Here is a 122757-nt window from a genome sequence, read left to right on the forward strand (position 1 = left end):
ACATTCTCCGAGATGAACGCCGCAGCATTAGTGGCGGGCGTTTAACAACCTCTGGGTTGTTGTGACACAACACACCACCACGATGATGGATACTGGCTGTTGCCGTGCATAAAAATAAGAAACTTGCTGCAGCTGATAAATGCTGTATTTTATTTATTATTTTTACAGCAGCAGCACATCTGACTGTCTGGCAGGATAATAACACGAGTTCATCTGTCTCTTTTCTTCTACCATCTTCTAGGAGTAAAGACACAGATACAAAGTGTCTGCGGGAGTTTAAACAGATGGAGGGCCTCTACTGGGAAGGAGTTTTTCGCCATAAAAAAAGAGGGGGAAAATGAGGCAAAAAATGTCTTAACAAGGCATTTATTCTCATTTTCTGTCTTAAAATATTTATTGTTCCATCTCTAAATGTTTAATTTAGACATAAAACAGTACTATTAGGGGCAGAACATTGTTTCCAAAGCATTTACTCTTCAGAAGGGGTGGAAATATGAAATGCTTCAAGATATCGTGAAGCTATTTTTTATGTATGCATATCAGAAAAAAATGAAATTATCTGTTAGTTAGCTTTTGGAAAAATTCTTGTTTCCAAAATGTAGTTTTTTAATATTCTCGGTAGATTTAATGTCTTAGTTTGCACACTGCAAACACACTCGCACACACATATGAGAAGGAGGACGATGATGTCATCAAGTCAAGTCTGTGTCTCACATCATCAGCTGACCCGGTGGTGTCGCCTGCGGTGAGCACCTGGCTGCTTTCACCACAAGAGAGCCATTACATGTCAGAAGGTTGTTTAGAGCGCAGTCATTATGCACAAATACACGCACACACATACAGTACATAGAGCCAGCAGCTGGTATGCAACTCCAACTGGACAAAACAATAAAACTTGGAACACCGCAGCCCATTGGATGCTACAGAAACCTGGTGAATTTGGAAAGAGCTCTTTCTGGTTGACTGTATGTCTGTCTGTGTGTCTGTCTGCTTCTCTCTCTCTGTCTTTATTTCTCTGTCGTTCTCTTACTTTGGTGCCACCCAGCCTTGACGCCATAGCTTTTATGAAACACCAGCCTGACGGATGCCTTTTGCTCTGTGTGGTCCAGACGTAAGCCATCCAGGCCACTTGTGTTTGTGGGTTACTTTTTGCTCTCTCTCTCTCTCTCTCACACACACACACACATACACACGTCATCTCTTGCTCTGTCTCCACAGGTCTGGTTCTGAGCTCCATCACTCCTAACAATTATCTTTGGCTCACGGATCAGGCACCTCAGAGTCTGGGGCTGCTACAGACGAAGCACATGCCGGCTTAGAGATGTGTTTACAAGAACTGGGGGGTAAAGTACGTGTGTGTGTGTGTGTGTGTGTGTGTGTGTGTGTGTTCATGTGTTCATGACAGAGAAAAGAAAGAAAATGTACGATGTTAGAGCAGAAGGCTAGCCTATAGTGCGCTACAGTCACCAAGACTCTAAAAGGAACGCTTGTAGTGCTCTTCCCAGTACCGGATCATGTCCAGTGTGCACACACAAACACACACAGACACAGCCAAACATGCACATACACATTCGCAGAGCCAGATGGACAGCAGTGCTAAGGCTTAGTTTAATGACAAAAGGACCCTCAATCTGGACATGGATTTATCACTCACTTTAAAGTCCATCTGCGAGAAGTTTGGACAGAAAACACAACTGCTCAATCTCACTGCCTTCCCCAGCTTGTGTTTGAGCAACTTAGCAACTCTCTCTTTTAGACCGCACTCACACACTTCGCCACACAGCGTGTCCCGCACCTCTCCTGTATCTTTAACAAATCTGAATGATAAATGTTTGAAGAGAGGGGCGGCTGCGCTACTTAGATTCCCGGGCCGGTGGCCCTGTCGTACAGGCATGCAACCATAGGCTTTTATTTCCTGGGTTTAGTGGTGTCCAGGGGCCTGGCAGCATGTGGGGTGGTGTGAGGGGAAGCTGAGAGGCAGATAGACAAGAAGAGTGACAGCACGGAGATAGACTAGCTACCTATTTATAGCCCGGGCCATCTGCAGAGCTCCCTCTTGTCTTTGGTCATCCTGTTCACAAAGGCTTGGAGGCAGATTCCAGCAGCCCAGCGCCCAGCCGCTCCATTCACTATTCATTCCAGAGCCGGCAGCACCATATGGATCCGGCCCCACTGCTGGGCCCTGGCCGGCCTGTTTCTCCCTCTCTATCTCTCTCTCTTCAGATTGACATGGTAATGAAGCCTGGGTGGCTTGCAAAGCGTTCTCCTTTCTTTTTCCCCCTCTTTCTTCCAGTGTCTTTCCCCTCTTCTCTCTCAAAGACGCCGGGCTTGAGCATGACCGGACACCCCCTCCTCCTTCCCTCCTGTTCTCTTCCTATTACTCTCCCTCCTCCTCCTCCTTTTGCAGCACTCGCCTTCTGTCTTTCTTTACAAGCAGCCCAGACACTCTCCTCTCCGTAGCCACTCTCAGACATTCAAATGATCTCATTTGATTCTCTCACACCTGTGAGGAGCTAATGTGACCTTAAGTGGCCAAGATGTTCTCTTGCCAGTTTCGCACTGCACAGAGATCGCCATCTCTGTCAGGGCTGACGCTGAAACAGAAATGAGTCAAAGTGTGTCACTTTTAAATCACCAGTGTCACATGTCAGCAGGAACACAGGATACTCCCAGACACCATATCCTCTTTTTCAGCTCACATCCCCTTTCCAGCTTGACCATCTCACTTTAATGAGGCATAAAAGGCGATAAAGCGGAAATAGAATCAGAGAAGGGGATTCCACGCAAGGAAACTGTTAATGAAGCTACAAAGCACAGCCCCTTGGGGGAAGTAAAACGACTGTGAAACTAAACCCAAACAGAGCTACTGTCAGGCTCTCGCAACCCTGCTTGGTCCTCCGTCATTGGTCGATAGGAAACACGAAAGGCTTTAAAATGAAATGTCTTAGTCTATAAACACCACATGCTTTCAAAAAGCCCTACTGAACAACCTGACACCATACCTCTGCAAATTGTTCTCAGAGACTTTGTCTTGCAAATATTAACTACAATCACAAGACTTTTCATCTGCCTTTCCCAAACATAAGATCAGAGCTCTAAGGTAAACGGTTCTTTCTCTACAGTACTATGATCCAGAGCAGTTTTATTTTGAAGTGGCCACTAATTGGTGCGTTTATAATCTGATATTCTCACAGCTACTTTCAGCTGTTATTACTGCTTGAAGAGCTAAGAAAGAAGACCCTAATGATAGCAGAAAAAAGAGAAAGTTTAGCAGCTGTTTGATGCAAATATTTTTTAAGAGGAACTGTAACTGCTAGAGCAAACTTTTGTGCTTTCTTGAGTGTTTCCCTCTAATTGCAGAAGGGCATGAAGAATAACTGTGTCCATGAGTATTTATTGCCGTAATATTTTTAGAAGATGGATAACGTTAAAAGTACATTAGTAGACCGAGGTATTATTCCCGCTGTAGTGTGCCAGTCACCTTGGGATCTGTGGAGCCTGAGGCCTAGGCCAGCCTAGTTAACCATGCATGCTGTGCTGGGCCTAACCTAATTAGGTGCCATCCCAATGTCAACACTGCTGCGTTCAGAGCATGATAAAAGACAAGGCTTCTCTTCCTCCTCTCAAACTGTGAAAGGGCTACAAAGAGCCGGGTAGGAGAGACCCTACCATCTGCAAGCTCCGTGTGTGTATTTGTGTATGCATGACTTTGTGTGATACTCGCATGCTGTCAATTTGCTTTAAAACACTCGCTGGGAAAGAAAACAGCTACAGGTTCTCTGCGCAATTGCTTCATCTTATTGTGAAACTGGTGTGGACTGGTGGGTTTTTTCTTAATTAAATTTAGAGCTTTTTCTGTGATAAGCCTTCAAATGTGCATCCTGCAGCCAGCGGTACTTCATACATCCATCTACAATTTAATGATTCCACTTTTACTTTAGTCTAGGTGCACTCTGATTTCAATGCCTTTGTTTTTTGTATTCTTTTTTTTTTGGGGGGGGGGGGGGATTTTCCATCGCATCCAGAGCATCATTAAAGCAAAGACAGATTTTTGCACTGAAATCCCAATTAGGGTCGATCAAATATGGCTCCCCAAGCACAGAGGCGCGCACGCACACGAACTCAACGTTGCCTTTTTAATGTGTCGTCAAACCAGCCACTAATTCCATTTATACGGATAAAACACTCTCACAAATAGATTACCTGCTACATACGATCCTCTCTTTCACTGTGAAATTGTGGCACGGAGCCACATCCTCCCACTGCTTCTTAGTCCATTAAAATACAGATGAGAGCGTTTTACAGCCTGGGCCAACAGCAACGCCTCCCAGCTAATCCACCAACAAACACAAACATCAGATGAATTATCTGTAATGGAGAGGACTCTGTTCTGGCACAGCTGACGGAGAAATGAAACAAAACACGAGTTTATTTTGGTAAATATTTGGATTTCGTTTTGATTCTGCTTTTCATGTATGTAATTAGCTGGCAAATATAGATCTGTATAGAAACCTTTGCTCGTCTATGGAGGGTGTTGGTGTCTTTAGGTGTGCTTCCAGCAGTTCCTTTCAGAGCCGCTTCGTGCCTTTGCGTTCTGAAAGCTAAATGCGAAAGGAAAAGTTTCTTTCCTCTCAGCATTTGAAGAGTTTGTCAACTTCAGCGTCTAAAAATGCACTTTGAGAAGAGAAATCCGCTTTCTGAAACCTCCATCCATCCATCTATCCGTGGCCAGCAGCACACTTGACAGTTTCACTGGCTCAGGAGCCAAGCAAACAATGCTGCTCTGACAAGCGAATCTCTGCCGTGTCGGAATCTCATCTACTTAAAGCACTATTTATTCAGCACACATCCTTTTAATGCTGAATCTTGGCAACGGTGCATGAAATCCAGCACCTTAATTCCATTAGCTTGTTACTCCAATAAGTCCCAATAATCTAAACCTAACTGCAACACATACACAAACCCTGGAAATACACAAGCCATAGCTGCTCCCTCTGGGGCATTTTTAATAACAGTAATAGCCTTTAAAGGTTGATTCATTCTGCTGAGATAAAAGTAAATGGCCACATTAACCTGTTGGCTGGGACTAGCTGTGCTGGAGCTTGTCATATAGAGGAAGTAAAAACTAGCGGCAATGTGAAACACAGCAGGTTTTTTGAGGATTTAATGTAATTACATCACAAAGACGTAAAGATGCCACAGCTTAAGGAAGTTCTCCTTCAAACGCTTTCTCTCGGCTGCTTTTTTTGGTTAGTTTCCCACCGTCCTGAATGAAACGCCTTATGCTTGATCATAGTCGACACACAGGGGTGAAGCTATTGTTGATAAGAGACTGAAACTTCTCTTCAAATGGGGCTTAGCGAGTGTCATTCAAAGACTTTGCTCTTCATTTCAAAAGTGACTCAGCTTTTGTTAGTCAAAGGGTAAAGAGGGTCCTTTAAGACCTAGATGCACTTGGTGGGAAAGAAGCGATAAAATTGTGCAAGTGAAAGAGAGAAAAAATAATTTTTAAAAAAAGGCGAAGACGGCGTCAGCGTCGCGAGATAGATAATCTAAGAGGAAAGAGAGCAAGAGAAAGTGATGGGGATATTAAGAGTACACCAAAAGAGAAAGGCATGAGAAAGTCCGCTGGTAAGTCTGATCCTGTGTGAGCCGATGAGATGGGTGACGGGTGAGGAGGGGTGAGAGATAAGAGCCAAAGAGGATTAGGGCTGTGAGAACCTTTGTTGTTGTGATCAGTTAAAAGCACTGGCTCTCAATGATCCACCTGACCACTTCGGTGTGCTTACAGCAGCAAATCTGCATGTGAGGCATGACAAGACAACGTCAGCAACCCACTGCAACACGGGGACCCACGACCACAAGTCCACAGCCCTGCAGACAGATGTTTAACAGAGCTGACGTCTGCTTTCTTTAAGCATCTTTACAAATCTTAAATCAAAGCGTCAGATACCAATATGAGTGGAGAACACAAGCATGAGTCATGTGAATCCAAGATGTGTCCAAAAGCATTCACCACATATTTTCCCATGTGTTGTCTACAGCATTGTTCACACTGTTTTATCAAAGTATGTGAACAATTATGAGCCAACGGTACCACAATAGAACTGCCTCAAACATATACATACTGTGACAAAGTGGATGAGCGGTTGAAATACTCTCCACTTGTCCCAGAAGTGACTTTTTGCACATTATTCTCTCTATATATTTATTCGCTATGATTTGTTATTGTCAAAGTAACATTGCAGCACTTACTATCCCGGGTTTGTTTGTGTAAGCATTATGTTACTAGCAAACCAAACATTCGGCAAATTAAAGCAAATACTCAGTTACATGTTGCTTTATATTTTTATTATGTTGCAGAATTCGTGCATACTCACGTTGTTTTTTGTTTTCAGTCTTCATGTAGGTCAGGTGTGAGGAAAGGCCCGCCCAGCATTTCCTGATTTTTAAAGTACTGATGATGTCATGTCTGACATCAGCAGGTTAAACCAAGAGGAGGGGTTTCTTTTACCATAGGAATGCTTCCTTTTGTTTGTTTCGGGATACAGCGGGACTTGTTGAATATTTTTTCTTATAGAGAGCAATTTAGTTGCATAAATGTGTTAATCAGACAAGTGGTGAGCTTTATGTAATTCTCAGTCATTTGTGTTTAGTTTTAGATTCCTCAGCTCAAGCTAGTGATACTGGCTAGACTAACTGAAGGGAAATTGGTAGCCCTATATATAGTCAGTCTCTGCTGATTCAGAGGAAGGAGAGAAGAGTTGTGTTACTAAAGCTGTGTGGGTTTGTTAAGTTTTGCATATGATGGCGGTAACTGTGAATAAATTGCCTATCTCTGGGAACCCAAAATGTCTGCTGAGTCTGCTTACCTGCCACCTTCATTGACGCTCGAGTCAGATTATCTCACACATACATTCTTAAATCTTTTAATAAATTATGCTAAACATCCACTTGTCATGGCCTATTCATTTCTCCTTAAAGGTCATGACTGGCTAAAACTGATACTTTGGCTTTGCCAGCATAAAAAGGATTTGTTTGACACCACTAATTGGATTGATCAATGCTCAGAACAACGGGAAGGTTCAAAGACTACCTTCATCTTCACCTTAACGCAACAGCTAGATGGTTGAGACTTGGCTGTACCAACAGGTCAATGATCCCAAACACATCAAGACTGGTTTTGAAAATGATTAAGCAGGCTAACATTAAGCTGACCTCCCAAAGCTCCAACCTCAGATCTGTGCATTACGCTTAAAAGCTGCGTCTGTGGCAGGAATCCAGCTAATTTAAATGAACTCTACCAATTCTGCCAAGAAGAGTGATCAAATATCCAGCCAGAATTATGCCATAAGCTTGATGATGGCTACAAAAAGCATCTGATTGAAGTGCAACTTGTTAAAGGACATTTGACAAAATATTAGTGTGGGTGTGTGTATATATTTGAGCCTGTATGTATACTGTATGACCCTGTGTGTAGTAGAGAAGATCCAGAATGAATCCAAACTTGCGCACCTAATTCTTGTTTTTAAAGTCATTAAAGATGGATGCTATAGAATAATTCCACCCTAGAAAAGGCTGAAAGAAATCATTAAAATCCTAAAAATTACCATAACATTCATGCCCATGATGAACTTCTAACCACAACTGTATTACAGATAGAGCCATCATGACATCATCTACTGGTTTGTAACTTTTGGGTTTATTACCTGCAGTTTAGCATCATTACTACTGGCATTTCTTACCCTCAAAACAAGCCATTTATCATTTAACAGAGAATTTTGTTAGTGTCCTAGACGAGTCTGTAAGTGGGAGTCGAATAACTCACTTTTGGAGCCAGAGTCAAGTGGCCATTCGAGGTACTGCACTTTTTGGAATTGGTACGTTTTGTCTGCCCTCCAGGTTGCAAATTAGGAGATTAGGGATTTTTGAAGAAGGTGTTAACCACTACACGATGGAGCCACTACATTCCATATGATGTAATTCTCCGTAGCAGCTTTAAAACGAACAACTTTTAAGACAACAAAATGCAAACAGCAATTAACATCACTTTAATGGCATGAGAAGGTGGCATGGGGTGAGAGGTGGGGTACACAGGTCCATTGCAAATATGAACACATAGTCTACAACATCCTTTCAAAATGTATTTATGGTGATGTACCGGTGGTCAGTGAATGTATAGGAGCATGTAATGTATCAAACAGGGCTGACCTGTTTTTACAGAAATAAGTGTGTTTCCTACATTAACTCTCTCTTCCTTCTCTGCTGTATAAATAGATAAAGATTGAGTAAGAGCAAGATGACTGTGGTTAGAAGGAAGTGGGCTTTGCTGCAACTAAGAGATACAGCTGAAGGAAACAGAGTTCTGCAAAAGACAGAAGTCAGTCCGAAATGTTTTCTTCTTGTGTTCCTGTCGGAGTGTGTCGCAGCAGTCAAGCATAAGGTCGTGTACCTTAAAGATATAAATCAATTTTTTGGTTGCTTGGCCCAGTGTATTGAACACAAACGTGACTCCAGCTATGACGTGTTTCTTTTAACTAAAAAAAGAAACATTTTTGTAGAGTTTATGTGCATGTGGTGGTCTGAGAATAAACCAAGAAAATTAAGGTTCTAAATATGCTCTTCATGGTTAAATATTGTGGTAAAGTAACCTACATGTCCCAGACAAATCTAGCATCCTCTCCAGCTAAAGATCCTTGTAGGTCTTTTACAGTGGTACAGCTGATTGTCTTTTTTATTGAAAGGATTAAAAATGAACAATTTTAGAACAATTTTGTACCAACATGACCCTACATGGTTCAGTAAAGATCTTTCAGCTTTAATCGTGGTAAGATTTTTTTACATTTTGTGTTATTGTATTATTTTTAGTTTAGTTTAGTTGTTGGGTTTTTTTTCGTTAATTATGTGCTTCCTGGCCCAAAATGTTAACAGCTGCAGCTCAGATGCCAAATCCATTTCTTAATGGTTTGCTCCAGTTTTGTTTTGCTTCTAGACTTATTTCAACAAACCCCTTTAAACTTTAACTGGCTTTTCTCTTGCATGCTCATGCACATTGCTTCAGCATGTTTCCAAAGATTCAAAGACTTGCTTTTGCAATCCATAAAGAAAAAACAACTTGAACTCTTGAACTCTTAAGGTCTGCTGAGGAAAAATGATATGATACAGCTCTCTGTATGCTATTAGAAATGGTCCCTGTGAAGAGATTGCTCTAGTTCCTGGAATGTCTTGCAAAACGGCAGTAATAACTTTACTGAAATTTGGTGTCGTGGATGAAAATAGGGGACCGCTTATGCAAGGCTAAAGCTTATTTAACCAAAATGGCTTTTTTGACACATATCATCTTCAAGACGAGCACGCACAACCGCATTACCACAGAATCCAAGAAGTCTGAGGGCTAGGTGGTATCAGAACCTAGTTTCACGTCTCATATACATTCTCAATTCCCCTTGGAATAGAGGAACCTGACAAACTGAACCCTGGGATTGAAACAGCCCCAAACTTCATCAGTTTAAAAATGACGAACACAATGATATTACACTGTTCCTGCACCTGTCACATCCTAACAGTAACTGACTAGTGGTCATTAACGCCACACGTTAACGTTGACTTAAAAAAACATTTTTGTCACATGCGTGTAGCTGTGACAGATAAGCAATCCCAACTCCTAATTTCCACTCACACACCAGCTCACCTCTCTTCTCCCAGCTGCATTAAGAAAAAAAATCTCATTTCCACAATCATCTTTTAACAATATTCTACTAGAACCCACACTGTCATACTCCCTGTGTGAAAGTGGAGATATGCAGATATCTGATTACGGGGGTGCAGACTGCTAGCTGCAGTGACAGCTGTACCGCAGTGATAGGTGGGCGACACAGCAATGTTAGCGTGTGATTGTATGCCAACGGGCAATATTGCCTAAAAGTTAAACTGCAGCCAACTTTTTCACACTGCCAACTGGTTGGTGGTTGTTTCTCTGTCCAAAGAAGCCGAGCGGTTCAGCAGAAAATAAGTGGAGTTCTAACTTTACACAACTAGTTGCTTGAACGGTTTAAACTATAGAGTAGGGGGTAGCATAATGCACATCATATTGCTGCAGCTCAACTGTCCATCTCCATCCTCCACTTTTTCTCCTGCAGCCAGCTGTGCGTTGGGGAGAAGCAGAAGAGGAAGGCCAGCCTCCAGGGAGGCTTGGAGTGGCCACTCCACCACCAGCCTGGAAGGCACTTGGACAGCCACGGCCTTTGTCTCCCAGACCAATCTGGCCAAGATCTCTCCCAGTGCTTGCATGTGATGCGGCCACAGCCTCTCACGTTACAGTAAAGCCAGGCATGGCCGTTGCTCAGAGAGCAGAGAGAGTCCCATCTGGACCACAGGACAGACTAAAAGACGGGCAGGAGGTGGACTGGAAGACAAGGAAAGCAACAGGATGGAGGATTTTAGTCAGCTGCCAGTTAAATCAATGCAACAGTCTCTCTGATCTTAAAAAAAAAAATCAAACATATCAGTATTTCACATAATCAAGTCACAAATGTGGGCTGACAACTTAGGGTGTCTCACATAACCTTTTAGTTATTCTACTGCACCGAGATAAAACAATGAGTCCAATGAATTTGAAAGAAAATGATTCAACAGCTGTTTTGATAATGAGTAAATCTGTGTCGGCTCTTGAGCAAAAATACCAACAAAAAATCCCAATGGTGGTTTTTGTAAGCTGCTGTTGTCTTGTTGATTGACGGGTTTACTGAAACGCTAATGTGCAGATTACTTGACGATGAGCCTGATCGTAGTCTGCAGTTCAGCTGCGATAAATGTAAAAGAAAGCCTTTACCGTGCTAGAGGTGACTCGGGGGCTGATCACGCTTCACCCCACCGCATCACATCAGTGTTTGGGGGTGTGGGCCTATTTTAGCAAACCCCGCCCTGCAGAATAGACGCTGCTTAAAGAGTCACTGCACCACTGTTTGATGTGTACACTCCTCCACGCGACAGGCGCGTGGCAGCCCTACGAAGAAGAGTGTCGAAGGGGAGACCGCTCGGTACTGAGGGACGGTGGAGAGCAAAGTCTTACTTGCGGTGTACTCGGCTGATGTCACGTCGGAGGACTCGGAATTGCAGGAGGAATTCAGTGTTAGGAAAGAAAGAGAGCGCGCGGTTTGTACGATCAAACCCACATTTGAGAAATTACGAGTTTAAATAACCTTTGAAAAAAAAAAAGCTTTTTAATCATCGGTGTTTTCTCCTCTCCGCTTTTAACCCTCTCCATCACACGGCTGGGGTCGATAACATCAGCCGTAGAGGGATATTATAACATTTTCTCCTATTTTTCTTGTTTTACTGTATTGTAATTGGTATTATTATTATTACTAGTATTATTATTAGTAGTATTTCTGCTGTTATTATGAGAACTGAAGACCAGTCGCCGTTCGGGTTAACTTTTAGGCGCACGGGGAGGACACTTTGATAGCCTCCACTGTGATTCACTGCATGCAGCAGGGTCGACCAAAAAGTTCATTTCTTTGCGTTTCCCGTAATTAAAGTATTGGCACCAGGAGACGATCGGCACATCGTTTAGAGCCAGCTTCATCTTTTTACCTTGAGAGTTAGGTAGGGAGAGGGGAGGAGGATCAACAAGTTCACCGGAGCACAGTCGGGCTGTAGAGCGCCCGACTCCGCTTTGGGTGCTGAACATTACTTTCTGATCCTTCCCTTGATATTTGAAAGAGAGTTGGTTAATGGGGATTTCTTAATTAATTTATTTTTTCATTATTATTATTTTTTATTTTTTACTATTCTGTTCGCTCAGATTGGATAATCTCTCTGAGTTACAACACTGTGTTACTTTAGAAAAAATTGGGAAACGTTTTGCAGTACTGCTGGAGTCCCAGAGGCATGTTTCTAAAAGTCTGACTGTGCGCTCACAAACTTTTGTGCAGGTTCTTTCCCTGCTTTTCGCAAGGTGATGCATGAACTCTGACACTGTGGTACAGAACAAGACATACAGCCACATATGGAAATAAGTATGAGCTTCATAGTAGAAAAGAGACAGATTACTTTAAAGTAAAAGAAAAAAGACTGGTTAGGTTTTGCAATTAAAAATAAATCAATCCAAACATAGTTGAACATAGGCCTGCAGTTGGTTTCTTCCCACACACCCACACCTAATCACAGAAAACAGAAAGAAGATGCTGACCGTTTGTTACCATTAACAATATAAAGTTTGGTGCAAATGAAAAGACAAAAAGAATTAATTTCATAATGACACTCAGAAATAAAACAAAGAAATTAAAATCTCCAATCATGCACTGAAACAGTCACAGCATGCATGAAGTCTTAGGAAAGTAAGAAGCATATTCATACTCCATAAAATATGCAAGTGTTCTTATTTAGCGGCATCCGTGGATCATTATGAGTGATTCATCTGTTATAAGATGAAGATTAATCAAGCTATTTTATATTCACTTGGGTTTTAATCTATCTTTGGCTTTAATGTTCCTGTGGAAAATCTTAATCCTTAAACTAGTGACTATAGATGTCAGATAAATATAGCCTAATGGAGTAAAAGTATGTCCACAGTATTTCCCTGCGGGTTGGGATGTAGCAGAAGTAGCATCAAATAAATACGGACCTGTAAGCTTATCCTCCATTAGCGAGTAAATGTAGGCTACTTAGTCACACTAGAGGCATCATAGGAGCGGACACGGCACTCGAAGAATCTCCAATTGAACTTTGTTTTAAAGACAGATATTATAGATCTATATAACTATATAGATAGACAGATATAGTTTTTAAAATCAGATTTGATTGGTGATTCATGCATTTGGCTACAGAAATTTAAAAATGGGCTATTTTAGATAATGCTTTAAAATAACCGCCCAAATAAGGGTCCAGATGTGTTTCAGCATGGCTGCGGGGTTACAAGACTTTCTTCTACATACTACAGAGGCTTTGGTCACATTCCTTTAGTGGTATTTTCTTCTTCTTCTTTAAGATTTGTAATGAGATAATCCGCTGGTCCCTCGAAGCACCACCACCAAAGCAGACTCCTCCGGAGACTCAAACCCGTCCCCGGTGTTAACGCTTCCCTGGTTCGGGCCCCGGCTCGATCAGCTGAGAAACACCTCTGACTGACATCCCCGAAACCCCGTCTCTATGGAAACCGCCTCGGCGGCGCCGGGAGGGCTGGCTCGAGGGCTGCTGTGAATGGGGTGACGTCACGGCGCCGGCGCCAGAGAGTCTGCTCCAAAGACGGAGAGAGAGGGAGAGAGAGAGGAGAGAAAGGAGAAACAGGGAAGAGTGAAGGCAGGGTGAGGCTGCGGCTGCTGCTGCTGCCGGTGATTCGCTCGGCTTTGTACCGACGTGCTCTTGCGCCAATTCATCACCTGTCTGTCAGGCATCAGTCAGAGGCGCAGAGCGAAATGTACACAGCTGTGGGAGCGAAAGGATGAAGGGGAGAAATGGAAAAATCCTATTGCACCAGATGTGGACGCAGACTGCAGGAGTTCCAGATTATATTAGAAATGAATAAAAAAAAATCAGGCTCGTCAGACAGCTGAAGGAGAAGCTGTCCGTGAACTGAACCACGCGCAAAACAATGGCACAGATGGTGTTTCACCGGTTTTTCTGAAATCCCGGAAACATTTCTTTGATGTATATTTATATATATATTTATATATATTTTATGAGAATTTCAGGACTCAAACCCTTTGCATAGCTTCTACTATTATAGACTAGAGCGTCTTTCTTTGCCATGGGTGAACAGCCTTTTTGGGCTTTTTCATCAGGATCCACCCCTGAAATGCTTCTCTTGTGGTCCATTAAGCTGTAGAAAGCGGATTCTTTTGACTTGTGGGGTTTTCTTTGATTAATCCTGTCAACCAAATTGCCTTGCCAAATTACTAGGCCTATATTTCAATAAACTGAAAATACGAACGCTGACCGCTTCGTCGTCTTTTTAAAAGTACACTGAAACGCGTCATCTGGAGCAAATTTGATCCACAGTGCCAAAATCGCGCACATCACATTCAGCTGCCCCTGGGGGCAATTACTTAGTGCAGTATTAAGCAGCCCCCATCACCTCCACCCGAAGAATGAAGCGTGTAATTCCTGCTAACAAATGACTCATTCAGAAAACATTAAAGTGTCAATTGTAGTTAATCGCCTCTTCACGTGTGTGGATGTAAAAGCTACATTTGCACTCTGCTGTGCCGAAGTGCACTGGGTCTTTATTAAAGACACATCTCCAACGTGAAAGTGGTCTAAACACGATGCTCTGGATTACTACAGTTTAATACAACTGTGGGGAAAAGTCGCTGGAGTAAATCGACTGATGATTTTCCCTCTGATTGCAACTGTCGCGCATCATGTCTAACGCACACACGCACTTTATTGTGATATATTTTACAGACTCTTGGCGTCAGTGAATACAGTGAATACATTTTAATCAGGTATTAGGTGCGTTAGTTAGTTAAACTGTATATTTCTGCCACCAAAACAAAACAAACATCCATAATCTTTCGTGCACATGGGTACGTTTCCTAGTGCGTATAAACAAACAAAACAATTAAAGGAAAGAAAGAAAAAACTTTGACTGGTCTGAACATTTCTTTCTGTTGGTAGCTGTTTCAGTTCTCCACTTTAAGGTTATTGTTCTCCTTCATGCAGGAACCTGCCTTCACGCCGGTCCGGGCTGGTGTGAATTAAGAGTCATCAGGCGCGCCGGACACGGTCACTATCATCACTGCTCCACAACTTCAAATCCACAGCTGAATGCGCTGATGCAAGAAGGAAAAATAAGTGCTGGCTGATGAGGACTTTGATGGTGTTCAGTAAATAGGATTAGCAGATAAACTCTTGAAAAGATCTCCTTTATTTATTTTTATGTTGAATTTAAATACACCTTTCTAAACCCACTGAAGCTCGACGCCGATCGCAAATCTATGGGGTCAAATTTAAAACGTGCAGGCAAAGGTGCTCGCGCCTTGCCGTTGTCAACTGACATCCATGAGAATCATTAATTTTCTTGATCAGAAACAGGTAAGGGCTTAATTTTCCAAATTGCCCACCGGAGCTGCTGAAGCGCCCTCTGGGTTCCGCCTCCAACATGCGTTGCCACTGGTAACCTGGTGGAAAGGGGGTGGGGTTTGAATGAGAAGCGCCAATAGAGGGTATAAAGGAAGTTGAGTGACATGTTAGCAGCTCCCAATCAGCGCGTTTGGCCCGCCCGTGCCGCATGCCCAGCCTACTGGCTATATAAACCACACTGACAGCTAGGTAATCCAGTCTGATCGCAGATCGTCTGGCAAATCACAGGACTTAATAGAAGCAAGACATCCGACACAAGCAAACCCTCTCGCTCAACACTTACAAAAATGAAAGCAATAAGCCCCGTGCGATCCTTCCGGAAAAACAGCGTGAATTTATCAGAGCACTCCTTGGGAATCTCTCGGAGCAAGACCCCGGTGGATGACCCGCTCAGCCTGCTGTACAACATGAACGACTGCTACTCCAAGCTGAAGGAGCTGGTGCCCAGCATCCCCCAGAACAAGAACGTCAGCAAGATGGAAATCCTGCAGCATGTCATCGACTACATCCTGGACCTGCAGATTGCGCTGGACTCCAGTGTCGCACTAACCAGCCTGCATCACCCTTCCCGGCCGGGGCAGACTCCGTCCAGGACTCCTTTGACCACCCTCAACACAGATATCAGCATCTTGTCATTACAGGTAATTACACTGTAGCTGAGCGCGTATCCTAATTGAAAAGCGACAGTCCAGAGTGTTGTGAGAGAAAGATTTGGTGGATTTTTTTTTCTCTTTTTTTCATGTGCGCGCATAAGCAGTGCGCCTTTGTAGCCTATGCGTAACTCGCACAAAATGGCTTGTTGGAAAGGAGGAGGGGGGGGAAATGGCATGTTATATATTTTTTTCCTCCTTTTGTTCAGAATCAGATGAGGAAGAGATTTGACCTACATAACACTATTGCAAACGCCAGACACATCATTCGGATACTGCTTAAAGAATTAACATTTGGTCGGTTTGTTTGTTTGTTTTCAGTCCCCGGAGTTGCCATCAGAGCTGATGACAGATGACAGCCGGACTCTGCATCGTTAAAGCGGTAAGTAGGCTGTCCTCATGTCTGCTGCTGCATTCTGTCCAGGGCTTTTAGGCTCCGCTACAGCCTGTCTCCCAGTCTGCTGGAGCAGAATGGGCTTGAATTACCATTTACCCATCCATTTGTTCCACCGCGAATGTCGTCTCACGTTGCTGTAATGGTCCCACTAATGTTTTTGTATGAGAATGCGATGCAACACTGGGGCGTCTGTTATGGCAAGCACGACTTGGGTACATTTTTATTATTATTATTATTACTATTATTATTATTATTATTAGTTACAAGGCTCATCCGAAACAAAATTAAAGATCACATCACTGGCTTCTGCGAGACTTTAGTGTGTCACAGATTGATCGAACTATTTCGTGTCTCATCTGCTGTGTGGAAAGACGTAGCAGACTGATATTTCGCGCTGGAGTTTAGTGGCAAGATATTCGCTCCAGGCTGCTTGGTTTACTGTATATAAGTAGCAATCGTCAGGGTTGTATTATACCCTCTTGTGTCTATAATGAAGAGCATCTGCAACAGGAAAATAATGGCTGTTTGGATTACTGCTACTACGATGTCTGCACATAATTGGTACAAGAAGTGGGTAGGCGCCAGCTGAGCGGCAATTACGCTGATTCTTCCCCAGATTGTAGGCTGAAGTTGTGCGAGAAGTGTGTGTGTGTGTCTGCCTGTGTGTGCGTGCGCCCTCTCCTTTCCCCCTCTCTCTCTTTCTGTGTGTGTACATCTGGAGCGCAGGGTTTGCTTAGTATTGGGAGTGTTTGGTTAAATGTTAAAAACTGCGGCTTCCTCCCTGGCGCCAGTCTGTCCGGATCTCTGCCCTGTTTGCATTTTCTAAACACGCCTCTCTTTCTCAATCTTTTGCAGGTGTTTGGTCAAGACGTAAAAACACACACAGGACCTGGGGAGCAGGACTTCTCTCCCCCCCACCCCCTTCTCTCTCTCCCTTCCCTCACCTCCAACCTCTGTCCTCCAGGCCTGGATTTTTTTTTTCTCCTCTTCTGACGCTGAAATCAAGAGACTTTTGCTTATTATGGGACAATCTTTATGTGATGTGTTTTCTGTTTGGACACTTCATTATTATTTAACTTAAGACTTTTTTATTATTATTATTTGTGGGTCCTTTCTGGAAATGGAAGGCGCGTTATATTCCCGACAGCGGGAGGAAAAACGAGATTGTCACAAGGATTATCCTCCACCCCACCACCACCACCGACTTCACCCCATCCCTCTTCCTCCCTCTTCACCCCCCCTCCTGTCCTTCTCCTCCTTGTTGAAGTCTTCGCTTTTTTTGCGGAGGTGGGAACGTAAATAGACAGCTTGGTTAGTTACTGTAAAAAGTTTAGTCTTGTCAGAATTGTTGGCACATGAAGGACTGGACGTTGTTTAAAAAAAAAAAAAAGTTAAAATGAAAAGAATGAAACCTTGTGAACTCTCATCGGGAGTTTATCTTGTATAGTTGCAGGAATTTCAAACTTCTGCAAAAGTGTAATGTTGTACTTAATTATGCTGAAACTTTTTATAAAAGTAATGTAAATTGTACCTTTTTATACAAAATAAATCAAAAACGCCATTTGGATATGTGTCATTTGGGGGAAGAACCACTTCGGGTTGGGGGTAAATGTGGTGGGCTTTTGTTTGTTTGTTCAGGAGATATTAAACCAGTGCGTAAAATGATCTAGTCAGATACAGAACAAGCTGAGGTTATCTGTGTTGGCTTTAGGTTGGATGTAAAGAAAACATCTGAGATGCATGAAAAACTAATCGTACAGAGTGTCCTTATCAGACCTGCAGTATGTGACCTATAATAGTCTTAAAACACAGCGTCAACACTTCTCCAAGGCAAACACGACCTGGAGGCACGGTTGCGTAAAAGCTTACTGAGGACGCACTGACTGCACTCTTACTTTCTCACATGCCGCTGAAAGTAAAAGGGATTAACTGGTTTAGGTTGTGAGAGCCAGAAGCCGAGGATCTATTGTTTTTTTTTGTTTTTTTTAAATGGTAGACAATTGTGGGAAAGAGGTGAAACTATAGGTCTGTGATGGGTTGGATTCCGTAAGTCGAGCTATTAACTTGCCTTTCCCCTTTTTGCAAAACAGAAGTACGAGTCAGATCAAAACGTCCTAGAAGCATCTGTATTCAGACCAGATTTTGACTAATCAAACCCCACCGGTGTCCGCAGTTTGGACTTTATCAGCTTGATTCCTGTTAAATTAAACTATAAACCAAGTCAAACGATGACGGGAGTTCAAAATCAAAAAGCCACCCGTGGTCATTTGGCAGTCCACTGTTCTTTAAAGCAGGCATCAAAAGCGGACTGAGGTAGAAAGGGGGGGCAGGGGGCGGCTAATGCGTGCTGTTGGGTGACGTGATGGACCCCGCAGTGAGACCTGACAGTCACGTGTTGCAGGATCTCAAATGTTTCCATACCACTGACCCGCCAAGTAATCTGTGGCCTCCCATTAGGTGATTTTATTTATTTATTTATTTTAATAACCCCAAGGGATACTTAAAAATCTCCAAGTGTGGAAACAGTCACTCTTATACAAACCAGGAAAAATCTATTTATAAATAAAGCATGTCTTAAAGTTAAGACTCATTTACAGTTAAATGTAGAAGTACCAGAAATAAAAACGGCTCCTTAAAGGACACTTTAAGAGTTACTGTGTTGAAGTTCAGAGTCCTCAAACCTGACAGGCGGTGTCTGTACAACCAGGCAGTAGCACGTTTGTATGAAGAGTGCGCCATCTATCGGTCAATACGAATCCTACCACTGAAGACATTTGCTTTTCCTCACCACATCATTAGGTAAAATATGAAAGCTATTAAAAATGTGACTTAATGTGCGTATTCTGGCCTATTTACCAGCGAATTCCAATAATGTACTGCACAAGCAGCTGAGTTAAGTCGAAGAAAACAAAAAAGAAAACCCCCGTCAGACTGATTTCAAGAGTCCACATACTGAGGATGTTTATTGATTCACAAAACACACTTACATGTGACGCTTTGCAGTCTAGTTCATGCATTTCTATCACACAGAAAACAGCACAAGTGTCTACACTTTGTTCTACCTGAAATATTCTAGCAACCTCACAACATGCTTTGAAGGCCGAATGCCTCAGAAACACTAGACTTGTTTTCTCTTCACAGTCATGGCTACTGTTCTATAAGCAACACTTTATTTTGTTTTATTTTTTACTGTAACATTACCGTCACTACACACAGAAAATCCAAACTAACGACAAAAACACACGGGACAAACAAACAGACCTTACAAACATTTTTTGGTATTTAACCATCAACTATCAGATTTATCCTTTTCAAAAATCAAGGTGGTTGCTTTATTAAACCTTACAACTCTTCTTTGACTTTGTCCTTAACAACACAACACTCATCTACGCTAGTTCATCGCAACACAATACAAACATCAAGAACCACACTCCGCATGACCCTTCTTAGTGTAACAAACACGTGGCTTCTTAGAGGACGCTCTCCCTCTCGTCGCCAAGGCTGATGGTTCGCAGGTTCTGGTTGTGGTGGATGGTGGCTGCCGTGGTGTTGGCAGTGCTGCTGCCGGGGATGATGATGACATCTGGGGAGATGATGTTGGAGCAGGCGGACTCTGTGCCTGTGATGGTAGCCTGCTGCTGATGGCTGTTGTTGGTGTTAGTGTTGGTGTCGCTGGGGCTGCTTGTGTTGTTATTAAGGGTGGTGTTGCTGGCGCTGTGGTTGAGGTTGCTGACCCCGCTGGATGGCCACCCCTCATCTGGGCTGCTGGCCATAAGGCTGGCCTCAGATGGAGCTTCGGAGCAGATGGACATGCGGGCCACTGTGGCATCCTGCAGGCCGCTCAGGCTGCTGGGTAGGGGGCCTCTCTTCTTCACCAAGCCCTCCAGCTCCAGTTCAATCAGACTGGGCTTCAGTGCATCTCTCTGTCTGCCAGTCTCTCCTTCAGCCTCTTCCAGGGATGGGTCTGAGGAGCTTTCACTGGAGCGCATCCCCGAATCGGACGAGTCCTTCTTATCGATGAGGATTTCGGTGAGGAAGCCAGGCTTGGCAAGCAGCCCAGTTGGCTTGGAGCTGTGGGAAGACAGAGCACCAAATTTTGCCTCTTTATGGAGGAGAGGTGTGGTGTTGTCAGAGTCTTCTGGGCCCGAGTCTTCATCATTGGGCAGCTTGTGGTAATATGACCCAGCTCCTTTCTTCTTGGAGCCTGGAGTCCTGGAGGACGAGCTGTGATCCAGCTTTTCATCCTCTTCGCTGATGGGGTCTAATCCATCGGTCCCTGAGGCAAAGTCTGTGGCATCAGAATTCTTGGAGCTTCTCTTGGTGAAAGACTTGCGGCTGTCTTGATCAGATCCTTCCTTGGCCTGAGAAGAGGGAAGAAGTTTCAATGAGGAGAACATAAAAATATACTGAATCCTCTGCTGCTGACCTCTGAGAGACCACTGACAAAAGGATTCCTATCTCTGCCTCTGGTGCCAAGACAAACAAAGAATATAAGCCAATAATGATGAAATGCAAGAAGCAGTGGTCTCCATTTTCTCAGCTGAGACTTCGAGTTCCGCCATTTCTCAGTACAGCTAAATACAACATTTCAAAATCACAAGTTAACTACACGGTACTTTCCTCCAGTCATGACAGTAGAGACTTATTTGAATGAGCTATTTCTGCCATCAGCGATGTGGTGACAAAAACACGACAGTGTACTTGTGACTGTCCACCCACCCCTTTGTCCTCTGAGCTGGCAGCCTGAAGGAATTGTCCAGGGTGGGGCTGAACAGGCCTCTCTCCCCCACTGCCGGACATCTCCAGCTGGGCCATCTGAGCGATGTACTCCCTGTAGGCATCATGATACTCAGCCTGCTGCTTGTCTGTCAGCTTGCAGATGTCATTAGAGGATTCCTGGGAATTCAGGCTAGACATGCTTGAAGTGCGGTGATTTGCCACCTGAAAAAATGAGGAAAAAGTTTGGTTGGGGTGCAACATTCATCCGAGTCTGTCATGTGCTGAGTACAGAGTGCCTTATGGTTCTGGGCTATTGACTTAAGAGTGCATAAAACAAGAGTGCAACAGCATTTACTCTGTGTGCAATCAGACATATACAGCAGCATTCTAAACTGCATGAATATGTACATGAGCTTTTGTAGCTCAGATTGATTTTATTTGTAGAGTTTATTTTTTGCACATCTTATATTTCGACTGTATTTCTTACATACTGTTTGGCATCTGTCGTGTACAGCAAAGGAAGAGTTTCACTGTACAGGGAAACATGTTTCTTTAATGTGCATATGACTAGAAAACTTTGAAACTTGAAACTGAAACTGATCATTAGATCTGAAATATTCTAAATCTGAGAATTGAATGTTTCCAGCAAAGACCGCGTGTGGAGTGGGAACTGGAGGTCATCTGAAACAGCAGCAGTGTCACTCGACGTGTGACCGTTTGCATGTGTCTCAGATGTTTGCACACTGGAAATACAAAAAGGTGAAAATACCAAATAGGGGGCCCTTTGACACCTTTTGGTTTGCAGCAGTGTCTAAGTATTTTTAATTCTGCAAATTTCAAGACCATCGTCAGCTTCCTCCGCTGTGCTCTTCTTTTTTTTTGGGTTAAACCACATTTATGTGAAACTGCTGAGGTCATCAACACACTGGCTTGGTGCAGCGACCATTCAACAGTTTGGGGTCCGACTATTTCCAAGTGTAACATGATAACAGTTACGCTTAAAAGTAGCAACTTCAATACGGTTGCACATCTGCATGTGTTAAAATAATGTGCCCACACACACACTGGTTGATCACGCCGCAGTTGTGATATTTCTATAACAAGCTCGTGACAGGAAGACTAACCGGCCAGTGTGAGTTGTTGCTGCGTCTCACAGGCTCCTCCAGACCCACGCCGCTGAGTTCCTCAAAGCTGAGGTTGAGGCTGAAGGCGGCTGTTTCGCGCTGGGCTCCCCCTGAGCGTCTGCTGGGCTCCCCGAGGTGCACGCTGCTGCCCTGCTCGCTAGCAGCTCGGGACTCATCCTGAAGTGCTGCCTGGCTTTCAGCATGCCGCTGTTCTATGACCTTAAACAATACAGGACAATATATGTGATCAACAAGTCACTTAGCGTGTTGGTTTTTGGTGTGTTTAAATGTAACAAGTACATCAGACTGCAGCAACAACAACAACAAAAGCTTGTGAGAACAGAATTGGGAGCTGTTCCTTAAGTAGATCTACTCAGCTGTCCCCTCCTCCCTGACAATACCCTCCCTTCATCCAGATATCAGTCAGCAATCTTGAACCAGATGGCTGTGCTAGCTGCATCCTGGCAACACAACACTGGTTTTTACATGGAGCTGCAAGGCCACTGCACTCTCCAGCTGCTTCTACCCAAGCCCTGCATAGGATCTCCGGTAAAACACGATCAATCTGGGGCTCTTGCCTTGGCATTAAGAGCACAGACTGACATTTGATGAAGTGGAGCCGGCTACATGTGTTAGTGATTTGAGCCGACTAGACCTCTGGCTGGCTGACTAGCGCCTTTCTCGTAATACGGATTATAAAATCTCCATCCCAATATCTCAGCACAACACGAGATGTCTTATTATGTGATATTGTCTGGATTCTGGCACAAACCACAACTGAAACAAATATCACCAGCGGGGCCCTGGTATGGTTGAGTATACGTCAGAGTCGCAGAGGGGCAGTTGATATTGTTTGTGGCGGACTAATGCTTTCCCTGTCAGCCTACATATGACCACTTCTGTTCACAAGAGTTTAACGGGTAATTAATAAAAAAACAACTTTATTTATCCAGGAAAGGAAACTCGTGAGATTTAGAGCCTATTTTTTCAACAGTATCACAGGCCCAGAAAGGCAAGATTGACCTAGCATCTTTTCTGGAGCATGAGAAACCAGAGCTTCAAGAGAAAACTCGCACAAGAATGGTGAGAACATGCACACAATATTTAGCAAGATGTTGAGTTGCACAATATTATTGCATTAAAGGCACCTAAATGAAGCAATCTAGTCTCACCATTCCTCTGAAGAGCTGCCAGTCACCAAAGTTCATCTCCATCTCTTTCTTCAGCTCATCTAGGTTGCAATGCGTGAGCACCCGACCATTTATATTGGCCTGCAACGGATAAAAAAAAGGACTGGTTTGCTCACAGATTCAATGCAATTGCCTAGAAAAGCCCACAGAGTAGCGAGAACTTCATGAAGAAAAACACTGCATTCATATGTTGCAATAAATGTGACCATCGAAAGAATGCCACACAAAGATGACGACAAGAAAAAATGAGGTGTTCACATAAACTTCTTTTAGTTTAAACGTGTACCTTCTTAATGGTGGAGGTGTACTGAGGCAGCATGGTGGGGTCGATTCCTTCTAGCTGCCTGAGACGCTCGCACACTGCGTCTGTGTTCAAAGAGCTGAGCAAGATGGCGGGAGAGCCCTACATAATAAAACACATTAACATATAATTGGAACATATTAAGACAGCTTTCATGGAGTTAAAGTCACCAGAGCAAACACACGCACACATTCTGTTAGAGCAACTCATAACTCCTAACACACTGATTAGGGCAAACTGAGCAACAATTCCTGAGAAACAGACGTGCAGGGCTGTTAGCTGCGAGGCACACAGAGGTGCAAAACCACGATCTCACACTGTATTTCTTTCTATCAGTCACACAGTGTAAGTGTAAAAGTAAACATAAATGCCAACCTATCCAAATATGCTGTTATCTTCCCTTATTCTTTTTCTCTGTGTATATATAAGCGCATAATGTGTGTGCTCAACACTTAAGGGATGGAGTCTGTGAGTCTGTGAGCCGACCAACACCGAAGCGGCCTCTGCTGATGAGCAGCTACGTAGCTCGATGTGACTAACACCAGTTGCCTGTTGATGCAACTGGCTGTCTGTGAAGGCCTCACAGACAGCCAAAATGCCACCCGCTGGCACGGAGACCAAACAAACCTCATCCACCCTCCTTCAACCAACCCCCCCTCCCGTCCCTTTTCTCACCCCTCTCCCTCTGGCTCTGCTCGTCTTTGAGACAAGCAAAGTTCTCCTTTCTTTCTTCCTTCCTTCTCCCTCTTCTCTCCCTCCCTTCCTTCCTTCCTTCCTTTCACATTCCTCCCTGCTCAGCCTCCTGCACTGACCTCCTATCACTCTCTTTTCCATCACTGTCTTTCTCTCACCCCTCCATCCTTCCCTCCTCCCGCTCCACTCGGCTATTAGCACTATTAAGACAAGGCTTCAGTCTAAGCCCCCTGGCTTTGTTTCTGGTTTCGAGGGAGAGAAGAGCAGAGCTTAGCCGAACTGTGAGTGGTTGTTAGACAAAAAACCTAAGCAGCTCTTACAACACAGTACACAATAATAGGTGCCAACTTTCAGTAATGGCTAGGATGAAGACTGGCACTAAGGGAGTTTAACTACTGATCATATCCACACTCTAGAATGAAACTATGTTAGTGACTCTAATAACTATACTAGTTAAGTTGTGTTTTGCATTGACTTTAAAGCAACAAGTCCGTGTTTCTACAGCATGCAACGTACACCGGTACAAGTGTTAGGGATGAAGCAGAGATAGGTGGATGATGGAAATGGAAGTAGCATCGAAACCAAAGGTGTACCTGCTTGAATTTGTAAGGCAGCGGCTTTAAATGCTTGATCAGGAGACAAAAAAATAAGAAGCAGACGGACAAGAAGTCAGACAAAAATACACACAGACATTTATAACACTGTGAAACCAGGAGTGTACCTGTGAAAAAAGAAGGCGGGGAGGCAGAAATTTAGACAGACAAGCAGAGAGACTGTAAGGACACATGTTAAACTCATCACCACGACAACAGTGCAGACATTTATCTGTCAAACAGTAGGAGGGGAGACAGCTAGCCAGCCAGTGTTGTCGGCCTGGAAAAGAGGAAGCTATTGGAAGTAGAATTGTCAGAGAAAGAGATTTTGTTTTCGCTGGAGTCAGCTGGCTTTTACAGCCATAATCTTTGCAGACAGAGCGGACTGCGGAGGACATAGAGACAGAAAGAAAGATCCATCTAGAGAATGAGACGTTTCTCACTCTGCAAAGAAAAAGCAGAAGTTTCGATTCACTGAAGGCCTTGAATAAGGCTCCTTGATTCAGACACCAAACGTGTCTTCTAAGAGCGTGAGTGAAAGCATGAATGTCTGCGGGTGTGTCCGTGTGTGTGTGTGTTTGTGTGAACCCTCCCAGTGTGTGTGTGTGATAAGACTGTAATTACAGCTGGGCTGAGCTCAGGGCTGGGCAGAAGGATGGGGAAGAGGAAACAGAGCTCTGTGAGGGAGGAAGCGTCTTGGTAAGGAGATAAGCTCTACCAGCGCTGGGCTCATTGTCAGTATATATGTGTGTGTCTGTCTGTACGTGTGTTGCCAGCCCCAACAGTTGCTCTGATGATAATCCCAGCAGCCAGAGGAATCCATACTCGCACTTACATCAGCTAGGCAATTACACTGGGATAGGGCTGCTTATATATCCCCACACTAGGAATTACACACAAATGTACACATACACATTTGCAGATTTGTAGAAATGCAGGGACACATGAGCACGACACAAAGAGATTAAGTACAAACCAAAAAAGGGAAGGAAAATGTGAAAATTTATACTAAGGAGGAAAGAGCACAAGGGAGATACGAGGAACAAAAATTGGTATTAAAATATAAGAGACTGATGAAGGTATAAAGGATTTTTTTTTTAAATTAAAGACACAAAATACAGACAGATAAGAGTTAGACGGAATGAACATTACTCAGTAATCTATATTTAAATCTTTCATACAGCTCCTCTAAATGCTTGCTGGCAGCAGCCTGATAAGTGCCTTTGTGAAGCAGAAATCTCCCGAGTAGCGTTATCATCAAATTGTTCTAATACTGGCTGATTTCTCTTCAAATGTGTGAATATCTGGATGCAGAGGCTCACTTCTTTTCAGTGCAACTCCAAGCATCCTTGATGTAAGTTCACAGGACCTCTACATCCATTTACAAGAAGAAGAAGAAAAGAAAATCCAACCCGCTGTTGATTTTTGCACACTGCCCATCACTTATGATGGGCACAAAATGAGCAATGGGCAGTGTGTGTTTTTGGCTTTCGTTTTAAGACAGACCATTTTTGATCCCACACACTTTTCACCAAGACTTCGCAGTGTGAAATATCCATTTATAAGAGAAGTAGAGATTGCAGTGTGCCAGAATCAGAATTAACTTCATTCAGCGTGTTATAATTACATGTGTTATTGCTTGCACACTCCTTAGTGGGGGGTAATAATCACACCGGATGCAGCTTACTATGAGTATTTAAGCAGTCTGCAGCACGCAGCAGGCGTGACAGCTTATTTTAGTTCTCCTGGCGTTTGTAAACCACTGCAACAAAATAAGTAGCCTGCCGCACAACGAGGCATGCCTGTTATTCGTGCAGCATGTGAGGTTTAAGCATCAGGCCTGCAGGCAGATAATGAAGGACTACTTTTTTTGTTTTTTGCATTAGTGTTGAGTTTGTATGTGCGTATTACACGTCCGCTAATGTTAGTAAGGTTACCATTGTGGGGTCAATGGGGCTTGTGTGGAAGGCTTCGCTGGCATCCTCTGCAATAATGTCCTGATATGGAGTGCAGAATGGAGACAAGGATTGTACAGGGAGACGTGTTAACGAGGGTTGGGGTTATAAGCATGCAGCCTACTGGGAGGACCTTAAACTTCTTAATTTGCAAGGGTAAGGCTTTACAAACAGAGAAATACCCCCGCTAAGGTCAGGACCTGGACTGTGAATGAGAACAGTGATAGTGAAAACAGGGAGTTATAAAATCATTGAGAGGAAATGAAGAAATTTAAAACTAAAGCATATAGAATCACTAACAGGACAAATGAGGTGTGCGACAGAAAAGGAAGTATTAAAAAAGGAAAGGAGGTCATACTTTGCGGTTCACAATGGACTTCACAGCACATTAAACACTGAGTGCTAAAACTCCACGCTGTCCTGAGCCTGAAATTTTACAAGTTTAATTATTTAATCTATTAACTTAACTCTGTGTATGTCTAATCAAATAAGACTTTTCTAGCTGCCAGGAAACACTGCTCAGATGTCATAAACTTATTAACAAAGTGAACCAGAAGAGTAAAAAGCGTTTAAACTTTCAATCGATCCAGTCAAACAACGTCAAACACACTATTAACACTTCTTTACGGTGTATGTGCTACGGTGAGATGAAAGCACGTGTGAAATGCATTTAGCCCAACTTCTTTACTTACAAGTCCACTGGTGTCTTGCGGTTGACCGGGTGGTTTAATGGAAGGACGCGAGGATGAGGGGACATGGTGGGAGAAATGCCGTGGCAGGTGATACACGTGATGGGGGAAATAAGGCTACGAGGGGAGAAAGAAGGATTGTGGAAAGGCAGGCAGGAAGACAAAATAAAACAAAAATCATAAAATCATATAAAGGAGCATGAGCATGTGTACATATAACAGGAAAGGATGCTGGGGGGGATATCATGGTCATGCGGCACTGTCCAAATCTGCAATGTAGGTCAACTGATAAGGAATAAAGGACTGGGCAGCTAAATCCAGTAACTCTTTGAAATCCATCTTTATTTCAATAGGTGCTTTCTGACCAGAGGAGCCAATCACAGTTCTTAAGAAAAACAATGAGTAAATATTAGTAGAGATTGAAGGACTCTGATATTGGCTGTGTGAGTCTGCACTCAGTGAAAATGACAATCACAACAACCAAAGTAGATCTGAATCAATATGATTTAATGGAGACTATCAATGGTCAAGGATCAGATTTGGAGGCTAACATCAGCAGCAAGCTGCTGAAAGAAGCTTCTGTCTAAAGGAAACAGCTATTTGTAACACTACCTAAAAGAACATCACACTGCTTTCAACTATGTCCTTGCTGTATTTCCTTTCCGCCTACATTTTTCCTAATTCCTCATTGGTATGTTCTCACATGGGACCACCCCAGTGGGTAGTCCTTAGACCTGTTTGGCCTGAAAGCACCTATTGTGTGCCATTTTTGGGTTGTTAGCATTGTCATTTGGCCATATAGACACCTTTTAGAGTGAGTTGTAGGTACAGGATGTAAGTCATGTTTCCTCACCCGGTTGTAGAAAGGGTGCTGAGGGCCAGTCATTCCACTGAAGTAGGCACTGTGTGGCTGAGGAGGCAGGGATCCGGTGAAGGAGCCTGCTGGGGAGCAGGCGGCAGAGTGTTGGGTGTAAACTGACTGGGGACGGGCCGCTGCCTCTTGGAGGGGCAGTGTGGGATAGGTCACTCCTCCGATGTGCATCTGCTCCCTGGCCGCACGCACATCTAAGAGACGGCAGAGGCAGGGAAGAAGTACAATGGAAAGAGTGAGAGAGAGAGGAAGGGTTTATCTGTGATGCTGATTATCATGTCTTGGCGATGACTATAAAGACCCTTCAGATCCACCCACACATCAATAATTTAGCTTTATTTCATAATCTCTGGAGAGTTTGGACAGTTGTGAATTCAGAGGAAAAAAACTACATATCAAACAGCTGACGTACATGCCGGCAAAATTCTTTGATTCTCAAAGCACTGCAGGGAATACAACAAGAACATTGTTCGTGAACATGTTCTCCTTATCCCAGTAAGAAGAGAGTCAAACAACTACAGACTGGAAAGAAAATTAGCGCAGATGTTACGATTACAGAGACCTTCAACTGTGAATTCCACTCTCACATTGATTCCTATTACTCTGTTTGCTCACAAACAGCAGGCGTGTTGATATTCTCTGTTTTCCAGATTATATGCCAGCCACGTGACGTTTTCTGGCACATGCAGCTCTTTGCTGTCCCCGTCAAATAAATTCGCCCATGTAAACAAACAAAGAGGACCATGTGAACTCATAGACATCATCCCGTAAGTGCTTTGCTACAACCGCTTTCACACGAACCATTCTGACTTTGAGAGAAGTCGTGGAGGAGGTAAGTAGGGAGCTTCGGTTAAAGCTCCCAAATTAAAGTTAAATAAGCCCGAAGACAGAACAGAGTAGCTCTGTGCGGCTGGCAAGAAAGGAAGAACCAGAAACAGAAGCAGGCACCAGAATGTCTCCTGGTTATACAAGTGGCTGCTGAATGACACGCTGAGTGAGACCCAATCCAGCCTGTGAACACAATGGGGGCCTTATGATGTGAGTCAGGCTCATGGGCGGGTATCACTGACAGCACTGCCCACTGGTTGGCCACAGGACACTGGGCACCAAGTACCAACTGGTCAGGGAGGGGAGCGCAGGGAGTTCGATGACTGGGTAGGAGCGTTGGTCACCTTCCGTTTCGCCGTGGATAAGAGTGGAGGCACAAACGCCCACAGTTTTGAGCACGTACAAACACATGTTTCATGGATGCATACACTACACGCACCTTTTTAGGAACAGAGTACTGTACTTACAGATCGGGGCGTTTGGTTGTAGTACTTTGTCAGCTGCGCCCTCCGTGACTCAAAGTTGTTTCAGTGGAACAGACTTTCTGTGTGTGCGAGTGTGTGTTTTCTGTGGTCTCATAACGCTATGATGCAGCAGCTTCACACCAGGCGTCATCCACACTCCTGTACGGGCCGAATGGACGCTGACGCACGGTAGCGAAAGTACAACTCCGCTCTGGCTTACAGTTTAACAGTGATGCACTATTACGTCAGTGTAACTACAAAGTGTGAAATTTGGTGCTGCACTATGGCCAGATTGGAAACGGGGAGCGAAGGCATTGTCCTGATCGTACAGCGCTGGTCGACATTTGATTGTTTGGAAACAAGACCCACGCTGTGGGTTACTGAGAGCCCCTGCAGTGGGCGATTTTAGAGCAAACCCTGCTACAATGCTATGAGTAATGCCACTGCCAAATGAGCTGGCACTGCACCGGACACATTGCATAGAGGACAGTTTTCAGTGTCTCCATGCTATTGTTCACTATTCAGTTTGGGGGTTTTTGTCCCATCATAACAGCTAAATCATCCACGTGCCAACTGAGCTTGTCCGTTTGCTGAAGATGTCCATGAGATGTGGCTGAAAGCTTCAGAGGCAACAACAGAGTTCATCCCCTTCATGCTCCCTTTCCTTTCCCCAGATTGCAACAAAATAAAACAGATTTGGATGTGGTAGACTGCACTCCCCAGCACTATCATCAAAATACCAAATGAGGGAATATCTTTTGAAAGAATGCTAATCCCTGCAGGAGAGCACAGGAGACTGCCAAAGAGCACTGAAGTTGTTCTGACAGGATATTGCAACTCAAATATCTACTAACACTATGCTATTTATGGCAGGGTTTGTTTTTTTTTCTGCCATCTGTAAAATATACCATGTGTGTACAGACCTGCTATGATCTCCCGCAATTTGGGGTCCAAGTTAACAGTGCAGGGCAGAAACATCTCCACATCTCTGGCAGTAAGAACGGGCGTCCTGGAGGAGAGGAACACTTCAAAGCTGCGGATGTCTCCGTCGATCTCCAGCAGAGGCTCCACGTCCTTTGTGGTCGGGATGTTCTTGGAGATTCTTTAGAGGAATGAAGAATTTTTGAAGGAGTTATTGTAGTGAATATTTACCTTAATTGATACTTATTAAGACGAAAAATGCCAAGGACAACAAAAAACACATGGCACCACTGACTATTTGAGGGTGTTTAGAAATGTGATGTTTGCAACCACTGCTGGCATGACTTATCAGAATGTATGTATGACATTAGTTAACACCATTTTACTACATCTTGTATTGCACGTGAACACTAAATTAGAAATCAGAAAGGTAAATTACCCTTTGATCAAATACTTTAACAATACAAATAACAGAAATTTAAAAAGCACCAATTGGAAACAATATTACAATTTGACACCTTTTACTCCTCTTTATGAGTTAAGAACCAAAGAGAGCACAAGGATGACGACAAACTATTCTGTCTTACTGACAAATATGGCATAAATATGTAACTGCATGCTAAATTCTGACTTGTGGATTCATAGCAAAAAATAGAAATCATTAAATTCTGACAAAAAAAGGAAAGAGGAAACAACAAGCAGTTCTGTTAAGATTGAAAAGATATGACAACGGTCATCATCATCATGAGAGTAGAGAGATAACTGGATTTAGAAAAAGGCGAGATAGTGAAAGCGGGGATGTTCGAGTACAGATAGAGTGAGGGATGTTATCTTTTCTGAGCAGAGGAGGAAACCTGAGAAGATGACAATCAGGGTAATTTAGCAAGCAGCAGACGGAAGCGCGTCATGATGTGCTGCTACGGTTAACGTGATGTTTGTTATCACAGGCCCTAAGTAAACACCACGTTTGGAGGTTGTTCTGTTTCTGCATGATTATAGTTTTCCTGGTCTATACAGCAGGGGGGAAAAAGCTGTACTACATGAAGAACTTTAGATGAGAACAATTTATCGACGCTGTGTTCAGCTTATGGAATATTCCATTTTAAAACACTAAAATTAAAATTGTATAAACCAAATTTTAGACCCCGGAAATGCTGCATATGGATTACAAATGCTGAAAGGTTATGAAGTGAGGACTTTTATTTAAGCTGAATAATGTTAAAAGTGCTATCACAAAATCACAGAAAGGGTAAAATGAGGCCAAGGATACACAGGATACAAACAACAACAAGCCACAGCAATCAGTACATCTCGACCGATCCTATCATTCAGACAGGAAAATATGAAACTTGGAGTGACTTATGACACCGGCCATTCATCATGAGAGTATGCAGCTCTTATCAGATGAATGAGGAGACTTCAGTGGGGAGTAGACATTTTTCTCATCTCGGCTTCCATTTGTCATCCAAACCCTTCATCATTTTCTCAGTAGATGCTTTTCTCTCCCTACATCTCCCTTAACCTTCCCTCCTTACAGATCAACCTCAACTCACCCTCCTCTAATACATCATCCAGTCTGTCTAGTGGTGAGCTGTGCAGGGAATACAAGCTGGAAAAGTTGGGTTTTTTCTCAAAGACTGAGCTGTTTTCAACAGTGAACACAGACTCGTCTTTCTGTGACTTGATTGGATGATTAGTACGGCTGCTGCTGCTGCTGCATGCTAGCTAAGTCAGGATGAGGTCAGCATCTGGCCAGAGCTCAACACAGCAGACTGTTAGCTAATAATCCAAAATATAAACTAACTTAATCTGGTTAACACGGTGGCCTGAAATGTCCTCCATCAGCCCATTCCAGTGAAGTTCTCATACCTCAGTGATGGGTGGTCACAAACAAGTCCTTTAAAGGTGCAGAACACTCAGTTACAAGTTACATAATTTCCATTTCTGGCTGTTAGTTGACACTCCAGACTGCTTACAGTGAGTGAACAGGTAGGGCTCCAGTCCTCTGTTCAAGGACATTTCCACAGGACAGATGGCTGGTGATAGACAGGTCTGCTGCTGCAGCGCTAAAACCTGTGACCTTGTTGCAGGTTCATGCTCAAGTCTGACAAGAAATACTGACATTTGGGTGTCTTAGAGAGACATTCTGGCGTGTTTGGTAGTCATAATAAATGAAAAATAAATATATGACATGCAAATCCCGCATGTTGATAGCATATACATTATTTCAGTTGAATCAAGTGAATGTTTTCATATTTATCTTCCCACTCAGGATCTTCTCTTAGAACAGCCCAGGTGGCTCACAGCAACCCTTTGCACCCACCCAACTGCTACTTAGAAAAGACAGTGAGGAGTAGGGATGGGTACCGGTACCGGACATAAACGGTAGTAACCAGACCGAAAAGCAGCGCACATTTCGGTGCTTTATTTCGGCGCTTTTTTTTCCTGAAATGTCATACACTTTGGATTCCAGCCAATCATTTTACCTTTGCAAGCGTAGTAGGCGGGCCCAGGTACGTACGTTCTTTTAGAGCAGAGCTACAGATTAAAAATGCCCAAGGCGAAGCGGTCAAAAGTCTGGCTGTACTTCACAGCAAAAGATGCAAACTCAGCAGCCTGCAACAAGTGCTTTAAGCTGATACTGTGATACTGTCAAAGGAGGTAACACTTCAAATCCGATGAAACACCTGGCGACGCATAGCGTGTTTTTAAAAGCAGAGAAATGCGCCGTATTTGATAGCTTGCACTGTGCACCGTGCACATCTACTGCGGGTGTGGTGCCTGTTATCGGACCCGGAGTTTGCAACATCCCCCAAAAACCCAAAGAGGAGAGTCCTGGCCCCTAGCCCTGCCAGTGTAGCAGAAATGATGAGGATGATGATGGCAGCAGCAGCCGTTCTTCTCTGCGTGAGTAGCTTAATGTTGTTCGTGTGTAATTTACGTTGAGTAGGCTAACCACGTTATTACATTAATGCATGTAAGGTGAACTAGCAAACATCATCATAGCTACATGCGGCTGTCTTCTTGTTTGATGGCAGATACTAACTTCACCCTGGCCAAAAAGGCTAAAATGACCAAAGAAAAAGTGGAAAACAGTTAAACATGAGAGGTTTTTGGACAAAGTTTGTGTTTTTCCCCCCCATTGTTTAAGCACTGCTTCCAGCCAAGAGTGATGCCATAAATCCCCTATAGCTGCAGAAAAGGCTAACATTGTTGTCTTTTTACAAAAAAACAGCTAAACACGAGAGGTTTTTGGACAAAGTTCGTGTTCTTCATTCTTTAAGCACCGGTTCAAGCACCGTTTAAGCACCAGCACCATTTCAAAAGTACCAGTTTGGTACTGGTATCGGATAAAACCTAAATGATACCCATCCCTAGTGAGGAGACAGAAAAGGCTGTGAGTAGAGAGGACAGAGCAGCACAGCTGGCTCCAGTGGACAAAGCCCTCTCAGTGTTTCTTCCATTAGAACCTTTAATAAGACCCAAAAAGTTGAGGAAGCTCATTGTTGGCACACAGACGAACCCTCTGCTGTGACCTAGCGGATAAGTGTGATTCTGAAGGCACAGCTGTTACCTGAGTGTACATGCACGTAAGCACCACCACTGATGGTGTCAGCCTGAGTGCTGATTCAAATAACACTGACGAGAACAATTATGTAATATCCACTGCAGACACCTGGGCAGTCAGGATGGGAAAATTCAAAGGCACAGATGAAGGGTGGAGTATGTGTTTAAGCGCATGCGCGAGTGTCTGTGTGTGTGTGTGTGTGTGTGTACTGTATGTGTGTGGGGGTGTTTGGTTCCTTTTCTCATGAACTGTATTAACCCATACACAGACTGAGAGAATCTTGTGCTTTTCCCCATTTCCAGCTGGCTTAGTGCTGTTTATTTGTGGGTCTGAAGACACAGACCAACAGGAGCCAGTGAGTCACACACACACAAACATGCACGCACACAGAGCACTTCCTTTTGCTATACAAAGAACATCCTCCACAGACTTTCTAAGGAATCTTATATCTTTTTATAGGACCATCTAAAATAACTCTGTAATGTGTAAACAGGAAAAAAAATTAGAAAGGGCTCCAATTATGAAAGTATAACTGAGACTTATTATGCTTAGATGTACACACAGACAGAAATTTTGGTCTACTACAGACTGTTTATATTCATAGATTTATTATAGCCCGAGGAGTCATATGTTAGATGATAAGTTACTAAGAATTATAACTGAAAATAACTCAATAACTCATTTATCTTGTCATATTTTCAGACACATTTGCTTTTGTTAAAACTGAGACAAGTTTCACAAACAAATAAAAAACCCTTAATTTATACTGGACAACAATGGCAACCAAGAAACTGGCTACAATGTGCATAATTCACTGAGTTGTGTGTTTGCTCTTGGTAATGCACAATGTGCAAGCATACAGGAGCACAGACAGATGTCTCTTCTAAATACAACTGGATTTGCTAAGAGCAAGTCAAGTACATCCATCATGCCCAGACAAACTGTGAGAGAATAAGAAGACGACTAAGTTCCCAACTACCTATTCAGACAAGAAAGGAAAGACAGACACTGAGTGGAAATCCTGCTTCAAGGAGGACCAAAACGTGAAAAACAAAACAAATCAACAAATAGTGGAAAAGGAACCCCCCCCACAAAATAAGCATAAACTGTACATAAAAGATGGATATAGCTACTGTGACCCATTGCCATATTGGGTTTCTGAAAAAGAACATGACAAACAGCTGATTTAGACTGGTAAAGCCTACAACGTAACCTACTTAAGCAGCCGACGGCATTGCCAGCATTCATGCGTCTGCATGCTGTATTATGTGTTAATCATCCTGTGGTTGTGTCCCGGTGTATTATATGCACTGGGACACAACCCAGCAAATTATAGTGGTGTGAAAAAGTGTTTGGAAGACTTGCTGTGGTAAATGAAATCATGAATTCTGCTTTCTACCAAAACATCCTGAAGGAGAATGCCCTGCCATCTGTTTGTGACCTCAAGCTCAAGTGCACTTGGGTTCTACAGAAAATGGAGACTTTGGCGTAGCCTTCGCTTGAATCCGATTGAGATGCTGTGGCATGACCTTAAAAAGGCAGTTTAGCTCGTTCACCTTCATTTAGAAAATGCAAGTATAACAAACATACAAAAAAATGGGAAACACTTTTCACACTACTGTAAATCTGGTGCAAGCTACGACTGAAACAAATGAAAAGCTAAGACTTTTTCCTTTCTCTATACATCCATTGAGATCCATTCTGACAGTTTCAGCAATCTCCCTCCAGGAATTTGCTGACATGTGCGAGTCCCTATATTGAGGCTATGATTATTACACCTTATATAATAATATATTACCATAAATGATATTTCAGTACTAATGGACTGAGAGCTAACAACTTGACTGCAGGAGTCTGGGTAACACGCTGAAATGCATGTACCCATTAAATGATAAAAACACTTTTAAAATGAGATACGACCACTTAAAATGCCAATATCTAGAATTCCTATCGTTTGAGATGTTGGCTGCAAATCACTATGGACTAATTAGTCATTCTTATCAGAAACCAGTTGCTTAATGAGAAGTTGGATGTTTTGTTTGCAGTGTCCAAGAAGCCACTACACTACTTTCAAGCAGATGAAGAAAAAATTTTCAGCAGCCATTTTTGTAGCACAATAGGCCCATTGACAGGACCAGGCTTATAGTTGCAGTCATGCAGGCGCACAGGTCCAACCTCTTGCTGTGTGGCGTGGCTACTGGGAGCTTTCTGGGCTTATCCAAATGCTAATGGGTCCCAAAGCTGACTGGGGCATAGCCTTTCTTCTCCTCTCAACTCCCACACACTGCAGCTGATGGGAAGGAGCAGAATTCATCTCGCTCGCTCTCTCTTCAGTACTCTCGCTGGGCACAGAAAGTATGAATGTGCCACTTGACTTTGCTTTATAGCTGCCCACTGTGCTTATGGGTGACATTCGCACACACGCCACAAAGAGGTGGTCTCTCTGCCAAACATTTCCATAAAGGGGCCCAAAGACAGAGAGATGCCTCAGAACAGACAACCGCCTGTGCGCATTGTGTTTGAGAAGCTCAAGAGTTTCGATGTCAGACACTGTGCGACCAGTACAACAATGTGTGGGTGAAGAAGTTAACCAGGCCCGGGTCCGGTACATTCCTCTCCTGGTCAGAGTCATGTCAGAGCTGCTGGTAGTGTCTACCCAGCATGTGGATGAAAACAGCGAGGCCCTCTCTGGAAAAACAGTGGACAGGCGAGTTGGCGCGTGGATTCACAGCATCAAGGCTGAGGGAGGTTATTGTTACAATGGAAGCTGCCAAGACCTCCACCACCCAAAGGCAGAGGGGGAGAGCAAAAATATGTTTTCACTTTAGATGACGCCATGTTCTTTGTCTCCTTAAAAATCCAGACGCATTTCCTTGATTTAAATCAAATGCTTCAAGTACTGTGGACACCCCTGTCTCTGCTTTCCTCTTCGTCTCTAACCTTCCCTTTTCCTTGCTTCCTTGTCTTGGCAGTGCCAACTGACAACTTGCGGCAGCGTCTGCTTTCCATATACATTTGTGGCAAAGTTAAGTCCAGTAATTGAAACTCTCTTGTACTAAGCTGGACCTGTGCATCCCAAAGCAAACCACAGAGACAAGCAGGCTAATGGGAAACACACCATGCTGATAAAAACCAAGCAGTTTCGGAGCAAGCGGCCTCTCAGTGAAACGGGCTCAGGGCTCAGTGGTTCCGTGAAATGTTGATTAAACTCATGTGTAGCGCCGAAATGGAGCCTCCTTGTTCCAGACCCCAAAAACCTTAACTGAACCCTCCACTCAGAGCAACTAGGGCCTCATTCTTGACAAATATTAAAACAGTAAACCTCAACTTAGTGATTTACGCACAAGAAGAGAGTTTGGAGCATCCTTGGGTCATTACACAGTTTGTTCATTGTGACAGTAATTGCACCATGAAGCTCATATCAGCACATGTGGTTGTTTGATAGCTGTAATGGCCAGTTGATAGGCCATATGATGCTCGGTTAAGTGGGGTGGACTGCTAAAGTGAAGACAAATGGGCAGCTGTAGATTATGCAGCTGGAATAAAAATGAATCCATACAGTGAAAAATTAATATGACAAACAAACTTGGGAGTCTCAGACTGGACGAGCAATCCTGTTCAACGTCACTGAAAGGGATACATGTGTCAATAATAAGAAGAGAAACTGGAATGAGAAAAAGAAAAATCAATGAGAATGTGAGAGAAAGAAAAGGAAATTACTGTGGTAAAACAAAAGCTTCTCCAGTTCAATTTGCATCCAAGTTAGAGGCAAGGATGTAAAGCCTCGCAGACTGTTTGAGCAACTACTACAGAGGCTGACAACAAGATCACAGAAAGTCAATGATAATGTAGAAAAAAAGCACCTGTGAAACCTTTCAGAGGCTAAATCCTCAATATGTTTCTCTGGGCTTCTTTGCAATTTCCGTGTGGTTTCTGCACACATATTCTAACAAGCCCTAACCTCCATTGACCTTTGAAGGGCCAGGATGTTAATGTCAGTTAAGAGCCGGATGTGTGTGTGTGCGTATCAAGATTGCCCGTGGCTCCCGCAGTGGCTGAGTGGTGAATCTCACTGTCCCCTTAAAGGTCAGCGCCGACCCTCTTGTAACCCTGTGCTGCTATTTATAATCAGCCCCCACCTTCTAGCAGTTCCAGCACAAAGACACGGGAAAGCACGAGAGAGATCAGTGATAATGCTCAACACTGCAGAAATACCAAAGTATCAGGCGGCTGTCAGCTTCTCAGCCCTCTGCTCTTTTTCTTCCATCTAAGTGTCACATTTAAATGTTAACCCAACCTTGTGGTCTGATGGATGGGCTCTAAGACCGGAGCAGAGGTCAGCCAGAGGTGTAGCGGTGGGGCTTTTACTGCATTTAAAAATGATTATTTGTGCTTTGTACAAAAAGAGAACAGAGCAGCTCTCTTGTTTCTGACCAATTAGACTAATCCTTCAACCTCGGCTTGCAGGCACAAATGAAAAAGGCTTTAAGGATTTTCTAGCAAAGAATGCTGCACAACGTTCTTTCCGGTAGCCTCCCTGCACAAATACACACAAGAGCAGTCAAAAACTCCTCTTCCACATACATACACACACACACACCTCCTCCTGTGTCACCTGTACACACTGGCCAGAGCTGTGTTTTTTTTCCTTTTACATTTTAAGTAGCTCAGTAGGGGTTGGGTGGTGTTGGAGCTGGCTGAGGCTGATTCATGCCTTAGTCAACGCCAGCAAACACCTGAGGGATGCAAGAACGACAGAGCAGGCCAAATCGACCCACACGCATACGTGCACTCAAGTGGAATCAGCAGAGGACCGGTTTCACTAATATAAACAGCCACGTGGGACCCAGGGGACATGTGCATGAATTTCTGTGTGTGTGTCCACCACCTGGACTATCTCACTTGGAGCAGCAGCATCACCTGAGGCTTCAAATACACCCGAGACGCTAGCACACCAATGGCAAACGCCTCATGCGGTAATCCTGCTGGTATCTGGTCTGATCCTCTGTAGTATTCACAAGCTTTGGTTCCGTTACCTTATTTTACCTCCAGAGACAGAACTCTTTCTTCTTGCTCTCTCTTTCTTACCTCCCCCCACCCCCCAACTGTTCCTGTTTTTCCATCTTTATCTCACACCAACCCTAGTTTCGTTTTTGTCTCCGTCTGTCTTTATCTTCCCTTCAGTCAGGTGGTCTGTCAGCACACTAGTGTGTAGACTCAGTGGCGGTGTCCTATCAGCGATGGAGCCAGAACTCTATTGAGACACAGGTGACTTCACATTAGCCTTTACAAATTCACACACGTTTGGAGGCCTCTTGGCAAATGGCAGCGCAGTGAACGATCGAATTACCAGTTTTACTCTGTATTTCACTGAAATACCTCCTGGGTACAGGGACAATGGGCTCTCTCAGAGGACAGAGAGAGGGAAGAAAACCATTTTGCGCATTTGTCGTGCAGCTAGATTATAGAATGTGTTGCAAATGCGACAGAACTCCATATGAATGGGCTGTATGGTGAAGAATAAAGACTTTTTTTTCTTCATTTGAGGGCAGGAAAAGTTCAGAAGTGTTCATTATAACAAAAGAACAGGGTCTCGCCATTTTTTGAGTCCAGATTTTTAAGAGCTTATTAAAAGAACTCCGCATAAAGGGAATCATCAGCGTGAGCTTTGGAATGGCGCTTTTATCCCTGCACATAATTGCAACCAAATTACAATAATTGTGCCAATTAAAGTAATCCCGAATGAAGAGAGTGTCATCTTAATGTTTCAGTACTTGGGATAAGAGTCTCCCTAATTAAGAGTGAATTGGTGGGCTGCATATTCATTCAGACTGTGATTAGTGGAAAAAAAAAAGTTTTTAAGTGTCCATCGAGTGGCTGGCTGTACATCACTGAAAGGGTGATTGTTTAGCGTATGAACGCTGGGTCAAGCCAACAAATCGGAGGTGAAAAGAAGATGAAAGGATGAGAGAAACGGTTCGTTATTCACAAGCCGTGACCTGGTGATTAAAAGCACAGAGGGCACAGAAAGTGGGAATTTTTTTTTTGCCCACAATACTACAAAACATAGTGTCACTGTGTTTCTAAATACAAATTCACCTGACAACAATTTCTCTGCTGTGTTCTGCTTCCTGCACTGTGTGAATGTGTGTGAGTACGCATGTTTGTTGAACACAGCCTGCATCTCAGGGTCTGATTAATTACACCGATTCTCAGAGGAGTTGGGGGTGACATATGTTCTTGCACTGGTGTGAGAGCTAGCTAGTGTGTGTGAATTTTTGTGAGTTTTCTATCAACTGCATGCATAAGATTTGTGTGTGATTTCATGTGTGCACCTGTGTAAATTGCAAAAACTTGTAGTGGCAAATGAGTTTCAGTTGAAACATGCACGGATGACAACTCCTGAGTGTGTGTGTGAGAGAGTGTCTATAAGTCCATGGCATGCAATAGTTTGTGTGTATATATATGAGTGGGTGTGTAATGAACAGAAGATTCAGGTGCAACGCCAGAAACACACTCCTGAGTGCAGCAGGGGCATCCTGGCACACACAGGGTACCAGATGTCAGAGGAGCGCAGGAACCTGCTCAGTGGACCAGTGACACATTTTTTTTTCTTTTTCTAGAGCTGAAAACTGGATCTGGGCGTCCAGGAATAAACTCTCTTAGGACCCGACTGAACCCGCCCTCACAGATGATTAGATCCAAGTATGTTAACCCTACATCCAAAATTACTTCACTGTGAAACAAATTATCAAAAAACAAGTACAAGTCATTTGAAAGTCCCTGAAGATCCTGCAGTTAGCATATTTAAATCACATCCAAACCCGAAGATATTCAGTGTTTCAGAAACCAAAGAAAGCAGGAACTCCTTTGGTTCTGGTTCTAGCTACTTGAATGCCTGGAAGCAATATTTAATTTTTTCTACTAAAAAATAGCAACTTATCACATATTTTTGCCAACTGACTCATCCACTCACTATTTACACTCCTCGTGTCTTCATTGCTTATCCTTTCTCGTTGTTCTTTGGGTTTTTCTCTTTGCTAATACCTACCTTCTGTCAGCCATACTGCTACACTATAAAGCAAATTATTTGCTAACTTTGCTGGTTTGCTTTTTATTTCGTCATTTAGACATTTGATTTTTTTGCTGATTGTTGACTAATTCTGCATAATTAATTGCTGAACACCATGTCCTTAATGCCTATCCACTGCTTTTAATCTTCAACTAATGACAAAGAACAGAAAAAAGGACACAGCTGTAGTTAAGTTTAGAAAATATATTCTGATCACTTATTTTAATTTTTTTTTTTGCTTTTTATTCACAAATACAAACCCCCATGGAGACTAGTACCAACCGTTCACAACAATAATAACAGATGTGTATTCAACATCCTAAAACTACTTGTTCAGACATTTAAATTCACTCTACAAATGAATTTCCATTAGATGGCAAAATGTAATATAATGATGCTGAAAAAGCTCAAGGAAATAAATATACAGCAATAACCGCAAAGCAGGAGAGGGCCAGGGTAGCTATAATCATCAGGTTTCTAATGGCAGCTAAGAAACAACTCCTGAGAAGAGACAATAACGAAGAGGAAGTAATGATGTAACCGAAAATGATAGTCATAATGCTGCAGGCTCCAGATCCAATTTACTAATTGAAAGAACAAACTCAAAAGAAAGATTTGGGTTTGTTAATTTGACAACTACAAATTGAAGACTTGCAGATGCTGGTCTAAAGCATCTGAGTTTTTGTTTTCTTCTCAGGTTCTGTCAGTGTACTGGACACACCACAAGGCTGCCTCACTCGTCCAAGTGTTTTTTGCAATTTCCCCTGTGAAAGTAGTGACACAAACATTTTACCTATGCTTCGAGTAAAAGCTTGACTGCTTTGGACCAGTATCTCCTTCAGACAGTGCCGTCTTTGTTCCTCACACACCTCTTTCCCTCAGCTACCGTGCATGAGCCTGGGCGGCCCTCAGTCTTAGCATTAACGATAGAAATCGCTGAAGTTATTAACCGATTACGCATTCTCCATCAGATTAAGACGGCTGTACTAGCCTGTTACTGCAACGGGAATCAGAAGTGAGCTTTTCTCTGCACGCCACGTCCTAAAATGACAGTTCACAGCCCTTCATTGATGCTTGTCAATGCAAAGCAAGTTAGTGAAAAACATTTAGCTGTTTCGAAATCCTGTCTGTTTGTGTGAGATAGGAGAGAAGGTGGGTAAGCATTTCTGTTTATTATTTCTTAAGAGTTCAGCTCACCCCCTTTACTGAAAGGCCTGTGTGTATTCCATAATAATTTACAGTGTGAGAGTTAATTTAGTTTTAATGTATGGGGCATGCAATCTGAACTGAGACCAACTAATGGTGGTTAGCCCCATTTAAAGCACGTTTGTACTTATGAAGATGGAAACAGAAAAAAATATTTAATTGCAACCACAGCTGCACTGTTTTCAGTCTTATGGTTAACAATAAGTTTATTTTTGATGCTGTGGTATACTTAGCTGTAGACACTTTTACAAAGAGAGGGCAGAGAAGAGGAAGAGCTGCTGCCTTGTGACTGAGATGCAGGGCGACAGTTGACCTATAAGGGGCTGACTCACCCCCCACGTTCACTTCACCACTAATATATTCACTTAGTAACGCTCAGGGGATGTGCAGTTTTGCTGTGTAAAAAAGGCTGTGCATGACAACTCGCACACATGTTTGCAAAATAAAACACAACAAAGAATAGATGAGATCTGAACCACATGAGCAAAAGGATGCTAAGTATAAAAAAAGGAAATTATCAAACTGGTCAAAGTGAAGCTGTGAAACGAGACGTGGGTGGATGTGTGTATTTTTTAACGCTCTGAAAAGGAAAGCAAATAAAAGAAGCTATCCACTTCTCAAACAGGCAGGCAATCCCCGAGACCCCGAGGTTCGTAGAGGTCAGTCAAGTGCCCATCCGTCGTTAAAGGGAATGAGACAGAATAACTCATCCAGAACAAAAAAAGGGCCTAAAGAGCCTCAGATCATATGAAAGAGGAAGAAAAGAGCAGAGACAGAAAAAGACAGACAGACAGAGGCCTGAGTCTTATCAGCGGAAGATTGGTGTAGGAGATAAGGCCTCTAGGCAAGGCGTTGTGTTTAGCCTGTTCGAGGCTTCCTGTCATCATCATTAAGCCAGCTTCTTCGACGGCCACTGCGGAACAGAGCAGCCATTTGGAAAGACACTCAGCGAGGAGGAAGATAAAGAAAGACAGGGCCGTTGGTCAAAAGCAAGATGATGGCTATATTAGGTCTAATGAGTAGTCTAAGTACAACCCCATGCTGCGGTAAGGAGACTTGAATCCAGGCCTTTTGTTAGATGTAGAAACATCAGTTTTTATGGCTCTCTTATTTTCCACAATAATTACAGCAAAAGTAAGAACGTTTCTTTTAGGGTCTCCAGTGAATGCGAGTAGAGTAAACATACACAGGAGGAAATGTAGTGATATTTTTTCCCATAAAATGCAGAGAGAAACGAGACATTTAAAAATCTGCATTCTGTAGTGCCATATGGAAAAAGAAACGGTAATAACTTTTGTCCTTTAAAAAACCATAGAGCAAAAATCCAGTCTAATGAGGTAGTGGTTTGTGTTTGGAGATGGGGGATGGAGAGTTGTCGGCTGAATCTAGCTGGCTGAATAGCTGACAATAACCGTCTGTGACACTTCCCTGCCGCAGGAGTCGTGGGCGCTAGTGTATTGTGACAGAGTGCAACCTTTAAAGGCCAGCGATTGATGCACAACAGCGCCCAAACCCAGCGACTCAGCCTCTATCGGTCTCCTCCTCTCGTCTGCGGTGAGCACGCCTAAAAGCATTCATGACCTCACAGTATACACACACAGGGACAAGACTTTACTGCTCCTCTTGTAGACTTTAAAGAATTAGTGTCCCTTTGTGAATCTCGAATCCGGGCAATAACTCAGTCATCATTCGCCTTGAACATTATGGTCAATTACAAAATCTGTCTGACAGTTGCCAATTAGTGTGGCACAGCCTTTGGCACTACATGTGTACAGATTATCTCGCCTGCATGGAAAACAAAATCCTCTACTGCCACCTGCTGGTTAGGGTTACTTAAACAGAGAGCAATAAAAGCAAATTCTTAGCTGACATCTCAGGCTTTTTATTCCGGCTTGAAGATGTGGAATTTTACTCATCCAAATACATCCATCATCTAATTTTCACTTAGATAATTTAGTTGATGATCAGTCTGCTAGTGCTGCCCTCAAGTTAGAAAGAGAATGAATAAAAGGCAATAAAAGAACCCGGGAAAGAAAGGCAAGAAAGTCAATAAATCAGATCAGTAACTAATCAAAAGATGATGTTTCTGTGTGTGTATACCTCTCATAGATGGTCTTGAGAGTAACCTGATCAGACATCCCATCAGCCTCTTCCAAGTACAGGATGATCCATGATGTCCTGTAAGGCCACTCTTCTGTCAGGTTTATCCATGACGCCAGTCGATCCCAGTTGAAGATGATGTGATTGGCGCGTAACAGACGACCTGCCAACAACGAATCAGAGGATTAGGGGCCACAGAAGTCACTTCCAATCTGCTTAATAACAAACATTTTCTTTTGGCTGCATCATTGACTTGTATAACATATAATGGTTTTGCTCACAAGCACTAATCAGCTATAGGGGCTTGTTGTGCCAACTTGCTTAAAAACAAACTGTCAGTGGTAGTGCCAACTGTTTTTAATCTTCTACTCTGTTCTATTACTGTACCCCTTGTGTAATTTATTATAATATATTTATAACCTCTAAATCCTAAGTCTGCCAAGCCTTTGTGGTTAAATTAAAATTACTGTTTAAGCTTACAAGCAAAATGTACTCTTCATTAAAACAGAACTCTTGAAGCGCGGATGTTGATGTAAAAAAAAAAAAATGGCTTTATTACTGTAATAATATGTACAGTTCCCAAGCAGATCATGGTTAATTCCTCACCTGTAATAGAAACAATGTTGAGCAGCCTCCTCATGGTCTGTGGGCTGATGTCACAGAACCAGTCCTCGGTCACCAGCAGCTTGGTCAGGTCGAAGGACATCTGTCTGGTGAGGGTCCTCTGCATCTGACGCCGTCGGTATGTGTCCTTAGCAGACAAACACTCATTAGCATGAGGCTGGAGATGGTACATGCTGCATTTTACTTCACAATAAGTTACATAATGGATCGCCAAAAAACACTTTACACGAGGGACGTCCAACTCATTTTATATCGTGGGCCACACTTTGATCTTAAGTGGACAGAACCGGTGAAACTACATAATAAATGCATAAAATTACAGGAAAGGTTCTTCTAAGGTTCTTCTATATTTATAAAAAGTCTTCATAAATACAGTTAAAAGTTTAAAATCTGTGCCCACATTCACATTTTCTAAAGCTGTTTAATGAGCCAGATTGGAGTCTTTGCCGGACCGACTTTGGCCCACGTGCCTTATATTTGACACCACTGGTTCACAGTATATAATAAAGGGACCAGGAAAACAGGAAGTGTATTCTAGCCACACATGGAAAAGAAATACAGCAAAGGAACCATAGAGAGCCATAAATTTTTCCTGTTTAATGTTAGACTTCTAAACTGAAACTGCAGCAGTTATTGTGGACCCTGACTGATGTTTGTGAGAACGCACCCTTACTGTCCCGCTATGTGCATCATGAGACCAGAGGAGAGGTTTCATGATCACCATGTGATCTAAGACCATTTTAAGAACCTTTGCTTCATTAGACTACGACTACATCTAGATGGGATCATTTCTATATTATTCCACATACCCCATATTTGAGAGAGAGATTTTATTTTAAAGTATCAGCAGCACCACAATAATTTTTAACAGCAAACACTACCTTACTCTCAACATAATCCAGTTAAGGTTTATACCGATAAGCCCTGTAAAAGAGATGTACATGGGTTTCTTTCCTTCCATATAACCAATCTCTTAATGGCCATGACATACACAGCACTAAATCTCTGTGACTGCACAGAAGAAATCAAAGAGCCGCTGTCCAACACTGAAAAGTCATGACACACAGGCAAGCTATTGACACAGATCTACCGGAGAACATCTGTGATGATTTCAGACAGCTGCAATGGTCATGAGCCAAGACAAGCCTTTTGGTTGACTTTGAAGTTGTAACACCAGTCTCATGACCTCTTTCTCAGAGAGATGAAACATATGGCCACCGCTCAGTCTGAACCAAAAAGGTCTATCATAGAGACACCTCTTTGGGGCTAGCTTTTTGGTATTTATTAACTTTTTCTGTAGCTTCACAGTGTCAATGGTTTATTTTGATGATTCCTTGAAGTGCTAAGAAATACTAAGCAGCAATTAGTTTCAATCCAATAAATGTTAAAATACTACAGAGATATTTACAGCATCACACTTAATTCAAGAAGTCACAGAATTTCAGTGTGGAGAGAGCTCATAGTCAATTTGCCCTCCTGCCCCCTCATTTTAATCTCCACTTCTAGAAATAGGGCCCTCCTGCCAAGTGCTAGCTAGCGGCATATAAAAAGAGAATGCTGACCTGTATTAAAGGGGCCAACATCAATAATGGAGGATGCTGGGTAAACCCAAGGTACAACCAAATGTCAAACAAACAAAAAAACAAGAAAGGAAAGTGGGAAGGAAAGGGGGGATTGGGGGGAAGGTCTCATAGGAGGGTGGAAGGCATCAGCGACAGCAGCAGAGTCACTTAGCCTCCTGCCAGCAGACCTGGTGCCAGTGTTTTGTCACAGGGACCCACTGCTGCTAGGCCTTGTCATTAGGCTGTGGCAACGCAGCAGGAAGGATAAACAGCCATTACATCAATTACACCAGGAACCTTGGCCGCACACCGAGCACCTCTCTCTTTTTGTCTCTGTGTGTCTCCTTCTGTCCTCTGGCCTCTGCACCGCCTGCCAACACCACGCCTGTACTGAACCCCTCCTCCTCCCTCCTTCAGGGAGGAGGCTGAAGAGAGATAGCAGTGAAGGTTTCTCAGCCAGAATATCTCACACGAAGCCAATGTTTTCTGGTCAAAGAGCAGTGAACTGGCAGCTTTTTCATTTTGTTTGATTAATATGTAGAAATCAAACGTGAATATTAAGTACTTTCCTAAACAGCGTGGGTTTTGGGGAAATTATTGAAACAAAAAAAAACCCTGCCTGCTTTCATATTGTGTCCAAAGCTTCTTCAATGTGCTATTGCAGCCTTTTTGATTTGGGTATTACAGGCTGGTGCAAGCAGTGAACACTCCCTGCTTAAAGTAGAATTTGGACTAATGACACTTTGGAGTTTTTTTATTTGATTTTTCTTTTTATTAACAATCTGTTTTGAACTACCACGGCTCTTCCTCGTCTTCTTAACTTACAAACCTAAAGTTAGGAAATCAACCACTGATGTGTGTTTGTAAATCCCACCAAAATATTACATGTAATACTTTTTTTTTTTACAAACTTGACTTGAATAGCTGTTACCCTGCGGTTTAAGGCATTCTTGCTGCCAAGTTTGGCCTGGTCTTGAGCCAGGCTGCTTTGAGACATCTTCTTGTCCGTGTCTTCATGCCATCCTAGAGAAAGGGATGAAGAGGAAGAGTCAAAGTGTCAACAGAGACGATCAAGCATCACCAAGTATTAGATGTAAAACAGTTTATGAAACTATGAGTTTATAAAATGCCTCAAAGCTCTGTGTAAACCTACTTGTATATATTAAAGTGACCATATTATGCCCAGTTACAAGTTTATAACTTTAATTTGTGGGTCAACTAGAAGGGTGGGTCATGGTTTTCCCTTTACTATACAGGACCACTTTTTATTATCTCACTGAAACGTATCATTTCAGCTGCTGCCTCTTTAAGACCCCACTTACAAAAATTCCAATCTACTCTAGATGGGTCAGCTTGCCTGGAGCGTTGGCTAATTACAGAAGACTTAGTGTGTTTGCACTTGGTGAGACATTTTAGAGTTAGCATGGCTTCAACAAGTAAGTAAAAATGGTGTGTCAAACTAGCTGCTGAGTGGAAATGTTTGTTTTATTGTGACATAGATGTGGGGGAAGTAACACTTGACCTACAAATGAGGTGCTTTAAACTGTTCAGTAGCAGCACTCTATTGTGGGAGAGATTAACTCCCTTTGTAGTAAACTTTGGGTGTAACTTTGCAGACTTTTTCACACACAAAAAGCTATATAACACACTAAAAGACGACAGTAAAGAAAAAAATAAAGCACTTTAAAAGGAAGACGTGTAGCCTTTGTCGTCTACCTTCACCAGACAGTGGCTCCCCGTTGGTGGGTGCTGCCATGCTCATCTTTTTAGCTGTGTTAAATCCTCTGCTGTTGAGGAACACGGGCAAGTGGACAATGTTTCTCATGTAGTCGTGTCCATTGATGTTTGAGTCTCTTAGCACACTGTTGAGGTTTTGGTTGATAGCTTTGATGATAATATGGGGGTCACTGGCAAAAATGGAGATAAAAGGGCCTTTAGAAAAGAGGACCCTTACCTGGAAAGAAAAAGAAACACCATAAGAAAGTTTTTCAGTATCTTTCAGTTGCATTAAATATATGTTTACAATCTAATCACTCCATGACGCGACACCTCGAGGTAGTCAGTCAGCTGTAGTACTTAAACATAATGACTCCTGTGAGAGCTTACTGTCCACAGCACATGGTGCTGGGGAATTCCACTCGACTAACTAAGAGACATTGTCCAAGTGTCACAGGACATCAATTTGTGCCAGATGCAGTGCTGGTTTGGTAACCCGTAGCCAACAACCCTAAGGCTCGCCTGCAGGACGATGAACCTCCTGTCCAAAAGCAGCTGTCAGCAGAATCAAGTGAAAATGTTTTCACATGATGTCTGCATCTTTAATGCACATGATCTGTTAGCAAAAGTACACAGACTGAGAGAAAAAAAATTACATTTAGTTAATTGACAAATGTGTTGTTTGAGTCTCTCTCAAAAGAAAAAGGTTATGGAGTGACTGGGACATGCTTGCAGAGATGAGAAGATTGCATTAGCACACAGGAGGCTGCCGTCTTCCCTGGGATTACTTCACCAAATAATAACATTTGGCTAAAGGAAATTATATTAGAGCAGCTGGGAAAAAGAATCTAAACTTGGAGGCAAGCTGAGGCAGCTGGGAACACCAAGGTGGCTGCAGTGCAACAGAGATGTGTGGTCTCTGTGTGCACAGGTGAAAGACCCACTTTGTGTTTAAACCACATGGCAGATGCTCTAAAACTCTCTGGCTCATAGTTATAAATTTTCTTGAGCGGCAGATGTCAAAAAAATCTAATTATTCCATTATCTTGTTTTCAGTCAAGAGGAAGCTGCTCTAATTGTTAATCTGCCTGTACTGACGCACATGAAAACACGCACCGTGTCCAGCATCTGCAGCACTTTGTCCTGCTCGCAAGCATCTAGCCCATCAATGATAACCGCCATGCGTGTCTGGTTCTGGGTAAAGCCATCGATAGTTTTGGCCATTTTTGACATCAGCTCCACTTCATGTTTCAGAACCTGTGAGACATAAAAAACCCCAAAACAAATCAAAGCCAATTCATTTTCTATGAACTAAAGGAAATCAATTGAATTAGAAAGCACAACTTCATAATTTCATAAGCAAACTGAATGCCCCACTGTCATGGCAACAGGATGTCAGAGGATTTCCATTTTCTCTTGATTATGTACAATTACTAAATTACCTTCATAAACCCTTCACTCTTGAGTCTATGCAAGTTGTTGGCAGCACTGTGCAGGCGTTTCCTCTGGGAGTTGAGGACAGAGTCAGCCACCTGCCACCAGGTCTTACAGTTGAGCAGCAGGGCCAGGCCAACCATGCTAGCCATCGCAATCAGCACTGCATTTACTGTCAGATTCCTAGGGTCCACCTGAGGAACCAAAAGATAAAAAGTAGGACTGAAACTCTGACACATACTGGGTAGGCTCTCTTCTTGTAAGGCTATTTCAGACCAGGATAAACAAAATACACCTACACAGTATTTTTTTCAGAGAACTAAAAACACCTACCTTAAAAATAGACAACAGTGCCACACCAGTGATCAAGCACCCTAGCATCAATGCAAAGAGTACAAATGAGGGAACACAACATGTTTTCTTCCATTTTTGACCTAAGGGGTTCACAGAAAGGAGACAGTAATATTACACAGATGCACAGAGGGCACAACACACCTTCACATGCTAAAAATACATCAAGAAGGATATAAAGACTTTTTAAGTTGAATAAAACAATGAATTAAAAAAAATTCCTGCTACATCAGCAGCTACCGGTGTTTATACTGGGCTTACTGGGAGTTCTGGTCCGGAATCTACTCTGGAGCCTGCTCCTTCTTTCTATTCATTTACTTTCACCATTAACTTGCAAGTTTGTTTTGTTTATCATTTGTTGTTTGCTGTTGAAGCAGGTTAAAACCACTCCTGCATGACCAAACCAAATGTAGCTAACTAAGAGGGAGACAGATGTCGGGAGATTGTTTGCACAGCTTTCTTCAAAGGTCTATTTACTGCGACACAGGTATCTCTTGGTCTCTCGAGCGCTTTCTTTCATTTGTATTTCCGTCATATTTTTTGCCCACAATGACTCACCATCACAATTTGTGCAGTGGTTCACCAAGAAAAGTCCACAATGCTTATAAGACTCCCACAGAATTCCCATCATTAGAATTTTACACAAGTTCTGATTAATAAAAATACATAATTTATATTATTTATCCTTTGCTGAACTGCAGCACGTTTAAAAAAAAACAGCATTTAGTTATATAGTGTATTATTTGTAAATGTAATATTCTTTATTGTCTCAGTAAACTTTTTCTTTACGAGTCCTGACATGACTCATAAAAAAAGCCAGTAACATCACCTTGGATCTCATCACTCTTGAAAACCCTAAACAGCCGGGTGGCTAAGAAGCCAAACTCCCTCTCGCAGGCATCTGACAGCGTTGCAATCATTTCAGCCATTGACGTCTCTCCTCCAACACTGGACAGGCGATTATAATCAGTAAACAAGAACCTGCATAAAGAGCGAGAGAATGCAGATCAGTATTTAGTTTAATATCATCACTACAGCAGACATATACAGAGTTAGTCGACTGTGCTAACAAATGCATTGCATTTTACAACTTACAACAAGAAAATTGTGAAGGTGTATTTTATGTGTTGACTACAATAAATCGAGTGGATGTAGTTCTGTGTCTGTGCATCATTGTCACCTGACAGGAAGGGCGCGGGTGGTCTGCTCAGGGAGTTCACGAGGGTTGACAAACATCAGTTTGAGCAGCAGCTCCAGGTAACCGACATGACGAGCGAGCCGGGTGCTGATGACCCATGCCCAGTTCCAGCTTTCCCTCTCACGCCGGCTTCCGAAGTACACCAATACTAAATGCAAAGACATATCACAGTCAACAAAGAAAAAAATAACATTGTCCACCTTACTCCATTTAACCAATATCTGTGATTACTTTATCTTCTTAAACCTCAAAAGGTTTGGCTTCTGAAATTCAGTAAGATTTTTACCAGGACCAAGCCTCAGTGACAAAAAAAAAATGTGACAGGCAAAATTTTTCAAATGCTGTCAAGTATGGTGTAACCAGGATGATGATGGAGTAGGATTGGTTGTGCTTCTTGTTAAGATTTTACGAATTTAAGACACATTAAAGCATTCACCAAACATGCAAAAAATGCCCTGCTTCAAGACCAGGAGGAGACTTAAAACTCTGGGAGGGTCACAAACAGCATGCAGGATAAAAATCTACTAAATCAAATACATGCTGTGGCGCCCCCTTGTGAATATGAAAACAGCCGAAAGACGTTTCTTCACGCTTTAGTAAATTATGATTCAAACAAAGGCTGATCTGTAAGCACTGAGCTGGATCTTTAAAGCATCCATTTTTCTCTTTATTTTGTTCTTAATTGTTATTTTTCACTCATTGTTCCTATTTTTTATTTTTTTTGCTTTAGTCAATATTTCTATACTGTCTGCAGTGGTTGCTTGACTATGTTTCTACTAGTAATTGTCTCTGTATTAGGATAATAGAAGACCCCAAAAGCCTAACCAGGGACAAGATCTGCAAATTAAGTTTGGCTAGAAGTCCTAGCATAGCAATGTTTACACGTAATGTCCACTAAACAGAATTAAAATTTAATAGTAGCTAAGCCGGTAATTTTTTTAAAAGGGGTTCATTACAACACTGTCACTGACTCATTATTAAAAGGCTTTGATTTACAGTTTAGATTAAATGTTTTTGCACAGCATAAAAACACGCCACACTGAAACAGGGGTCAAAATATTTTCCAGTTAAAGAATTCTGCTTGACATTCTCTTTGGACAGCAGGCTGACCTTTTATTCTCATCTCACTGCAGAGTGATTCAAATCAAAGCAGAGTTTTCCCACAATCATTCAGTACCCAGTATTCAAGCCGGTCTGTCTCCTCACCGAAAAAGATGTAGAGCAGGGCGAGGAGGCTGAGCGAGACCGCGATCGCCAGTTTGGGATCAACAGTAAAGCCCAGAATGACGGCCACTGAGCCGCAGAGCAGCAGGGTGAGGAAGACTACCAGCCATGAGAACTGGAACAATGGCTCTATCTGCTGGCCTGCAAATGTCTTCATCTCATCTGTTGAACAAGAGAAGAACGGAGAGGCGAAAACAAAAAAGAAATTTAAAAAACAATAAAAAGTACTTTCCACATCCCAGTACCACTTTATTCTCATCCAGGAGAATACATACCCTCCAGTTTCTTAAGAAGGAAAGACTTGCCACTGCCCCACTGAGCATACAGGCCAACGCAGATAGGCGGCTGCATCGTGGGCTCACTAAGGATGTCTGCTAAAGCGCTGCTATACAGGTCATAACCCAACATGTCTCCATCAGACTCAGTGGGGGACAGGTGCTCTGAGAGAAAGTTAGGAGGAAAAAATATTCAGAGAAAATAAACAGCTTCTTTTCTCAAATTCTGAACGTAAATTCTCCTTTTTTAGTTTGCAATGTGAAATGTGTCGTACTCGCTCCAAATATCTGCGTCAAGATGCTTTTCTGGTGGGTGCAATCGATGTTGTACGGTGTTTCTCCAGCTTTGTTGGGACGGTACAACAGGCGGCCATCTTTCGGGTTCCTCAGCAGCAGCTCGGCCAACTTTCGGCTACGCCCTCGAATGGCGATGTGGAGAGGCGTGTCTCCTTTCTGAGAGAAGAAAACACAGAGCTCAGTTAATGACTGTTCACTCCAAGCTGAGAACACAATCTAAAAACAGAAGCAAGACCAAGCGTGCTTTAAACAGTACCTTGTCCACTGAAGACACCTTGGCTCCTTTATCCAGTAGCAGTTCCACGATCTCTATGCTCCTCATTTTCGTTGCTTTGATAAGCGGCGTCTCTCCCTCCTAAAACCCAAACAAACACAATCACTCAATTAACTTTACAATGATTTCCCTTCAGAACTTCAGAACCACATCACCTTCGTATGCAGCAGACTATTTATTACATTACACACTGTTAAATTTCACAGCTTGGCTAAATCAATATGGGACTAATAATGTACAAAGCACAAAATAATCTATGCCTGAGGTTATTTGTTATCAGAGAGATGCAGCATGAACTCAGAGCAAGGGTCAGGCAACATATAAAAAGATTGAGGGGTAAAGTTGTGAAATAAAGTATTATACAGTCTTGAGAAACCCCTCATTTCTTAATATTTGCTTGGAAAGTCTGAAATAGGTGTAGCGATTTTTCGAGTCATGTCCAAACATATATGGATACAGAGTATATAAAGTATAGAAGAGTTTGCGTAATTCTAACAAGCATAAAATATTTGGTGTGACCACCATTATTCTTCAAAACAGCCTGAACTCTCTTGTGTAAGCTTACTTTTAATTTCTTTAGGTAGTATTCAGCTGTAGCTCTCCAGGCGTCTTAAAGGTCATTTAAAGCTCTTCTTTGGATGTTGGCTGCCTTGTTATTTTGTTCTCTGTTAAGATGATCCCACACTGCTTTAACAATGTTGAGGTTCGGGCTCTGGGCAGGCCAAATGCATTTCTCTGTTCCTTGCTGGATTTGTTCCCATTTGTTAGGAGATTACTTTACTGTTCACCTCATGCTCCACTTGTTCAGTTTCTTTGTTTATTTGTTTACTTATTTTTATTTTGCACACCTGAGATATGCTAAGTTTTTCAGCTCTCTGGAATCACCTACAATTTTATGTTTGTGTAAACTGTGTTATTGTTGAGATTTTATACAGATAAAACTAAAATAAAAAACAGAACAAGTATTTTGTTTTTTGCAGTAGGCTTATTGTAAGAAAATGCCTGAAGATACAATTTAAAATTGGGTCTTTGCTAAACTGCCTCATGTGTAGACATAACACTGTGTAGACAATGTGTTATGTGTAGACACAACACCGGTTCATCCTTGACTTAGGTGTCTTTTTTTGACCGGTTTCTTGAATGACTCATAGGTCAGTGTTAAGTGGCTTAAACAAAAACAATGCCTCTGAAAATGCTGTGGTACAATGACTGGACTGAAAATGAGTGAGAAAGCAGCCAGTGTACAAAGACAGACTCTGAAAAACCTTTAGAAAGCCTGGAAAACATTTTTGAAAATGAAAGAATTCCTCTGGAAGCAAAATATAAAGATATCACGGTGACTTTTGCACAGTATTGTATAAATCTAAGGTTTATTTTTATTTATTGTTATCCTCACCATTTGTTTAGTGAAATCCAGTTATAAAAGTGTTGCTATTTAGAAAACGCTCTGTAAAAGTGAAGGTTACAGCCTTCCAGATAATAATTTGTCCTCTCTGAACTTTGTGTGGAAACATATTTGCTGTTGTTGTCTCTGAATAATGGCCAAAATAAAAAAGAACAATGAATCAACACCACACATTTAAAAATAAATAAATAAATACAATTATATATAAATACCAATACCATGTTTTAAAATTTGATTTTCTGGAGGTTTTAAATTGCAACATAATCAAGAAATCAAATTAAAGAAGTTCAAAGGTCAAGAAAGATACCTTGGTGGCGCTCTCGGTGTCAGGGTTGCACTGCAGAATGTCTCTCACCATGGTAGCATTACCTTTCTCCACTGCCCAGTAGAGGGCAGTCTTTCCATCCTGATGAAAAATAAAAGCTTTTTTTGTACTAACAACAACAAATTGCATTAACAAAATCCCAAATAAAATAAAATATATATGGTTTAATATGCATAGCTGGGAATGCAGCATATTATGCTGTACTGTGCATATTTTTATGCACATTAAGGTAGGTCTATGCAACAACAACAAGAAATATCTGTAATTCTAACCCATGGGGAAAAGTTCACTTTACTGAGAAACAATAGGGATAAGTAAACAGTACTGATCAGTAGGGTGACATTTTACACCGAGCACATGAGAGGGCAGAAGGAGAGGAGCTTCTACCTGGCCCCTGGCGTCAATATCAGCATATTTGTTCAACAGAGCTCGCACTATCTCCACATGACCTCCTCTAACTGCTCCTATCAGCATTGTTTCCCCACTCTGCAAGAGAGAAACCAGAGAAAACCAAACAGAGAAAAGTGAGTTGTATTTTATTTCCATTGTATTTCATATCAGCCACTGCTGCTGCTACTGTCAAACATCTCACCCTGTCTGGAACATTGACGTAGGTTCCGGCGTCAAGCAGGTCCTGCACAATTTCTGTGTGTCCCTCCTTGGCAGCGATGGTAAGGGCTGTGTTGTGGTCTTTGTCTGTCTTGTTAACGTTTGGGTTCCTCTTCAGCAGCTCTTTGACGACCTCTGTGTAGCCGCCTTTCACGGCTACGATCAGAGCCGTCATTGAGTTCTGTGAAGCCAAGGAAAGAGGCATATTTAGACATCATTCGAACCCCTTTTTGCTATTCATTCCTATTATCAAACAAAAAATGTGCAGTTATCAGTAAAGATCATCCTTTCCCGCATGCCTGTTTATTTCAGGAGCTTTAAGAGACAATACACCCTTCTGTCAATGAACAATCTAGCTTAAAGAGCCTAATAACCCGGGTTTTGCAAACTCCACAGTCTCTTAGTCACTGCCTTTTAAACTGCTCTGTAACATTAGCTATGACAGTTCCATCCGATTACTGATGCAGCACGTAAAAAAAGCGCATCATTCACTTTGTATTAGCATAGATGCAACATGACTTGAAGCAGCACAGATGCACTACATTGCAGAAATCATTTGGGGGGGGTTAAGATTGTGTTTTGTTCGTGTGGAAATAAAATAAATAATGCTGCTACTCAAACATTCCAGACACAAAATAATTAAGAACACTATTTTTATTAATAATAAAAGTGACTTTGCTGAAACCTTTAGTGGCATCATCACAACTAATGCCAAATGAAGTTCTTGAGTACTTACATCTGTGTGGAGTAGTCCTTGAAATAAATGACAGCACTGTCTTGTTTATAGTTATGTGAACTACAGCTGAGGTGCTGCCTAATGTACAGCTTGACTCGTAATCAAAATAATTTACACAGAAAGGAAAACACTCCCTTTGACACAGTGTGTCCATTTTTATATGAAACAATTAGCATCACTGCTGAATGCTACTGACAGTCTACTTACTGCTCCTTCCTGGTCTACATCAGCTCCATTGGCCAAGAGGTGCATCACACAGTCATAGTGGCCCTTCCGGGCTGCCCAGATCAAAGGAGTGGTGCCATACTACAAATAAAAAATGACAGAGTGCAAGAGATGATTCAATCAACAACCTAGAGATTGATTAATCATGAAGGAAGGGCAACAAATAAGAGGCCCAGGACAGAGGAAAGGCACTTGGGGAATAAGAATGTTCTTTTAGACCGAGTCCTAACCACAAAGCACATCTTATGTGGGATTTAAAGCAAGTAAATAATGAGCATCTGTCAGTATGTAGTTACCTTGTCTGAGCAATTGACCTTGGCTCCGTGCTCCAGCAGGAGACGGACAATCTCTGCGTGGCCTCGACCTGCCGCCCAGATAATGGGGTAGACGCTGTACTGTTGGGGCAGAGGACAGCCGTGTAGTCATGCTGACAGTAACTAATGATCAGTGTTAAGCCCGCGGTCATACAAATGCTTCAAGCTGTAAAAGCAGATGATGGGGAGAGGCAAAGCACTGCGGTGCTTACCCCTTTTTTATCTTTAATTCTCAAATTTACTGACTTTTACCACTTATTTAAAATGAGACATTTCTCTCTATTTCCCTGCATTTACACAGAGTTTAAAATCATAACAAACAAACCAAATAATGTCTTTATTCAGATTATCAGATCACAGATGCCCAAAGATTTCAGAAGACACAGATAACATACAAATAACAATGCTGTGTTGAGTTTTTATACCTGTCCAGTGATGTTAGGGTTGGATCCTTTTTCCAAAAGCAGCTGGGCCACATCTGTACGACCTTTATAGGCTGCCCACATGAGAGCAGTCCAGCCTCCCTAAGTAGAAAACACAGATAATCTAGTTCAGCTAGTGAGGAGTTTAAGTGTACACGATCAGAAAACAGCAACACACACAACACATGTAATATTCAGTTTATTTTATTATAATAAAGAGGAAGACAAACAACAGTACTGACCTTACAGGCTAGTACAGATCTAGACAGATTTTGTGGTTGGAAAATGTGCTATTTAAAGATGACGTGACCCAGTAAGTGAAGTATCACACAGTGTCGTTTATTATAATCCCACTGTGATGACTGACTGTGATCTCTCCTACGCAGCTTAGACACACCATGAACGCCAATGAGTCAGCCCACCTCCTGACTCATTGCCATGGAGTTGCAGAGGCCAAGGATTTATAATGTACATGTCTGGTACATAATACGAAAGCAAATGTATCCTTTGATACACGGTGATACATAAAGACTGTTAGTTTTCACTATCCTTACTGTGTTTTTTAACATTTCTCCCAGGATTTCAGCCCAGTTAGGAACAACATGTAGATCATATTTCCTAAGCATTGCTTTTAATCTTATTAATACAGAAAAAAGCTTCTATAGTTTGGTTACTGTCGAGTCTTTGCCTCTGACGAAGTAACTAAATCATATCACTGCCCATGCAAAGACAACCAGAGCCCAGTAAATGGGATTACTACTAGAAAGGAGCCATCAGACAGAAAGTAATTTAATTTTAGGTCGATTTCCAAGCTAATGCATTACTCTGTTCAAGCAGCAGTGGAACTGTCACATCAAACAGAAAGCATTAATAAATATAAAAGGAATATATACCATTTCAGTAAATTCATAAGACTGATTTGAGGTCTTTTTCTTTTCTGTTGTTAAGCTATCTAGCCTTTTTTTTTTATATTATCGTAAATTAAGTCATTTTGGTTGTGCTTGGAGCTTGTTCCAGCTCAGCAATATACCCCAAATACATTTAAGACTTTATTTGGTAACACTGATTGAAAGTAAGGGGAGTTAGTGAGGAGCTAAAGCAAAACAAAAGGCTATTGGCCAATACGTAACAGGTGTTGGATCACGTTTCACCCACAAGGCTAGCTAGATGTTGGGAGCCCAGTTTTCTAGCCAAATTTCATTTTTGCTCCTTTGTATTTGTAGTACAGTAAACACAAACTTTACATATTTTAAATGAGGAAAAATTTCACACTGTCTACATTCTCACCATGTCTCTGTGCTCAAGGTTAGCATTGTTCTCCAGCAAGTCCCTCACCACCTCGATGTGTCCCTCCTTAGCTGCCGAGATCAGCGCCGTCCAGCAGTCCTGTACACAGACACTACCTGTTACTTTGAGAACTCCCATTCTCTAAATCCAGTTGACAGAGCATCTGTCAGAGCAATAAATGGGACGCTCGAGGATGGTTAGAAAAAAAAAAAAGAAAACCGCACCTACCAGCTGGTCGTACCAGGTGCTCATGGGAACGCGGTGTCGCATCGAGAGACAAAGGTGTCACAGAGCGCGAGTGTGAGACACGGACAGGACTACGAAATGGAAAACTTCCTCTCTTCTTTGACTTTGAGTGCGCCATGTGTAATAATAGGTTACATTACGTGAGATGTTAATAAGTGGTGTGAGAGCAATGCATGCGTGCGTCGAAGTAGGAGGCTGCATGCGTGCGTGCGTGAGTGTGTGCTGGGATCTGAAGTTGCAGGGTGTTGGCTAGTGAGTGGATCCTGTCATTTACTCAAATGAGCGAAGGTAAAAGTATGTAATAAGCTGTCATTATGGCTCATGACGGATCATAACAGCTGAGGGCTAAGCCCGAATGTGGTGAGTTCAGCAAGATGGAACATCAAGGCCACTAGTTATGTCTTCTTTGTCAAGTGGATGATGTGGTTTAAATGACCGCACTGTTTTTCACCTGTCCCTCCATTCTGCGTACATTGCGTTTACTCATGTTTGGGGCTGTGCTCTTTATTAAGAGATGACACGTGCGTGTGCATTTGAGAACTTACAATATCGTCCAAGTTAACGTTGGCTCCTCTCTTAATGAGCTCCTGCACTATTTCCAGACTGCCCTGCTCTGCTGCCACCATGAGGGGAGTCTGTCCATTCTGAAACAAGGAGACGCGGAGTACAGGTGGTTGATTATCCAATACAAATGAAATAAGACGTCACTGGAACAAAATGACAGATAGGTCCAACGATTTTATGACTTCATGTACAGTAACATAACTGATTACTGTCCCATACAAGTCTACACGCTGCTTGATATTTTCCACATTAAGGGAGAGGTCTGGAATTGTCTCAATTTTTCTTTGTCAACAAATTCATGTAAAGCCTAAAATTACAAAATCTGCTCTACTCGGGTACCAGACTGTCTGTCGCCGCACAATTTTATTTCTTTAATCTTTTAACAACCTGCTATGTGCTCTATTTTTTTTTGGTAAATGCTCCTATATGTAACTCGGGACTCATTTGCAGGAAATTTAGCACTTTGTGGTAATTACAGCAACAGCAAGAGGGTGTCTATACAAGCACTGTGCATAAACTACAGCACCTATATAGACAAACATGGAAACAAACAGCAATGTGCAACAATCAGATTTTGGCTACATGAAAATACTTATTAGTAGTAGGATCGGTTCAGTTTTGGAGTTCTGGTCTTTTTGTAGGATTTCTTGACAAAATATCATCTCACTGGCATTATCCTTTAAGATTGTATATGTTGCAAATACAGGAATCAGGCTACTTACAGCTGCTACAATCGTACAGTGTACAGTACACATAGTGTGGAGATACTGCATTACCTTTTAATGGCCTCGGATGTTTATATTCCCTTCTAAGCTCTATCCCTCTGTGTCTTTCAGGGTATACTGCAATAACGTCCTATGAGTACTAAGTGCACATAATAAACAATTTCTTTACTGTTGTAAAACAGTAGCTGACCTTTTAGTTGCAGCGACAAGAGATATCTAAAATGTTATCAAAAATAATTAAGAACGCAAAAGATAATAAAATAATAATGTTTTATGAGTACTATATCTTCATCCATCCATTCATTTTCTTAGCTACTAGCTGGAGCCAATCCAAGCTGATTTTGGGTGAGAGATAGGAAACAGCCTGGAGAGGTCACCAGTCCTTCATAAGGCAAGCACAAACAACCATTCATATTCTCACCTAAAGCCAAGAATCACCAATTAACCTAACAAGTATGTTTTTGAACAGGAAGAGGACACAAACTCCACACAGAAGGATTTCAGTTTTCCTACATAACACCAACTAAAGTTATTTTAAAGAGCCTTTAATTACTGCTTATTCTTCCCTGAACTTCTAGAGCCAACATTAAGGCTGCTGTGATGTGGCTTACATCACTCCTGCTGTCCACATCCGTGAACATGTCCAAATGCGCTTTGATGGCAGCCAGGTTCTCCTCGTCCACATAGCTGAACAGACTCTGGACAGCCAGAGAGGTCATCTTTAGGGACGTGCTGGTATCCATGGTTGACAGCTAACCAGCTATACACCCCTGCAGAATGAGAGCAAAAGCAGCATTCACAATGAGCTAAAGAGCACAACAATAGCTTTGTGGCCTGTGCAGCTAAATATACAGCACTTCTAAGAGACAAACAAGAAGTTAAAATCGTGACCGGGAAGAGGTGTGGCGTGCCTTTGAAGTGATGCAGTGGAATAAATCACCACTGTCCAAACCCCAACTTGCATGCATACATACAAGCAATAACAATACAGCAGAAACTAGATGGTGTACACATTAAAGTATAATATTTAAGAAACACACATATAAAAAGTTCGACATGTTGCAATATCCACTCTAATGCAACTATATTATCGATCACAAATTATCAGGACAATTTTTTTTGAGCGTGCATTTCAGAGGTCATTACAAATCTTTTAATATCATGTTAAAGTATCATTATAACCATACTTACAATCTATTAAACAAGCTTATTACACAGGGATGAGCAGGGGCTGTTAGTTCTCTTCAGTTTCGTTCAGTCTGTCTGCTGAGGCTGAAAACACTGACTGAAATTTGTCCACTCAGTATAATGAAGGCTGAGCAATCACAAAGCTCTGCTCAAGATAGTTAACCAAGCCATCAAATACCAATGAAGACAAACAATAGTCTTTAAACTTTGACTCTCTGATGTAATAAAGGCTAGGACAATCGGTGCACTCGACTGTTTGCTCCAATTATATCAGAGCCAGCCTTTTCTACCCTCCTCCACTTCCTGAAATTGGACATTGCGGAACTTTTGTACACAAGAAAAAAGCAGAGTTCTCCCTAAAAGTACTTTAGCACCGATAGGAAAAAAGCAGTAAGACGCAGTGACTATATGACAAATCAATGCACATAACCCACTGGAGCGAGATTATCTATAATTGGAGTGAACCATTCTCAAGAATTATCCTAAACCCAGAGACAAGCATGTTTCTAAATTTACTGAGTCATTTTAAGCCTTTTTACCTTAACTGGACGGCCAAGGTTTGTTTTTTTCTTTGACACTTTAACTACTGGGTATTGACTTACTCTATATTTAGAAAAGATATTCCCAGTTTAAGATAAAATGGCACAAAACTCCCATAAATGTACTGTATAATATATCTGGACAAGAAAAAGCCCCTAAAATATGTTTTTTTTTGAAAGGGGTTTTTACAGGAATTAGGGATTCAGCCAATCGATAAAAGCACTCATTAATCATTCATCAAGTTGGGCTCTTTCCTAATGGTCAGACCTACTTCCTGCCACAGTAACAAAGAATTAATCAGCTCCATTCATTGCTTGTAAGTTGCCCTGGCAATGGGCTTTATATACGGCTCAATATTTCACCATAATCCTTCAGACAAGCAGCTCAAGCTCAGGTCAATAAACACTCAAATGTCACATGCCTCTTGGGCTGTCAGTACAAAGGCCTGGCAGTTTACTCAAATGCAGAGTAACCAATCAATGCAAATATTTAACCTTTTTTTTCTGAATTCTTTATATTTTCAGTCAGGGATCGCCTGGTAACCATTTGCCCATATTAGACAGTGCCAGGAAGAGGTGAGAAAAAAATCCTTTGTTTACAGTCAAAGCAATTGGAGCCTGTTGACACACCCTCCCCAGCTTCTTGCCTCTCAGCATAATGGGTGGACAAATACACCCAAGAACCAATCAGTAAACATTAAGTGCTCTCTCCCTGTTCAGCAGTGATCAGAGTGGAGCTCAATCGCATCTTTTTCACAAAACACATGCACACTAAAGCTCAGAGACAATAAACCAGTAAAAAAGAAAGAAAGAAAAAACATCAAAAATAAGCTGCTGGAGAAAGAAGGGAAAATAAGACCTACAATCTCCAGAAAACATTACTACAAAAGAAACTCTTACCTTCGTGAAGGGTAAAACTGGCAGTGGTTCTCTGCTCAGCTGCACACAGTTTCAACAAGCACTGCCAGGCTCAGGCTCAGCATCCCCCCCTTTTTACAAACAGCTGAATATTAGATGAGGGGGCTGGCCTACGCCCATCCTCACCCAACACAATAGAGGCACACGACCAGATATTCATTCATTACATGCAATGGCTTGGCACCGACTGATAAAGATAAAAGGCCAATTAGGATGTTTGGACTCATCTGTATGACTTAATTTTACAGATAATGCAATAAAGTAGCATGGGAGCTGTCACTTTAGTATCACTATAATCACAGTGTTTACAATGACTCAGGTGCTGATCAATTAAAATTAAATATTAAACTAACCCTTTGAATCACCCAACAATATAGTAGAAAACCAAACAATTTACTGTTATTAATGAAAATGAACACAGTTCTTGTGAAAGTGAATTAGTGCTATAAAAATGATCTACACACAGGATTCTGGATACAAAAATAAAGAAAAACAAAGGATTACCAAATAAATCAGTCGATCACTGCAAGTTATTTTCTAACCCATTCTTAAATGTGACAATTTATCAAATAAATTGTGTTGCTGCCCTGACAAAACAAGAAACTGGCTTTAGAAGTTCGGTTTTCTGGCATTTTAATGTCCAAAAGTCAAATCGACCAAGAAAATAATAAATTCTAATCAGTAATGAAAACACTTGTTACTTGCAACCCAATTCTCTTTGTTTCCAGCTGGAAAACTGACATAAACATGACATTTATAGTGTTTATATAAAAACACAGAGCACTAGCTAACATCACAAACCATCAAATAAAACTCCACGTCAGCTGTTTGGTTATCTGAACGCATTCAAATGTTAGAAGGGAACTAAGCAACACTGGATAGGGTCTCTAAATTTAACCTGTCAGCTTTTTATGACCAGTCATGTGGGTATGAAACTGCTGAGGATTCAGTTCCCTTATGCATACCAGGGTCTGCTAATGTCATATGGATAAGCAAAAACTGTCTCATGTTTTTGATACACACAGAGTCTTAAACTGCTTGGCTGTGGGCTTTGCAACGTGCACAAAGTTCATGGACACAACAAACTGACAGGCAAAACACCGTATCAACATCGTGCCATTTAAACGATGTTGATACGGTGTATAATATAAAGTCACCAAGTCTATGGTGCGTTCACTGCTCTGACCCCCATGACTCTTAAAAAAAAGAACATCTGTATGACGCGCATATAATCAGATGGCTTTAAATGTGACGAGGCGAAGAAAGGTTTAGAAATAGTGTGGCTCGGTTATTCCGGTGTCTTGACAAAGGTCTTTTGCAAACACGATATTGCAAACACAGCAGCGACTTCCCGTTCACTATCACTAGGAAGCAACTTGAAAACACAAGCTAGCCAAACCTGGAAACGGGCTAACAGGCTAGCGTTAGCTTTCCAACAGGTCCCTACATTTTTATTTATTTTTTTTATCTCCTCTAAAAAGCTGGAGAAAAGTACACCAACAATTTTTTAAAGTAGTCTTACCTACGCTGGGTTGCTCTGTATTTTAATTCCGGTCCAGATAATCCAGTCACAAAGTCTTCGTTTTTTAAGCCATAATATCTTTGCTTCTATTTGACAGAGGAGCCTCGACCTGCTACAGTAAGACTCCACCTCCTCGCACCCAAGAGTACAGCAGGGTAACATGTGGCAAGAAAACTAACAGGGGGAAAAAAGCGGGGAGGTGGGATTTGTTTTTACTGTACGACATTAATTTTACAGTTTTAACAGTAACTTTATAGGTTCTGAGTTTAAAAACACAACAAAATATTTTTCTGAATTCAACAAGTAGTTAAAATAAGCTTTAAGCACAAAGCTTACATGCTGTGCGTTGCTTTTAGGCAATTCTGTTGATATAAAGCAAAATATTTAGCTTTTTCTTTGGTCGCCTATTAAAGTATAATATAAATACTGAACCTGAGTAAAGCATCTGGATACTCCCCCCAATTTGTACTCAATTCCCATTATGATGTGCATGGAGCAGTAGATGGATAATCTAATGATGATGGCAATTTTGTTACACTACAAAGCAGAAAATAAGGCCAATTCCTTTTGTTTGCCCCATTTTTTTGACTTTGGGTGGATGAAGGATATATCCACACAAGTCAAGTATTGTTTAAAAAAAAAAAAAAAAAAAAAAAAAAGAGACAAAAATCAATAAAAGATAAAAACCCAATTGATAAATATGTTTTAATATATTTTAATGATTCTACTCGTGTTTCTCTTTAACATGCAAGAATCTTAACCTCCTAAGACCTGAACTCTTCCACGACATGCTTTTTTAATTTCTCTTTGATATTTGGTCACATTGGGGCCCAATGAATGTAAAAACAAAGAATTACCAGATTTTATTTATTTTTTTACCTTATTTTTGTTTTTAAGAAAAAACTAATTTTGATAGAACAGTAGCAGTATAATGTCCTCGTAAGTGGATATTAGACCCTTGTAGAGCAAAATTGTGTATTTTGGTCTAAATAACCCATGATGTAATGTCCACATATGTGGACGGCAGGTCCTAGGAGGTTAATGTTATATGCACATGTGATATATGCAGCTAAAGCCCTTTTGTACTAGTGTTTGCATTCATTTAAAAACAAATTACTTCGTTTTTTTTAACAGGACAAAAACAAATCATTTATGACATAATGGCAGTGTTAGTGTTTAAAAATAAGTTCTCTTTATTCCCCCACATAAATCAGAATTGTAATGTACTGTTATACAAATCTTTCAATAAATTTCCTTCTGACACAAAAATAACCAATATGTTCCACAGGCACGCACACGCACACACGCAGGCCCACTTATACACAAAAGAAAAAAAAACCCAAAATGCGCCATTTATGATTTGGCACTTTGGACATATGGAGCAGTTTGCATTGATCTGCTGGTTTGGGTGGCCATGCAGTGCAATAATCGCTATGCTTTTGAACAATGACATCCCTTTCCCCTTGGGTGGGCCGCTCTCACCTACACAGGGCCCAGGCTACAAATATAGTGAAGTCGAGTTCACATCAACGGGTCACATGAATACTGGTACACACACACAAAGTTATGGCAGGAAAATGCGAGTGTTATCTTAGTCTTAAAAACCAAAAAAAAAAGAAAGAAAAATCCCCAACTCATCTCTGCTGCTTTGTTACTACTTTACAGGAAACAAATGCATCAGTTTAACTTAAATTATTGAGAATGATTTTTGGAAAAAGAAAAAAAAAAAGGAAGCATAATTTCAAAGTGATGTTGTGGGCTTTGAAATCCCAAGATTATATCTTGCTCTTACAGGTACATTTATGTGTCACTATTATTCAAAGAGCAGCGAGGTGCCTTGTAAAAGGTCCTCTCTGCACCATGTTTTCATTAACTACATCATTCATTAATCCGATCTAATGATTTCAGAAAAATATCACAGCAGTCGCTGTTATAAGGTCCAACTGAGGGACTCTAGAAGGCTAATAAGGCGAGCCACGGACCAAAACAACATGAGGAAACAGGAACACCATACAGCAAATGCTGAAACATCCCCTAGGCTAACATTAAGTGCACACAATATGAAATAAGACCATTTACCACAACAGCTGACTTATGTGTTTGAAATTTGTACAATACTATAAAGTCACATACATATATAACTGTAACTGGTTTCTTTATGTGCTTTTATGCACTGTGCATGGACCATTTGACACTTTATTTCTAAGTCAGTGCGGTGATCTGATTAGATTTCTGTTGCGTTTGTAGGACTTAAGACAATTACTGCACAAATAACTCAAGAAGGATGTAAATTCTGTAGGAATTCTGTTAATTAAAATCATTTTGGAGACTTGTTTTAACAACTGAACACAGAGGAAACCTGTCATGAGACAAATATCAGAAATTTAAAAATAATAATAATTCTGAACCCCAAGTCAACAAGCCTTAAAAGGTATTCTAAGTTACCATAGGGTAAACAAACTCCCTTTGAAACACACATTTATCAGATGAGTCTTCTTTGCCCAACAAAAAAAAAAAAAAAAGCAGCAGATATGAAAAATATAAAAAGATATCCAGTTATTAAATCTTTTAGACTGGAGAGGAATGAGATCTGAATTCCACTTTGAGATTCTCTCTTTCAGGCATAGTCAAGTCATCCCACAAAAAACAAAAGAGCATTCAGAATGGATTTCAATTAGTGTCATCACAAACATCTAAGTACAAAACACACACAATGTGAATTCTTCTGGAATAGAGATTAAAAAAAAAAAAAAAAAAAGACATAGAAATCAAACAATATGTTGAGGATCCTAAGGCCTGTTTGAAATTGGCAGCTGATGATAAAGGTTATGTTTCTTTTACATGTACACGGTTTTCTGTTGCCACCTAACAGAGGCTTGTACCCAGACAATGACAAAAACCCTCCACATACTGCGCTTTAAATCTGTTTACCTTACATGAAACCACACTGGTGTAACTGCATTTAGGTTCCTGCAGCGTGCCATTCAAACTGTTATTTCACCTTCAAAGTACATAGAGGGTTTAAGGCAGCTTGGAGGTGTTCGTTTTCACTAATGTATTGTAAAGTAACCACTACCGCTCATTAGTTTACACCTTGGCCATTTCTTCACCTTGGTCTTGTATCCATGTCAGAAGTGTGATTGCTGTCAGCCTTGCTACTGGAAGTTTTTGCCAGGATGTAGACTTGTGTTTTCTGTCTGATAGGAGATATTTGGTTCTTTGTCAGGTAAACGGACTCAACACACTCCAGGTCTCAGTAGTTTATAGTTCGTCTCAGTGTTTCTGCTGCTGAAGGGGCGGCGCGTCACCGTCCCGACCCTCATGTGGTCTTTTCTTTCTGGTTGCAGTTGTTGTCTGTGCTGTTGTGATCTGTCTGGTTGTCCTTCTGGAGGTCGTCCTGCTGCTCTTTGGCCTGCCGGCGTTTCGACTTGACAGGTAGGGCCAGGACCACCAGCAGACATAGAAGATGTAACCCAAAGTACCAAGTCCTGCGAAAACATCGATGAGAGAGAATGTTGTTAACAAGACAACAGTAAACTGCATACTGCACATGTTTGACAACATGACTTTGTAGTAAACAAACAAACAAACAAGCCAGTTTAGCTTGCCTGCAGTCAGACCTTTCATCAACAGAAAACATCTGGCGCATCACAGACATAAAATACAAAAATTAAGACCCGGGACTGAAAAATGAGACAATCTTCTCCCAAAAGTCCAGCCCGGCTCTCCTCAGTTCCAGGATATTCATAGACTGCTACAAGACATGGCTCTACCAATTTTTTTGAGAAATGTTGCTGCCATCAAATTGAAAACAAACTAATATTTTTCTTAAAAATGGTACATTTTCTCAGTTTAAACATTTGATATGTTTTCTGTGGGTGGCTATAGCTCAGGTGGCAGAGCAGGTCAGCCACTAATCAGAAGGTCGGTGGTTCGATCCCAGGCTGCCTCCTGGCTGCATGCCAAATATCCTTGGGCAAGATACTAACCCCATGTTTGCCTACTGGTGGTGGTCAGAGGGCCCAGTGGCGCCAGTGTCCAGCAGCCTCGCCTCTGTCAGTGGCTACAATGTAGCTTGCAATCACCAGTGTGTGAATGTGTGTGTGAATGGGTGAATGACTGAATGTAGTGTGAAGCACTTTGGGGTCCTTAGGGACTGAGTAAAGCGCTATACAAATGCAGGCCATTTACCATTTTGTACTCTATGGGTTTATGACATTTGCAGCTCAGTAATGTTTCTTAACATTAAGAAACCAAGAAGAAGAAGACGAAGCTGTGAGCAAGGAGGGAGGGAGTGAGTGATTCGTTCATGCTATGATTCAGCACAGAGGGAGGGGGCGAGTAACTCAAATGTGCTGTTAGCATGCTAGCAGAGCGATGCTACTGTGAACCGAGGAGCTATTGTCTTGATGTGACTCAGGGTTTTTTCTTCCAGTTCAGAGCAGAAATGTTTTTGTTAAGAAACTGGCTGTTGTTTTTTTCCCCCCACACAATTTTAATTATAAGCTAGATATATTTCTACTAATGAAATTAGTTTGCTAATAGCAACAGGGATGAGTCAGTGTGTCAGTTGGGCTTGTGAATCATGAGTCACGAGTCAGTAAAGTGATTCTCGAGTATTGAACGATTCATTCATGATTCGCACATCACTACTACAGTGTCTGTTCTTTACTGCCTGTCTAGCAGCTGTTGTTGATGTTTGGATCGTAATTTCTTTGCAGTGACTGGTCAATGTTAAGGTCACTTGTTTTATTTCCTCCTCATCCTTCAATCTTAAAGCTGTCTCGTTAACCATTACCGCCTGACAGGCTAATAAAAACATGTAAATTTCAACACTACGGGCAACGATTTCATTTACATTTTTAATACTACAACAATAATAAAGTTTAAGTTTGCTACAATACCACGGTAATCTCACACAACAGAATTGCTTGCAAAATGAATGTATTTTTTTAAAATAAGAAAGGCTGACATTGTGTCTCCTACTCCACAGTGTATAAGAAGCTCATAGACGTACCTGTAGAACTTGAGTGAGGGTCCTACTGCAAGTAGCACAAATGGCGCCACTGTATAACTAATGGCCACCTGAGTCCATGCCCACGTGATCACATCATAGATGCCCTTGTATGAGTCAGACACCAGGAAGTACGGCCTGATGTTGTGCCTTACCTGAAAGAGAAAGTATTTTTCTTACTGCAAGTTCAACTTGTCAATTTAAACATTTTAGGTAAATGAAGCTGTAAAGTTCGAATTATACTCTACCCACTCTTCCGTACGATAGACTAAAGTTGAGCTAACTGACCTAGTTCCAAAAATCTCCACATGACAGCAGGGATTACTGTCGGCTTCCACTCATTATCTGCCCATCTTTCTTTTGCGCCGTCTCTTTCTGTCCCTTGTAGATCTTAGGAGGAATCTATCTCTGAAACAGCTTTGTGTGGCAAAGGCCAGAAGTTGGCATAACTAGGTCAATGCTCTGCTTGTCTTCCTTCAGATAAAGAAGGATACAGTCGCTGCAGAAACTCACAACTCACTGCCCCGCACACAAAATTGACCGTTTCTGCATTTTATCTCTTTTATCCAGAGATTTAATGCATTCCTAGTGTACTATCAGTCCACTGTCTCTGCATAAATCTCCTCCTGTCTCCTCTTTTGACATAACTGGAATGAAGATGTCTGGCTTTGCTGAGATTAGTGGTAATGGCCTCACGCTCAAAATGAGGTTCAAGTGGCACACTACTTCATTATTATCCACTTGCAATCCATTAAGTGATTTTGTTGTGTGTTCGTTGGTCTGTTAAGTAGCTGTGGTAAATCTATAGAGGTCTTAAAGTCTAGTATGGCGGTGGCAAACAAATCAATTTTTGTAGCAAAATTTTAATGCAAGTTTTTTGAAAGTAAGTAATATGCAAATTCAGAAGCTTTTCATCAATTGAACAGTGTGCACTGCGTGTACTCACTGCACGTGCAGCCATGGTCATGCCGATGCCAGTAAGGAAGGTCAGATAGTAGCCAGGGTACACCCCGTGCCACATGGCTGACAGCAGGAAGGTGGCAGCAGTGGGGTTAATGGGACAGCGCTCGTAGCACACCCTGAGAAGAAAACATAACGCGTACATCTAGCGCTCAGTCCAAAAAAGTGGAGACCAATGAATCAAAATCTCATAAATGGGCAAAACTGTCTAATTTAAGTTCACTGCATCAAATACAAATGCTTCAGATTATAGGTTCTGTAAAATGTCTCCACATAAATGATGCAGGTATCAAGCAAACATTTTTGCTTATGTGTCAAGGACAATATACATGCACAACTTGTTCTCTTGCAGACTAAGAAAGCTACAGCATTATAACAGAAATGCTCTTACCTCTTAAGCCAAAGAGCTGTTTGAATGTTCCAATTGTCTAGGAACAACTTGAAACTGGTGGCGAACTGAAAACGAATACAGAAAAAAATATTCTTTCAGGCTTTACATAAAAAGTAGCTTTATCTGGATACAAAATAATAAAATGAGAACAAAGATCCAGACCTCAATGTCCAGAATTCTGAGATTTGATATCAGATCCCACCGTGGGGAGCCATCTTTGTTGTATCCGTTGAAGCCGAATCCGGCAGCATTGTTGATAGCATCAGCTGCGGGACAGAGGTACATGGGCTTCAGAGTAGAGCGACTACAGTAAAGAATGACAAGAGCTTCCCTCCCTGCAGTTTGTAAAGTAGTGACGGAAACAAATGGAGCCTTGGATGCGTTTGTCTAAAATTAAGCGCGACACCACTAGATCTTCACCACTAGATGGCACTGTTACCTCAAAAAATATCTTGAGGTTGCATTTCACATAGACAAGTTCAATTATAAAACTTAAAGAGGCAGTGGGGTTGAGCAATATGATCTTAGTAACACTTATAGACACACATTTCATCAGACTGTCCAGCTTATCACCAAATTTGAAAATTTGAATGCCAGTAGGCATAAGGTATTTCCTCCCTCTCCTGTCCCAGCTCTTCCTAACATTTTGTGCACGTTACACATGTTATTTAAAGACTGTTTCCTTTCCAGCATAAGGATATACAGTGTTTATGCAAATGTTTAAAATCTGCATAAAATCAGAATATACAGATTTTATTTGTAAACATTCAAATGACAGATTCAAATCTCTGAATAACACATTTATGGGAGGAAATGTGTTATTCACTGATAAGAAAGCCAAGTCAAACTCACCGAGCGTCCAGACAAAGTAGTACTTTGGCCTCAGCGCCAGCATTGCCAAGTAAAGGTAGACAACCTGGAGATGGAAGGGTGTGGAGTTTACAAAGTCGTCGTCTATCGAGCGCTCCACTGGGAGTAGCTTGTAGAGGGACAGATAGACGGCCAGCGAGATAGCACAGGTACACAGCTTGGAGATGACATCATTCTGGACAAAGGTGGGAGACAATAAAAGCAATTAAGCAATCCAATTAAACTCGGTGCACTCTATTATATTCAAAAACGAACGCTGGCAACATGACGAGAGGTGATGTTATTCTACAGAAACCCGGTTAAGCTGATTGGAAGGTAAATCAAGTCCTTGAGAATCCTTTCATGTTTTATATTTAGCAACATCTGTTTTCACTTTGTTCCTTTCTTTTATGAAACACTTAAACACAAACGCTAATCTTGGACTGTCGTTAAATTATTAATGCATTATGCATCAAGAATATATGAAAAACCTTGAGGTTTCGATATTTGCGTCACAAATTCCCAGTAATGTCCCAGTTTCTGTCACGCAAATCAAAACCCTGTATATGTATGGCAATATATTATTCTTAGGACTGCTCCACTTTGGGCCTTTTATCGAAATGTGCAATTTTACATCACAGTTATGTGCATTCAAGATTCAAGATAGTACCTTCTGTCAAGTAAAAACTGCAATTTTGTATTGACCGTTAGGCTCATCTGCCTAACCAATCTAAATGGAACTTAACTGTGTCCACTAATGTGCTTTGTACCTTGGGCGAGGGTTCGGTTTGCTTGTACTTTCCATTCTCCTTGCCGTTGGCGTTCTCCTGGTGCCGCGGCTGGTAGCACGTTCCTTCAATGAAGGCCTTGTAGTCGTTGTAGGAGCAGGTTGGCCCTGCCAGGATCCCCATGAAGTTACAGTTGTAGCTCAAGTATTCCAACAAACTGGGCATACGACTTGAGGAGACAGGGATTGAACATTAGAAAATATTCATCCATTCATTACAGAAACCAGACCAAACATATATGAGTGACTAAACCCATGTTATAATGCCTTAGAGCAGTATTGTCCATATCGACTGAGAAGAAGTAGGATTTATTCGACTGAACGGTCCAAGCAAAGATGGAGAATCTCGACTGACCCTGGAGACTTTTTTTTCTCCTAGTTTTTCCTATTTAAATTTCATCTGCTAGGTGAAGCACAGTCTGACTGCTGGAACATGCGGGATGTCCTTCCCAGCAGCCATTTCAGAGTAAGCGGCTGACTCAGAGTAGCCCAGCGAAGGATTGTGATGTCTAGGGCCTTAAAGCTACAATGAGTAGGTCTTCTAGTGATCACTATGTTTGCTCGGTTTTATAACCATCTAGGCTGGTTTGTGTAAGATTCACATGTAAAATATGTGTTATTCTTTGCTGTGCATTTTTTTCTATTCTGTTCTTTTTATTGGCTAGTCTTTTCTAACCTTTTTAACAAATATAAACTACCTGTTTCTAAACAACTACTTTTACTTTTGTTTTTGCTGCATTATGGTCTCCAATAGGAATGACAAATGGCCTGCATTTGTATAGCGCTTTTCTAGTCCATAGGACCCCAAAGCGCTTTACACTACATTCAGTCATTCACCCATTCACACACACATTCACACACTGGCGATAGCAAGCTACATTGTAGCCACAGCTGCCCTGGGGCGCACTGACAGAGGCGAGGCTGCCGGACACAGGCGCCACCGGGCCCTCTGACCACCACCAGTAGGCAAACATGGGGTTAGTATCTTGCCCAAGGATATTTGGCATGCAGCCAGGAGGCAGCCTGGGATCGAACCACCGACCTTCTGATTAGTGGCTGACCTGCTCTGCCACCTGAGCTACAGCCACCCAAGGGGGGGGGGGGGGGGGGGTCAGTTATACAGCAGGATAGATGGAGGGGATAGGCATTCCCACAGTACAAGTCACCAGAGAGTAGTCAATGTGTTGTTTCCTAGATACAGAGTGCCTAACAACTGCTTGACAGCGCCAGAGAGACTGAAAGGGGAGGGCAGTGTGGCGATTGCCTATGCAGAAAGCAATAACGCCTTTATTAAAGAAAAGAGGATCATTGCTCTCAGACTGAATGCCAATTTAAAAATCACAGCAGCTTTTTAATTCCACTTGATTCAGTGAACTCATCATTTAAAGCATCAAAAACATACCTGAGTCACATACCTGATAGCAAAGTATTTCTGACCGGGAGTCAGCTGCCCTTCTCGCTTGGTCAAACCTACAAATGTAGAGAGACACTTCAATGCCAACAGGTGACATGCATAACAGCTTCACAACACACACACACACACACACACACACGCATTATTTTAAGCTTGTTAAGGGTCACAAGCATTTTTCTAATACACTATGCTATTTTAGCTCTTTATTCTGTCAACAGGATATGGATTGAAATGGATTACACTCCTGCCACAGCAGCTTAATACCATTTAAAACTATCAACAAAACATTTTGTACCATAGATTCTGCAGCGTTAATTGTACAAGTTAGCGTAGGTGCTACACAGGGCCTGACCAGGGTGTATAACCTCACATGCTATGAGGCTGCCCTAAACTGCAAACTTTTGGACATCGCTTCACGGCTTTATCCAGAAAGTTGCAGGCGCGTAAATCCCCTTTTTATTTGTTTTTGTCCGCAGCCCTGGCCTTCCTTAATAACACAATTCCCTCTTCATTTATGCTCATCGGCCACTTTATTAGGAAAACCTGATTGACTGGTTCTTAAGGCAAATATCTAATCTACAGGAAAGGAACAGGAACTTGAGGTGACAATTCACATGGGATCACCATAATAGAAGACTGGAAAATAAATTTCCTGGTCTTGATTTGCTTAAGCGCCACAGCCTACCTGAGTATTGTTGCTGACCCTGTGAGCACAGTACCCATCTTTTGATGGCTGGTAACATGCCCTGATGCCACAAAGCTCAAGTCATCGCAAACCAGTTTCTTGGAAGTGATGATGAGTTCAATGTACGCTCACAGAATAGGTATAGAATGGGTTCAGACCACCATCATGTTGGTAAGGAGACCACCTGTCTAACAGTGGAAATTAACTTATGCTCCATCAATTGCAGGCTGGTAAATTTTCCTTCCTGGCTGGCAGCATATAGCTGAGCGGGACACAACAATATCACTTGCTACAGGAACGATTTCTTTACAATATTAACGACCGTTACATGGAAATTTATGGCTCACACACACCTGATCCTTTGTTACCTGATCCTAAATATTCATTCTTACATTCTCATCTCTCTATTCAGTGCTTGTTTTTTAAGATACCCGTCACCCCTTGTCCCCATTTCACATTCATTAAGCTATTATGTTGTTTAAAAATTCAATACAATATCAATCACAGCTGAGTTAGCAGAGGACAGTGAGTGACGGAGAGCAAAAGCAAAGGGTGTAAAGAAAAGATGATGCAACAGAGCAAACAGGGTGTTGTGTGTGCATAACCTCATCGCCTAACACTGGCTGTTCCACTTTGCAGTCTGCTCTTTGTTATGAAGACCAGTGGCTATGCAATTCATTATACTATGAGATTATATGCCTGTTGTGCAAGCTAATATTTGGTTAAACTTTCCTGTTCCTCGGGCCACAATTTAACCCTCTGACTCAATTTAAAACTCAAATTAAATATTGACCTCTGAGACTGTAAACTGTGCCATCGACACATGTATTCTAACAAAGGGAGACAATAAATATTGGGCAGGTAATCAGGATGCGGCACTTCGTTCATGGCCACTTATTAGACCAGGGGTGTCAAAAATCATTTAATTCATGGGCCATTTTATCTCAGTGGACTGGACTTAACAGCGTTACTGCATAGCTACCAAGAGTAAAAGACATCCAAATTTTTAAGCCGTATGTAAAGAATTTTGTGAAAATGTTTGCAAAAACTTAAAATAAAAACATGCTGGTACAGCTCCTTGGCTTAACCAGCTCAGTTCATTGTTGCATTGCAGGCCATGGGAAATGCGTTGTCAGTAAGAAGTTCTGTAAAAGTGATGATGATTCAAAACTCTGGTTGCCCAACCTGTTGATTTTGTCCATGCCACTCACATGTTACATCTTGTTCTTAATGATTTGGCTTCCTACAAAATACAGTGAAATCTCCAGAAAACATGTACTCCTGTGAGACTTTGCAAAATCATCCAGTGACACCAATGCATTTGGCATAATTGCAAAGAGAAGCAGTTAAAATCCTTATATCACACTATTCAAGTAAACATCATCCAAATTGTCATTAGACTGATGACTGTGTTCAGTCAGTACACTGAGGTGACTTAAGCCACCAAGTGGGCGCTAAACAGCTGTGAGTACCTCTCTGATACTCGGTTAGGTGTTCCTATTTTAAACATGATTTCACTTCTGGATCTTTATTTACTCCTCATTGGCACATGTGGTGTTTCAATTATATCAGCAAAGTCTCTATTTGTTCCAGGAGCGGAGGGAGAGTCAAATGCAGGTCAGCCACAGGGAGACAAATTGGACTTTTGCACGTCCACTAAAAGTTGTGTTACCTTAAAAAAAAAAAACAAAGAAATAATCACAGGCTCTGCAGTATGTCACAATGTAACACGGGGCTGTTCCATCACATGTCTTGTCTTGACTTGACTTTTTGGACAGCACAAAAGCACAAAGTCTAGTTTAATTAGATTTGGGATTAAAGAAAGTCTTAACGGTTGAGAAGGGGGGAAAAAAACAATGCAAAGTTGGTCATTGCTCCATTATATAACTATGTTTATGCTCTCCTTCTGGTTCAGTAGCCCACTGTAGGAACTGACAACTGGCTCAGAAATGTGGCCATCTGATCTGTTTTCACACTCCAAAGAGAATTGAACTGACATTTTCACTTCTGTCACATCTGCTACTTCTTTTTTTCAAAGTATGCACACACACGCACGCACACTACACTGGAGACACACGGGCTTTAACGACACTTGTCCTTACCATCATGGATTTCAAATGCCATGCTGGTGATCTTCTGTGTGATAACCATCATGGGCCTAAAGACAGAGTAAACATTAAAAAAAAAAAAACCAAACAGACCAAAAAACAAACACGCAGCACATTTAAGTCTCAGTGTTCTGACTTTAGGATACATACATTTCCTCATGCACTAAACCTTTGTCCTGAGTTTTCCTGCCTGGCTGCTATCCCATATTCATTTAGCAACTATTGTTTGATATTTTATGTGGAATCTTCCAATAACAGTGCAAACACTGAGTGGTAGTATCTTCACAATGGCTAGTTTCCTCCAGGATAACGGCAGCCTTTATTAAACTTCCTGTTGTTGTTTTTTTCTCCAGTTCTGTGCTGGTCAGCCCTCCTTATCCCGACTTAATGATATTCTCTATCAGTGCGGGATATGTATAAGCCTGAACTCAGAAAAACACAGCTCCTCTCCTGGTGCTTGCATCAGCACATTCTGGATTAATTTTATACATGAAAGCTGCTGGTGGCATGAAGTTGAGCTACAAACGGAAGAATAAGCCACAGGGTAGAGATTATTTGCTCTTTAAAGGCCAATTGGGTAAAAGTTGCAACTATGGGATGTTACTATGAGACTTAAGCCAATTATTATTATTATTATTTTTTTTATCTTGCACGTTTTACGGATAAATATGTAAATGAGGCGTTATTTACCTATAGTACTGTGCAAAAGTCTTGAGCCACATGTCATTTCTTTATATTTTGGTAAGAAGAGAAATAGTTGCAGAGATTCATGGAAATGCAGTATATTAAATACAAACAGTTTGTATAATACTAACCAGCCTGAAAGTCGATATTTGATAAGACCACCTTTATTCTTTAATAAAACCTAAATTCTCTTAGGCAAGCTTTCTTGATAGGTTTTTTAGGCCTGCAACGTTTTGCCCTCCACTTGTCCACGCACACACTGACCACCATGCCAAAATATTTCAAGTTTTCAGCTAATAGCTCTTTAGGAATCACCTTATTGATGCAAAACTACTATTTTATGCCTAACTGTCTCATCTTTTGGCATCAAGCATTTTTGCAGATTCAGCAAAGAAATTGGAAGAAATTGTGTATTTCTGCAAAAAGTGCCTAAAGCCAGAATTTAAAATGCGTTGTATGTTATGTGTTGACACAACACGAGTATGTCTTTTTTCTGCCTGAATGACTCATAGGTCAGTGTTAAGTGACTTAAAGAAAAAAATGTATTTACTGTATATTAGTCATCTTTGAAATATAGTGTGGAGATATGTGGCTCAAGATATTTGAAAAAGAAAAAAAAAAAACTTTCCTAATTGATTACACTGAGGCAATTATTTTTTGTGTGGAGATGTTTTTGTAATATGCAAAAAATGGATTAACTCAATAAATATGCACTACTACTCTAATTAAATAAACACCTATCTTAGACGTTTCCCCTATTAGCCCGAAAGAAACATAGTAAGGAAACAAAATAGTCCAAAATCTGAATACTGGCCTTAAATAAAATTCCCTTTTTCCGAAGCACATTTGGCTGGGGTGGGAGGTACAATGACATTTAAGAAAACATGTGATTTTGACATTTTGAGCGAAAACAGAGGGACAACAGATGTAGCTGAAGGAGTGAAATCTCACAGAGGAAGTATGGCTTTGCATTAGGTTGCTTAGTAACTAGCCACCCCCAACCTGCTGGGAGTGCGGGCTGTGTGCTCAAACTGTCAGACTGTCTGGAGAAATGGGAACCAGCCACTTGGAACTGCAGTCCCTGCCGACGTCCTCGTGCGGACACAGATGAGCAGTGGGACTCAGTCTTGTATCCATTTAGCTCGAGTCACATCCAATATTCGGCCGATTCTTATCGACGACTTCTCCTTTTAGCGTCATTTGTAGTCCATTTGGGATTCAAGCTCAATCACTGAAGGTCTTTAATGTTAAATTAAGGTCCAAAATATCTTAAAAGTGCACCGATTATGCCTCATTTTCTGTCATTTGGCAAAGTCTCAAATGTTGAGGTCAGCACACAAGTAATCCCCGTGAGCCAAACGTTCAGGCTTCAGTCTACTCAAAACACACAGTTTCCCTCAGACTTTAGAGAGGACAGAGAGGGGATTATTCTTAAAATTTGGTCAGCTCAGGCATACAGTTCACAGATGCCCCACACACCTGATCTTTAAACACACTGTATATGCAAGGGCTAGCCAATCAAACTGGGCTTAAAGGGAGCGTGGTCTTAAAAGGAAAGCATTCGAAATAGCTCGTTTCAGAAAATGGATAACTGATGGGCTGTACAACAGAAAGCATTCTTTTGAAATGTGAAAAATGAGGATGAAAGAGTTCTAGTGTTAGCTTACCCTGTGAAATCTGCAGAGTACATGCCGTAGTCAAAAACGTAGACCCGTGTGATTTGACACAATATCAAATAGCCCAGTGTTACAATGAAGCAGTATCTACACAGAAAAGAAGCAGAGAAAAAAAATTATTAGATTTTATCTGCATTTAAGTGACATTTAAAAAAAAGAAATAAAGTAGTAGTCACAAAAGTCAGACACAAAAACCGCTAAGAAACTTGGGTACGACTTGTTCTCAACTATTCAACATAGCAACGAGGAGCTTTTCAGACCAGCACCTTGATATGTGCAACATAAACAGTTCATTTTAGAGTTCTGGGGAGAAAAAAAATAAACTTTCATCTCTTTGTTTTGATCTCTGTGGTTGAACAAAGATTTTTTTTTTTCCCCCAACACAGCACAGTACGCAGTGGCCTCAGGAACACGGCAGAACTATGCAGCGGGGGGGGGGGGGGGGGGGGAGGGAGTCGTAAACTGGACAAAAGGGCAGAGAAGGCTCCAGCAATGTGTCTCTGTCAGGGAGGGAAGACGGAGGACAACACGACCTTTCAAGACAAGGCCCAAAAACAGAGCAGCGCTAAAGTGTCTAACACAAAGCTGCTGCAGAGTCAGCTCAAGTCAAAGCTAGCCAGATAGCATCCCTCCGCTGTCAACAATAAGAGGATTGTGCCTCTCTGAGAAGCAATACAGCATACCAGCTACAACAATGCTGTGCTGGAGATAAGCCACAACGGGACCTCTTGATTCTCACAGCCTACTGTATCCAAGACGTCACCTGATATCTGCTGCCAAGCACGTATGAAACAAAATAAAAGAAGGCACTCGTACTTCTCCAGTATGAAACATTTGTATAGCTTTCAAGAGCCATTTCTCTAGAAGCAATCAAACACTACAATTGCACACTCCTATTAATCACAAAACCCTTAGAGGAGACAAAGCACAGTAAACTGGTGATAATCACTGCGTAGTCCTTTTTTATTCTCAGAGATTTGTATACAGCCCACACTTGGCATCTCATCCGAGGGTATAAGCAGTTTACACAATATTCTTTCAGCATTCTGCACATATAGGAGACCAAACGGCTCTTTGCAATGTTGCTAAGATTCCCACACCGCTGCCTGTAGCTTTTTCAAAGCTGGTTTCATTATTCTCTTGCATAAATTGACAATATTCTGTCCGTCAGACGCTTTCACATAATATTTCTCAAGGCTTCATTCATACGTGGTCCAAAATTAACACCCACTAAGCAGTAGATTAGTAGGAAGACTCTGCATTTGGTCAGTAAATATTGGAGGGCTATCTGTCACACTGGCTGGTAAATACCGGTGGCAAGAAACAAATGCAATGAAATTATGTAATGACAAAACTCTTTACCCCTTGAAAACTTGCAAGGAGTAGATTAGTTTGTCCCCAAGAAAGTGTGAACGCCCTATTATATCTGCTCCGTGTATCGTTGCACATGCGTCAGATCTGGTGAAAATATACACATTTTATTGAGCCCCCATACGGGGTTTTACAAAATGAGTCAAGTTAGAGAAGGCGGGGTCTCCCTGTGCAGCTATCCTTGGAAAAACCTGGAAACTATTTTTTGATGGTGGTCAAACTACATCTTTAATTATATATTCTGAGGTGTCATGACTCGTCATTATGGGTGCAGCGGAGGTCGTCAAGTGTTTGTCAGGGAAAGAGGTAAGTCACTGTTGCCTGAACAGTCATCCAGCATTGAATTAAAAACTGAAATCTGCATCTGCAGTCTGTCCTAGCTGGGGAAAAGAGGGGTAAATCGTGAAGAGGTCGCCAGTCCATCACACAGCAGACACAAAGAGAATGACTACTAACGCTTATTCTGACACTGACAGCCGAGATAAAAATCACCAATTATCCGTGAGAGGCGGCAGGAGCACCTGGAGAAAGCCCACTTAAAACATATTACTGATGCGTTGGAGTGAGGTACATTGTTCAGTTGCACTGGCAGAAATTACACTCACTTTTAACAAAAAGAATAGACTGTATGCCAGAAAGTGCACATTTAGTGATTTAGTGCAACACAAAAGGGAATTTTTCTTTTGACTCCACAAAAGAAAAAAAAGAAAAAAAAAGAATCTTTATCAAAAACCCTAATTTTGCCAGGATCAGCACTCTGCAGTAGAAGTGTGCAGCCACATTTTATCAGTGAGGATGTGAACTATATATGCAGGACCGGCTATATTTGTACTGAGCCCAACAGGGATCCTGTCTTATCATCACCTGATTTGTATTTGTGTAATTTACAGCTCAGAAGGGGGTGTTTCATTTCCACTCAAGGCATCAGATGGAGCCTGGAGACTAAAGCAGGCTGGTCTCCCGCTGTGGGACAGCGGTAGACAGGTCAAGCCACACTGGAGGTGCAGGTATGGATACAGTGCACGTGTATACAGAAATGAAAACTAAAAGCAGGCCAAGCAAATTTGAGGAAGTAATTCATACAAATGTCACCCTTAGATTTACAGTCAATTTAAAAAGAGATCAAATTTCCTTAACTCTGTTGGCTAGCACTGGAGCTACAGATGTTTAAAGGGTAGCAAAGTGGTTTCATGAACAGACGGATGCAACAGACTTGGATTCAGACCCTTTTTGGTCTTAATGACCACTCAATGCATGCTACACTATATTCGCCTTTTCCACACTTAAGTGCTTTACCTAGCTTGCATCCACCTACGCCCTATTTAGAGTTACCAATTACTGTGCATGTCTTTGGACTGTGGGAGGAAGTGAGAGTATCCAGTAGAAACCTACAAGCACAGGGAGAATATGCATCATGCCAGTATCTCTTTATCTTTATGTTTTCCCCAAACAAATGACACATAAGTTCCAGACTTATGTGTCATTTGTTTGGTTTAGGTGAAGGTGCTGCCTGGTTAGAGAGTGTGCAGGTGGAAGGATACATTAAGTGCTCTTGGCTGGCTGTGAATTCTCTAGACTATACTCGATTCTCACAAGGGTTCAAGGTGACATCAAACTAGGGAGCTGGCAGGGCAAAGACCATTTGATATCAAATCAAACTGAAGTAGAAAATTGCGTTCTCACATATAGCTCAGGCCCACAGCTCATGTGTGAAAATGTCTCTTGAGGCCACTAAAACAAATGAAAAAGAAAAGAAAAACACATAAAATAAAGAAAAACAACCCAATTGATTAAACAGCTTTAAGTAGCTACATGCTGTAAAAGAGCCAATTAGATACAATTACCTCATTTTAAGGCTCAAAAGCTGAAAACTATAAAGATCAGGTACCAACACATTTGCATCAAGACAGCAGTTTTTCTCTCATTTCTGTAGAAGTCTGACTTGTTACAATTCTTTTTTTACTGCCAGTATCCCTGTAAGTGGGCTCTTTCATTACTCTGATAGCCTCTTTCATTAGTTACACTATATCTAACAATGTCACAGTTCTCCCTCTTTGCCGTCAACCAGCAGGCAGTGCTGTGTTCACGCTCGAGGCAAGTTGGAATGCATCTAGAACATTCCCCGTCATTTGCCACATCCAACAGGTGAGCCGTCAAAGACAGCAGGGAGCTGGGAGTGAAAGAGATCTGGAGCTCACGTGATGAATAGTACAAAATATGATGCCAACAACTAAACAAAGCACCTCTAGTCAGACTACAGCCAGACTTGGGTTCGATCCACACTTAGACCCAAAAAGCTGTCATACTGAGCTCCCTGTATGCTTGACCTTCCTCACTGTATGTTGTGTATGGGTTCGTTAGATTTCCCCATCTGTCACAGATGGCAGCTGAAATCCAGGATGTCATTTATGTCCCCTACTATGGATTGGCATTTTTTTTTTTTTTAAACACTGGAGAATATGTCGATTTGCCCTCAGTGTTTTCATGGCAGCTTGAAGTTTCACAGTGGAAAAAAAAAAAATAGTGTATTTAGCTTTATAATAATTCACTGCAAGCCTCCATTAAAGGGGACAAAAGATTATTTCCTTAGGTTGATTACTGCAGACAAGTTTTAAAAAAAGAAAAGAGGGCATTAAGGTAAACGTTTTACCAGTGGCACACTTTTATGTGTTGAGATATTTTAAAGTTTACATAAGCTGCTATGTTAGAAATAGTTCAAAGAACAAAGGTTGCGATCTAAAGTTCAGACTGACGTGTCCAGCCACTTGGCACAAACCCCCAGCTCGATCTCAGCTTATTAGACTGATAATAACTAATTTGTTATGTAAAAATATAATGCAGGTGAAGGTTTCATAAGTGTTACCGCAAGAGGGAGTGGACTGCGCTTATGTATCAACCTGCAAAGACACAACACTGGGCTACAAAGGACAATAAGAGTTGAACCTCTTGCAAAGGGTGATGCATGTCAAAACGTGTTACTCATCTAGTTAACCAAAGTTGTCATTTCCATTCTGTCACTGGGTTTGGAGCCTTTTCTTTCTGAGAGCAGCTGTTGTGATGAATATTTCCTTAGTATCTATTTAGAGCGATCTTCCCAGGGGGAAACATCCAATGTTCACACCTGCACTCATAACCTTGAATTCTAGCAAAAATAACATCTAAGCCAATGTGAATATGCCTGTGCGTCTGAGTGTGTGTGTTTGTCTTCATGAGGCATGGACACAGAAGCCCGGGAGCAGAATCAGTATCAGTGTGACTTAGGCCTATGTGCCCTAAACAGATAAAGCACATGAAGCCTTAAAACAGTCCAATATCTAATGTAACATTAATGACAAGATTCAAGTGCAGCAAACTTCAAGTTTTGGTTTCAGGGTTTATTAAATCAAACAGATTTTTTTATAGGTTTGTGAGTTTTCTTCTTACTTGTGCATGTTCTCCAGCCCAGCAAACACCATCACACTGTAAGACAGGCCACTCTGGACCAGGAAATGAAGGGAATACCTGTAGAGAGACAGATACCACAAATAATAAATACCACTGTTTATTTATCTACCTGTATAGTTGTAAGGAAGAGGAAATTACAGCATTACAAAGCATAGTCACACCAGCAACCATGTGAGGACAGACCTTTGTAACTAGTAAAGTGTCATCTTTAGTCACAGGGCAAGGAATGTGACCATAACATCACACTATGTTCTTAATTAACATGTTAGTAACAGCACGTACTAACAAGATATTAAACCAACTCTGCCATATATCCACCTCTCTCCCTTTGTGCGAGGCACAAACAGTTCAGCAGTGGCAGCAGCTACCGGATGGATCTTTGAAGGGCGCAGTGTGTGATCCTACAGACGTCAAGCCCTCCAGGAGAGGAGAGATGTCACAGTGTGTTAGCTGTGACTCAACAAAGACAACACGTCTATCAGGGCTGGCGAGGAACAAGAGATCATAGGGGTGGGTGAATGGAATTAACTGAAAATACAAGGGTTAAGAGTCCGAGAGGGGAAAAGGCAATCAAATTCTTATACAAAGAGACTCCAACCAGTTTGCCTGAAACGTACTAAATAATCAGTTCCAAATGTTTGTCCAGCAGCATTGAGGAAAAAGCGTATGTTTCTGGCAGAGAGGAAATACAACCTAAAAGAAACCAGTCAGCCTGGAGCATTTGGAAGGAAGCTCCTTTAAGACCAGCAGTCGAGGGCTCTAACACAGAGCAGCAGCAGAATGTCTGTGTGCTATGAAAGCCATGACGAAAGCCATCATATATGCCCCCTGAAAAAAAGCATACACCCAAAAAAAACAAAAAACAAAACAAAAAAACTATTGATGCATTCATGCATTTAATGCCCTTTCCTTCCTCTACATTACATGTTTATCACCAATTCCACTTGTCAAGTTCAACCTTTTTACCCTGTGATTAGCGGCTAATTCAGTCTTAGCAACATAAAACACTTAACTGGGAATACTGAGCCAAGTACAATAAATGCTATATATTACCTCCATAAAACGTATCTTCTTAATGACATTTCTATGGGTGTATAGTCTTTTTATTACCTACTAATTACTGCAGACAATAAAACTCTTTGGCGGGCGCTCACAGAGGTAAATATCAAATAGTGACTATTTGGCCCCTTTGTGCTAAAATAGACGACTGGTTTTGGCCAGAAAAAATGAAGTTTGCGCACATCTCTTGTGTTGTCGGACTAAGTCGGTGTTTCACTTCCTTTATAACTACACTTCCCCTGTTGCCAGTATCTGATGATAAGTTCCACAGCCTTGCTTGAGACGACTTTTCCAAGTAGCCTGTGGTTGAAGTCAAATGCTGTTCATTTACAAAAATAAATTTAAGTCCACTTGGGACCGTTATTGCCACGGGGCCTTGTGATTTAGAAATTGCAGTGCATCCACATGGATAACCACAGCCTGTGTTTTGCCTGAATTTTGAAAACATCTGTGGTTGCCAGCTTCAAAACTTACATTAAACTGATTAGGCTGCCAGATATAATATGTCCACACATCTCCTTCAGGATTTTCTGGTACAGAGCAGAGTTCATAAGTCTATTAATTATAGCAAGTCATTCAGATCCTAAAGCTTCAAAGCAGCTCCAGACCATCACACTACAACCACCGTGTTTGACTGTTGGTACGATGTTCTTTTTATGTTAGTTTTACTCCGGATGTGACATGACTCACACCTTCCAGAAAGTTAAATTTGTATCTCATCAGTTCTCAGAATACCATCCCATTGTGCTTTTGGCAAATGTGAGATGAGCCTTTGAGTTCTTTTTGGTCAGCATTGGTTTTCTCCTTGTAACACTCCCATGGATCCCATTCTGTTTCTTAAGGTTGGTGGCTGTAGCTCAGGTGGCAGAGCAGGTCAGCCACTAATCAGAAGGTCGGTGGTTCGATCCCAGGCTGCCCCCTGGCTGCATGCCAAATATCCTTGGGCAAGATACTAACCCCATGTTTGCCTACTGGTGGTGGTCAGAGGGCCCGGTGGCGCCAGTGTCCGGCAGCCTCGCCTCTGTCAGTGCGCCCCAGGGCAGCTGTGGCTACAATGTAGCTTGCCATCGCCAATGTGTGAATGTGTGTGTGAATGACTGAATGTAGTGTAAAGCGCTTTGGGGTCCTTAGGGACTAGAAAAGCGCTATACAAATGCAGGCCATTTACCATTTACCATGAATCATCAACACCAACCTTAACTGAGACTAGTAAGACGTACAGTTGTTCCAGGTTCTTCTGTGACCTCCTGGATGAATTGTCGATGCACTGTTGGAGTGATTTTCATAGGCTGTTCAGTCCTGTAAAGGTTCCCTACTGTTCCATGGTTTCAGTGGTTTCAGTGGCTCTCACTGTGGTCGGCTGGAGTCCCATAGCTGTACAAATGGCTTTGTAACCCTTTCCAGACTGACAGATGTTGATGATTTTCTATTTTGGTTCTATTTTTGGATAACGTTTTTCCCTTAATAAATGAAATCATCATTTTAAAATACTAAAGGCCACTAGTGCTACCCCTCACCCTCCACGTAGATGCACCTGTGGTCTAAGTTTGAAGTTTCTAGGTGACTTTCTTCTTGAGTTCTTGGATTCACAAGTCTTTTAAGAAAACTTGACCTCTGACCTTGCAGTCATATGACCTTGACTTTGAAGTCAGGGTCACAGAGAATCAAACAGATTTCTAGTAGTGGCACCAATAGCATCAATTTGAGAATGTTCACAAAGTTGGGTTACCATGCCAACCACCCTCCCACCAGGCTGACAACTCCATCAGCTTTGGTTATCCTTGTATAACATTAACATTTGTTTGATGATCTGAAACATTTAAGTGTGGCAAATATCCAAAAGAAACCAAAACAAATACTTTTTCATGTCACTGTACATAAAGAGAGTGTTTCTGATACTATATGATTGACTATCATCCATCTGCAGCTTGGTGTCAGCTCAGTCATAAACAGTCTGTTGGTAAAGTGACATAAGACCCCATCGGTGTGATGATCAGATAACACTTTATCTGGCTATCACTTTCTCACTTGCTGTGCAGCTTGAAGTCTGATTAGGAGGAAACAAGTGTTTCCTGCGTTTGCTATATATACACACACGCACGCACACAGTGGCAATGTGCCAGAGGTACAGTAGATGGTCTAATACAGGACAACAGCTTCCTAATGAGACAGCAGTTACTACCCAATCGATTACTTTGCTTTGGCATGAAGGGCTGTGAAGGTAGTGGCAGAAGTGACAAGGGAGTGCAAAGACGATGGCAGGCAAACAGCAGACAAACAAATGAGTACAGAATTAAAAAAAAAAAAAAACCCAAAAAAAGCCCGGAATAACGAATGAGGCAATCGTACTATCAAACCTAACCTCCGAACAACCACCGACAAATATGCAGGAAGTCTGGTTTCATTTTTGGTATAGTAACATCAACACAAATAAACTACAATAATCAGGCCATAGGCAGACCAAAGAGTGTCACTGTGGTATTCAGTTTAACTGATTATTTGGTTTCTTTGCACGCTAACAGATTTTACTAGTGTTTGATGAGCATTTTAGTAGTTTTAGCAACAATCTTATTGTATATGAGCACGACACTTGAGGGTTATCATTCATTGTAAACCATTTGTGTGCAGTAGAGGTAGTAGGGTAAGAATTTTCTTAAAGCAACAGAGTAAAAACCAGCAGTGACATTTTGTTTTTCACACCTATAGTTTGTTTACTCTAGTGTGAATCAGCTGATGAATTTGTTAACTTTTAATCTCTCCCTTGTTTGGTTTCTCTTCACACAAAGAAAAATCCAAGTGCACTCCAAGCGAACCAAAATTCATCACTACAAACCACGTGAAAATGTTCTAGACTACTGGAGAACACGGAGCGTTTACGTTCATTTTGTGGTTAGTTGGTAGCTTATACGAACCTTTGCACATCTGTAGTGCATTGCTGCATCTTGGAGGAAAAAGCAGACGTGGCTTTGGGAAGTTGTTTTAGTTCAACCTTGTAACGTACACCTGGTAGCTTGTTAGGATCAAGGTCAAATCACATTCACGCCATAAATGAACCGCTGTGAAATTCATTTTGAAACGCACTGAGACCACTTCCTCAAAGGGTCTTGGTGCAATTGTTTTGGTCAGCACCAGGGTGTGATTACTGTGTTCACACCTGCATAAATGAAATGCATCAACAGGAAAATGAACCAGAGTTCAATTTAAACAGAATAAACACTGCAGGTGATTAAGAAATTCAAATAGACCAGAAAACGACATTGGAAAGAAAGCCATCAGAGAGGTTTCTTTTTAAAACCAATCTCCTTCTTTGCCATTTGGCACCATTTGGCATCTCTACACTCAAGTAGATTCTGACCTGCTTGCACAGATCCAAAATGCCCTGGACACACCAGGTTAAAAAAAAAAAAAATTATGTGCGTGTGTGTAGGGGGGTGCACGAAAAGCCAAAACAACGCCAAGGCGCACCTCAAGTTGTGACTTAACGTTTGGCACGCATTCATATTTACAAGGACAACAAAGGCCAACGGAAACCATGACACTGGAAAATAAGTACTGCTGCAAGAGGGATGAAATCCAAAATGGTTTGGGAGTCTAGCTTTTTTTTGGCTTAATTTCTGTGACAGACGAAACCCAAACAAGAAGCAAATGTGGGTGTCTGTGTCACCATTTTTAAAAGCTGACTTTCTATCAAAACGACTTGTTTTGATAGAAAGTCACTACCTACGTGTAAAAATGAATGCTAGTTTAGCAAAACCAGCAGAGGGTGAACTGTTCACGTACGTCCTGATTTAGGAAGAAGCATTCTGGGAAATGTAGAAAAATAACTTAAGTAGAAATTAACACTTCATTACATAACATTTCTTGTATTATATAACATTACATAACATACTATATACTGATAATTGAACCATAAGTAAAGTAAAATAAAAATTTTTTTAAAAAAAGCACATAGCCATAACATGAAACTGGGACATGCCCTCTGTTTGCAGGAAAACAAAGTCACTAACGTGATAATGTAGGAAGGAAGGTTGGAGCAGAGTCTGAAAGCACACTGATGACAAGAACAGAGCTGCGGGATAAACAGAGGGGTGACTCACCAGCCAAAGCAGAAGAGAGCCAAGTAGAAGCCCAACAGAGTGGCCACCACATGTCTGATGAAGGGACTGGTCTTACTGGGATGAAGGTAGATCCGAAACCAAACAGCCATCAGCAGGGCAAACAGCTGACATGCCACAAAGTTAACCTGCGCACAGAGACACAGTAATGAATGATAAAAATGTATGCTTTTTCTGTGTATCACTTGCATATGAAAGATTATAGTAGAAGACACTGAGCATAAAACAAAGGTGTGGTCCACCTTGTGCAATTAAATTGTCTCTAATAGTGAAAAATAAAGCAAAAAATATCCATCTATTTATGAAAACAATAATATAATATGAGTCTGACAGGTCATAGCTGGGTTGGAGGGTGTTAGAGTGGGTGTTTGAGACCTTGTTTCATCTCCTAATGTCTCCAAATGGCACAGCAAAGAGGCTTTACACCAGTCAATAGTGAGATTGACTGAATCCAGTGGGAGGGGGCAAAGGAAACCTCTCCGTTTGATTAGTAACACCAAACACACGTGGAAGATAGAAAAGAGATTCTTATACGGTATTGATCCATCTGGATTTTGCTATATCAAGGCTATTTGACACAATTGTGACAACAGCCCAAGCTAACCTTGTAATAATTGTTTGACTCACACTGTCTGTTAGGGCTGCACGATTTTGCATAAAATGAGAATCACGATTTTTTTTTTGCTTAGAATTGAGATCACGATTCTCTCACGATTTTCTTCTCCAATATAAATATTTATTGCACTTAACTGCACATCAACTTCGTAACAGTTGAGACAGAACATGAAAACAATAAATAAACATAACAAAACAATAAATGTCTCACATTTTGTCATTGAAGCAAAATGTTGTACTGCTTGAAATTCCGTCTCCACCGTTGCTCTACGCTGCGTGTATAGAGCAGGTAGTGCAACAATAGAAAAATAGCTGCGGGACGGCACCGTGTAGCGTTTGTCTAGGGTGTTGATAATTTTCATAAATCCCTCGTTTTGCACAGTGTTGATGGGAGCCATATCTTTGGTCAGGTGATAAGTGATAGCCTCTGTAATTTCTTTGTGCCTGCGGGAGTTCGACGGGTATAGGGAAGCGCTGTATAAGGTTCCCGTTATTGATGTTTGGATGGTTGACAGGGACAGATTTTCTCCTGCCACTTTCTTGGCCTTACAGCTTCGTCTCTCCGTTGTTTTTTCCCTGCCAGCTGGCTTCTGTATCACGTGGTATAAGGCTCCGCCCTTGTCATTTGCTGAGCAGGAAGAGTGAGTGCTTGTTTTCATGCAAATTATGTCCCGGATCAAAATGCGGTACAATCGTCATCTTTTTTCCTTTTTTTTAAAAAAAAAATCGTTGTCATTTGGAAATGAGATCACACATAAGTATGAATTGAGATCGCGATTTTCTAACGATTAATTGTGCAGCCCTACTGTCTGTCATCATTATATTTCAAGTAGTTTTGGAAGTGTTGACATGTCTTTCAGTATACAAAGAGGTGAGTAAGGATCTATGATCATTTTAACATGTGCAGGCAACACTGAACCATTTTACGCAGTGTAAATCCTCGTGTGTCATATACTGGTACAGAAAACTAAATAATCTTTTCATGTGTGCTGTAAAACCTCTCACCACACTACACAAATGCTACATGAACATGCCTAACACATTATGAGAAAGGACATTTATTTTATTGACACATATCTTGCAAACATCTCATAGGGTTTTCCCTAAAATTACTATTGAGGCAGTGCATCTGAGCCAAATAAACAATAAAAAGCTAACTGTTCCCTATCATGTTTTGTTGTCCCACGCTGAAGCCTTTCCTCTTTGTCTGACACACGCAGCAGGGCAGCAAAGAGGCAAGCCCAGGCGAAGTGAAGATTTTACAACACAGCTTAAGTACGTGCAATCAGCCTTCACAACAGAGTCTTTTACAGTACTTTAATCTTGATAAAGGTGATTTAATAAACAGAGAATATGAATTGTTCCACACAAGTTATAAGAAAAGCTCTGCACATAGTGTTACTGGTAACTTAATGTGCCAATTATCTTCACATAGCTGAATCTTCCAAAGCTAGTTGTGGGCCAAGACAGCAGTCGATCCCCTCTGGCAAGGTGACAAAGAATGACTGATGCTTATGTAGCCTGCAGGGACCATGTGTTTTGTGAAAGACTTTCAGTCTAAAACCCCTTGGACTTGACCTCTGTTAATACTGATGAATTTATGGGCTCAGTCACACACTTCAAGGCAGAAAACTTTAGGTCCATTTTGTATAAGTTTCATAAAGCCATTCACCATCAACACCAAGATGATGATGGCGAAAACACTCATCAAGGCTTCATAAAGAGACTTCACTAACAGTGGGTAACATCATTTATATTGTCTATGGTTCTTCAATGTTTTTAAACTCAATGGTTTTCCATGTCTTAAATATTATTGTGTTCATTGACATCTCACTTTTTTTTTTCCATTCCATCCATGTTTCTTTTTTTTTCTAAACAGTGATTATCTTAAAAACTATTTTTAAAATAGAAATAAAGAAGAGGATGACAGTATAGCTAGCTAGAAGCTTTACTGTGAATATGGGGAGAAGAAAGAACCACCACACCCTCACCTCTGCAACCTCAGAACCTAACCTTATGATATCTTTAATAATAGTTTTTCTATAACATCATACGTTTTCTGCAATATAGAAGCATGTCATTGCACATTGCACAGGCCTATTCCACATACACCCTCACAAATGCAAAGCAGAAGCCTGCACGGTAACTTCTTTATTGCCTCTCCAAGTCCATCTCTGCCCTCAGCCTCCTTTGGCAGATGCAAATGAACTACAGATACAAAACAAATTTCAAACATCAGTACATTGTAAAGGGAAACAGACTGTTAAGCACTAAGCCCACATTTGTTTGATGTCACGTTAAGCGATGCATGTCTGAATACATGACAGCCCGCCAATGTATATAGGTCATGTTAACAGATCCGTCTGGCCAGTGAACGGTAAAAGACAAGCAACACCATGAGCGCCATCCATTATCTATGGATCCTGCATGATTGATGAGAGAGAAAGGGAGGGGGACAGATATAGCCCTAAGTACTAAAGCCCTCGTGTCTGCAGGGCTATGTAGCCACAAATCATCTGCAGCATTAGCCTGAGAGTTTCATATCAGAATCTAGTTGGTTGAAAATATCAGGGCTTTTGTTTCTCCATGCGCACACAGACAGACACACACACACACACACACACACACACAATGTATATGAGCCTCAACAATAGAAGCTACCCTGGTTTGTTCTTCTATTGTTACGAGTGATATTGTTTAAAAGGGGGAAACCAGTTGGCACTGAGATGAGTGTAATTAACAAATAATCAAGCAGGAGAAGCTAAACCAGATGGCTGTGTGCAGGTCCTGATGCTGATATTCCTTCAGCTTAGCCCAAAAGCAAACAAATCCAAGCAATCCGCTGGGAAGAAATGTGTCATTTTAGCTCCACGGCTGCCAAAAGAAGACTATGAGTCATTTATCTGTCTCATATGGATGAAAGACAAACAACCGCACCCAGCTGTGTGCCAATAAAGATAAGTTTTATTGACAGTGTCTGTCATTTCCATCTTTCAGCTATGGTTAACAGGGAAAAGGCCCAGTTTCAACCTAAATCATCCCCTGACTTGTAGTAATAACCGAGTAGCACTCTAGCGCAACAAATTTGGCAAAATTAAGCCGCAGTTCATTTGCAGATTGCTTCTAATTCTCTAAAGCTCAAGTGCTAAAAATAAAATAAGATGCCCTAATGTAATGACAAGAAATCACATTAAACCAACCTTCTCTGACTCCCTCTCCACCCACCCCTTCTCATGCAAGCCTCTTTCTTTGCATAGTGTTTAGCCAGTCCACAGCTTTGGATGTTGCTTTACACTTTGATTACCTTCAAGCTGCTCACTTGCTGAATATGACTTGTGTGCCTGTACACCGGCCCACGGGGTAACAGGCTGATATGCAAAGCAACAAACAGCCCACATTTTACTATAGTCACTGATTTATCCAAGTGTTCCAGTAAGACAAAAATAGCAGTTAAAGTCAACTAGTTGAATGTTTCTGTGGGAACCCAACTAGTTTTTAGGAGCGTTTAAATGTGCATGACTCCAATGAGCATTGAAAGTATGTCAAACCACAGGTATGCATCTTAAATTAGATCTTAGATTATTACAGCCACAACCCCTCGACTCTGGATTTGTACTGAAGGAAGTTACAACGTCCTTTGCTGACTAGCTGGAAAATCAAGAAGTGTGAATTGGCCCCTCCCTGGATATCAAAATATTGCCCTAAGAGCAAGGAAAGGGCGTGGCAGACAGACAGACAGACAGACAGACAGCATTGTGTGAGTCAACAGTGAAGCGGAGCTGTGGGTGACCATTTGTGGCAAAACCTCAAGCGGGCCAACTGACAACTGTCAATCATTTATTCTTAAACTGAGAAATGAGATTGCAGTTGTTCACCTATTACGCTTCCAAGCTATTTAATTAGGACAAATAAAGAACAGAGGACCCAGGACCAGTGTTGGGACTAACGCGTTATTAAATAACGCGTTACAATAACTACGTTATTATTGTGGTAACGAGCACGGTAACTAGTTATTATGCCAAAACCAGGAACGCGTTAGTCGTTACTAGGATTTAGAAAGGGTCGTTACTCGTTACTTCGTGTGGTGGCTATCGCGGAGCTTCCACAGATTCAGTAATATTAGCAAGTGGTGGAGGCCAGCAGTTGGAGGAGGGAAAGGGACACAGAAGGAAATGAGACCCGAGGCGGCCGCCGGTCCAAGTGTGAACTGAACTTCAGGTAAGAAGTTATGACCTGCAGTCTCTCTGGGTCAGATATAAACCAAGTTTAGGTGGAGTTTATTTTCGTTATTCTGACTTTTTCCGTACTGCGTGCTAGCTAGCATGACGGAGTTTCTATACAGCTGGGTGGGTGCTATGTTACTGATGTTGAACTTTATTTTGTTCATAAGTTATTAGAGTTGCCAACCGTCCCGTCTGGTATTCAGAGAAAATATTACGCGTTTCTTATTGAGGTGAAAAGGAACAGTTTGTCCCGTAATTCAGCTACAATGAAAAAGGCACAAAGCTGGAGTTATTCTGTGTTTACGCTGCACAGCTGCCTCTTCTTCTTTCATTCTCCCCCCTCCCTCTCCTGTTTCTACTTCAATCATGAAAACTGATCAATGATCAGCTGATCGGCTCTCTTGTTTGTTTATCGCCCACTTTGCGCCGAAAGAGGAAACCAGCGGATGTCGCGCTAAACAACAGCAGCATGTTTAAGCTTGATCAGCTGTTGTTAGAATTTATTTAATATTAATTTCTAGTATCAGCTGATGTTTGCTGGAGCCACAGCTGCAAAAAAAAAGCTGCTGGTCATGATATGGTTTGGTTATCTGGTGAGAGGGAAACATGAAGATGAAACCAGGAGATGTCCTTACTGGATCATCAGAGCTGAAGAGGTGATGGAGAAACAGGTTTACCTTTTAGGTGGCATGAATGAGTTGAAGTTATGAACTGTTTCTGAGAGACAAATAACACCAGGATCCTTTTCTAAGTAGCTGACAGCTGGTAACTGTGCAGGGGCGGGTCTAGCAAAGTGTTGCCAGGGGGGCAGGTAGGGCATTAACAGGGAATGGGGGGCACAAAGAAATACTTTTCTTTTTATTCTCATTTAAAATGTCTCGCTTTTAAAAAATAATTATCTGAATCTTACAACAAACAATTGATAGATTGATGCATATATACCATCAAAACAGTGTACATCACTGTCACAACAGTGTTTATTTTCATTCAAAGGCTTTATGATTTTTGCTATAATAGCGGCCGGTCTCTAGTCAAAATGCCCGGGCCAATTTTTTTGTCCCAGTCCAGCCCTGTATGCAGCTCATCTGCAGTCTGGTGTTACCTACATCTTCCTATTCAGAAGGCAGAATTTCCGAGTTCTGAGTACAATCGAAAGCACCACGACTGCAGTTTTTGTGTTGATGTAAAAGGCGCACATGACGCTGTGAAGTAGGCTAGAATCATGGCAGCAGTCAATGACGGTCCAGGCATGGGATTTCTCTCGTGGAAATATGCACGTTATCATATCCTTTCTATTGGTAGGTGGCACAGTGCACTGTGGCAAGTAAGCAAGCTAGAAGACTGGCAAAGTTATGGAAGAAACACATTAACAAGAGAATTCTGAGTAAAACCAAAGTTACTTTCCCTAGTAACTAGTTACTTTGAAAGTAACGAGTAACTTGAAGTAACTGAGTTACTTTTGAGAGAAGTAACTAGTAATGTAACTCAGTTACTATTTTAAAGTAACTTACCCAACACTGCCCAGGACTAAAGGAGAACAGGAGAGTTCATGAAAAATCTGCAGGATTAAGACCAAATGTATACTTACAAATTTACTTCAAGGACTAAAGTCCTTGCAAGAAAAAGTCTCCTTAATAGTAAAGATGACTTTTTTATTACATACTTGCTACTTTACCTGTTGATTGTTATCTGAGATGGAAAAGATTGAATTAATGAGTAATGAAGGGGTTCATTTCTAAAGAAAGCACCTGAGAGTCTTTTATAGTTGCCAAACATTGACTAACTGATTCACACAGAGTTCATTGTGAGAATGCTGTGCAACATCTACACTGAATAGCTAAAAGTAAGCGCACATACATGACCACTTTAAAGAGCGGCTCCCCACTAACTGGTGGCTTATTGGAAATGAGAGCATTTGCATTCATATTCTCAAAGTGTTTCTGCACCATATGTTAGTTAATCGGAATCCTTTTATAGACAAAAGCTACAGCTTGCAGTACCTCTCACCGCTCAGTGCTGTGTGTTCAGCTCAGCGGGAAAGATATATTATTATTGCTCACAAGTCAATTACAAGAGCTCCTGCAGAATCTGTGAAATCATGTAGGAGATTGACATTAGAAATTAATGCCAGCAGTTGAGAAATAAGCTGTCAGGGAAAACATAACCATTTTCGGAACGGTTCTTTCACCCAGGCAGCACTTACACAATGAGACCAGATGACAAGCAAACTTGCTACATTTCACTCGCAGATGTGATTTTACACTGTGAATGGACACTGTAGCATCTGTGATTTTTTTCCCCCTTCTTCGCTTTAAAAAGGTGCTTTCAACCAGAGCTCTCTGCCTTTGACATAAATCTAAGGAATTCTGGGATATGTAGGAACCAGTGTTCCCTCTGGGTTGCATGCAGTACTTTGCAACAAAGTTATATCGTTATAGAAGCCGCCACATGCCAAAAAGAAAAGAAAAGCAATATCAGACTTGATAGTCACAGGATTTGTTAAAAGATTAGGCTAAATGTGTTTTCTCTTGGCCTGGGATGGTTGTTTATTGAATAAACACTTTGCAGTAGACAAGCTCCTGTGCCGAGGTACGTTGTTCCTTCATTCATAATACATGGATCCCCTCTTCCATTATTGATTCACTCTGAAGTCAACCTTACCCTGGGGTACAGCACTCTTATTGTTTCAGAAACTAAGGCAGAATATCTGTGCTGCAGAATCGTTCAAGATTCAAGGGGATGAAAGAGGAGAAAATGCTATTCTGGATAAATGCACTGCATTTATGACAAGGAAAAAAGGGACACAGACCAGCTTGGGAAAGGGGGAGGAAGACCCCAAAAACAAAAAGTTGCAGATCTGAGATGCTGGTAAGGTGCCATGTCCATGCCTGCTACTGACAGAATATTTACTTCTGAAGCTGAGAAGTGGCTCCAATGAGGCCTGGTGAGAACCATTGTGAAGCTAAAGCCCCTTCCATCCTTTGTCTTCAGCATACAATGTCAAACAGGGATGTCTCAGCAAATCAATCACATGTCATTACAGAGTGTACAGATCACAGAGACAGGCAACATACGGATGTTTTGATAGGTAGCAAGTGCCAGTGTGCAGCCAGCGCTTAGAGGCCATAAGCTGTCAGGCAGTTTTTCCTGGCAGCTGTGGCACAGGGCTCAGTTCAGCTCAGCTTAAAGACGCTATATTATAGACTGACACAAACTGGCACTGGGAAAGAAGCTGAAAGGAAGGCAGGAAATCACTGTGAATGCTGAAGACAGATAAGCCTGTTTCCTGAAGCTCATTACCAAGTCAAACCCAGTGTCCATGTATGGGTGCCTGCATGCATATGAGGAAACATAAAGGCCTTCGGGGCTGATCTTTTTCCAGTTTTTCCAGTTCGTTTATCACCAAAATGATATCCTCACCCACAATCTGGATTTTAAAGCATGTCTATAAAGCAACTACTTCCCGCTCTGTTCAGGTTTTTATCTGTCTCATCAGCCAGGAATTTTGTGTTGGAGAGGAGCTGCAGCTGAGCAGGGAGGCTGTGAGGAAAGAAAGTAGGGATAGTACAGGAACGAAGGGATGGGCGGCAAGTCCTTTATTATACTCTGGGCAAAGCTTATCTTTTTTCTCTTTTCCACAAAAACAACAGTAAGAGACTGCAACCATGCTAGCGACAGTTTCACGCTGCCCTGAAACACAGTTGTGCTTTGAGCTAAATGTTAACATTAAAACAATTATGTCATGCTCACAAGTTATGCAGCTATAGTGTTTACAGTCTTCATTCAGTGACACCATCGCAATGTCTGGTCCCCACGGAAAATATCCACTTCCTGACTGCTTGACCAGTGGTTCCTGTTGACCATTCACCTTCTCACCACTCAGCCAACATGCTTAAAAAGGTGCGAAATTTACTTTTGCCATTTCCTGTTTGTTTTTGCATTTTTCCCCAAGTTTCACTGCTACTAAGTGAGGAGTTGGACACCTTTGCAGACTAGTCGGCATCTTCCATACAAACCGCGGGCATTCACAGCAATCTAGCGTTTAATGACAAAACCATTCACAAGAATATTTGTGGGGCAGCACTCATTTTGTAACTAGTTTCACCAACTGCCGCAACCACTTGCCAACCATTTAGCAACCAGTAACTGCCAAGGGGTCACAAGGGGTCTGAGATGTTACTCATTTAGCATGCTAACATTTGCCAAGTAATAGTACAGTCACACTAAAGAAAATAATGTCTGCAGACTGTAATTGAAAAAAACTGACTTTTTAAAAAATTCAGAGCAACTGACTGACAGACAGACTCTGATATCCATATCACCTGTGTGACTAACCGCCAATAAACTCAGGATGTGATTACCGTATTTCCCGGACTACAGAGCGCACCTGAATATTAGCCGCACAAGCTAAAATCAGGGGAAAATCCTGTTTTGTACATACATTAGCCGCACCTGACTAAAAGCCGCAGGTGTTTCAATGTTGACTTATCATATGTAAGAGAATATGCACAAAGGGAATTGTCAGGAAAGAGACGGCTGTTTGGAGACACACCCCTTTTATTAATATTTTGAAAAACAAGTTATGGGTACATATTTGCATAACTTTTTAGGGTATATGTACAAGTAGCGGTAATTACAAGTACAAAACATGTACTGTGCTTCATAAATAAGTAACAAATGTAGTACATAATAACCTACAGCACACCAGAAAAATAGATTCGGCCTACCTTTTAGGCTCAGGTGCAGTGACACGGCTTTAACAAGAAGAAAAGTCAGTCATTCACCATCTTTCTCTTCTTCCTGCGCACTAAAACCACCAAAGTCCTCTTCTCCAGTGTCGGAAACGAACAGGCTCAGGGTGGCTTCGTCATCCACTCTCCGCTTCTCTCCTTCGTTGTCACTTTCAAAACCAAACAAAGAAATCCTCGTTGTCAGTGTCAGAGTTGAACACCCTCAGAAGGGCCGTGGCGGTGTCCTCCTCTCCATCATGCAGCAGTCCAGCCCTTCGAAATCCGTTGGTGATCGTGGATGTTTTCACACTTTTCCACGCTGTCAGAATCCACCGGTGGAGTTGAGTATAACTTGCTTTTCGCAAGTTTATCGCCGCTCATCATCCACGCCTCCAGCTGAACGCGTAGCGCTACTTTGAAGTTTGTTTTTCGCGCTACTTCGTACGGCACTACGTTGCCTGGCGGATGGACATGTGACCAAAATACCACTCTTGAACCCCGATCCTTCCGCCAGGCAACGTAGTGCCGTACAACAGCGGAACAAACAAAACAAATCCGCTCATGGACAATCCATAGAAAAGCCGCACCTGACTAAAAGCCGCAGGGTTCAAAGCTTGTGCAAAAAGTAGCGGCTTATAGCCCGAAAATTACGGTAGTAGTGTTTATGTGGAAATCTACATGTGGCCTATGAGGAAACCGATGACAGGCTCACAATCACAGACACACGCCTCAGGTATAAAGCACGAATCCTAAGCAGAAGTGAGAATTTGCATCGAGTCTACTAAAGGGCTTATTTACCCACTTGTGTCAAACTGTGTGTTATGATAAGAGTGGGGAAAATGCAATACAAAAGGTTCCCGTGGGTTACCGTGAGAGATAAACATCTAAAGACTGCCTTGATGAGTTTGACCTGCTGTCTGTTGGTGCCAACACCTTTTCCATAGATGAGATCTTTGCTTAAGGAATGACAAAATTTCACTCCAGTAAGCCTAAGTAGCACAGGTACACACACATACACACTCACAGGGGTAATATCACTTTTCATGAAGAGTATTCCTGTCCTCTCCATGTGTGTAGTCTGTGTTTAACACCCAGGGACTAAAATAGTTCCTTCCTGCACAAAGCCTCCCTTTACTCGCTGTGACGGGTGAGTTCCCATCTCAGCATGTGTGTGCATCTGCTTGTGTGTGTCTACACACACAGAGATAAATTTAGACAGTCATTAGCATAAAGCCCTTTTTTCCATGTCATTAAGTAAACCCACCCTTCCCCCCAAACACTCCTCCACCCATACAGCCTAAGCGACGCTACAGTCCCGCTCCGCACAGTCTCATTTGATTTCCATCAGCTGTAGTCCACAGTGACTCATGCAGATTTGAGTGGAGGGAGGGAACCAAAGCCTCGAAGTTAAACTCAACTAGTTCCACAGTCTGCATTCGATGCAAAACTGTCTGCGGAGGAAATATGGTGCACCACACATACACTGTCCTAATCCTCTTTAGAGAGTGGTGCAGTGCAAGCAACAGTTTTCATGTTAGGTGACAACGAGAAAGAGCACTCATGTTTAATTCCCCGGAAGATTAAAAACAGCTGATGATAAGAGTGTTCTTAAACGTTACAGAAAGCGGGGACAACAAAAGGATGACAGAGGAAAAGAGATGAGGAATTTTCTTTCTGAAACGGAGGTAGGAAAATTATACAAGAGCAAATGTGTCCATGCATATATGAGGCAGTAAATTTCAATAACATGTAATATAGTGAGCTCCATCCTCTGCCAAACAAACTCTCTGCGGGCAAAGACGTGGGAAATGGCACGAGTACTTTAGCCTCTGCCAGTAAATGTGCCACAATTGGTCATGGCTCCCAAAGACAAACTACCGTGTGTGTGTGTGAGTGTGTTTGTGTATGCGTGTGTGTTTGCTCAGCGCAACGAGGTTGTGCTGACAGTACGAGAACAAAAGTGGTCTTGTTCTTTCAGCCAACAAAAACAAAGCTCTGACATGTTTTGTGACACTGGCTATGTCTCTTTGCTAACTCGAATTTAAAAAAAAAAGAAAAAAGAAGAAGAAATTAAAAAAAAAAATAAAAGTTTGACACTTTCACAAAGTCTCACTTAAGTCAGTTCAAAAGGCTGTCAGATGAATAAGATAGCCACTGAAAACTGTGGAATAGAGGCCTCACTCAGAGCCATAAACTCACCGTGTTGCCCAAGGCTATATTATGTTGGCGATAATGAGGAAAGTGTCATGCGGATAAGGCTAACCTAAAAGAAGTGTGCACTGGTGCACAAAGACACACACAAACAGAGACGTGTTAAACCCTGCAGTGTGGTGCTTTCCCCCTCGGAGCTGATCCACAGATCCCAGTCAGGCTCTACAGTCACTGCTATTAATAGTCGAACAATCAGACATTCCCCACAAGGTACAAAGTAGCACTGGGCCAGAACCATGCTGATGGCGTGTGTGTGTGTGTGTGTCTCCAGGAAAGTGTTTGAACCTGTCCCAAGCAAAGATTATATGGCAGCTTTTAATCATAAATATCATCTGAGCCCTCCCCCACAAAAATCATCTTGGATCCCTAAGAAGGTGTTACGATAAAGTTGTGCTTCCACAGATGCACTGACCTTGAGCTCGACCTTCATTCCACCCATATTGTACATTACTGAATCAATGCAAACTGAAGAAACAAGTCAAGTCCAGTCCAGTTTAAGATTATGAGTCACATGTACTAAATGGGCCCAAATAGCATGTGAGTACAGTCTCCAAATAGGACTCATATGTGTGGTTAGTTTTACGAGCGATTTACAAAAGTTGAGTCAGAGCAACCAGGCTGTAGCATTTATTCAAGCATCGGGTATCCTATATAGTGCCCAGGAGTTAAAAAAAAAAATAAATAAATAAATGCACACATAACCCTCCCTAAAAAATGCATGCAAATAATTAGAATGATTAAATTTTGCTGGAAAATACTGGGCTGTTGCCCACACAGGTCATCTCACTTTACTCACACAGAGCTGCTGGGGAATTGCTAATAAAGATGAGCTAGTTACATCTCGAGCGTCTAAGCAAACTTTAATCACCACCCTCATGTTGTTCGAACACGAGGCCACAGCTGTGCACATGGAATGTGCAAAGACAGCATTTCAAAGGGAGGGCAGGCTGCCATGTGTGAACAGCCTTGCTTTAATAATCCCCTTCAATACTTTAAAAGTGAAGTAGAGGAGCTGGATCTAATCTTAAAGACGTCATATCAAGCCAGCAATTAAACTAAAGGTGGCTCTGTTGTCTCTGACTCAATCTGCATGTTTCTGAAATACCTTATTTAAACTTCTCCACCCCCAGCCGAGAGCTATAATAAATTAATCTACAAGAGCATGACAGCTTTGACAAACACTGCCTGAAGGCCTTTTTTTACTCAGTGAACCAGCTCTGCAAAGATTTCCTGAGTGTAACTCTTAAAGAAAGCCTTTTCTTCAGCCGATGAGGACCAATGCAGAGAGTAAAACAGCTTAAGAAAAGTGCGGCCCTAAACTTGCCATAAATAGTCAAATGTATTCAAACCAGTAACTGCTTGATAACACTTTGCAAGTTAAAGGAAACTGGCACTGACCGCTGGCATCGCCACAAATAGTTCACAAGAATTTACAGTTCATATCAGCAACAGAGGATGCAGGCTTTATTAGCTCGGCTATCGGACCTACCAGCACAAAAGACAGGTTTTTGTGTAAAGTTACAAAAGACTGTAAATGCAGGGATAATGTTACATAAGCAAGTTAAGTAACCGACATTAGCTGGATGGATGAATGTTCTGTGGTTGTTCTTCTGTGGTAATACATTTCTATTCTACTACTGATGGTCGCTGAAAGACATACCATCTGAAACCACGTCCCCCTTCACAAGTGTACCCCACAGGAAAGTAGAAGTGGAGTTTGTGTGTAGACACGCTTGTTCTAAAATTATCAACAGTGTGTCTTTGATATCTCTTTGTAACTGAGAGAGAGCGATCAAATGCTAGAGAAACCCAAGCAACTGCGGCCACTTTCTATATTAAAAATAGCAATAGGTGCAACTCAGCATGTGCAGAGTGGCAACTGCTAAAATGTTTCTGAATGGACAAATACGATCAGCCAGGCATCGTACAAGCAAAATGGATACAATGGCTCTTTCTAAATTCAAGGCTGTGCTATCCTTCAAAAAGTATCAAGAACATGTGTTACAATGCTCGGTCAATTGGCGCAGAAGTGACTGGCTATTAGCAGAAGTTGGCAATGTGACAGGAAACACTCGAGGCTGCTTTGATGCACATGTACATAATGTGGCGAAGCTTCAAGCACAATATGCTTTCATGTTTGCAAGTGGGGGGGATAACAATTCTAGCAGACAATGGCACACTAATTTGTAACTTTGTCAGCTTGAAGCGTGCACATAGCATTGTTCACCTTTAAGTACAAATTAAAAAGCATCGTGTGGCACAACTAATCAAGTTCAAGGGAATCGATAGCAGAAGGTGCTGGAGAGTGAACACGATGAATCAAGTCCCACTTTTCAAATGACAATACAACTCGTACTTTTTTAGTCAACATTTGTGTTGACTAGTTGGAATGTACAGCCAGACAGAGGCCTGGTGAATGTGACTGTCTTCCAGTGAGGGTCAATTCGTTGTATGCCCACGTAGTACTGTGCAAAAGTCTTCAGCCACTCCTCAATGCTTTATTTTTTTGAGGAAATGGGGAAATAGGAACAACAACGTAATGAAATGTGCAAACATAGATGGAAATACAGTATATAAGGCAAGAACAGTTTGTTCAGCTTACCAATAAACTCCCCGTGGCAGGTTTTCTTTAAGTTCTTTAAGTAGTCTTCGGGACTAGTTCTCCAGGACATTCAAAGCTCTTCTTTGGATCTTGGCTGCCTTTTGTTCTATTCTCTGTCAAAAATGACCTCACACAGCTTTAATAATGTTTAAGTCCGGGCTATGAAGAGGACAATATGTGACTGATCGTGTTCCATTTTGTGCTTTTTTCCAGATGGTTGCTTGGTGGATCACGTTTGACATGATCCCCAACACCAATGGCTTAAATACAGCCTCAAACTATGAGCCTCCACTGTGTCTTACAGGTGGCTATAACCAGTGTTGTACTTCACTCTTGACCACCTCTGCACTGTAGGCGATTTGAACCACCAATCTCTCATTTGGATTCATCACCCCGCAAGACCTATCGCCACTGATTTGCAGTCCAGTTCTTGTTTAATTTGGCATACCTAAGGCTTTTTTTCTTTTTCTTTTTTTTTACAGTTTACCTTACTTTCTTGGCATTATTGTCCCACTGAGACCAATAATGATGAGGTTTTGGTCTAGATAAATCAACTTAAAAGGTTTTCCTATTTCCTAAGGACATGGAGTTTCATGTACTCTTCCTCTGCTGCCCTTGCAGGCCTGCCACTTGGCAAGAGAAAACAAACAGGTTAGGGGAAAAGGACTGGACTGAAAATGAGTAGAAAAAGCAGGCAACTTAAAATACAAGCTGTGATAACTATTGTTCAAGACTACTTTAATAAATTAAAGTCTGACTCCATAGAAGCAAAATATTAAGAAACATACAGTGCAAGACTTTTGCACAGTACTGTATATTCTCTTATTTATATTTATATTGGATGCATCTCCTTCATCTTGTTTGACGAAATGAAAAAAAACTGGCTGTGGAATGAATTTGACATTTTATTTGTCCGAGGAAGCCCTTGTATTTGATAAGCTTGCGGAGAATATGTTCAGGCGCTGCTTCATGAGTTTTAAATTTGTTTATATGGGTTAAAAAAATAAATAAAAAATTTTAAAAAATCCTTTTTTGCTGTGCACCACTGGATAAACTGACATTATCTATCATTTAATTACTTTGAGAAAACTTTCCGAAGCTGCAGTTTCCTAAAGTACAGCCTCGCTCAGTGACACCTAATAAAGTAAGACTGTGAGCTTTGCCTTCACCATCATAACCTAAAGCAGATCTTCTCAGATGAGTTTTGCTTGGTCACATAAATTCACATTCTGCAACATCAAATTTATAGAAATTTGACTAGCCTGTAATTTGAAACAGCTAAAATGAGCCCCTGAAAATATCTTCTCTGTGCCACCTATATGCTGTGCCACTCAAGTACTAAACTGGCACTCCAGGCCCGAGAGTGCAGGCTTTTTAGAAACCCAATCCACCCTCATAGCACCACACCATTACCAACAGAACTAATGAGTTAGTATAGCTGAGTCATGTGTACATCCACTTTTGTGGCGAGCACTTCAGACTGAAGAGGAGCGACAGCTGCACAGATTTCCCTCTCTTTCTCAATCTACAACCTACCTGCTTTGCTCTACCATGCAAACAGCAAAACCCATAACAACAGGCATTAGTAGATAAACTACATTACAGGATATACGGAAATCACTTGACTGTGTGTGTGTGTGTGTGTGTGTGACATAACAGATGCCTTGTATCACACTTGACTGATGCTTTCAGCCTAATGGCTTTGCCATTCCATGACTGCATTTACGGTTAGTAAGAAATACATCCATACCCATCAGAGTTATCACTTCAACCCTAATACAGGATGAGGTCATGGTGAATACTGAGAGTGGAAGAAAAAGGGGGGAGCTCCAAGTTTTGCTCAAAGATTACCAAAACCAGCTAACCAGTGAGTCTCCAGACAACTTAAGAATTTGGGAAAAATCACTTGAAAGGGTAAATAAAAGGGTGACTGCCACGCTATGATGATAGAACGCAGGTTTGCGCACAGTTTGACTCTCTATAATGTAGCAGACTCAGTGAGGGAAAGAAATATATGAAAGGCAGCAGCAGAATTTTAATCGCTGTTGAAAAGAAATTAAGAATAAATGGTCCAAAACTCACAAGAGGTGCAACAAATTTAATTTTCCTAATAACATTTAATGGAACTTAATCAGGACATTATGTGGGAGAAGTACTACAAAATGCAGTTTTAGTAATTACACTGATTAAGATGTGTAAATTGGAAAGCTATGGGCTGATCCTTCCTCTATGGTCAGATCTTGTACTTCTCTGGATTTTGCTGTATGTCACACTTGTAACAGATAAGTGTCATAAACACATAATCATTACGTCTAATTGCATTTAGAGGGAGCTTGTCTGCTTGTTATTATTACTGCGTTGCCTGTTATCAGCAACTAACAACAAAGCATTCCCATATTCCCAAGGAGGAATTACACAATGCTTGTATAGTTGATAGCTAACCATAATAACGCAACAGCCACTGGCACTGTATTACAGAGAGCTAAGGGACCGAAATCAATTGAAAGGATACAACTCCCAAGAGGTCAGCCAATTAAAGACAAAGGGGAGGTAGGGAAACTCTAACAAGACCCAAGGGCTTAAAATGAAGACCAGAAGCCCCAAGGCAGGGGACTCTGGGAACTCAGTCAGTGGCAGGAGACTTTGGAGAGGAGCAAACATAGGATTTTTCAGGCAAGGCTTATCCAAGCTCTGCTATCGCTTTACTAAATGAACTGAAAGAAGCAAATGTTTGCTTTAAGGCTAATAAGAGGAACATTAAGTTCATTTTACAGGAAATCAGAGGTATCTGGAATTATTTTGAGTCCCCTTTCAAGATCCCGTTTTTTTACACTATAGATGTGACTACTTTTATCTGCTTTCAAACCTCAGTTAAACGCATTTTAACCTAACCATTAAACTGAATTGTGTCACAGATCACAGGGAATTGACAGTGGATAAAAGAAAAGTGGGAGTCAAACCCTCAAGCACTGTGTGGGCTCAAAGGCCTTACAACACAATAGCTGGGTAGGCAATCCAGCAGCAGCAACAAAAGAAAGCTTGTTATTGTGATAACAGACATGTCCGTTGACTGTGACAGACTGCAATCCAATATGTAGCACAAACAGAAGATTGATTCTACAGCTGGGCCTTTTGGGAGCACAGGACACAGAGCAGAGCCGCCTGTACACCGTGAGCCCCAAAGACTATATCTTTATATCAGACAGTGCACAGTGAAATTACCACTGAGCTACAAAACCTGCATGTTCACGGAATACCTCTCAGCACGGGTACAAATGCTCTGCTATTTCAAGATGAAATGACAAAGGTGAGAAATTGATACTTTTGTGGCTGAGCCATCAAATCACTGGAGACTAGAGAGAGTACTGTGTAATCCATCAGACAGTATTTCTCTGCATCACAAGGCAGGGCCACTACGGTCTACTGACACACTCACGTCTGCAATAATCAGCTGAAATCTCAAAGCTGTCTCTGAACCTGAATACATGCAAGCTCCTGCCTCCCAGCTTTAAAGGTCACTGCTTACATTAAAAACATCTCATCCAAAATCTCCACTGAATATTTGAGATCTATAAAGACCCTAAGTAAATGAGCAAAATGCCTTTTATTGGTGATGTCGTGCCAGTCGTGGCAGTGTAGCCTATGAGTGCACCACCTGCAAAACACAACATGGTACAGTTGGAAATTTCCACACTGCCATGCTCCTCTGAGACATCCCACACACCTGCACAGGTGGTAGTGCCGTCAGCCTTTTGAATGCAAGTAAACTTTATCAAGTCACATCACGTTTACCCAGAACACTGAATAGAAATGCAAAGTATATCATGCGTGAACTATGTAAACTTAATACAACAAGATCATTGGTTACAGACACGATCACCACCCTGTAGTTTTAGCCACTAGGCCTGAGCGCTGTAAGGAAACAAAACAATAACACGCTGTAATGGCTGCATCAACCATCTGTGCATCACAAAGTTGGTATTTACTGATGTCAGTGGATGATATTTATCTGTTGCGTCACATCTTCTACTAGTTGTTGGGTTTGTGAAAAAAAAAAAAATCTTCATTTTGTCGGTTGAGGCACCTTTTTTTCTGATTTATGCCAAGGCAACAAGTATGACTTGTCAATTATTTATCAGTTGTTTGTCCTATACAAGACACTGTCTTATTAGACGTTAGTGCCGTGGGTCATGTGACTTATCACAGATGATTTAAGATTGTGCCGCCCAGTGTTTCATTGTCTGCTGAAGAGCAGGTTTGCCTAAAATGTCACAACTAGATGCAATAAGTAAGAAAACCGTTGAGTCCTGTAGTGTGCAAGCCGTTCATTTTTTCCATGTTATATTTTTTCAGCTCTGCACCTGCACCGCATGATGTGCATGGATTTGTTCCCGTTTTATATTAATCAAAAAAAATTCTATTATGGCATTAGCTATCAGCTGAATTGCTTTTTTAAAGGACAGTACAGAAGTGCACAACTAGTGCACTGCAATGTAAATGCAAGACAAAGAATAGCTGCACGTACAAAAAAAGTTTATCAACTGATCTCTATTGCACTGTTGACAAGCAAGAAGGCTGTATCTGTTGTTTCACATGCATTTGGTATTGCTATCACCAGTTATTATAACTATATTAAGTTAATTCAAACATCACTTTCAGCCTACAAATGTCTAAAACAAAGGGTTAGTGCATATATACTTCATGGAGTCTCTTACTAGGCCTCCAGCTGCTGCATATTGAAACAGCTGCAGAAGGAACATCACAGCTGATGCTGCAAATTACAAAAGTCCCTTCTAGCTTCAGTGTCATCAAAAAGAGGAAAATTGAATTTGGCCATTACCGAAGTCGTTTCTGGTATGGAGTCATACATTTATAGATGGACTGCATAATTCATTCAACTGGGTTATTTTTGATTTTCTGTCACTCAGCTGAATGATGATATGGACCCAATGAGCCTTGATAACAAGCAAAGCAGCTGTGAGGTTATGTGAACTGGACATTTCAGATTGAAACTGGATCTGCGATGCCTCGACCTGTTTGTAAAAAAAAAACAAAAAAACAGGACGTGCAAACATTAAATCCAAGAGATTTGATTTGATTTATTTACCCACCAGCTCTGAAAATGGCAGCTAAGGCAGCTCTGCTTAATTGTGCAAATACGTGATAGAACACCAAGTCCTAAAGGGAGTAAGAGAGAGCAATAAGTGTCCAGCATCCTCACTGAAAGTGGATATCTGAAACAAAAACTGTCTTTCATGCTTCCTGATAAAAAAAAGGATCTGTAGACCAGTCGACATAAGAAGACTGAGTAGGAGGAAGATGGGATGGGGATGATTTCTTCATGAACACTGTATCTTTAAGACTAAGTGCATCAATTTGTACTAGATATGGCACAGTTTAGGATTTTGGAATGTAATTGTGTGTAATCTTTTGAATGTAATTGTGTGTAATCTTTTCTCCTATAAAAACTCTTGAATCAGAGTAGGTGAATAGTGTTTGTGTGGGCACACAAAATGCAGTGGGAGGTCTTATTCAAAGTAGTGCCGGCATGTTACTGACAGAAGGCGGGCAGTGTGTGATGGAGAGAAAAAGAAGAGAGAAGGAAAGACATAGTGTCATTTTAGATTTTACAGCTTCTGTTATAGCTCTGAGACGAGCCAGTGCCGAGGAGTCCTAACATACAGGGAGGTGCTAGACCAAAGCAGGTGTTGATGTCCACGGGACCGCACAGAGTAGAAATGGAAATGTAGGTATTTTAATGCCAAACGCTGACGTTGAAACATGCTAAATATTGCAGGATACAAGAGAATAAAAATCTCAACAGCTTAGCATGAGATTTGGTTCCAGTCAGCTACAGATTCCTCTAATAATTCTAAAACTTATTATACAACTATTGCAATCAAAAAACAAGCAAATAAGTTTGGATCCCAGGGATGTACACTCCTTACTTCATGTGACTGAGTCCTCAACACATGACACTCCCTGCAGAAACTGGTACATTCTACGGAGGAGAAAAATAATGGCACATTCTTGTCTCCACATGTAGCTTCAACTGAGGATGAAAGACTGGTTTACTGCTTGACACAGCAAGACAAGGAGTTAAACATTGACTAAGTAGCTGTGTGCAGGGTCTGCCAATGGAGATGCAAACCACGTAGTTTATTCACAAATGACAAAATCCATGATTCTGGACACAACTATTTTGTGTAACAAAGTTACATTTTTACTTTTAAAATATGGTAAAACACTAGCACTAGTGCTTGGCTGGGGAAGCAAACATTCCCCACCAAAAACCTTCTATAATGACTTCAAGACTTGCATGTGAAGAAAAATGCATGGCATTGGGAGCATGCCACTCTAGGAGGAGAACATTTTTGGGGAACTTTTTTTATGCTTTCACAAAGTGTTATTCAGACTAGTTATGGCAAATGCCGAAAGCAATGTGGGGAATAAAAAGTAAATCGAGGTTTGATTTCAGATCACAGTTAACAAAAAGAACATTACCTGACATTGACAAGGAAGGTAGCAAGGTAGTTATTTCAGTACAAATGCACGAGATTAGAAAAGACACAAAAATGGGCCTTATCTGTCTTAGACTAGTCAGACGCTTTTACAGACAAACACACCATCTCTGCTGTCCAGAGCTTTGAAACCACCATTACAGATCATTATGGACTGATCCACCAGAGTTAGTGGGTGTGGTGCCTGTGAGTGCAGCTAAAGTGCCAATGTTTTGCACTACTTCAAGAATCTACCAGTGACAAATATACTTCAAAATAATCCACACAAGGCACAGCTATCAAAAGTTACCCAACCCGTCTCCATGCTGTTAAAAAAAATGCCCAAAGACCTGGCTTTGGGCATTTTTTTTAACAGCATGGGTCTCTCTTCTGGTGAACAACACAACACTGTCACATGTTTTCGCGGTTTGGGAATTTTTTAAAGAGGGATTCATGAGCTAAGATTCCTACAGCTATGAACCTAAAATAAAGCCTTACATCATAATCACAAGCCTGATTTTTTAAAAACAGCTCACCTTTAACTATACAGCGATAGATTTTGTATGTAAGAGTGAAAAAACAATGCAGTGGGTTAATCGTTCCTGCCTGCATACTGACTCTTTAAGGAATATTTAAGTGAAATTTAAATACATTTAAACTAGTAGACCTCAATTAGACTGGAGGACCCGATGGAATATTTAAGAGATCCCAGTTTGGAAGAGACTGGATTAGGATCTGGGCATCGAAATAAAGACACAAAGGGCATTACCGTTAGTGTAGCTTGGCTAAGAACTAGCTGATGGTGACAGTGAACCACCAACTGTGATATTTGTGTGCGTGTGCATGTGTGTGTAGTCGTTTTCAGTGAAACCGCAATGTATAAATGCTAAGCTAACGATTTGGTAGTGCGCATCACCAGCCTCTGCTAACCTCAGATCTACGGATGCTTCCTAACTGTGACAAACATGTATCGTAACGTGCCTTTCGCTTCACCGATCAATTTTTTTCTTCATCCAAACACATACCTGGTCAAGAGGGAGGTTGATAATTTCACTGAGCGGCTGCAACAGAGTGGATCCAGTGCATGATGCTGTCGTTTGGGTAGCCATGCTTGGACGGTGTCCGTAAATCCTTTCGTTTCCTTTCCTCCCCTCGGTTCACCTCGCTCCCCTAGGCTGCTGCAATGACAAATACACTGCCGCCGCCGCTGTTCCTGCCGCTGCTGCTGTTGTTGCGACGAGCTGTACTGTTGTCATCCACGGCACACACTCAACGAAGATAACACAGCCGGAACAAGAGAGTTACCCGTATGTTCTTTCTTGCAACTCGTAGTTATATATGTATTAGCTACGAGTTGCAAGAAAGAAACACGTTTGAAAACTAAACCACATTTAAGCCCCCTCTCGCCTTACACAGCATGCTAATTATTTACATTGAAGAAAAGTGGCAACTCCTGTTAGGAGCACGCGCAATGTAAGTTGTCGTAAAAAATATATATATATCCACCGCTATTTATTCACGAGCTGAGGGTTGTTTTTGTTTTTTTGTTTGTTTGTTCTATCTAACGTTTAATATAATCTTCGTTCAATTTTATTAGCTCAAATAGGACACAGCGGTTGCTACTTTTGAAGGCTAGCGCGTGAACTATCTCGATTGTACAACACCTTTGATGACAATGACGTCGACAATGGTGTCGGTGTGGGTGGAGAGATGGCGACCCAGCCCTCCCTGACAACATTTTTTGACCCCTGTGTGCGGAGAACGTGAATCCCATTATCCAGTGCCACTGTCGTAAATCCGCATTTGGATTCGGGGTCCTCGAGGCAAATTGAATTTAAACGTGAGGGATGCTGCACGCTCCGCCCCCCTCCGTTCCACTGTCATTTACACCATTCCACACGCGAAGGGGGAGAAAAAGCATGACGTAAGGGGTGTTTTTGGTAATACTCGTTTAAGAAAAAGACAAAAACGAAGTTGGTGTAAAAAAAACAAAAAAAAAGCAAGACCTTTATCTCAAATATCAGCATTGGTCCTTTATAGCGACATTAAAAGGAGGTAAACATGACTTCAGGGGTCACCATCTGTATAACCTGAGGGTGGTTATATAAAGATTATTATATTACACTTAAGTAACTCACGGATATTTCTAACATCGAAATTATGTAATATAATGTCGCTCAAAATGTCAGTATTTGCACATTTCCTTTTTATACCTGCTAGATACTGTTTAAATGTATAGTGCCCCTATTACTTTTCACAATGTCAGTCATTATTTTCATGATGAACGTCATTGTTTTTATTTATTTTATCACTGTTGTGTATATAAACCTTTTTCCGCTTATAGATTATGATTTTTTTATTCTTTAGCCTGTGGCTGTAACAGTCATTTCCATTGCTCTATTTAATCTATCTGTTTTTTTCGATTTGAGAATGTAAGACAGGATGTTGCCTTTCACTTTCCACTGCATCATGAGGCTGAAAGGAAAACACCATTGAAGTCCATCAATCTGAAAGGTGTGCAGGTGCAGCTTTGCACGTTATGAAAATGATGTGTTTTCCCAAAGGCTTTGTATATGCCTTTTGTATATGAAAATTAGCAAACCAGAAAAGTCACACAACTAGTTTTATTCTCCGTCTGCTATCAGCACCATCTAGTGGTTCCCACTAAATTTTCCTTTTAACCTGCTTAGGTATAAAGTATCGGATATATATTTAAAATGGGATTATAAATAACTCGTTTATATTGTCACTGAAGTGTTAGTCATAGTGTGTGGTTAAGTTTTCCCTAAATAATCCAGTTATGTTTTGTTTAAAGCGGTAAAGCTGGTGTCTGCACCAGGCCTCAGTAGCCAATAGAGGGCAGCGCGTACTCATAAACAGCAGCTCATTCGCTTTTTCACTAGTCCTGCAGTATATGAAAACTTTAGGAGTCAAAGCTTATGTATAATCCCAGTATAGTAAACATATTACATTTTATTAGGTTTATAAAGACACAAAAAATACACCATGTGCTTTTTGGTCTCCAGTGCTTATTTGTATATGATTAAGTAATAAAGGTAACTTTATATATAAGAAATATTTTAATGACACTGGTACAAGGATCGGCTTGACTGAGTTAAATGCATTGCATAGCATTGATCAGATCAGACTCATTCAGCATGGCACAGCTCAGTGGACTCCTTAAGTGCCTCTTAATTAAAAGCAGGGTGATGTGTAACACAACTCTCTGATCTTTTGTTCCACCCCAACACCAAATGCATCACCTTGGCACACATAACAGCACGACAGCTGCTGTGGAGATACAGACTAGAGGCCAAATGGAGGATGAAAAGATTAAGATGTAGAGGAGCAATAAACACAGAAGACTCTCAGTTTGCCTGGTGTACGGGCAGACAGATTAGGTATACTATCACAACTTCCCGCTTCTTAGCAGGAGGGAACTGGAGTAAGAGGAAAAAGGGAGCAGAAAGGGAAAGTTAAAGGAAACACCTGCGTCATCCAAAGGAGTCTTAGCAACTTAACAACTTACTGAAGCTACTAAAACTGTGTGAAAATTATTCTTAAATGACATTAAGTTACACTTCTTATATTACATTAAGTGTTACTTAAACCTGTGCCCAGTGTGTGTGAATGCACACAAGAAGCTACTAAACACATCCCAGACAATGAATGTAAATATTTTTTGCAGGTGTATAGATTAAAGTGGATTTCAAGCATCACATTTTATCAAATACATTTTATCAGCTGTCAGAGGTAGACGAGTCAGCTTGATTTATTATTTTTTCTTCTATTTGTGAAGTTTTTTTTCTCTATTTACTCTAATATAAATACTGGCTCGCTGCCATGCATAATCTTAACTGAGACAATACAGCAGCGTAAATAAGCTCAACCTCTAAAGCAATATTTAATGCACGTGTGTGTGAGTGTGTGTCATGAGGAGTGTTCTTGTTTAAGAGGCTTGTGTTTTTTCTCTCACACGTCTGTTTCCTACACTTGCATGTGTTTTTGCTGGCAGCCTTGGTGGTCTTGTTTGCATCACTCAGTATCATTTTTACCTTGACTTTTGCTTTTAAAACTGTATTTTGCAGTTTTATTTGGAATCAGTCTGACCCCATGGGAGAATGACAAGGCTTTTTTTTTTTTGTGCTATCGCTTGTGCGTGTCTGCCTGTGAGGATTGGGGATGCTCAATTATTTAACAGTCGCTGGTGTATCATAAGGTTTTCTGAAGCTGCGCATCATACTGGATGCTAAAGGAGTCCATGAAATGTTAAAGAAAAGCTCCATGTGCAAGAAAGAAAACGGCTTGCATAAGAGAGAGCAGAACTGTAACTGTAGTGGGTGTAATGAATTGTCAGTTGATTCATCCACTTAGGAGTGTGTGAGACTGGATGGCATCAGCGCCTTTGTAATTGTCAGGCATTTATTTATACTGAGGTCCTCTGGAGATTGCACCTTCACTACACTATGCTCTCCTGGAACACTCACATACACTTCTTGTACCGCAGCTCTTATGTAATTACCGTTAATCATTCATAACTACACAAAGACAACTGTGCTTTTGTTCTTTACCGATGATATCCAATTAAATTGTGAAAAGAGATGCAGTTTGTTAACTTGACACTGTCATGGCAACGCCGTCCTATTTCTCACTGTGTCTCTCTTACAAACTGATGCTACCTAAAGAGCGTGGAGAAAAGAGGTGGTGAGAAAGAGCAGGGAGAAGCTTTCACTGGGCTATTTAAAAGGTTGTAGCACGATGTGAATGGTGGTGGAGTTAATGGAAGTTCCCACTCACATACTAGGGAGGCCACATGCACACGTGTGATAATCCCTGCATTCAGTCTTCTATTTCTGCTACTACTTCTATTTCCAAAAAAACCTTTTCACCACGCTAATATTTGTTTATCAGCAAAGCTGTGCTGAGGCAAAGCTCCTTATTTAGTCAATAGCTCATGTTTTGCACTCATTCTTGCTTCTCAGGAGACATGCAGCCTTTCTCTTTACATATCAGAGAGGAAGTGCCTTTGTGTTTGGGGGTCAGGCCTCACTCCCAAAGCTGGACTAGGCTTCTTGAAATAGAACACAAGTCCACAGAGATGGACTACTACTTTACCACCACAATCGGCAATGTCTGAAGAGCCCGCTCTCTTCCTCACCCCTCCCCTCTCCTCCCTTTCCATTTTGGTTTAGCAGCAATGCCCGCAGACAGCTTACTTGGCACAGGAGAGTGTCGACCGTTTTAATGGTTCTGCAATTCCCAGTGGGAATTTTCTGCGAGCACATTATCATCGTCACTCAAAATAGTCTAGTAGTATAACCTGCGGGAATAAAATGAGCTGTTGTTTAAGTCTGGGGCTGTGTTTTTTAATCGGTGAACAGTGTTATGAGCTTTTATTGACAGATAAATCCTAGCTTTGAGATACTGAAAAACTTTCTGAATAAAAAGGGGAAAAAGGTTGAAATACAATATCAACATAATGCCGCATATTATCCAAATACCAAAAAAAAAAAAAACAATAAATGAAAGTTGAAAGGTGTTTTTCAGAAAAATAAAAGCTGCAGAGAGGAGAAGAGATTTACTAACACTTCAAATAATTAGCATGGTGTGCCCCAGCTAGACTGCAGAGTGCAAACACACACACATGATTTTCCTACATCAACAATACATTTGGAAACATCTTTTTCCGTCAGAGAAACGGGAGCTCTCCCAGCTCATTGTTTCATTTTCTGCCCACACTCAGCTAAAGGGTGGGGCAGTCGTTCATGTACCCTCACTTACAGTCTGACTTTATGTAGTCTCCTAATGTCTCTCTATTTTTCCCCACTCATCCAGGATTGTAGCCATCTCAACTAATGGAGATAACAAATAGGTGACCGATCTTATCAAGATAGTGGAAGAAGAACAGATTAAGCTCACAATATATGTTCCCAAACTGGTTCTCGGACAGGTTTTTTTTTTCATAGTTTTGTCAATGAATGCATGCAGTGTTCAACTGATGTTTGAAATCCATCATGCAGAATTTCAGCTTGTGATCTTCGACCTAAATTCACTTCATGGCCACAAAGTTCAGAAGCACTGCACAAACCAATGCAGCATGCAAAGTGGAAACACAATAGAGGCTTCAGGGGAGGGGAAGAGTGGGAGTGTAACTGGGAGTGAGCATAGCAGAATTTAAGGAGGCCTGTCAGTTTTCACACATGTCCCTGTAATATTCTGATTTCCATGTCCAAAATCTATTTTCTGAATTCTTTAATGTTCCTCTCCTGTGAAACCACAACTAGCCAAGATACAGGAAGGCAAATCTGTAGTCTAAATCTCCGCAAAGTGCTTTTTAAATTCAAGCCTTCCTTTAAATTGACAACAGCTGTTTTTTTCCCAGTAGGATGAATAAATTAAATTAAACACTAGCAGCATTTTTTTTTTCTTTTAGTTGACTTTTGGCAAGAAAATCAATAAACCAAGAAGATAATGAATCACAGAGAATCAGCTAATGTCAATCACCAAACGTCTTATTTAGACTAACCTCACAGTGATTCATTGTGGATACGTTTAATAACCAAATTGTGGTGGATATAAAAAATCCCAGTGGACTCTAGTATTGATCCGATCCAGAAAAGAGATCACGCTTCTGTTTCCTCCTCGCATTGTCATTCCGCTGCACTTCCTGTCTTTTCACCTGCTGCTGTTGCATTATGCAGGACAACTTCTTCTATGATGACATTTTCCATATGGATAAATAATTCCATCTAGTCGGGAAAATGGATGAAGACGACTGCTGTTTAGGCTCCACTTTGTGAACAATTTCTGATCAGGACCGACAGAATCATTGTGTTGCATGGAATGAACTCACTGGCCTTTCATTAGCCTTCCCAAGGGGATACTTGCAGGTTCACTTCGCTTTATTCTTTCTGTGATACACCATAACTGTAGCATCCACTCCTAATGCACTTTGAACTGACCCGGCATTTTCAGGATTGTGGAATGAATTGCATCTACCCTCCCTGCTGTGAATCCATCAATAGGATCTACAGTGCAACTTCTTTAAATGCCTCAGATGCTCTCACCTTATCCGTTATTGTATCAATGCAGCTTGGGAATTTGCACCATGCCACTTAGGGGGGCTTGCAGGATTTTCTGGGAGGTTCATTTGGTTTCAAGGTGCAGAAGAGTAGCAGATTTAGAGAGAATCTAAAGCCAAGTTTACCCTGTTTTAATTTCAATGGAATTAGTGTGGATGAAACAGTGACATGTAGTTCAAGGCCCTGTTAGCCTAACCTCCCTTGGTAGATGGATGGAGACAATAACAACATACTAAGCGTGCTTGAGTTGGTGGCTGTTACGTTCCCCTGAGGGGTCTAGGCGGGGAGGGGGAAGTAACAAAAGTGACCGGGTCAGAAAAAGGAGTCAGGGAGGCAAAACAGTTAAATAAAACAGTTTTATTGAAGTAATTCAACTAAAGGAGACGGACAAGCCGTTATCACCATAAAAGAAACAAACAAAACTCAGGCATCGGTCAGTAAGGCAAAAAGTCAAAAGGAAAGCGCAGCTCACTAGCTGGAAACACCACAAGACACTCAGCTCACTAGCTGGGCCCACACAAAATGGCACTCTGGCCCAGAGCGCACCCTGCTCTGGGCTTAAATACCCTTAATTGCTGATGGGAGTCAGCTGTACAGGAGGGAAAGGTGGCACCTCAGGCAGGAGGTAGTGGGACACGCCCACACAGGCACCCTCAGGAGAGAGAGAGGCCCTGCTAGGGCCGTAACAGTGGCAAAGAATGTAACTGTCATGTCTGCAGCCTAATAATGATTACCACCTTAAACTATTTTATCCACTTATACTGATCCATAGCTGGTAATGAATCTGTTTAGTGTAGCATCAGAGGAAGGGTTCATTTTTAATTGTAGATATTTAAAATAAATAAATAAATAAATAAATCTAAATATCTGCATTGATCACAAGGAGAGTCCACACAGCACGGATATTATGTTTCCTCGACAGGCATGAGGTCTTCTTAGTACACAGCAGCCTGTGTGCCCATCTGCATGTTTTCAACCCAGAGATACGAGGATTGAACTGGTGAGATCGTTCAGAGATCATTATCACTTTTGTGTGTGTGTTTTGTCACATAGTTTAACAGCTAATATCCTGTGGTACGTGTTGGGGATTAGAGGAGAAGAGTAATATGCACAGCCACTGACCTTTTATTAATTCAGAAGTCTCATGTTGCCCCAGGGGACACTGAACAAAATACGACGCTGGTGTCTCCTACACAATGAAACATGACAAAGTGTGCTTTCACTCTGAATGGAGATCTTTCTAATCTTTACAATCTGATTCTTATTCACCTATTTGCTTTCTATCAAGAGCAACTTGTGGTTCGTCTTCTTTTCCAGAGATGCTTGTGGCGGCTTGAACTGAACTACCAAGCTGCTCTACCTAGGAAACCTAGAGATGGTGACAGGTTGACAGGATATAATGAAGCACGGGGACACTTGATATACTCAGGCTCACAGAGCCAAATCCTAAGAGGACTCATAATTACTGTAAAAGCCTCTCGCTCCTAATGATGACAGTGAAGCAGCTGCAAAGCCTGAGCTCTTTTCGATCATCACTCAGATGGATGCGCGTGGTGGGGGTTGACTAAAAATGTCATGCAATTATTCGAGAGAACATGATTTCTTGGATGTCCTTCAGGGTGGCAAGGTTAAAACCAGGTCATTCCTCTGTGTGGAGTGCATGAATGTGCTCAGATTTGGATATTAATGGAAAACCCAGTGCTCAAGATTGGAATTACTTATCGATCCCGTGACCTTTTGTGTGTGTTATGAAGTAACATTTCAGTATAGGGTTTATATATTGCAGTCAGCCATACTGGACCAATCCCCACCAGTTAAATGATTTCTGTTATTGATTGAACCACATGTAATTGCTGCTAATACTGATCTTTGACCCTGGTGAGGTTTTCAGCTGACCTGAAGACATAAGATGAAAATAAAGATGCATGACTGTGATTTTTCTTTGTTAAGTACCACCACTGAGCTCTACTAAATAGTTTACAATCAATTTTGAATGTGCTGTGCACTGTAAAATTTGAAAAGTTGGCTTTACTTTAAAAGATATGCACACAGATTGCGTAAAAATGTGACTTCAACCTAGCAGGAGCGAAGCAAGAGTGAGTTACAGCTGGAGTAAAACACCTCTGAATTTTGTGTATGCACTTCAGTGTAATCTGCATGTGATGCAAGCATCATCTCTGTGCAGACTCGCCATTCACGAAGACAGTAATGCTCCAGAATTTGTTAATTTGTCAGAAAATCTCAGAGAATCTGTAAGGAAAGGCCGAGTCTGTGGACTGATGGGCCCCCTACTGCTGCTCTCTCACCTCTTGTTCCTTTGCCTTTGCCCTCCCTTCATCTGTTCATCTCCTCCCATTACAGAGTCCAAGTACGTGAGGCCACCGCTCAGGTTCAGCAGGCACTGTCTGATCCGATCTTGCCTATCTGCAGCTGCTTCGTTTGTATAACAAGCTCGTCTTTAATCTAATCTGCAGTCAATGACGCGGTCCATAAGTTCCCCTTAGCGTGGAATATTCTGTTTTATTTGCTCGTGTGTGGAAAAGTTTCAGGTGCAGAATGGTTTTAATTAGCCTGCAGATTATTTGAAACAAAGAAGTCATTCATTCCAAGCTGGATTGTGAGCCTATCCCACCTGCTATACAATCATGATGTCATGGCAGTCCAATTAGGAAAAAGTGACTCCCACTGGAGCCTCAGTCCCCTTCATTACTGCAGTCTGACATGTTGCCTTGTTCCCGCTAACGCTGAAATACCAAATCAGTCGAACTTTGTTGGATATTTGTGGCTCATTTTGACCAAAGAACTGGCTCACTGACACGCCCTGTGCCTTTCTGTGCAGGATACAAATTACAAACATCATTTCCAAGAAGGTCTCTGTGTACAGTATGACATCTGCTTTGGCTATTGTTCTGTCTGCAGCTGTCTGGTTGTGTTTGGTTTCAGTTTTTTACGACTAAATGAACTTTGGTTCCGAAGGAAAGTGAAAATAACGCATTTCACAACAATTCAGTGATTAAAGTGGACATTTTCAGTTCGCTTTCTCAGTAAATCATTTGAAGATCCAACAGCTACAATTCTGACTTGTTACTCAGGGCTGGAAGTTTCTTGCATGCGAACAAGCTCTGCGTTGAGCTGCTGAATGAAGCTTCTGTCCAGATTAATAACGCAGCTGACGGCTTTTTGCTATGACACCCCTTTTCCGTTTGGGCTTTAAACAAATAGAGCTTGACTGTAAAATGGAAACATGGATGATTATACAATACGGTAAAAGTGGACCGTTGATTATTTAAGCAATTTAAACTGGTGTATTTGAACAGGATTTCATATTTCCTCACTGATAAGCCTGCGTGTTCTTCTTCAGGTCCCATAAAATATAAAACATGCTGCTTTTTATTATGTTTCCAAGCCATATCTTCCAGATGACCCTATACACCTGCTTCTCATTGCAGTACTTCAGAAAGAGACGTAGCACTCTCTGTTTAAGGCAGGTGCAACTGAAAATATTAAGTCCGTGGTGAAGAGGAGGGCTGATGTTGTTTGGTTCTGCTGACCTCACTGACAGAGCGGCTCTGTCTCTGGATAGCAGATGTTCCCTGGAAGTGCATGTATTCATTTCATAAGGGAGTCGAGGCCAGCTAGCCCGGTCAGGGTCAGCCTGGGTCTCGGGCTCTTCATTTAGCAGTTTGCCAGGAGACGCTGCAGCACTGAAAGAATGTGTGAACAGTGCCTATTTTGTGATTTAAAGGCTGCCCAGGGTTTTGCCTCTGCCGCCTCTAGACTATTTATACCAGTAGCTGTCCTGCCAGGGCTGAATGAGCTGGGAAACATCATCCCAAAGCCCAGGAGAAATGCAAGCACTCTGGGAGCAAAGGCTGTTGTTTTTTCAAGCTCCTGTTGACAGAAATTCCGGCATGAGAGTAACTCTTCACAGTTTTAGACTGTGCCTAATGATAGAATATTTTATTTTCTGAACTGTATTTTAGTAGATCCAACTTTTTTTTTTTTTCATTTTTATTCTTGCCTGTAACTTAAAATGCCCATGCTCCATGGGCAAAACAAACATATACTAAACAAACTCTGAAGTGTAGGCAGATAAAAAGATGATAGAAAGCACACCATCAGATTTCCCTCCTTGCACTGATGCTGGTCCTCTTCAAACATAAATCTGGAACTTTTTCCTTTCTTTATCAAAGATGTGGTAGGAGCTGTGACACTATCGAGAGAACAGGAGATCAAAAATGGGTATTTTCCATTTAATCTTCTCATGCAGCACAGTCACATTAACGATGCTCACCTTTAAGCATCAGCATAATCCAAACAATCACATTCAATCCAGTTATTTTAAGTCTTTATTCTCTGATTCACTGAGCCATGATGAGCGGGCTCCTTGAATGAATACTGTACATGCTTTAGCTACTGCTGGAGTATTTTAGGCTCTGTTTGAAATCACAGGCAACATCTGAACAGCAACCCACTGTTACACAAAATAAAATGTTAATGTGCTCCTGCTGTTTAGGTGTTTAGCCGCATATAATTGGATTCAGAGATTATCTTTAGTGATGATCATTCCTTTAAAAGTAACTGTGTTTGTACAGAATAAGAACTGCTTGCTTTATGAGCATTACAGAAATACAGACCTGCAAAAATGACACTCTAAACCGCACTTTGATTATGATAGTGCCGCCAATTTGTTACACCCGGCTGCTTCTCCTCTCTCCACCTTAAAAAAAAGAACCAGCAAGCGACTGTACACTCAAAGTGATGCTTTAAAGGTCTGTAGGAAATATTTCGGTAGGCGAAAAAGCTGACTCGTGGAACGCGGACAGTGCACTGAGTTTAGCTAATTTAACACATGACATGTATGTTATATTCTATTGTGCATTTAATACACATATTCTTACTTAACCCTTTATGCCACTTTTGATTATAGGCTAAAAACCCCGCATGTAGTATTATTGGTAGGGTGTTTTGCCACTTTGCAGCCCTTTGGTGATGTCCTCAGGCACTAATTTGTGCAATATCAGTGATGTTCTACATTAACTTATATGTTATGTTATGTTTTCCTGCAAGATTTAAAAGTGGCATGTATAAAATTACCATAAAGGCATCAGAGTCATATGTGGACTGAGTACAGCTAGCCTAACAGATACACAATACTGTTGGTGTGCCCTACAGTATTTTTTTTTCCTCAGATATTTTTATTAAAGTTTCTGCATCCATTTTTACAAAAGACCTACAGTATTTTTTGATTGAAATCACAGTTTGTATTACTTTTATCAAATGTAAAGGTTCATATCAACGTGAAAACTGAAGCCCCCCACACTCACTACAGTGTCCAACCTCCTTCTAAACGTCAGTAAGACAAAGGAGCTGATAGTGGACTTCAGCACTAAGCAGGAGAGGAACTACCAGACCCCCGTCATCAACGAGTGCCCAGTGGAGAGAGTGGACAGCTTCAAATACCTCGGAGTTCACATCACGCAGGACCTGTCATGGTCCTGTCACATCAACACCGTGGTGAAAAAGGCCCGTCAGCGTCTCTACCACCTCAGACGCTTGAGAGACTTCCAACTGCCCTCCAAGGTGCTCAGGAACTTTTACTCCTGCACCATAGAGAGCATCCTGACGGGAAACATCTTAACCTGGTTCGGGAACAGCACCATGCAGGACAGACGAGCTCTACAGAGGGTTGTGCGGTCAGCTGAGCGCACCATCCGCTCCGAGCTCCCTGACCTGCACTCAATCTACAGCAGGCGGTGCTGGACCAAGGCCAGGAAGATCGTGAAGGACCTCAGCCATCCCAACAACAGACTGTTCTCTCTGCTGAGGTCA

At 41.6% G+C, this 122757-nt stretch overlaps 3 protein-coding genes across 8 annotated transcripts; 1 reads left to right on the forward strand and 2 right to left on the reverse strand.

Moving 5' to 3' along the window:
* Positions 1–15253: 15253 nt before the first annotated feature.
* Positions 15254–17692, forward strand: id2a (inhibitor of DNA binding 2a). Its single transcript, XM_085258428.1, has 3 exons — positions 15254–15725; positions 16056–16116; positions 16987–17692. The coding sequence occupies exons 1-2, from the start codon at positions 15372–15374 to the stop codon at positions 16110–16112; spliced, it is 411 nt and encodes a 136-aa protein (XP_085114554.1). The 5' UTR covers positions 15254–15371; the 3' UTR covers positions 16113–16116; positions 16987–17692.
* Positions 17693–19066: 1374 nt separating this feature from the next.
* On the reverse strand, positions 19067–64534 carry kidins220a (kinase D-interacting substrate 220a). Of its 6 annotated transcripts, none has more exons than XM_085258424.1 (32): positions 64406–64534; positions 60850–61008; positions 59495–59593; positions 58704–58802; positions 57420–57518; positions 56977–57075; positions 56663–56761; positions 55703–55900; positions 55498–55596; positions 55093–55191; positions 53363–53461; positions 53085–53262; positions 52810–52974; positions 52517–52696; positions 51293–51458; positions 50942–51093; positions 50095–50195; positions 49770–49955; positions 49444–49584; positions 48328–48565; positions 47543–47634; positions 45032–45176; positions 44426–44588; positions 30482–30660; positions 28249–28460; positions 27399–27512; positions 24752–24784; positions 23451–23567; positions 23147–23245; positions 21975–22193; positions 20851–21072; positions 19067–20492 (listed from the first exon to the last, which is right to left on the reverse strand). In XM_085258424.1, exons 2-32 carry the CDS (start codon positions 60979–60981, stop codon positions 19602–19604), a joined length of 5115 nt encoding a protein of 1704 aa, XP_085114550.1. In that variant the 5' UTR covers positions 60982–61008; positions 64406–64534; the 3' UTR covers positions 19067–19601. The 6 variants fall into 6 exon arrangements, with proteins under 6 accessions (XP_085114550.1, XP_085114548.1, XP_085114549.1 ...); XM_085258422.1 differs by lacking the exon at positions 24752–24784 and adding an exon at positions 26689–26748; XM_085258423.1 differs by lacking the exons at positions 24752–24784; positions 64406–64534 and adding exons at positions 26689–26748; positions 62866–62966.
* Positions 64535–65104: 570 nt separating this feature from the next.
* Positions 65105–111615, reverse strand: mboat2a (membrane bound O-acyltransferase domain containing 2a). Its single transcript, XM_085257135.1, has 14 exons — positions 111508–111615; positions 110869–111111; positions 88945–89090; positions 83768–83845; positions 78965–79060; positions 76608–76663; positions 73822–73876; positions 72390–72576; positions 71623–71815; positions 70933–71036; positions 70771–70835; positions 70366–70498; positions 69423–69574; positions 65105–67893 (listed from the first exon to the last, which is right to left on the reverse strand). Exons 2-14 carry the CDS (start codon positions 110950–110952, stop codon positions 67725–67727), a joined length of 1518 nt encoding a protein of 505 aa, XP_085113261.1. The 5' UTR covers positions 110953–111111; positions 111508–111615; the 3' UTR covers positions 65105–67724.
* Positions 111616–122757: the final 11142 nt, after the last annotated feature.

The sequence above is a fragment of the Mchenga conophoros genome, linkage group LG19, assembly GCF_057382185.1.
Source record: "Mchenga conophoros isolate Kocher_MC1m ecotype Shallow Benthic linkage group LG19, M_conophoros_male_GT1.1, whole genome shotgun sequence".
In the NCBI taxonomy this organism is placed as follows: Eukaryota; Metazoa; Chordata; class Actinopteri; order Cichliformes; family Cichlidae; genus Mchenga; species Mchenga conophoros.

Excerpts from the sequence above, each read along its gene's own strand:
- id2a (XM_085258428.1), top strand. The coding sequence starts at position 15,372 with ATGAAAGCAATAAGCCCCGTGCGATCCTTCCGGAAAAACAGCGTGAAT. Across the intron at positions 15,726-16,055 it reads TCAGCATCTTGTCATTACAG|TCCCCGGAGTTGCCATCAGA; the intron begins GTAATTACACTG and ends GTTTGTTTTCAG.
- kidins220a (XM_085258422.1), bottom strand. The coding sequence starts at position 60,981 with ATGGATACCAGCACGTCCCTAAAGATGACCTCTCTGGCTGTCCAGAGT. Across the intron at positions 50,196-50,941 it reads CAAGAGTGATGAGATCCAAG|GTCAAAAATGGAAGAAAACA; the intron begins GTGATGTTACTG and ends TGAACCCCTTAG. Across the intron at positions 49,585-49,769 it reads AGAGTGAAGGGTTTATGAAG|GTTCTGAAACATGAAGTGGA; the intron begins GTAATTTAGTAA and ends TATGTCTCACAG.
- mboat2a (XM_085257135.1), bottom strand. The coding sequence starts at position 110,952 with ATGGCTACCCAAACGACAGCATCATGCACTGGATCCACTCTGTTGCAG. Across the intron at positions 71,037-71,622 it reads CTACTTTGTCTGGACGCTCG|CTGATGCTATCAACAATGCT; the intron begins GTGAGTTTGACT and ends TCTGTCCCGCAG. Across the intron at positions 67,894-69,422 it reads CCCTCACTCAAGTTCTACAG|GACTTGGTACTTTGGGTTAC; the intron begins GTACGTCTATGA and ends ATGTTTTCGCAG.